The following is a 121,896-nucleotide window of genomic DNA, read 5'->3' as shown; positions in this document are numbered from 1 at the left end:
GATTCCAGGTGAGAGACACCATGCTTGGCTTACTTTTTATTTTTGTAGAGACGGGGTCTTGTTATGTTGCCCAGACTGGTCTGGAACTCCTGGGCTCAAATGATGCTCCTGCCTCAGGCTCCTGAGTTGCTGGGAATAATAGGACTGAGACGCGGATCCTGGATTAAAGGACTCTTCTATCTCCACTTTATCTCTGGGTCTTTGACACGCTCATATGACACCCTGCCTCTGGCTGTTCAATGCTGTAGCTCCCCTCCCCTCTTTCCTTCCTCCCTCCCTGCCTGCCTTCCTCTCTCTCTGTCTCCCTCCCTCCCTCCCTTCTTTTTTTTTTTTTTTTTTTTTTTTTTTTTTTGACACAGGGTCTCTCTCTGTTGCCTAGGCTGGAGTGTAGTGGCACAATCACGGCTCACTACAGCCTTAATTTCCCGGGCCTCAGCGATCCTTCCATCTCAGCCTCCTGAGTATCTGCGACTACAAGCACGTGCTACCACACCAAGCTAATGTTTTGTATTTGTTGTAAAGATGAGGTCTCACTATGTTGCCCAGGCTGGTCTCAAACTCTTGGGCTCAAGAGATCCTCCCGCCTCAGCGTCCCAAAGTGCTGGGATTATAGGCATGAGCCACTGGGCCCGGCCGAACTCCGTACTTTCAACCACAACTAAGAATCCATATTTCTAGCCCAGACCTTATTCTCAGCAACACACCTGTGTACACCAACTGCTTAGTTTGCTCCTCTTGGCATCACGACATCTCCAACAAAGCCAGAGTGGAAACCCTCATCTCTTACTCCCACCTTGAGGGGGAGCTCCTGAGATGGAGAACACAGGTCTGTCCAGCCCAGAAGCCAGGAATGCATGCCCTCCGGGGCCAAGCTGCCTCCCTTTGAAAGAATGAAGTCCCATAAACCCATATCACAGGTTAATAATGCAAAAGGACTGGGCGGGGTAGCTCACGCCTGTGATCCCAGTGACTCAGAGGCTGAGACAGGAGGATCGCTTGAGCTTGGGAATTGGAGGCTGCCATGAGTTAGATTACGACACTGCACTCTAGCCTGGGTGACAGAGCAAGGCTCTGGTTCTTAAAACAAAAACAAAAACAAAAACGGCTCCAATAAGGTAAACAGCAGCAGCAACATACATTAACTCTCCCAGGGGACCAACCCTCCTCATCACCGGATTGCATGGCCATGTTAAAATACCGCCACTTGGTGGCGGCATTCTTCGAATGGAAAATAGCATCTGAGATGCTGAAATGACAAAGGCCTGGGCTTCTTCGGGTCAGAGAGTGTCAATTCACACTGAATCGAAGTAGGACTGGACCACAGTCAGCCTACTCTCAGCTTTCCCTTCTTATTCGGGGTCAAAACCAACAGGCGTCTTCCCAAAGCGCCGCACAAGAGTGGGCTCCTTCGTTTTCCTGGAGCAACTCACTTGCTGGTATCTCAGTCATTGTCAATCAGTCAGTCATTGCAGGGACAGCCATAGACAATTACTCTCGAGCTGGTCCGCCGGTCAATCAGAATCCAATCGAATCCGTTCTTGTGGTCGGTGGATCCACGAGCCTGTACCACCTGCCACCAGCGCCCGGCGCGTTCTGTAGCGGAATCACCGCAGGTGACGGAATCCACGCCCCTGGGCTCCGCCCCTTCGTAGTCGCGCCCAATCACAGATCTGACCCTCCCAGGAGGGCCCGTCCCCCGGCCCACAGCCAGTCACAGGCCCCGTCCTTCCAAAACACTGCCCTATCAGAGGCCAAGCTCTCTAGGAATTACCTACCCTTTTAATGTCCCGCCCCTATGACGGACCCAATCGCAGGGCTCTCCCTCCCCGAAACCCCGCTCCCAGACCGGCGTGTCTCAGTTTTGCGCCGCTCTAGGCTGAAGCGGCGGATGACGCAACCGGGCCGCGCCGCGAGAAGGTCACACGGTTCTCCAACATGGCGGCGGCGGCGGCGCTGCGGAGTGGCTGGTGCCGCTGTCCACGGGTGAGCGGCGGTGCAGTGCTAGCAGGGCGGGCTTAGAGGTCTTCTGGGCCTTCGGCCACCAAGGCTTTCTTCTCAGGCCCTTGGCCCTCGCGACCCTTGCTTGGGCTCCGTAGAGAGCTTGGGGTTGGATCGTTGGGTCAGCAGAGGCCAGGACAGGGGGCACAGAGCGTGGCCTGAGGCCGGGGACAGAGCTTACCGGGCAGGGGGCGGCGATGCGCGGAGCCTGGGAGGGAGCTGATCACCCTTCGCCCTCTGATCAGACTCCACGTGTACAGGAGAGTGAATGGTCGCCAGGGCGGCGGCGTCTGGTGGAAAAAAGTAGAGGGGAAGGCAAAAAAACGTGAACTTCACAGCTCTCGGTTAACTGCCAGGTCCGCTACCGAGAGCATTTCTTGTCTCGTTTCTTCTAACGTTCATTGTGGACGTGCGAGAGGTGGTTCACGCCCTGGCAGGCTCTTAGGTCCACAGGGCAGTGGGAGTCAAGACATGTAAGGCGCACTCAGAAAGTAGTACTTCAAATTGCTCGTGCTCTTCGTTTTTTCTTCTTCTTTTTATTTGTTTATTTTTTTTGAGACGGAGTTTCGCTCTTGTCGCCCAGTCTGGAGTGCAATGGCGCGATCTCGGCTCACTGCAACTTCTGCCTCCCGGATTCAAGCGATTCTCCTGCCTCAGCCTCAGGTGGATCACCTGAGGTCAGGAGTTCGAGATCAACTGGCCAGCATGGTGAAATCCTGTCTCTACTAAAACCCCATCTCTACTGAAAATACAAAATTAGCCGGGCGTGGTGGTGCATGCCTGTAATCCCAGCTACTCGGGAGGCTGAGGCAGGAGAATCGCTTGAACCCGGGAGGCGGAGGTTTCAGTGAGCCAAGATCATCCCACTTTACTCCAGCCTGGGTGACAGAGGGAGACTCCGTCTCAAAAAAAAAAAAAAAAAAAGTTATCCTCAAGTAAATGCAGGAGATGGTAGGCACCTGTGTAAGTTTGGGATGTTCCATGGGGTTCTCAGAGGTAGGAGGCAGAGAACAGAGAGAAAAACGGCCCAGGAAATGTGGAAATGGTGGAGAAGTTGTATGTGGTCTTTTGACATCAACACGCCAGGTTCAGGTGCCGAGTTGAACAGGACCTTCACAGAGCTTTTTTTTAACCCCCAGTTTTTTGTGGAGGCAGGGTCTTGCTATGTTGCCCAGGCTGGTCTCAAACTCCTGAGCTCAAATGATCCTCCCGCCTCAGCCTCCCAAAGTATCGGGATTACAGGCATGAGCCACCAGCTCAGTGCCTGCACAGAACTTAAAGTTCATCATTTGGTAGGAGAATAAAGTGCCTTTTACTTTTATTTGATTTTTTTTTTCTGAGACAGAGTCTAGATCTGTCGCCCAGGCTGGAGTGCAGTGGCATGATCTCGGCTCACTGCACCCTCTGCCTCCCGGGTTTAAGCAATACTCCTGCCTCAGCCTCCCAAGTAGCTGAGACTACAGGTGTGTGCCACCACGCCCGGCAAATTTTTGTATTTTTGGTAGAGACGGGATTTCACCATGTTGGCCAGGCTGATCTCGAACTCCTGGCTGGGTGATCCACCCGCCTCAGCCTCCCAACGTGTTGGGGTCACAGGCGTGAGCCACCACACTCGGCCAGCAAGTGCCTTTTACATGAGGTCAGCCAAGTCTTTGCCCAGAGTGACTCCCCTAAATTACTCTGTTTATAGCCCAACCCTTGAGGGGGACATTGTAGGTTTATTCCAGAGTTGTCCCTGGGGACATTATCGATGTTTGTGTCTGAAAATCCAGTTCTCTCATCTTTGGAGGCTGGCAGAGATGGGGTGGGCTCACAAGAGAAGACTGCTTGCCACTAGCATAGAAGCTTAGAGTGCCTACTTTCAGACTAAGAAATTAAATTGTACTGGTACATTTAGCCTTCTTCCCCACCATGGGTTGGCATTTCCTGGGACCTGTCTATTTTCCCCCAGTTTCAGGGGCACGAGGATAGATATAGGCCCTGGAGGTACACACACAGCATTTTCTCTTTCCACCAGCTTCTACTTGCTTCTCAGACTTTGGGAAGATTACAGAGTGCCTGGCACGCATCAGGCATAAGATAAAAATTGGCCAATGAGGCCAGGTGCAGTGGCTCATGCCTGTAATCCCAGCACTTTGGAAGACTGGAGGAGGGGGTGGATCACTTGAGGTCAGGAGTTCGAGACCAGCCTGGCCAACATGGCAAAAACCCTTCTCTCCTAAAAATACAAATATTAGCCATGTGTGATGGTGCATACCTGTAATTCCAGCTACTCAGGAGACTGAGGCAGGAGAATCGCTCAAACCCGGGAGATAGAGGTTGCAGTGAGCCGAGATCATATCACTGCACTCCAGCTTGGGCAACAGACTGAGACTCTGTCTCAAAAAAAAAAAAAAAAAAAAAATTGGCCAGTGAGTCGCAGGCGACCCCTGCTGTTTTGTGTGTGGTCTGCTTACTTCTTGGTCAGCCTCTTGTTAGAATGGATGTTTCTCGTCTCTTCCCCCCATTAGAGATGCCTCGGCAGTGGAATCCAATTCCTTTCCAGCCACAACCTACTCCACGGGTCGACCTATCAGATGCGCCGGCCGGGCGGAGAGCTGCCACTGGTAAGTGACTCAGGATGCTCAGGCCAGCAGACACAGGGGAGGCCTGAAAATTCCGATCCCATTGGCAGGAGGGAGGTTGTGGGGCGGTGGAGGTGGCTCACACCATCTCAGTGGTGGGCCTTGTGTGTCTGGGGCCTTCTGAATGACAGATCCCAGCGTGCCTGGCCTTCTCGGTCGCAGAAACACTTGACCTGCCTCTTGCTTGATGTCATGAGGGGATAAGGTGCTGTCAGAATAGCCCGTTGTGTTGGCTGTAATGCTTGGAGGAGACCCTTGTATTGAACTGAATTCTGCTTCCCTGTGACCTCTGCCAGTGGGTGCCTCACCAAGCATGGCTATTTCCTTTCCTGGAAGATAGCCCTTTGATCATTGGTACAGTCACCTCGTCACACCCAGAACTCAGTTTATCCTGGTCACTCCTCTTCAACTGTGCTTCTGTTGGTGTCTCAGCATCATGAGGACAGAAGCCCAAAACCTGACTCCCTTCCCCAGATCGGTACATTTGGGCAGCGCACACATTCTCTCTCTCTCTCTCTCTCTCTCTCTCTCTCTCTCTCTCTCTGTCTCTCTCTGCGCGCCCAGAGCCTCAGCTCAGCTGCCTCTTCGCAGGCAGCTACCTACCTCTCCAGTCCCGTCCTGGGGCCATCGTGGGTGTGGGACAGGACCTGTGACTCTTCCCTTACTTGTCCAGTCCCCCGCCACACACACACACTCCCATGGTTTGTAGCCCAAGAGTCTCTGGTAGGGCTGCCATAAGGTTGTGTGATCCTGGATGGTCTTACTTAGAACTTGGGCTTCCCCTGGAAAAAGGCTAGCCAGGGTGGCATCTGAATGGGACTGCAGCCTGCTGACAGGAGGCCTGGCCACCTGTCCTGGGGAGCAGCACTGGGCTTTTTTTTTTTTTTTAAAAGACAGGGTCTCACTCTGTGGCCCAGGCTGGAGTGCAGTGGCACTATCACGGCTCACTGCAGCCTTGAACTCCTGGGCCTAAGTGATCCTCCCACCTCAGCCTCCTGAGTAGCTGGAACCACAGCTGTGTGACTCCACACCTGAGCACCAGGCTGGATGCGGCTTTCTCTTGTAGCTTGACAGGAGCCAGGGAGGGGATCCCTGGCTTGGAGCTGGTATACCCAACACAGCTGTGGAAACGTTGACCACAGGTGGCCACTTCCCCGATTTGATTATCGTATGATCATTCATTAAACTGTTTCTCTGTTTTGTTTTGTTTTGTTTTGTTTTTTGAAACAGAGCCTCACTCTGTCGTCCAGGCTGGAGTACAGTGGCAAGATCTCGGCTCACTGCAACCTCCACCCCCAGGTTCAAGCAATTCTCCTGCCTCCGCCTCCTCAGTAGCTGGGACTACAGGCACTCACCACCACACCTGGCTAATTTTTGTATTTTTAGTAGAGACAAGGGTTCACCATGTTGGCCAGGCTTGTCTTGGACTCTTGGCCTCAAGTGATCCGCCCACCTGGGCCTCCCAAAGTGCTGGGATTACAGGCGTGAAATACTGTGCCCAGCCTGCCTTTTTTTTTTTTTTTTTTTTGAGATGGAGTCTCATTCCATCGCCCAGGCTGGAGTACAGTGGCGTGATCTTGGCTCACTGCAGCCTCCGCCTCCCATGTTCAAGCAGTTCTCCTGCCTCAGCCTCCCGAGTAGCTGGGATTACAGGCACCCACTACCACACCAAGCTAATTTTTGTATTTTTAGTAGAAACGGGGTTTCCCTGTGTTGGTTAGGCTGGTCTGGAACTCCTGACCTTAAGTGATTCGCCCACCTTGGCCTCCCAAAGTGCTGAGATAACAGGCGTGAGTCACCGCACCCAGCCTTGATTTGCTTTTACAAGGCTTTATCTTTTTGAGCAGTTTTAGGTTTACAGAAAAATCGAACAGAATGTCCAAAGAGTTGCCATGCCCCTCCTCTCCCATCCAGCACACAGTTTTCTATTCTTCACCTCCTGCATTAGTGTGGCGCATCTGTTACAATTGACTGGATGTTGATACATTATTATTAACAAACGCATAGTTTACCTTCTGGTTCCCTCTTGATGGTGTAGGTTCTCTGTGTGGCCATGATTACAGTATCATAATAGTCGTTTCACTGCCCTAAAATTTTTCTGTGTTCCCCCCACTCATCTCAGCCTCTCCCTGCCAACCCCTGGCAACCACTGATCTTTTACTGTCTCCAGAGTTTTGCCTTTTCCAGAATGTTCTATAGTTGGAATCAGACAGTATGTAGCCTTTTCAGATTAGCTTCTTTCACTTACTGTGATATGCATTTAAGGTTCTTCTATGTCTTTTCACAGCTTGAGAGCATATTTCTTGTTTTTATTATTATTATTATTATTATTATTATTATTATTATTATTATTATATATTTTTGAGATGGAGTCTCGCTCTGTCCCCCAGGCTGGAGTGCAGTGGCACCATCTTGGCTCACTGCAGGCTCCACCTCCTGGGTTCACGCCATTCTCCTGCCTCAGCCTCCCAAGTAGCTGGGACTACAGGTGCCCGCCACCACACCCGGCTAATTTTTTGTGTTTTTAGTAGAGATGGGGTTTCACCATCTTAGCCAGGATGGTCTCAATCTTCTGATCTCGTGATCCCCCCACCTCGGCCTCCCAAAGTGCTGGGATTACAGGCATGAGCCACCGGGCCCAGTCTTTTTTAAAAATTATTTTATTTTATTTTATTTGAGATGGAGTCTCGCTCTGTCACCCAGACTGGAGTGTAGTGGCATAATCTTGGCTCACTACAGCCTCTTCCTCCCGGGTTCAAGCGATTCTCGTGCCTCAGCCTTCTGAGTAGCTGGGACTAAAGGCACACACCACCATGCCCGGCTAACTTTTGCATTTTTAGTAGAGATGAGGTTTTACCATTTTGGCCAGGCTGGTCTCAAACTCCTTACCTCAGGTAATCTGCCCACCTCAGCCTCCTAAAGTACTGGGATTACAGGCGTGAACCATCGCGCCCAGCCTGTTTTTTAAATAGGGTGTTCTGTTGCCTAGGTTAGTCTCAAACTCATGGCCTCAAGCAATCCTCCCTCTTCAGCCTCCTAAAGTGCTGGTATCACAGGTGTGAGTCACTGCACCTGGCTGAGAGCTCATTTTTTTTTCAGCACTGAATAATATTCTATTGTCTGGATACACCACCCTTTTATCACCTGCTGTTTCTTTGTCTTTTATTATTATTATAAAAGAGATAGCTAATCATCATTAAATGTATATCAACAGAAAAGAGAACATCTAGAAAAATCCCTCAGAGTCCCTCTGTGGGGCAGTTCATTGTATGTTCTTCTAGTATGTTCTTTAAATTTTTTTTCTTGTACATTCTTTCTAGTCCAAATCATATTCTTCTGGAAACAGAAAAGGCTTTCTGTCCGGCTTGCTAGATAATGTCAAACAAGAATTAGCCAAAAACAAAGAAATGAAAGAAAGTATTAAAAAATTCCGTGACGAGGCCAGAAGGCTAGAAGAATCAGACGTGCTCCAGGAGGCCAGAAGGAAATACGTGAGTTTCTTTGCTGCTTTTTTTTTCCCCCAACCTAGGCTGGAGTGTAGTGGGGCGATCTTGGCTCACTGCAACCTACGCCTCCCAGGTTCAAGTGATTTCCCTGCTTCAGCTTCCTAAATAGCTGGGCTTACAGGCATGCACCACCACGCCCGGCTAATTTTTGTATTTTTAGTAGAGACGGGGTTTCACCATGTTGGCCAGGCTGGTCTCGAACTCCTGACCTCAAGTGATCCGCCCTCCTAAGCCTTCCAAAGTGCTAGGATGACAGGTGTGAGCCACCACATTAGGCCCCTTTGCTTCTTACCTTTCTTGGTTGACATGTTTGTTTCCAGGGCCAGGGTTTCTCCAGGCCAGGGACAGCCAGAGGAGCTCAGAGCTGGACGGCTGGGGACAGGGTGGCTTGTGAGGAAGTGAGGTCACTGCTCTGATGCACTAGTAAGAGGGAGCCAGGGGACAGGAGCGGGTCTCCAGGCCTCTGGGTTCTGCCATGCGACCATGCAGCGTTCTGTACAGCTTGAAGCATGGTCCCCAGACCAGCAGCAGTGGCTGCTCCTGGGAGGGGATGAGCAGTGCAGAGGCTCACACCCTCCTAAACTGCCAGGCCAGCACCTGCATCTTCACAGGCCCCCAGGCACTTCATGCACACCAGCTTTGGGCTGCAGCACTCCCGAGAGCTCCCAGCTGTAGCCCTCTGAGTGGAGCCGGGTGGAAACTGGGTGATGGCGCTGGTATTTTATTTTATTTTATTTTGTTTTATTTTATTTTATTTTATTTCGTTTTGTTTTGTTTTATGAGATGGAGTCTTGCTGTGTCACCCAGGCTGGAGTGCAGTGGCGCCATCTTGGCTCACTTCAACCTCTGGCTCCTGGGTTCAGATGATTCTCCTGCCTCAGCCTCCCAGGTAGCTGGGATTACAGGCGCCCGCCACCACACCGAGCTGATTTTTTGTTGTTGTTGTTTTTTGAGACAGTCTTACTCTGTTGCCCAGGCTGGAGTGCAGTGGTACGATTTGGCTCACCACAACCTCTGCCTCCTAGGCTCAAGCAATTCTCCTGCCTCAGCCTCCTGCGTAGCTAGGATTACAGGCACGTACCACTACCACCCAGCTAATTTTTGTATTTTTAGTGTTTCACCATGTTGGCCAGGCTGGCCTTGAACTCCTGACCTCAAATGATCCACCTGCCTTGGCCTCCCAGAGTGTTGAGATTACAGGCGTGAGCCACCGCGCCCAGCCCTGTATTTCTTTTTGTAGAGATGGGATTTCTTCACCATGTTGGCCAGGCTGGTCTCAAACTCCTGGCCTCAAGTGATCTGCCCGTCTCAGGTTCCCAAAGTGCTGGGATTACGGGCGTGAGCCACTGCTCCCAGCCTGTGATTATTAATTGTGACTTCTCTTCTTGAGCAGCTGCCAAGCCCTGGCTTCTGGGAATGGCTCTGCGTTCCTTTATTTGTAAGGGCCCTGCGAGGCGGGTACCGTGTCCCATCTTAGCAGTGAGCGCTGAGCCTCGGAGATGCACCTGCCACGGGACCCGTGGAATTTGGTTTGGTTTGGTTTAGTTTGTGGTTTTTTTTGTTTGTTTTTTGTTTTTCTCTTTTGAGATGGAGTTCCGCTCTGTCACCCAGGCTGGAGTGCAGTGGTTCGGTCTCAGTTCACTGCAACCTCTGCCTCCCTGGGTTCAAGCGATTCTCCTGCCTCAGCCTCTCGAGTAGCTGGGATTAGAGGCGTGTGCCACCACGCCCGGCTAATTTTTGTGTTTTTAGTAGACATGGGGTTTCATCACGTTGGCCAGGCTGGTGTTGAACTCCTGACCTCAGGTGATTCATCCACCTTGGCCTCCCAGAGTGCTGGGATTACAGGCATGAACCACCGTGCCCAGCCTAGTTTGGTTTTTTGAGACAGGGTCTTGCTCTGTCACCCTGGCTGGAGTGCAGTGGTGTGATCACAGCTTACTGCAGTCCTGACCTTCCCATGTTCAGGTGATTCTCCCACCTCAGCCTCCTGAGTAGCTGTGACTAAAGGCATGGGATACCACATCTGGCTAATTTTTTTATGTTTCTAGAGACAGGGTCTCTCCATGTTGCCTGTGCTGGTCTCGAACTCCTGGGCTCAAGTGATCCTCCCATCTCAGCTTCCCAAAGAGCTGGGACTACAGCTCACATGCCCAGCCCTTCTTTATCATGAATGCAGGGGTCATCTGAAGACAGAGCAGGCTGAGTTTGGAGTGGGATGGATGGGGCGGGAGACGTAAGACCAAGCTGTGGTGGCTGGAGGCTGGATGAGGGGCACGGTGATGACAAGCAAGGCCACCTCCTACCACTGAGTGAAAGGCGAAGGCTGGGCCTCCTGTTCTCAGGTGGTAGCTGCCAAGCAGGGGCCCGAGTCTGCCGGCCTCTGGGCACGGAGCTTACCATTGCAGAGACCCTCAATCCAAGCCATATGGGCAGCCGGGGGCCCTGGAGGCAGCGCGTGCTGGCAGGTGCGGGGACGGAGGGGCTGCTGAGAAAATGCCTCTTGGACCTTTGGCTATAAGAGAAATGTCACTGCCGTGTCAGAACACACAGACTTAAAGACACAATGCTTGGCCAGGCACAGTGGCTCACGGCTGTAATCCCAGCACTTTGGGAGGCCAAGGCAGGTGGATCACTTGAGGTTAGAAATTTGAGACCAGCCTGGCCAACGTAGTAAAACCCTGTCTACTGAAAATACAAAAATTAGCCAGGCATGGTGGCAGGCCCTGTAATCCCAGCTACTTGGGAAGGTAGGGCAGGAAAATCACTTGAACCTGGGTGGAGGAGGTTGCAGTGAGATGAGGTCATGCCACTGCACTCTAGTCTGGGCAACGGAGTGATACGTCGTCTCAAAAAAAAAAAAAAAAAGGACACAATGCTCTTTACCTAGAAAACCATCGAGTCAGAAACCATGCGGACGAGCGAGGTGCTGCGGAAGAAGCTTGGGGAGCTGACGGGCACCGTGAAGGAGGTAACAGTGCCATGCCTGCCTGGAGCTGCTGGGGCCATCAAAGTCCCCCGGCCGCTGGAGGCTGGAGGAAGAGTGGGATCCTGGGTGGGGGCGGCTTGGCAGCAGTGGGTGGCATGGGGTGTGCTGCCACCCTCGTGAAGGTTTCAGGAGTTCTGGGCACACGCAGGGTGAGGTCAGACTGGGAACCTTGCATGACAGTTGACCCAGTAAGTCGGCAGCAGTAAGTGCTACTAGCCAGGACTCGAGGAGAACATGAAAATGTTTTTCCTGCCTAAAAATAGGAGGGGAGGTGCCGCTTCCACCGCCTCCCGAGGGTAGAGGCAGGAGCGAGGATTCCTGGGGTGCTGCGGGCTCTCCTCTGTTGCCTGTTCTGTCCAACTTTGTCCAGCATGGGGCGCCCTGCCCGCCCTTCTTTCCCTGGGATCCCCTCCTTGGGAATCCTTGCTGCCACGCAGTTCCCGGGTCTCCAGAGGACTCCTCCCCATTTTGGAGAGGGGCCAGTTGACCCAGCGTCTCAGTCAGAGCCCAGGGGCCAGCACCCGGAAGCCATGGCGGTGTTCTCACGGCTCTGGGGGTTCCCCGCACCACAGGAGCACAGAAGGCCTCTGCCGGCCTCAGGGAGCCAGATCTGCCCTTCTCTCTGGCAGGAATTAATTCCTTCTGCCCACCCCCTGCCCCCGGGGCCGGTGCCAATGCCCCCTCTCTGTGTCTGTCTCAGTAGAGCCTTCATGAAGTCAGTAAAAGTGATCTGGGCCGGAAAATCAAGGAGGGTGTGGAAGAAGCAGCCAAGACAGCCAAGCAGTCAGCCGAGTCGGTATCCAAAGGTGGGGAGAAGCTGGGCAGGACGGCGGCCTTCAGAGCCCTCTCCCAGGTGAGCCCAGGCCTGGGCCAGGGCGTGCAGCCTGGGGCGGCTGAACCCCAGACACCCAGCCCAGCCCCGCTGTGCCTCCCTCGCAGGGGGTGGAGTCGGTGAAGAAGGAAATTGACGACAGCGTCCTGGGGCAGACCGGGCCCTACCGGAGGCCGCAGCGACTCCGGAAGAGAACGGAGTTTTCGGGAGAGAAGTTCAAGGAGGAGAAAGTGTTTGAGCCAAATGAGTAGGTGCCAGCCTGTGGCCCTCGCTGCCCCCATTTTGGGCAGCTTTCACTGCTGTCTATTTCGGGCGCCCACCAATGGTTCCCTCCTGGGTCCGTTTCTTGAGTTTGCCTTTTGCCCAAGGTTCCCGGTTCCCTCGAATTTGAGGGTGAGAGGTAAGGGCGGGGTCCTCAGAGCCCCTAGGTTTGAGGTCTCAGCTGCCTGCTGTCCTCTGCTGCCCCTCCCTGCAGCCACAGGAGGGCACAGGGTGGCCCCGGCGCCGCCGCTCACCCCAGCGCCCACTCTCTTCCCCAGGGAGGCCCTGGGGGTCGTGCTGCACAAGGACTCCAAGTGGTACCAGCAGTGGAAGGACTTCAAGGAGAACAACGTGGTGTTTAACCGTGAGTGCGGGTGTCTCGGAGGGCAGGTGACCGTGTCCCGGGCAGTCGGCGGACCGCAGGGTGATCCTGCATTGGGCACAAGACAGAGCCCCGTTTTGCAGAGGAGGAGGCCAGGGTCAGAGTGGGCCGGTCACTTCTTTGCGGTCACCTGATGGTGCGGTGTACATTCTGCCGCCAGAAGCCAGGCGCTCCCTCATAAGCACAGTCAGGGCCCCGAAATGAGCCGCAGGCCCCTGTCCCTTGTCCTGTGCGGACTGCTAGAGGCCTGTGTTTCCTTTGTAGTGAAAGCAACAGCCAGCAGGGTGGCGGCCCATAACTTACACAGCCCCGCTAGGGCCGCAGCTGAGGTGCCTCTGCGCCTGGCCAGGTAGGTGGGCAGGCAGCGGTCCCCAAGCACAGATGAGGATGCAGGCCCACAGCCGTCCCCTCCCTGACCCCACCCGTCAGGGTGGATCCCGCAGGGGCCACAGAGAGCCCCTGGAAGCTGTGAGGGAGGGCCATGTTTCTGGAAGGGGCCCCTTCTCCAGCACCTGCCCTGTCATCCACAGGGTTCTTCGAGATGAAGATGAAGTATGATGAAAGCGACAATGCGTTCATCCGGGCATCCCGGGCCCTTACGGACAAGGTCACCGACTTGCTGGGTGAGTGAGTCATCCCCAGACCCCGAAGGCTGGTGGTGGGGTGGGGTCCCTGGCCCTCCCTAAACTCCCGGCTCCGCTCCCTGCAGGGGGCCTGTTCTCCAAGACAGAGATGTCGGAGGTGCTCACAGAGATCCTCCGGGTGGACCCAGCCTTTGACAAGGACCGGTTTCTGAAGCAGTGCGAGAACGACATCATCCCCAATGTCCTGGAGGTGGGTGCCGCGCCCCCAGGAACCCTCCCAGGTGGCAGGTCCTGGCTCCACCACCTCCCCCGCCCCAGCCGGCACCCTGGGTGCTGCCAGGGAACTCCGCTGCCGAGGCTGTTTTCTGAGGAGGCTGGTTGCACACGGGGCTCCTGCCTGGCTGCAGCTGCCCCAGAGCTATGCCCGAAGCCCTTCCTGGGCCTTCCTGGCACCTCCAGTGCCTCCAGGTGCCGTTTCCCTCACTCCTCCTGCCTGAGGCTGTTGTTCCCTTGAGGTTGCTGGGAGCAGCTGCTGGAGTCTAGGGTTTATTTCAGGTGCCTGGAGCCCCTCGCCCCTTGGGAGAAGTGGGCGTCCGTCCTCAGACATCAGAGCTGGCCCCAGGCCACCTCTGACCCAGACCTGCAGCCAAGGGGGTTCCCTCACGGTGCCGTCCCTGGCAGCCAGAGCCTCGTTGGGCTTATAGATGAGGGTATCTTGCTCAGGGTCATGCTGCAGCCCGCCCCCTACAAGCCTCTGCCTGAGGTCGGCGGCCTCTTGTCTTCCCTGCTGCCTCTGCCTCTCTGCAGCCCCCAGGATGCGGGAGGAGCCTGGACACCTTCGGCCCAGTCGGGCCAGGCCTCTGGAAGGCCGTTCATGGGACTCTCCATCCTCGGCCCCGCTGGCCGCTGCCCAACGTCCCCTTCCTCCTCCAGTTTCCCGTATCCTTCCCGCCACTTCAGGCAGGGCTGGGAGGCGGTGCAGATGGGCGCCATGCCCCAGAACAGCAGCCTGAGCACCGCGGCGCCTTCCGGGCTGGGTGGTGGGAGCCGAGTGTTCTGGCCACCCGCCCCCTGCCGCTCACAGTTTTCAACACCAGCATCCGGCGCCTTCCCGCTCTTCTCCCCGCTTCAGGCGCCTCCCTCCCCCGCATCGGATCCGGCCCAGGCTCTGGGATGCTGTGGAAGCCGCTCCCAGCCCAGTCCCGCCCCCTGCAGCCCACCCTTCCTCTCGCTGCCCCCAGCCGTTAGGAGGCAGCCGGTCCCATGGTGGGCCTTGCAGTCCGAAACGTGGTCCCGCGGGGGACAGAGGACATGGGCTCACTGCGGGAACCGGAGTGTGGGTCCTCATCTCCCTGGCTCGGATTCCTGACCAGGCTGAAAGCTGGGTCCCCAGCCAGACCCCCGGTTCCATGGGGTCCCCCCCGGGTGCCTCCTGGGTGGTCATCCGCAGGCTGCCCTCCGCCTGTGCCCAGGCCAGAGCCAGGCACTCACACCAGCAGGGACGGGCCTGGGGAGGGACACCCAGTGCCATAGCTTCACCTGTGCCCCACAGGTGGCAGCTGGGGGTGTCCAAGGAAACCCCCCGCACCACTGGAGAATGTTCCTAGGACCTCGCCTGCCGCCTGAAAAGCCCACTCTTGTTCTGGTGCTTATTTTCCCCTTCCTTTTTAGGCCATGATTTCTGGAGAGCTTGACATTCTCAAAGACTGGTGCTATGAAGCTGTGAGTACTTCCTTTTTTTTTTTTTTTTTAAGGCCTAAAAAATCACCATGGAGAAGTTCCATTTCGGTGGCTCCGTTAGGGTAGCTCCCGACAGGCAGGACCTGGGCTCCTGGTGGGGGGATCCTCACGTCTCACCCTCCGAGAGCCTGACACCGCCCGCCCCGACCTTCCATTCCTCAGCGTGTTACACATCTGGGCTCTCAGGCTGGACACCGGGTCACCCGCCAGTCCTTTGCTCCCAGACTGTAAACTCGGTTAGGGAGAATCCTTCTCTGGGCTGGTGTCTAAGAGATGGCTGGCTGGGGGTGTCCCCTGGGCCTGTGAAAGATCACAAAGCCGCCAATTTTACTGGGCCTTTTTTTTTCCTCCAATCTTAAAATAATTTTGGTTAGGTCTGGGCCACCCCATGCCTTCAATCCCAGCAGCCCAAGGTGTTTGAGCCCAGGCATTCAAGACTAGCCTGGGAAACAGCAAGATGTCGTCTCTACAAAAAAAATTTTAAAGTTTTTTTTTTTTTTTTTTTTTTTTTTTTGAGGCGGAGTCTGCTCTGTTGCCCAGGCTGGAGTGCAGTGGCGTGATCTCGGCTCACTGCAAGCTCCGCCTCCCGGGTTCCCGCCATTCTCCTGCCTCAGCCTCCCGAGTAGCTGGGACTACAGGCGCCGCCACCACGCCTGGCTAATTTTTTTGTATTTTTAGTGGAGACGGGGTTTCATTGTGTTAGCCAGGATGGTCTCGATCTCCTGACCTCGTGATCCGCCCGCCTCAGCCTCCCAAAGTGTTGGGATTACAGGCTTGAGCCACCGCGCCCGGCCTACAAAAAAAAATTTTAAATGAGCCAAGTGGCCAGGCACAGCAACTCACGCCTGTAATCCCAGCACTTTGGGAGGCTGAGGCAGGCGGATCACTTGAGGTCAGGAGTTCGAGACCAGCCTGGGCAACATGGTGAAACCCCATCTCTACTAAAATAAAAAATTAGCCAGGCATGCTGGTGCACGTCTGTAATCCCAGCTACTGGGGAGGCTGAGGCAGTAGAATTGCTTAAATCCAGGAGGCGGAGGTTGCAGTGAGCCAAGGTCGTGCCACTGTACTTTAGCCTGGGCAACAGAGCAAGATTCTGTCTCCAAAAAAGAAAAAAATGAGCCAAGCGTGGTGGCAGGCACCTGTTGTCCCATCTATTAGAGAGGCTGAGGTGGGAGGATCACTTGAGCCCAGGAGGTCAAGGCTGCAGTGAGTCATCGCACCACAGCACTCCAGCCTGGGCGACAGAGCAAGATACTGTCACTAAGGAAATGATAGGCCGGGCGTGTTGGCTCACGCCTGTAGTCCCAGCACTTTGGGAGGCTGAGGTGGGCATATTGCCTGAGGTCAGGAGTTCCAGACCAGTCTGGCCCACATGGTGAAACCCCATCTCTACTAAAAATACAAAAATTAGCCAGGCCTGGTGTTGGACACCTGTAGTCCCAGCTACTCAGGAGGCTGAGGCAGGAGAACTGCTTGAACCCAGGAGGCAGAGGTTGCAGTGAGCCGAGATTGCGCCACTGCACTCCAGCCTGGGTGACAGAGCGAGACTGTCTGGAAAAAAAAATACAAAGGAAATAATAATTTTAGTGAAAGAGAGTCCCAGGAGAGGCGATTGCAGCCGTGAAGCAAAATGAGGTCTTCAGGGGCCTGACTGCCCTGTTTCTGATGGCTGCAGTGGCCTGGGGTGCATGCTGGGGCAGGGGGTCAGGGAGAGTGTGGGTCTCCCACATGACTGTGGGGGCTGGGAGCCAAGTGGGGTTTGAAGGCGTCACCCACCCCACTTCCCAGGCCAGAGCAGAGTACTGTGCTCACCTCCCAGGAGTCGTGAGAATGAAGTGTGATCACAGAAACCAGGGCAGTGCTGGCCTCGGGCCAGAGGGAACCCGCAGAGGTAACCCTGGTAACCAAACAGCCCCTGGAAGGGTGGGGGAAGCTTTCATCGGTGACCCGGGGCCGCCACCTATGGGGGCGCAGGTGAGGTTATGGCACTGGGTGCCCCGCCCCAGGCCCTGGGGAGCCTCCAGGGCATGCCGAGTTTCCCGGACCCATTAGCTGCCCTCACGACACGATCCTGAAACATAGATCCAAACAAAACATCGATGGTCTTCCCACACAGGAAGGAGCTGTGTGTCCTGATGAGGCCCCAATTGCTTCTCGGAGTCAAAGCTTGGGGTTCGGGGGCCACCAGCAGCACCGCGTACCTGGGGTCCGGTCCAGCTGTCTGCCCCATCCCTGGCAGCCTCCCTATCCCTGCCCCAGTCCATCCCCGTGGGGCTCCCAGCTTCCGTCTCCTCAGGCCACCTCATCTCACCCTATTCGCTCCCCGACCTATGTGTTTCTTTCCCCGGCTGCTTCGTATTCAGCGATCCAGAATCTTTCTTGGCTGATTCTATTCTGCACCCAGCTCATAAACAACTTGGGAAAAGCAGAGGAGAAGATGTCAGGTTTTCTTTTTCAATACTCCCCTGCATGGTGACTAATCCAGCAGGCATTTATGAGTTGCGATGTAGATTTTTTTTTTTTTTGGCGTTTTTTTTTGTTTTGGTGTTTTTTGTTTTTTTTTTTTGGTTTTTTGTTTTGTTTTTACCTTGGGACCATTGCGCCACAGCTGGCTCGCTTTGCCGGGGAGCTGCTGGTGCCCTGGAAACAGCTGAAGCTCCAGCCACATCCACAGAAGTGTTTTTAAAATGTCACCTTTAAGAAACCGAACAAGTAGGATTGGCTCTGGGTTTTTTTTTTCCTCCCCTCCGCGGATCAGTCATTTCCATAAAAAGTAGATGCTATCGGAACATCTCATGGTTTCATGCCAAGCCCAGAGAAACCTCCAGTGAAAACGTGTCTTGGGAGCTGCTTCCTGTGCCTGGCACAGGCGCAAGGGGGTTGAGGGTGACACTGGGGGCTGGTCAGTGACAGAGGCAGCCTCGGGCTGAGGACAGATCCTAGAAGAGGCGTTTGATCTCAGGCCAAGATTCAGAGTGTGGTGAATATGGAAGTATTAAAGATCAGCCAAGGGGCCGCCAGCTTAGCTCTGGGAGTGGATTTGGGATTTTGTTCCAAGAGAATCACCCACTTTGCTGATTAATCCTGTTTTCATTGGGTCATCTGGATAGAGTGTGGTTCCCAGGAGAGGGAAATGTGTGATCTGGGCCAGTAAGTGGGTGGCACCTGCCTTCCCACTTGGACTTGGGTTCTTGGCCTCTGCCATTGCTGGCTGGCGGCAGGGCGCCAGGGCATGTGGGCAGCGGCTCTGTGTGGCGTGGCGCCTGTCCTGGCGGCATCACGCAGACGTGTCGGCCTCTCATTGCAGACTTACAGCCAGCTGGCCTACCCCATCCAGCAGGCCAAGGCGCTGGGTCTCCAGTTCCATTCTCGCATCCTAGACATTGACAACATTGACGTAAGCACCTCTCTCAGTAGGGGCCCGGGCCACCATCGGGGGTAGGAACTATGGCCCAGACAGGGCCCAGGAGGTGGCCTTGCCAGGGGCTGGGGGCCACGTGCTGATCCGAGAGGTCTTGGGCTTGTCCCAGGGGAGGGTCTCAAGGGAGGCCTGGGCCTGGTCTGAGAGGCAGGGCCCACGGGGAGGGCCTGGTGCTGGAGCCTTCTCCCAGCAGGGCCGTCCTCTGAGGCCCACCTCTCGGCCCCTCTGCAGCTGGCCATGGGCAAGATGATGGAGCCGGGGCCGGTGCTCATCATCACTTTCCAGGCGCAGCTGGTGGTGGTGGTCCGGAACCCTAAAGGCGAGGTGGTGGAGGGCGACCCGGTGAGTGCAGAGCGGGACGGGGCGGGCAGACGGCACCGCCTGTCCCCAAGATCTGTGTGTGGCCATCCGGCAGGGACCCCGGCTCAGAGCCCCGAAGCCCTGGGACTGGGTGGGGATGCGGAGAAACTCCTGGGCCAGAGTTTGGGGTTGAGGGAGGTTGGAGACCAGCAGACCTGTCTTTTTTTTTTTTTTTTTTTTTTTTTTACTGAGGCCTGAGTGGTTCCTGAGTCTAGGCAATTGTGCTGGCCTCTGCTCCCAGCCCCCCGGGGAGGTTGCCGGTGGCTCCTGCCCCACAGAGCCTGGCCCCTCCCAGAGCCGCCTGGGTTGTCTCACCCCTCTCAACGGCACCCTTCCCACCCCACCCTGCAGGACAAGGTGCTGCGGATGCTGTACGTGTGGGCGCTCTGCCGAGACCAGGACGAGCTCAACCCCTACGCCGCCTGGCGGCTCCTGGACATCTCAGCCTCCAGCACCGAGCAGATCCTCTGAGTGCGGTGCCACAGCCAGGGAGCCCCAGGCTGGGTCATCAGGCACAGAGGCACCACGACACCCCCTGCAGCAACTCCAGACCTCTGGGAACAAGACTGCGGGCTCTGCCCCCAGCTCTGCCAGAAGAGCTGCAAGACCAGCTGGCCGGGGAGGGGACAACGGGCTGCTGCAGGTGCCTGGCAGCTGGAGACACTCCCCCCAGGGCCGGCCCCTGCCCTGTTGCTCTGCCCTGCAGGGGTCCCGGTGCCTGGTCACCTGGGGTACACACAGGCCACCCAGTGCCAAGAGGCCCCAGGGCCCACGGACTCCCTCCACAGCAGGGTGGGACCCGGGACCTACTGCTCAGTGGCCCGCTGGCCACGTCAGCTAAGCCACTTTAGGTCCATTTTTTATTTTAACAGTGCTCTTCCATTCTGTGCGTAAGCCCGAGATTTGGAAAGAATAAAACCGAATTGCAGAAGAGCAGCTCCGGAGTCTGAAGTGTCTTCTCTGGCGCGGGAGTGGCCGGGGCGAGGGTGGGGGTGGGAGCGGGCGGCTGCTCTGGGAGGCGGTCAAGGTCGAGCGAGGAACTGCAGCCGCAGTGGGTGGACGCCTTGCCCAGGGCTGGACCCTGGGTTGGAAGACAAGGCCCGTGACAGACAAAACTAGGGGGACTTACTCATCCCAGTGACCTGCCTGGGCTCTCTTGAGGATTGAGGTCCCCAGGGCCAGGGGAGCTTGAGTGCCCATATGAGTGTTTTAGGGACACTGAGGTCCCCCCACAAACGGAGTCTGGAGTGGGGTCTATCACAGAGGAGAATGCAGGCACAGGGCAGGCTGAGGGGGCCGAGGTGCCAGTGGAGGTGGGAGTGGCAGCTGCCCACGCCCTGGCGAGGTCTTGGGTGCTCGCGGGTCCCCGGGGCTGGAGCTCCGTCCTCCCGCAGGCCCGGGCGGGGTCGCGGGCTCGCGCGCCGCTCCCTGCGCAGCCTCCGCCCCCCGCAGCCCCGCCCCCCGCGGCGGCCCCGCCCCCGTCGCCATGGGAACAGCCGCGGCGGCCCGGCTCGCGCGCTGCTCGCCTGCCTCGGTCTCCGCCGCTCCAGGGGCGGGTGGGGTGGGCTGAGTCGGAGCCCGGGCCGCCGCCGCCGCTGCCGAGGAGAGGCCGAACGCGGAGCCGGCGCCGGGGTCCCGGTGAGAGCGCGGCCGCCGGGCGGTCGGTCCCCGTCCGGGTCGAAGCCAGGGTGAGGGGCGCGCCGGGGCGGGGGCGGTGGGGGAGGGGGTCCCGGGACGCCGAGAACAAAGGGAGCGGGGGGCAGGGGCCGCGGGGACCGTCCCCACGCCGCGCACCCGGGCCGCGGCCGGTCGTTCGCACCTGTTGTGTGCGGCCCGGGCCGGGCCGGCTCCCTTTCCCGGCTCTCCGCGCCCCCACCTGCGCGCACGGCCAGAGTTGGGTCCCCGCGTGCTGGTGGCGGCGATCCGGCGGGCCAGGCATGGGCGTAGCCCGGGGACCGAGGCGCGGGCGGGGGATGGGGTCGGGCACGGTAAGGGGGGCGGCGGCGGCGGCGGGAGGGGGCGAAGCGGAGGAGGCGCGGGAGGGAGGGCGCAGCCTCATCCCAGGCGCCCCGGGCGGGTCCCCTCCTCCGCAGGGCGCGCGGCGATGTGAGCCATGAGCGCGACGTGGACGCTGTCGCCGGAGCCCCTGCCGCCGTCGACGGGGCCCCCGGTGGGCGCGGGCCTGGATGCGGAGCAGCGCACAGTGTTCGCCTTCGTGCTCTGCCTGCTCGTGGTGCTGGTGCTGTTGATGGTGCGCTGCGTGCGCATCCTGCTCGACCCCTACAGCCGCATGCCCGCCTCGTCCTGGACCGACCACAAGGAGGCGCTCGAGCGCGGGCAGTTCGACTACGCGTTGGTGTGAGGGGCGCGGCGCCCCCCAGCCGGCCCTGCACTGGGTCTCCGAGGGTCGGCCCTGCGGGGGGCGCCGCGGGGCCAGGACTGCGTTCAGGATCCCGCCTCGGAGCTCCCTGCCCCGGGTAGAGGGGGAGGGAGTTGGGAGAAGCCCAGCCGTTCCCCCTCGAGACCCCTCCCATGTCCCCTCCTGGCCTGGCCGGAACCCCACCTCGTGCCTTTATCCGCCCTGTCCCTTCCTCTCTGCGCATCTCACCCGCCCGGCTGGCCCCCGCCCCCCGCCCCCCGCCTCTGAATCCCAGGAGGGAGGAGGACCCCCGCACCGCCCCCTCCCCAGCGTGTAAGTGGCTCTGCTATTGTGCTTTCCTGGAAGTGGGGACCCCCTTGTCCCTCCTCCCTCCCCTGTTGTCTGGCCGTCGTCAACCCCACCTTGACTGAGTGTTGAGCCCGTCCTTGGGCTCTGGCCCTGCGGGGCCGGCTCTCTCGGGCCCACGGGGCAGACGCTGCATACCAATTTGGCCTGCACCGCCTGTCCCGGAGACGGAGCCCGAAGGCCTGCCATGGCGGCTGTGTCGAGGATGCGTGGCTCCTGCCGTGGCGGGAGAGTGTGGGCAGGATCATTACTGCCCCCAACCCGGGCCCCTGGACAGGTCAGCGCGCCCTGCCCCGGTGCCCACCGCTGCCCCCCATCCGCCCTCCTGCCACTTCCCGCCGACTCCCCTGCCGTGCCTCCCGCAGCCCTCCCATGCCGTTCTACTCCCTGCCTCTGAGCCGAACATGATAATAAAAGCTATTATTGAGCGCTTACTGCATGCCAAGCAGCGTGCTGAGTTGGCACCTCCTGTTTATAGCCTATCTCCTCTTCGGGATGGTGAGAATCAGCCAGGCCCCGTTAGCATCCCAATTCTACAGGCCAGGAGACCGAGGGCCGGCAGCTCCAGTGACTTCCTTGCCCCATAGTCACATGGCTAGAGTCTGGTAGGGCTGGAAGTGGAACCTAGGTCTGGCTTCTGCATGTTTTTAAAGCTTCCCAGGACTGCAAAGACACCAAGATCACAGGCCCTTTCACCGGCTTTGCGGGGCTGATGTGTAACCATCTCGATATCCCCAGCTCCCTCCCTCCCCTCCACACACAATTCTGTTGACCTGGGGAGGCGCTGGGGGTGGTGAGAGAGAGTCAGCCCTGCGGGGAGCTGGGACGACTGTACCTGCAGCCTAAGCCTCCTCCCCCTGCCCACCACCGTTGGCAGCGTTTGTGAGTCTGGCGTGGTGGAACGGTGACCACGGACGGAGCGGGCTGGCTGCGCTCCAAGGCCCTCCCAGGAGATGTGCAACCCCCGGGGAGCCGTGTGCAGTATGTGTGGGGAGGAACGAGCGTTTCTATAAAAGGAAGGCTGGGTGAACGCAGACTCCGCGAACAGAATTTTACCCACTTGGATTACTAGCTGGGCGTAGGGCGCGGTGCCGTGGGAGGACATCTGTTTCCCTCCCTCAGACCCGACCCCCAGTCCACACCCACAGGGCAGGTGAGGCTGATGGAGGGAGCCCCAAGCGGGGACCCAGCACCCCCAGGGATTTGAGGTCAGCCCTGACTCCAGCGCCCCTCCCTCCCCGCCTTCTAGGAATCCTTGAGGTCCCAAGGATACCCCAGGGGACACATTCCACTCCCACCAGCCTCCTGCCACTTGGGACAGCCCACCCCTTTCTTCCTCTCTCCTCTAGCCCCCTAGCCTGGGGCTTGACTCCTTCCGCCGGGCCACCCCCACTCTGCTGCCTTCTCCCCTCCACCAGTGCCATGTGACTTTGCCCTACTCTGAAACCCATCCCTGACACCTGTCCCCAAGGTACCCTGCTGGCTCTCCCCTTCCCATCCACACTTGTCAGCTCTACAGTAACCCAGGGGCTCCTCACCCCAGGCCTCATCAGACCAGACAGCTGGCAGCTCTCCTCCCTGGCACACACCCCAGCCCTGTGACCCCAAGCTCTGACACTTCAGGGGCCCCACTTCTATCTTTAAGTCACAGGCGAAAGAGAAAGAGAATAATGAGGACTTTATTCATGGTCACAGAATACCCCCGGGAAGGGGAAGGAGCTGGCAGCAGGTAGTAGTATCCACCACTGGTCAGTTGAAGAAAGTGAAGATGAGGTACAGGAAGGGGAAACGTGTGAGAGCGTTTACGGTGTGCAGTGCCAGCTGTGGCCCCCAGCAGACAACAAGGCACAGTGGGGCTTGGGGACTGGGGGAGGCCAGCCCTGTCCGCCTGTCCTGGAGGTCGGAAGGCTTGTGAGTGGAGTCCCGTAACCCCCACCGAACCCCCGTACAACGGGGGTTCCATTTCTGAAACCCCCAAAGTGTGGGGCGTCTCAGAGGCCCCACAGCTGAGCGTCATCTCAGGGACATTCCCACACGACGGGATCCTCGGAAAGAGCCAGTGCCAGCCGAGCAGAACCGAGGGCCAGGGCAGGGGGCCTGGTGTGCCTCCTGCCCGCCATGCCCCTCACCTGGCAGGGGTGGCTGCCCGACCCAGAAGCTCCAGGGGCACCAGGAATGGGTTCAGGGGACAGATCCCAGCTGCTTGCCAGGACGATTTCAATTCGCTGGGCTCGGCCTTCTTGGTGGCTGGGGGGGTCTCCTCTGGTGCCTTGGAGCCAGCCCCGTCCCCCTCGGCAGCAGGCCCCAGGCTCCCTCCAGCGGGGCTGGGCTGGGGGGCTGTCAGACGTAAGTACGTCTCCGTCATATGCTCAACCAAGGCTGTGCAGGGCAAGAGGGGCAGCTCCTCTGGAAGTGACATGAGCAGGTCGAGGACCACAGCCGACTCTAGTGACGGATGGAGGGGAGGGGTAAGGAGACACCCTTACCTGCCGCCAGGGACCCCGATCCCTCTGCCTCTGCGCCCCCCCTCATCCTTCTCACCAGCTGCTGAGAGCTCAGGGCTGCGGCCACTTCGGGAGAGAGAGGACAAGTACTTGTAGATCTTCTCAAAGTCCACAGCGAAGTCGTCTTCAGTGGAGGGACCAGCCGAGGACGCAGGTTTCTCAGGGGCAGGGTCAGAAGTCTCGGGGGTGGAGCTAGGTGCCTTGGGGGCGGAGCTAGGTATCTCAGGGGCAGAGTCGTCCTGCCCTCCAGGGGCGCTCAGGAGCAGCGGCTTTCCACGGGCCTGCGTGGGCTTGGGGGGCTTGGAGTGCAGGAGGGTGACCGGTTCCGTGGCCGCGATGGTGAGCACCTGGCAGGCAGAACGATCAGGGAGTAAGGGAAGCTAGAAAGTTCTCTCACCGTCTACACATTCCCCCATCCTCTCGGCCACCCTAAGATGCTGCTCAGACAGGAGATGGCCTCAGAGCCAGGGACACTGAGGCTCGAGGTGTCCAGTGACTGATGGAGGCCACAGAGCTGGCAACAGGAAGGGCCCAGGGCCCAGGTTCACATGATTTGGCCCAGTGACCCTGTCCTCTGGGACGCCCCGACCTGCCTTGGGGGATGGCCGTACCTGCGAGAAAGCCACTGCCAGGGCTTCCTCCAGTGGCCCTGTTATCTTCTCAGCCAGATCTGTCCAGACCTGAGTGAAGCCAGAGGTACAAGGTCAGCCCAGGGATCAGCCTCCAAGGGCCCCCCAAGCCCTGCCCCTCCTGGGGATCCCCTAATCAGGTTATCCTCCACAACTCCCACCTACGCACCAGGGACCTGCCCTGGACAGCCTCGCCCTGTTCATCTGCCTCACCTCTATGGGGGCTGGGGGCTGTGCCTCCCGGCGCCTTGGTCCCTGAAGGCCACCCGGATGCACCTTTTGAATGGCCTCCCGGGCTACACGGCCCTTGAGCTGCTGGAGGAAGACCCGGATCTAGAAAGGAAAGAGGAGGAGGCCGAATGAGGCTTCTATGAGCTCAGGGCTGCAGCAGAGAAGCCAAAGCCCGCTCCCTTGCCTGCTCTGGGCCCCGCTACTGCGCCTTAGTCTCCTGCTAGCCCGGTGTTAGGAGTCCCAGTGACCGCCAAGGCCCCTACCCCATCCAGAGTCTGACCAGCTACCTAAGGAAGGTGTAAGGCCCAGACCAGTTCCGGCTCCTTCACGCAGCCCAGGGCCCAACCCTATGCTGGCTACTACCCCGTTCAACTCTCTTCTTCGTCCCCTCTTCCCCATTCCCTGACTCTCACTTCAAGCTCGTATCCTGTCCAACAGCATGCGTTGCTCTTCAAGACTGGCCTCGGCTGCATCTTACTCCCAGTTCATTCCGCCCGTTTCGCCCTCGCCCCACCCACGCATTACTCCGAAGCTCGCCCCGCCTTTAAAGCTTGCACTCATCCCACCCACGCCCCACCCACGCCTTACTCCCAAAATGGCCCCGCCCTTAAGTCTTGCTCTTATCCCGCCCAAGCCCCGCCCCCAGACTCGCCCTGCCCTTCAAACCACTCACCCACTCTCCAACCCTCAGCGGCACGCACGCCCCGCCCCCAGAATCGCCCCGCCCCTCCGCTTCACTTATGCCCCGCCCACGTCTTGCTCCCAAGCTCGCCCCGCCCCTAGGCCTTGTTCTCTTCCCGCCCACGCCCCGCCCCTCACCCAGCCCAGGCTCACCCACTAACGCCCCGCCCCTCAGCCCCACGCCACAGCTCCGCTCGCTTACATTCCTGGCCCCGCCCCGCCGGCTCCTGCCGCAGCCCCGCCCACTCTACGCCCTACCCTAGCCCCGTCTCCAGCCTGGTTTTGGTCCGGAGAACCGCATCTCACCTCAGCCTCGCTCCGGCCCTGCAGCTCCCGGGCCAGCTCGGCGGCGTCCGGCTCCGGCTGGCCCTGCCGCGCCTGCAGGAGTCTCACTAGCTGCCGCTTCTCGCGAGCGCTCCAGGTCGTGGGACCGGTCACCTCGCCCAGATAGCGCGCCGGGGCCGCTCGCCGCCTGGGAGGTGGCTTCATGCCGGTCAGAAAGACGCAGGCGCTGTAAGGCAGGTCTCCGGCGGGCGGAGCTACGGGGGCCGCCGAGGCCAGAAAGCACCACGCGGAGGCGGACGCACGTGGGGGTGTGGCTCCGCCTTTGCAGGCCTGGGGACCCGCCCCAATGGAAGTGAAGGGGGGGGGGATCAGCACTGGAACTGGGGCGGGGCCAAGGAGACCCTCAGCCTGCACTTTATCTCATTTATGAAGTGGGGACGACACCTTGGATCTCGTGCCCTCCTATTGCTGGACTAACTCATGAAGCTACTACTGTGTACTTTGCTTCTCGCAGAGGGGTGGGTTCTGGCTGAAAGGTCAAGTCCGAAGATCCAGTCGTGGTCAAGAAGCTGGGCTCTGGGGTCAGACAGGCCTGGGGACTTTGGGCAAGTGATTTAGCCTTGCCTAGCCTCAGTTTCCTCTTCTGTAGCCTGGGGCTGATAGTCCCACTCTTGCCTGTATAAGGCAAGAGAGATTTAAGGAGCTCTAGACTAGACTGACAATCTAAGGAGACTGGAGCAGGAGTAGACCGGAGCAGAGGCAGAAGATCGAGGCCGAGCAAGGGCAGGGTCCGGGCGTGGGTAGTGGAGAGCAGAGAAGGCCTGGCTTGAGGAAGATCGCAGGAGGCAGATGGGCAGTTGTCCGGGTAAGGAGAAGAGGGAGGGGGAGGGTTTATTTTAAACTTACTCTTGTGGGGTTGGGTGTCGCTTTTTTTTTTTTTTAGGCGGATTTTTGCTCTTGTTGCCCAGGCTGCAGTGCAATGGCGCGATCTCGGCTCAGTGCCACCTCCGCCTCCTGGGTTCAAGCGATTCTCCTGCCTCAGCCTCCCAAGCAGCTGGGATTATAAGCACGCGCCACTACGCCCTAGCTAATTCTTTTTTTGTATTTTTTTAGTAGGGACGGGGTTTCACCATGTCGGCCAGGCTGGTCTGGAACTCCTGACCTCAAGTGATCCACCCACCTCGGCCTCCCAATGTGCTGAGATTACAGGCGGGAGCCACCGCGCTCGGCCAGGTGTCGCTTTCTGTTTGAGACAAAACGCCCTAGAGTCTCCCATGACCCGGGAGTGCACACGGGTATGCGGGGGTATGGGCCCCGCCCCCAGGCTCCACCCCTCTAAATCAGGATTTCTCAGGAATCCTCCCCAAGTCCTACTCCCAGCTTTCTCCCCAAGCCTCCCCACCCATCTCCCACCCCGCACCTTGCGCGCTCACTGACTGCACCAGAACTTAGCCGGTCAATCCAGAGGTTTATTTTGAGCACAGGTGGGTGGGAGGGACGGAGAGGAGAGAAGCACCGGGGTCGTGGCCCCATCAGGTCCGAGGTCCAGGGAGGCGGGTCCGGTCCTGTTGGTCCTGGTCCCGAAGCGGTAGCTGGGTGTATCTCCGGACCACGTTGGGGGCGCACCATCTCTGGGAGGGGTGGCTGAGGCTCAGCAAGAGAGGGGACGCTACGCGGGCCACCTCCCTTCCCAGCAGACCACTGACCTCTTCCATCGGTCTGTATGCCGGGGTGAGAGTGGGAGCCGGGTCTGAATGCTGAGTTCTCCTCGTGTAATGCCTCTCCCCACCTAATGCTCCTGGCTGGACCCACTGCCTGAGTTCGAATCCAAGCTCCACCCAGTATTGACTTTTGACAAGCTACTTAATTCAGAGAATGCCTCATTATTCTCGTCTCTAAAATGGAGATTATAATAGTGTCCGCCTGGAGGTTAAGGGGATTAAGTTAGTTCATAGGCGTAAAACATTGACAACAGCAGGGGGCAGTGGCTCACGCCTGTAATCTCAGCACTTTGGGAGGCCTAAGCGGTAGGATCACCTGAGGTCGGGTGTGCCGGACCAGCCTGACCAACATGGAGAAACCCCATCTCTATTAAAAATACAAAATTAGCCGGGTGTGGTGGCGCATGCCTGTAATCCCAGCTACTCAGGAGGCTGAGGCAGGAGAATCGCTTGAACCCGGGAGGCAGAGGTTGCGGTGAGCCGAGATCGCGCCATTGCACTCCAGCCTGGGCAACAGGAGCGAAACTCCCTCTCAAAAACCAACAAACAAACAAACAAAAACCCCAAAAACCTCAGTGCCTGGCACGAACTAAGCGCTAGGAAGCGTCACTGTCATCTCCTCCCTCCCCCAACTCCATCTCCATACCTACCTTCCTCACTGGGGCCTTCTGGGCTGGGGACCGCTGGGCGAGGCTCTCGCGGGCGGGCCGGGAGCCGGGGGCGCTGGAAGTAGAGGCGAGCTGCAGAAGGGCTGCTGCGCACCACGCCAGGCTAAGGGCGGCCTCTGGGGGCTGCTGCGGGCATCGCGGAGGCAGGCCTAGCTAGGGCTGATCAGGCCCCACAGGCGGGATCGCGTCGCCCCGGGTCCCGACGCGCGGGATTAGACTGGGGGCCCGGCTTGGCGGAGGTGGGTACCTGAGTGCGCGCAGACGAGGCCCAGCCCGGCAGCCAGTGCGGCGCCCAGCACGAAGGCTGCCAACACCAGCGCCACCACTGGCGCGGGTTCCAGGGCCGCAGGGGCCGGCGCGGGAGGCTCAGGGCGCACGGCGCGGCCGGGGACACTCTTGGGCGGCCCTGTGGGAAGAGCCACGCTGACTGGTTCCAAGTCCCAGGTGTCCTTCCCACCCCCTTTGCCGCCCCACGGCTCCCTGCGGAGGAGGACTGCGTGCTCACGAGGGGGCGGCCGCGGCACGGTGACCACGATAGGCTGCGTCAGCGTGTGCAGGTGGGGGCCGTCGGCAGCCAGACCCTCGGCGCTGCCACTGCCAGTGCCGGCGCACGCCTCGTCCTGAGGCAGACACTGGGGGAGAGGAAGGTGGGGAAGAGACAGGGACATTAGGGCACCGGGATCGTGGCTCTGGTCCCCAGGGCCCCCAAGTGAGACCTGAGTCCCGCTCTCCACCACAGCCAAGATGGGACCCCTGGAAATCCGGCCCCTTAGGGATCCCTGAGCCCAGCCCCTACTCATACAAGTGGCTAGCCGCCCAGCCCCTAAGTACCCCAAATCCCAGCCCCACAAGATTGCATGGGCCGGGTCTCCCAGCACCTAGCGTGTGAGACCCAGCACCAAGTTCCCAGAAATGTGTCCCCTGAGTGGTCTTCTACATCCAACCCCCAGCCCTGAAGGATTCTAGAGCTGTCCATGGGGGAACCCAGTGTCCACACTGTCCCCGGAGAAACTGTCGGCAGAGATGGCCCCTCCTCCCCACCTCTCCCCACCTCCAGATCCTCAGACCCCAAGAGTATCCCCTTTCCACTGCCAGAGTCGCTCGTGCCCAGTGCCCGAAGGACCCCGGCGCCCGGATTCCAAGCTCTGCGCCCGCGCACCCGCGATGGCGGCGGCGGCGTCAGAGGCGCAGGCGCCCGGCGGACTCCCCGGAGGCGGCGGCAGCGGCTCAGCTGGCAGTGCAGGAACTGCACCGAGGCGTTGAAGACCGGGCGCAGGCGGAAGCTGAAACGCGCGGGGCGGGTGGCACCCGGGCTCGGCGGCGGCGGTGGCGGGAAGGCGACAGAGGTGTCGGCGGGGCAGCCCTCGCGCAGCAGAGCCAGGGCGGGCCCCGGGGCCGGGCGTGAGGACGGCGTCACTGAGCAGCGGTGCAGGGCCAGGCCCCAGCGCGGGGAGGGACGGGCCAAGGCCGCCTGTGGGACGGAGGCGCCATCACGGATTGCCCGTCCCCACCGGCCCCCATCCGCCCCTGGTGTCCGCGGGGCCCCCACCTGCACGAACACGCGGCTGTCGGCCGGAACCTCGAGCGGCCCCGCGCGGCGCGGAAAGACGTCCTCTGTGTCAGACAGCTTCAGACTGAAGAGGGGTCTGCGCAGCCAGGGGCCGGGCGCCGCGGGGAACGGGGGTGCTGGCGGGAGGTGGGGGGGAGGGCGGCCCAGAGAGAAAACGCGCGCTGCCCTTTAGACCTCTGGGAAAAGTGACCGTACCACCTCGCCCCCGCCGCCGCCTTTGGAAAAGGGATGCAGTTGCGGCGGCGGATTCACCCATGACGGGCTCCCCGCCACGTTCCCCCTGACGGTGATGTGCCCCCGGCGACCCCTGGGACCCGCACAGCCCAGCAGCTGAGCCGGTTGCAGAGCCATGAGCCCCTAGAGAAGCCTCCGAAGCTGGCGAAGGCCTCCCTGGGGCGGAAGAGACGCGGTGAGGAGCACCCGATGGTGGGGTCCGGCTGGGTGAAGTCAGAGCTCCCCCACCTTCCCCAGGGCTGCTCCTGGGGACGCAGCAGGACCGACGGTTCCCCTTTCTAAGGGGACATAGGTGCTGTCACCAACGAGGAAGGGAAGTGAAGAGGATACTTTCCCTAGAGGCTCTCCTGGGCACAGCCAAAGCCCAGCCAGGCCACCAAGATCTGAGACGCTTCCACCTGTCCAGGCTAAGGCAGCCATGGGGTCCCCTCCCCTCTCCGTGCCCCTACACACACACTGATGTCTGCCTTCAGGAGGTGCTGAGCGGGGTCCCGGTAAAACGGATAATCTCCAAATACGAAAGATGCCTGCACATCCATTTTCCTTGTTTTCTGAGACAAGGTCTCCCTCTATTGCCCAGGCTGGAGTGCAGTAGTGCGAATACAGCTCACTGCAGCCTCCACCTCCTGGGCTCCAGTCATCCTCCTGCTTCAGCCTCTCCAGTAGCTGTCACCACAGACACTCGCCAACATGGCCATAAGGGTTCTATGTTGCCCAGGCTGGTCTGGAACTCCCGGCCTCAAGCGATCCTCTACCCTCAGCCTCCCTAAGTGCTAGGATTACAGGCATGAGCCCCCTCATCCGTCCCCACATACCCACTTCTGAAGAGTGCCTGGGTAGACTGGCCCTCTCCGTGGCTGCAGGGAGCTTTGCCGAAGTGGGGCTGTGAGCCACCCTTGGGATGGAGGACAGAGACCCCATCCCACTCCCCTGCCCCGTCCCCACCCCGAGAGGAGGACCAGAGGTCTAGATGAAAAAGAGTGACACCGGCCAGGCACGGTGGCTCACACCTGTAATCCCAGCACTTTGGGAGGTCGAGGCAGGTGGATCGCCCGAGGTCAGGAGTTCAAGACCAGCCTGCCCAACATAGGCAAACCCTGTCTCTACTAAAAAACACAACAATTAGCCAGGCGTGGTGGTGGATGCCTGTAGTCCCAGCTACTCAGGAGACTAAGGCAGGAGAATCGCTTGAACAGAGGAGGTGGAGGTTGCAGTGAGCCGAGATTGCACCACTGCACTCCAGCCTGGGTGGCAGAGCAAGACTCCATCTCAAAAAAAAAAGTAAAGAGGGTGACATAGTGATAGAAGCATGACAGACCAGTCACCTCCCTGCTCATACATACCAGGTGGCCCGCTGGGCAAGGTGGCGATCCCTGGGAGCAGGGCCAGCAGTAGCACGGTGCCCAGCATGCTGGACCAGCTGAAGTCGGAGTGTTCGGGGCCAGAGCAGACACCAGCTGGGCTGCACCCAGGTCCCGCACGTGGGCAGGTGGCCCTGTCCTTGGCCAGGAGGGAGGCAGGGAGCGGGGGTGGCAGACTGAGGGGCTGACACCAGAGCCAATGTCCAAGGCCTGGAGGGATTAAGGGATCCTCTGCTGCCCAACCTGTGGCTAATAGGAGTAGGGGGTCCCTCACACCAGCTGCTTGATATCCATTGGCAAGTCACTACAAACACCTCCCGTTCAGCTCCCAAACCTGCCTCAGTCTCCCCTCAATGCAGAGGCCTCCCCCGACACCCACCCCCTTGCCCCCTCGCCCTGCCAGGCCCATGACACACCACAGACTCGGTGGAAGAAAAGGGAGGGATTTATTCTCAAGCGTCTAAGGGTTTACAAATGTGGGCATTTTGTTTTAAAAAGGGGCAGGGCGCCACTGGCGGCCTGAGGAGGGGTCCACTGGCTGGTGGGCTGGCCCGAGCCACCCTCAGGCCCCTGCCCGCCCGGTCCGCCCTCTGCCTGGTCCAGAGGGATGGCTGGTGACGAGGGGGGAGGTCTTGGGAGAGGCTGGGAGGCAGGATCGACTCCCCCAGGGCTCCCCACTTAACACTGAAGGGGGTGGGGGTGGGCGGACACACACTCATAAAACAGAAAATAAAGTTAAATAAAAATAAAACCAGGCAGCCCGGCCTCAGGCCTGTGCTGGTCCTGGGACCAGCCATGCAACCTTCCGGGAATCCGCAGAGGCCCCCATGGCTGGACACGGGAGGAGAAAAGGGCCAGGCCTGTTGGCACCCCCACCCAGCAGACCCCTGGCCCGACAAACGGACCAAGGGGCAAGAGAAGGTGGCGTTCCCCGCTGGGGGCAGAGAGAAGATGACGTCTATGACTTTTTAAACATGCGGCGTTTTGTGAATATCATAACAAGAGTCAACAGGCTAGGTGAGAGGAGAGGGATGCTACCTACGCTGCCCCCGCCACAGCCAGCCGGCTTCTGCGCCTTTGGTGTTGGTTTTTCTTTGTGGTTTTACGGGATTTTGTTTTTTTTTTCTTGTTTTTTGTTTTATTTTTTCTTGTCCACTTGATTTGCATGCAACACCCACAAAAAGGAAACACACCCCCTCCTGCTCTGGCCACCCCAGCGGGCTCTGGGGGGCACCTGGCCTGGGCCCCCGGTGCACACACTCGGGCCTTCCCAGTCCTGCACCTCAACGTGGGCTGGGCCAGGTGGGTGAGTGGAGGAACGGCCAAGGGCACGATGGGGGTGACCGCCTCACACCCCCACCCTCAGCCCGGCCCCCACCCCTGCTGAAGCTTGTCATACGTCCTCAAACCCCCATATCCACTCCCTCTGCCCTCGATCCCGGACTCCCTCCGGACCCCTCCCTTGGCCCCGCTCTGTCACCGACTCCCTCCGGTCACCTGCTCTGCGCCATGCCCCGTGCCCACCTTCCCTGAAGGCCATCCTGTGCAGTGAGGGCCCCGCAGACCCTTCCGCACCCCCTGAGGTCTTCAACTCACCCCCAAGCTGTGGCTCCCAGAGACCCCAGAGCAGCGGCCCCAGCCCAGCCCCCCAGTGCCCGAGGGCAGTTGGGGCCACACAACAAGCAGCTAAACGTGACTTTGGTAAAAGTTTCTGAAGGTACCGACAAACCCCATGAGAACAAGCTCTCCTCCCACCACCCCAAACACCCCACCAAGTACAATAAAATACAATAAACTCCAAAAAGGACCCCCTGAGATCAAAGAGAGAGAGAGAGAAAGCGCGCGCAGCCCCATCTGGCAGCAGTGGCAATGCCCACACCGCCTTGCTGGGGGCCGCTGACTCATTGCGCCACGGGAGACCTATGCAGACCCAGGGGACCTGTCAGGAGGTGGCTGGGCACAGGCTCAGGCCAGGAGACAGAGGCAGGGAGGGTGACAGGAGAGCCAGACAAGGACAGAGAGGTAGAGCGGAGGACAGAGGGTGACGGAGGAGAAACAGGTGCGTGGGAGTGGCGAAGGGCACAGCACGCTGGGAGCGTGGTGGCTGCGGGACTCGGGGGCTCTCTCCTGGCCCCTGGGGGCCGCCCCGGCCCAGAGGCTGCGGCTGAATGAACAGCGACTCTGTTCGCCGCCTGCTGTCTTCCGTTCACAGTGTCTGTCGGGGGACGCACACGGCCGGCTTACCCCGGGGTGGGAAGGGCGGGGGCCTGGTAGGCCCGGGGCGGGGGGGTGGGTGGGCACCCCCCACTCTGTCCTCAGCCCTCGGTGGCCGTCCAGGTCCCAGGTCTCCCCTGACAGGCAGCTGGGTGGCCAAGTGGGGAGGGGGGCCTGTGGCCATGCCCCTGGCCCCCTGTGGGGCTGGCCGCCGCCAAGCAGCTACCTGAAGAAGGGCAGGTGGGGCTGGCTCAGGACGCCGCTAGTCCGCGGTGACTCAGTCTTCGCCATGACATCCTTGAACCAGGACGCCACGTCCACCTCCAGCGTCTCGTAGCGCTTGATGAAGCTGTGTTCCTGTGGGCCCGAGGGGGTGGGGCTTAGGAGGAGAGGGTCTTCCCTCCGGGCCTCGCGCCGCTGCAGGGACAGGACGGGGACTGGGAGGGCCCCAGGTACTCACAAGTAGCTTATTATACTTTGGTCTCTTCCTGTGATCTTTAGTAAGGCTAGAGGAAGAGAACGGAAGACAGATGTGAGAGCAGGGCAGGAGGAGATGCTGGTCCCACCCCCGTGGTCAGGCCCTCCCCAAGGAGCCAGCGGTCCCCAAGATGTGTGTGGCGGAAGGAGCTGTGGATGTCCTCAGGACCCCGGCTGACGGCTGGGAGCAACTGTGAGTCCTGGAGCCTCCTGGCTAGGTGGCAAGGGCCTGACTCGGGGTCAGAGCTGGCTGAGGCCCCCAGAAACTTGGGTGGGGCTTCCGAGAGAATCGGACATGGCCCTCCTGCACTTGTAGCTGTGTCCGCTGCAGAAGCGTGCTCACAATCTCCCACAGCCACCCTGCCAAATGCTGCAGGGCTGGCTGTCCCCTCGGGCAGGTCCAAACCCAGGTCGTGGCTCCCCAGGTACCAGCTCCAGCTCCTGTCTGCAGCCACCAGCCACGAGCCCGCCCACAGCCGCATCCACCCATCCCAGGGTGGGGCCTCCATTCCGCTCCCGCCTTGCCTCCCCAGCTGCCCAGAGCAGCGGGCTGCCCCTGACCTCCCAAGCGGAGGGAGGGTCTCACCAGTCTTTGACGAAGGACTGGAAGTCCCCCGAGAAGCCCATGTGTCCGGGCAGAAGCGGGGGCTCTTCCTGTAGGACTTTGGTGAGGACCTCAAAGTCCGTCTTGCAGTTCTTGTAGGGAAACTGTCCTGTTGCCAGCTCCACCTGGGAGGGAGATGGGCAGGGCTGGACCGGCCAGGACAGGTTTGTGCTCTCCTCCCTCAGAGTCCCCCAGAAGCCCTCACTCCTGGCTAGAGAAAAGGGGCAGGGCCCCAACTCACCAACGAGATGCCCAGGCTCCATACATCGGCCCGGATGTCATAGTCTGGCTTGGTGGGGTCTGGGGGGTCAATGCGCTCGGGCTACAGGAGGAGGAGGAGGAGAAGATGTATCTCCAAGTCTGGGCCGGGCTCCCAGGCCCCACCCCTCCCCCGCTGGAGGGCCCCCACTCACCGCCATGTAGGCTGCACAGCCGGCGCTCCGCGTTTTGGCTTTGGAGTCCACCAGGCGGCCGCTGATGCCGAAGTCGCAAAGCTTGATCTGGCCCCGCTCGTCCAGCAGGATGTTGGAGGGCTTGACGTCGCGGTGGATGACACCGTGCTTCTCCTTCAGGTAGTACAGCGCCTTCACAATCTGCAGGTAGGCAGAAGAGGGTGCATGTGACCGGGGGCACAGGCCCAAGGCCACCTGCCCGGTGCACGCCCCCCCTGGCCACTCACCGCCACTGTCATCTTGCCCAGGATGCGCTCGGGGATGGGGCCCTGCATCCGCTTCTTGAGCTTCTCGGCACAGGTGCCCATGAGCTCCATGGCGATGAAGACGTCCGTCTGCAGTAAGAGGGGGTTCCCGGGGGAGCTGTGTCTTCTGGCCCAGCCCCCAGAGGCTCTGCTCCCTGGGAAGGGGCAGGGGGTGAGGGAGGAGGAGACCCTGCAGGGTGCGGGGGGGGGGCACCTGGCACGGCTGGGGACTCACGTTGGTGATAAACGTCCCAAAGCACTGCACAATGTAAGGGCAGTCATGGCTCTTGAGCACCACATCCAGGTCCATGAGGATACGCTTGTTCTCCTCCTTGTTCCCCGAGCGCCGCATTTGCTGCACAGGCAGGGACAGGAGGGAGTCTTAGCACCGGCCCGGGGTGTGGGGCGCAGCTGGGGTAGCCGCCAAGGCTCACCTTAACGGCAATGACGTGGCCGGTCTTCCGGAAGCGCATCTTCCACACCTGGCCGCAGGTGCCGCTGCCCATCTCACCCAAGTTCTCCAGGTCATTGATTTCTGCCTGGTAGCGCTGGGAGGAGAGGGAGGGTTGGAGGGTCCCCGGGGCCTCTGTCACCGCCCCCCGCCCCCCACTGGCACCCCCAGGATGGGTCCAGCCTGGCTGGGCCTCCTCCCTCTCCCGCCACAGTGAAGGTGGTACCTGGCCCCCGATGGTCAGGTAGCCCGTCTGCTTCATGATCTCCTGCAGCTTCTGGTCAATCTCAATGCTGGGGACACGGAGCAGGTGCCGGTGGAGGTGGGTCCTGACCTTAGGTTGGCCACCCCAGCCCCCCATACCGGGGTTCTCACCGGTTTAACCGCCCTCCCCGAGGCTGGCACGGTGGCCCCTCAATGCTGCTTCCCACCCAACCCTGCCAGGCCCCTGGCTCACCTCTCCATGCTTCGAGGCGTGAACAGGGTTGACGGGAGCCCCAGCATGTGGCGGGGCCGGGCGGGGGGCGTGGGGTGCTGCGGGGAGCTCTCCGAGGATGGCGAGCGGCTGCCCCCATCGTTGGCCAGCGGGAGCTGCAGGGCTGGGGGGGTGAGAACCAGTGGCAGGGGAGGGGTCAGCACCCAGCTGGTCTCAGCTCCACATCTGGCACTCCAGGGAGAGGTCGGGACCCTCACCTTCCCCTCCTGGGCTTCCCTAGCTAGGCCGGCACAGCCCCTGCCCTGCTGGGCTGGAGGAGCTGGGGTCTCCCTCCCACCCCAGACTGTCCTCAGGGTCCCTTGTCTCATCCCCTGACGTGGAAAGAAATGGAAGAGGCTGGCAGGGGAGAGGGAGCCCCAAGTCTACGCTGACGGAGAAATGAGACGGGGACCTGAGGTGTCCCTCGGCCGGGCAGCCTCCCTGACAGGTGTGGGCGCTTCCTCCCACTTCTGCCCAGGAAGCAGGCCCAGGACCACAGCGCCCACAGGCTGGATAGGCGGGGGTGGAGTGCCTGCCAGGGCTGGCCCGGGCTGTGGCCCTGCTGGTAGCACTAAACTTGGCTCCCAGACGAGAGCGAGCGGGGCCACCCTGGGGAGGCAGTGGGCACGAGACCCAGGTTTCAGGCTGCCTTGCCCCATGTTCTGTTCCGGGGTCAGGAGGGCCCCCTCGGGCCAGTGGGCTGACACGGGGGCCTCCCGGCCTGGCCTGCAGAGCTGGGGCCCGTGGGGGCAGGACAGGACCTCAGGGGGCCTGCATCATCTGGGAAGAGAGTTGGGGGGCACAGCTCCTGCAGGGGCTGGCGGGACCAGGTGGGGCCAATGCTGGGCCAGGCAGGGGTTGGCTCATCCAGCAGCCTGCATGCGGGCAGCTCGGGCATGCTACAGCGGGCGGGCAGGCGGCGGGCACCCTGGGGCAGGCAGGCAGCATTAGGGGTGGGAGGGCAGGAGACAGACAGACAGACAGAAACCAAGACTTGGGCCCAGGTGCCCAGAGGAGGCACTGCACAGACAGGCCAGAGAGGGGCCTGGGACAGGAGGGCAGCTTCCTGGAGGAGCTAGGGTCTCCCTGGCTGGGCTGGCGATGGGGTGCAGGAACAGAGGCCGGGATGCCAACGTGGCCTCCAGAGGAGCCAATCCTGACACCTCACATCCCAGAGGCCCTGACAACAGCTACACACACCTCCCAAGGTGCCCCTCCCACAGGGGCTGGGGCCTGCCGCTCTCCCAAAGCCCTCAACGGACAGCCCCCTCTCTTCCTCCTGCCTCGTCCACCTTTTCTTCCCACAGTTCTGCAGGCTCCTGGTGACTGGTGCCCAGGGACTAACACGAACAGACAGACCCGCTCCATGCTGGCAGCTAAACCCCGTCCCTCCCCTGGGTGCCTGGGACCCTGATCTCAGCCAGTAGAAGAGGCAGGAGGACGCTGACCTCAGTCTCAATCAGGAGGCCCAGCACTGCCCCTACCTGGTCCCACCAGCCCCTGCAGGAGCTGTGTCCCCTTGCTCCCCTCCTGGAGGACCAGGCAGGAGCTGGGGAAGGGCTCCGGGGACCTGGGGACACAGTCAGGCCCAGCTTTCCTAACTGGCCTAGAGGCCTCACCTCCCGTGCCCCTCCCGCTGTCCTGGCCACTGCAGCCTCCACAGCACCATGTCACCTCCCACTGGTGCTTTTTTTTTTCTTTTTTTTTCGAGATAGGTTCTCACTCTGTCGCCCAGGCTGGAGTGCAATGGCGTGATCTCAACTCACTGCAACCTCCACCTCCCAGGTTCAAGTGATTCTCCTGCCTCAGCCTCCTGAGTAGCTGGGATTATAGGCACACGCCACCATGCCCAACTAATCTTTGTCTTTTTAGTAGAGACGGGATCTCGCTGCGTTGGCCAGGTTCCCCCCTCTGCTTCTTCAGGTCCTTGTGCCTCTGCTCTGTCCATGGCCCGAGCCACAGCCCCGATCCTCTTCTGGCTCCCGAGGGCCTGTGCTCTCCTCACACCCAGCCCCCAACCCCTGTGCACCTGGTGTCTCTTGAGATACTGCGTGGTTCCCGCCCTCAGAGAGTATCTGAGTCCCACTCCCGCCCTGCACTCAGGGGGTGAGGACCACAGCCCTCGAGGAGTCCTGTGGGCCCCCTCCCCGGCACAGCCCACCAGGCCTTCTGAGGGCAGCCCCAGAGCCTGGGGAGGAGGCTGCTGGCCTGCAGACTGGAGCACGGGGGAATGGAAGGGAGGGCTCAGGTAGGCACTGGGGGAAGGAGGTACACAAAGGCCCTGAGAACAGAGGCCACAGCGGTGGTGATGGCCACATGGCAGCTCAGGAGGGTGGAGTGACAGCAAGAGGGTGAGGATGAGAGAGAAAGAACGGATGAGAGAGAGCGAGAGGCTGGAGGGCACGTGTGTGCTGACAGGAGCCACAGGTGTGCAGGCTGCCATGTCAACATGCACACGCACGCCGTGCAAGTGCACACAAGCACAACACACACGCGGGGCGTGCCGCTGTGGACCCAACACCCGTGCAGCTGGGACAGAGTCCCCATTGCCCATCGGACACACACACACTCACAGTCACTCACAGGGCCAGGCACCTCATCTACTCCCTCTCCCAACACAGGCATGGGGCACAGCCTGCATGCCCACCACAGGCTGGCACTACGCTCAGAGCCCGGGCAGGGCTGTCTTCTCTCCCCCCACCTCCTTCAAGACGCTTTTTACATTTGTTTTGTTTTGTTTTGAGACGGAGTCTTGCTCTGTTGCCCAGGCTGGAGTGCAGTGGCACGACCTGAGTTCACTGCAACTTCCACCTAATCTCTTTTGTTTTTTTTTTTTTTAGATGGAGTTTCACTCTTGTTGCCCAGGCTGGAGTGCAATGGAGTGATCTCGGCTCACTGCAACCTCCGCCTCCCGGGTTCAAGCTATTCTCCTGCCTCGGTCTCCCGAGTAGCTGGGATTACAGGCATGCGTCACCATGCCCGCCTGATTTGTATTTTCAGTGGAGACGGGGTTTCTCTATGTTGGGGTCTCGAACTCCCGACCACAGGTGATCCACCCGCCTTGGCCTCCCAAAGTGCTGGGATTACAGGTGTGAGCCACCGCGCCTGGCTTAATGTCTTGCATTCTTAATAGCGACAGGGTTTCACCATGTTGGTCAGGCTGGTCTCGAACTCCTGACCTCAAGAGATCCACCCTCCTTGGCTTCCCAAAATACTGAAATTACAGGCATCAGCCACTGCGCCTGGCCCGTTTTTTAAATTTTTGAGACAGGATCTTACTCTGTCACCCAGGCTGGGGTGCAGTGGTGTGATCATGGCTCACTGTAGCCTCGACCTCCTGGGCTCAGATGATCCTCCTGTCTCAGCCTCCCTGAGTGTTGGGATTACAGGTATGAGCCACTGTGCCAGGCCTCCCCAGCAGCTTTGTTCAATGCTCACCTTCTCCAGAGGTTCCCCCAGGCTGGCCCCCTGCAGGGCCACTCACCCGGCTAGAATGTTCTCTCTGGTGGGAATGTGCTCCCTGTCCAATGGGCCCCCCTACTACAGCCCCCGCTACAGAGGAGAGGGGCTCCGTCTGTTCTATTCACTGCTGTGTCCCTGGCGCCCAGGGATGCTATGGCACCCGGGGAGGGGGAGTGCTATGTGTTCATCTAGTTATTGAGAGGGATCCATAGGCACAGGCCACCCACCAGGCCCGACTTTCTCTTTCAGTTACACACACACAGGCGTGCACGCCCTTGAAGGCCATAGACTCCCATTCAGTGGGGAGCCCACCTCCTCCTCCAGGGAGTCCAAAATGGAGGCGAGAGGAAGGGAGGGGGAGGAGGAGGGAGGACAGAAGAGGCCGGGCTGGGCTGACCGCTGCTTGAGTGGAGTGAGAGAGAAAGTGAGAGGGGAAGGGACATGGGGACACACACAGAGCATGGGGGCCGGGGGACGCCATTCTGCGGCCGGGGCAGCGGTTAGGTCAATGGTGCAGATGTCCAAGCAGCGATGATAAAAAGGCTGGTACCTGCTCGTTGGGACGGGGCAGGAGCAGGGCTTAGAGTGATCACAATAACTGGATGGGGAGAAGGAAGAAAAAAAACAACACCACGATAAATCACAACAGAAACGACCGATTCGTCCAAAAGAAAAGAAATCAAATCATAAACGAGGAGGAGGGGGGGGAGGCACCGAACTGCAGAGATGGCCAGGAACCGACAGAGATGGGGAGGGCGGGGAGGATGGGATGGAGCTGACACAGACACAGACACCTGGAGGGGACTCCTCGGGGGCCTGCCTGCCACCGGCCTCCTAGCTCTGCATGGGAACGGCCACCCATGAAGGCACCCCGCCACCCCTGAAGGCACCGGGGACCCTGGACCCCACCCTGTCTCATCCACTCAGGGGCCAGGGAGGGCAGCCCCAGGGGCTAGCAGGGACCCGTGTCTTAGCTGGGCTTCTTGTCCCAGGCAGTGTCCTGTGCCACAATCTCCACCTCCATGGAATTCCCCAAGGAGGAACCCATGCTGACTCAGGTCAGGAGAGAGAGTGACAGGAGAGTGTCAGGTTGTGAAGGTCAGGCTGGGTGACCAGGGAATGGGGTGGGGTGCCCACATACAGGGGGTACCTTTCTCGTCTGTCCTAATGACTCCATAGAGAGCTAAATAAACTACAAAGGTCACATCAGAGGACACATGAGAGCATTTTACTGGATCAAGAAAGACACAAAAAGGATCACGGGTCAGGGGTGGTGTTCGCAGGGTTTGAAAATCTGATTCCCTCCAGCCCAGAGGATTTACAGACCAGGCTCTTGGGGAAAAAGCCAAGAGACTAGATATGGTCAGTGTTCCCAAGCCAAGAGTGTGCACAGTGAGAGGTACTGATCTAGGATGACAAGGTTTCAGGGAAGTAGGTACGGAGATGGTGGGATTGATCAGAAAGCAGGAGGATGTGTGCTGGGGGGTCGGGGGCAGGCCTAGAGTCACACTGGCCTCAGGTGTCCCCAGATCAGGTGGGTGTGGGTGTGAAGGGAAGGGGAGCCATCACTTGAAAACAGGTGACAAAGTCACCGGGCTGGCTGGGGGTCGATGTGCATTTCTGGAGAGATCAGACACCACACGCTCACCAAGATGGTGACAGTGAAACTGGTCACAGGGGTTTGAGGGGGCCTGATGTATGTGGGAGGGGGGTCTGCTGAGCCCAATGCCAAAGTCACTGTCACGGGGCGCAGAGGAGAAGGGAGCCCCCCCATCCCCTCACCCCAGACACGGTCACAGGGAGAGCGAGAGGGAGAATCCTCGGGTCAGAAGAGTTGGGGAGGGGCTCTCTGTGGTAAAGTAACCTCAGGTGTCCCCGGGCCAGGCGTGCGCGTGTGCGTAGATCGTCCGCTGCACGGGGCTGACAAGCCCCCAGGTCGGGGGAGGGGGGCGCCAGACAGTCCCTGAGATGACGAGAGTGGTAACATCAGGTCAAAGGGGACATGTCTGTGTTTTCGGGGCGACCTGGATGTGGTCACGGTCGCGTGGAGTCGGGGAAGCCCGACCCAGAGGATCACGGCGATGGGGGCGGGTCATCAGCTGGGGGCCTCTCCTGGGTCCAGGGACTGGGCTCCCAGGCCCCGAGGGTGCAAACCCCCCAGAGCTCGCCGGCCCCACGCCCCCCGGGTCACCGTGACCCTCGCCCCGCGAGCCCACAGCGGGGGGGCTGAGAGGAGCGCGAAGCGCCCCGGAAGCGGGGGCGGGGCCTTGTGGCGGGGGCGGGGCCTCCCGCGGCGCGCGCCCCGCCCCGCCCGCCCGCCCCCTCCCCCACGCCGCCGTGCTTACTGGGCCTGGGCCGCTGGGGGCTGATATCCAGGTTGAGGTCGATCCTCCGCCGGGCCTCCCGGTTCTCCTGCTTCAGCTTTGCTTCCAGGCGGGACAGCTTCTGCTCCAGGGAGGACGCCGCCATCTTCCCCGCCGCCACCGCCGCCGCGCACCGCCCGGCCGCCCGTCAGTCCGGCAGACAAACACCGCACTGCGCCTGCGCCCGGATGACCCCGCCGAGCCGCCGTCTCGCCCCGCATGGCGCATGCCCGCGGCGCGCACCCGCCCTTCCCCGCGTGCGAACCTCCGCGCGTGCGTGCTTCGGCTCAGCCCGAAGGATGACGCCCACCTAGAGCTCGAGGCAGGCAACGTGCAACCCCCGCCTTCCTCGCCACTGCCACCGTACTGCGCACGCGCCAATTCCGGATCGCTCCAGAGAGAGGCGCTGCGAGGAAACACCATTCTTCTGATGGCAGTGGGCGGTGAGAGCGGTACGCATGCTTAGGCAGGGGAAACCGTGTTCGCGCGCGTGGCTTTTGCGCATGCGCATTTCTGGAACCTCTTTCCCAAGCGGCAGTCGATTCTTGGTCTCCACGGCGGTGCAACCTCAACCTCCTCGCTTTTCACGGTCGGCTTGGGCGTCCTTTCGGAATGCCTTCCTCACTGATGGTGCATTATTAGGATTCCTCTTGTGCTTAATTGCCTCCTAGCCTCCTGCTGGCAGCGGGGTGCCCCCTCCTCACCGTAATTAGGCTCCGTCGAGAGCCCTTTTCCTTCTTGCCAGTACGAGCAGGCTCAGAGTTGGCCGAAACCAGGCGGGAGGGGACGGCCATGGGAACCCGACGGTGTGACCCTTGACCTCGGGGACGGGGCCAAGGCCAGAGTTGTTGGCCAGACCCACACGGAACCTCAAGACGCCTCCCGTCATCTCTCTCGCACCGGGAACGTGAGCCCAGCGCCTACACGTGCACAATTCCTGAGGAGGGGCCCTGGGGTTAGGTGCTCGTGCCTGGGTCCCCGGCAGCCTAAACCACTCCTTTAAGTGGTCCGAGGGGTGCTGGGGAAATGTCTCATCTGGAACCCAGGGATCCCCCAAGAGCAGCTTCCCTCTGCTCTTAGATGCGAGAAGGAGGTTCTGATTTTGCAGAGACACCTGGGAGGTGGCCAGGGCCAGGCAGGCTCTGCCAAGTACCCTTCCAGCTTCTGGCCCAACGAGGGAACACTTTGGGATGAGTGTTACAGGCTTGTCGGAACTCCTCTGGTGACGACTTGTGGATGGAACGCACACAAGTGTAGTGCTGAGGTCTGTACCTTCCCCTCTTCCAGGCGGCCTTCTGTGCCTCTGCTCTGAGAACAAGAGACTCAGCCTTGATTCTGGCACACGGGTGCGCCTTGGTCACGTGAAATAAAAGGTTAATATTGGCGGAGCATGGTGGCTTACACGTGTAATCCCAGCGCTTTGGGAAGCCGAGGTGGGCGGTCAGGAGTTTGAGACCAACCTGGCCAATTTGGCAAAACCCGCATGTGTACTAAAATTACATAAAAGCCAGGCATGGTGTGTCAGCGCCTGTAATCCCAGCTACTCAGGAAGCTGAGGCAGGAGAATCGCTTGAACCGGGGAGGGGGAGATTGCCCAGATGGCGCCACTGCACTCCAGGCTGAGCAACAGGGCGAGACTCCATCTTGAAAGCAAACTAAATAAAAGGTTAATATTTATTTATTTACTTATTTTTAGAAACAGGGTCAGGCCGGGCGCAGTGGCTCACGCCTGTAATCCCAGCACTTTGGGAGGCTGAGGCAGGTGGATCACGAGGTCAGGAGTTCAGGACCAGCCTGGCCAAGATGGTGAAACTACGAAAATTAGCCGGGCATGGTGGCAGGCGCCTGTGATGCCAGCTACTTGGGAGGCTGAGGCAGAGAACTGCTTGAACCCAGGAGGTGGAGGTTGCAGTGAACCAAGATTGTGCCATTGCACTCCAGCCTGGGCGACAGAGCCAGACTCCATCTCAAAAAAACACAACAAAACAAAAGAAACCAGGGTCTTGTTCTGTTGCTCAGGCTGGAGTGGAGTGGTGCAATCACAGCTCACTGCAGCCTCAACCTCCTGGGTCCTGGGCTCAAGCAGTCCTCCTGACTCTGCCTCCCTAGTAGCTGGGACCTCAGGCACGCATCAGCACACCTGGCCAACTGTTTTTGGTATGTTTTTGTAGAGATGAGATCTCACTATGTTGCCCAGGTTGGTCTCAAACTCTTAGGCTGAAGTGATCCTCGCACCTCAGCCTCCCAAAGCGCTGGGTTTACAAGCATGAGCCACTATGTCTGGCCCTAATAAACAGTTTTAGACAATGACAGGAGTGCACATAAAAGATCAAAACTAGAATTTGCATAATTAGTATTATTTATTAAGCACTCAAGGAACAGTCAAGACCAAAGTCCCTACCTGTCCTTGGAAAAATGTCACCTCTATAGCAGGTGTCCTAACCCTGGAGTCCGCACACCTTAGGAAGTCCTTGAATATCTCTCTGGGGGAAATCTATCAGCTGCCTGAAGAGCTTTGTGTGTATTTGTACATTTTCCTGAGGAAGGAGGTGCCTGGCTTCATCAGTTTCTTAAAGGGTCTAGGACCTCAAAAGAAATCAGAATCTAGATATTTGGATACCCTTTTTTTTTTTTGGCAGAGGTGGGGTCTCACTATGTTGCCCAGGCTAATCTCAAACTCCTGAGCTCAACCATCCTCCTGCCTCAGCCTCTTTAAAGTTCTGGGATTACGGTCATGAGCCACAGAGCCCAGCCATGATACCTTTACATCAAAATTGCTTTTTTTTTTTTTTGAGATGGAGTCTTGCTCTGTCACCCAGGCTGGAGTGCAGTGGTGCAATCTCGGCTCACTGCAAGCTCCGCCTCCCGGGTTCACACCATTCTCCTGCCTCAGCCTCCCAAGTAGCTAGGACTACAGGCACCCACCACCACGCCCGGCTAATGTTTTTTGTATTTTTAATAGAGACAGGGTTCCACCGTGTTCTGCAGGGTGGTCTCAATCTTCTGACCTCATGATCCACCCGCCTCGGCCTCCCAAACTGCTGGGATTACAGGCATGAGCCACCGCGCCCGGCCTACATCAGCATTTCCCAACATGCCATGTCAGGACCACTTACTTGCACCAGAACTACCTGGGATACTTCTTTAGGAACAGACTCCTGGCCCCCAACCAAACCTCCTGAGTCAGTCTTTCAGGGGTGGGGACTGGGGTATTTTGTTTTGCACCGACTCCCTAGGTGATTTTGCTGCTTAGCCAAATGAGAACCATTGTTCTGAGCTCACATACAACACGGCGAACAACTGTGTCTGTGTCCTCTCCTTGGGAGAGAACCCCAGATGTAAGTTGCTTTGTCTGTTGCATGGGGAGGGGAAGTCTTGGAAATCCCACTGGGATGTGTCCTTTCCCCCATATGTGGCACTAATTGAGCTGGAATATACAGGGAGAGGCAGCAGTTCTGGTCTAGGGATGGGAGCAAGGCCAGCCAGGCTGCCAGACACACAGGTGTGGTTTTGGAGAATCCCATGACTGAGTTAATCCCTCCATACCAGGTTCCACCCCAACTCCACAACATCCTCTCTCTCCCCTCAGACAAACCAGCCCCAGATCCTCCTGGGTCCCTGAAAGCTGACACAGCTGTCTTGGAAGACAATGGTTGAGATTCCAGGGCGGAAGCATTTTTAAGGCCCTACCTAAAACGGCCCCACCCCGGCTTCATTCCTCCTCCATCTTGTCCCGCACCTCTGCCGGCAGACCCTGGTAAAGGGTGTCTTCCACCAGGAGCCCCGCCTTCTTTAGCCCCCCACAGTTGCCAAGTTCTTCCGGAAGCGCCTCAAGGCGGTTTCCTTTGAGCTCCAGGCGGCTGAGGGCCCTGAGGGCACCCACGTGGGGCGAGAGCTGGCTCAGCTGGTTGTCACCCAGAAGCAATGTCCGAAGCTTGCGGCAGAAGAAGAGCTCGTCGGGCAGGGCCTCCAGGGCATTGTAGGAGAGGGCCAGGTGCTGTAGGTTCTGCAGGAGGCCCACCTCGGGTGGCAGGGAGTGTAGCCCGTTGTGGGACACGTCCAGCAGACGGAGGCCCGAGCACAGGCCGAGCTGGGAGGGCAGGGTCTCCAGCTTGTTGTAGCTCAGGTAGAGCTGCTCCAGGCTCCTGAGCTTCCGCACGTGCTCGGGGACATAGGCGATCTGGTTGTGCCATAGCCTGAGCGTGACCAGCTTCCGGCAGTGCTGGAAGCTGAGGATTTCCTCGATGGAGCGCAGGTGGTTGTCCTTGAGGTCGAGTTCCTGCAGGGCGCCCAGGCTGAACACCGCGTGGGGGATGCGCTCCAGCCCGCAGGCCACCAGCTCCAGCTCCCGCAATGCCGCCAGTTTCTTAAGGCTGTTCAGGGCAACCAGACGGGCCCCATCATTGTGCAGGCTGAGCCTCTGCAGGTGGCCGGCGACGTCGGTCACACTGGCTGGCACCTTCCCGGCGTTGCTCCGGAGGGACAATACCTTGAGCTGCTTCAGCTCCCGGAGGCTCTCCAGGGTGGCCGCCCGAGCCAGCTCCTGGGGGAAAAGCCCCTCCAGGTGCAGCTCCTCCAAGCCCCGCAGCCCGAACACCCAAAGCGGCACCTCGCGGAGCTCCTCGCATTTGACGCGCATCACCTTCAGGTGGTCCCGCAGGAAGACCTGCAAGGAGAAGGGTAGCCTGGTGGGCGAGTGGAGCAAGCTGAGCTCTTGTAAGTGCACCAGCTGCGACAGCCCCGGGGGGAAGGTGATATCGCAGATGGCCTCCAGCCGAAGTGACTCCACCTCACTGAGCTCAAAGATGGTGTCGGGCAGTCCCGGAAGCATGCAGAGGGCCAGCTCCAGCCGACCTGCAGCGTTGCGCTGCAGCTTCTGTCGAAGCTTCTCCGGCGTCCACTCGTGGTTGAGATTGAGCTGCTTTAGACGGCTTTCGCTGACCTCGGACAGGAAGACGGCGAAGCGCTTGGAGTAGAGGGAGTCATACTGATCGATGAGGTGCAGCATGAAGGCGAAGTCGTTCTTGACATCAGGAATGTCCCCCATGCCAGTCTCCTCCCGCACGGAACGGAAGGAGTACTCCTTGAGGGGCCGGTGGAAGAGCCAATAGAGCGTGTAGATGCAGGTGAGTCCGTAGATGCACACGAAGGAGATGTAACAGAAGGCCAGCTTGGAGAAGAGGTGGGCCTTGGTGTGGTTGCAGCAGAAGCTGGCGTAGCCCGTGACCTCTGACGTCTCCACCCTACAGGCCACCAGGAAACTGATCTTCTCCACATAGACCAGGTTGTAGACCAGGATGGCCAGGAACTTACACACTTTCAGCACCGTCTGTCGGATGTACATGGTGTACAGGATGTCACCCTCTTCCACGTGCACACGGAACTTCTTCACCTTCTCAAACAGGGCTTTGGCTTGCTCACCCTCCTTCTTGTCCAGCAGGGTGACAACTGGAGGCTCGGTCACCACCTTCTCTGGTTCCGCCAGCACTTTCTCCTTCTCACCCTCCCCTGCCTTCCCCGGTGCGGCCCCTGCCGTGGCCACTATGGTGGCCGAGGCCCGTCCGGCGGCTGCTGGGCCCTTCTGGTTCTCCCCGGAGACCTCGGACAGGGCCCTTGTGGTCCATGGAGAGTCAAAACACTTGCCCAGGATGGAGATGAAGTGTTCGATCTTGGAGCTGGTGCCAGGGAACTTGAACCAGAAACTGGTGCAGACCATGAAGATGAGTGTGTGAATGACCACGAGGTAGGGGAAGTATTTGGCATACCAGTGCAGGGCCGTCTCGTAGCACAGCTGGTTAATGAAGCTGTATTGCTGCAGGTCCAAATTGTTCTTAAGGCCTTTAACCTCCTGCAGGGCCCCCATCTGCTCAGGGCTCCTCCGAGGCAGCAATTGCTGGCACGGGGCATCTGATAAGTTCTCCTGGGGCTCGTGATTGGGTAGACAGATGATCTTGTCCTGTGTCACCTGAGGAGCAAAAGAGACTGAGGGCTGTAATCCTAGCACTTTGGGAGGCTGAGGCGGGCGGATCACTTGAGGTCAGGAGTTCGAGACCAGCCTGGCCAACATGGTGAAACCCCGTTTCTACTAAAAATACAAAATTAGCCGGGCATGGTGGTGGGCACCTGTAATCCCAGCTACTCGGGAGGCTGAGGCAGGAGAAATCGCTTGAACCTGGAAGACGGAGGTTACAGTGAGCCGAGATCGTACCATTGTACTCCAGCCTGGACGACAGAGTAGGACTCCGTCTCAAAAATAATTAATTAAAAAAAAAAAAAAATGAGGGAGATGGGGGAAAAACAGGCTGAAGGTGGGAGACCCCCGCATCCCCCATCTCTGACTGTTGCCAGCCAGCTGTGACTTTGGAAGAGTTTTGCTAAACCTCTAAGCACTGGTCTTTTTTTTTTTTTTTCTTTTTTGAGACTGAGTGTCGCTCTGTCACCGAGGCTGCGTGCAGTGGTGCAATCTTGGCTCATTGCAACGTCCCCCTCCCAGTTCAAGCAATTCTCCTGCCTCAGCCTCCTGAGTAGCTGGGGCTACAAGCACGCAGTACCACGCCCAGCCAATTTTTGTATTTCTAGTAGAGATGGGGTTTCACTATGTCGGCCAGGCTGGTCTCGAACTCTTGGCCTCAAGTGGTCCCCTGCCTCAGTCTCCCAAAGTGCTGGGATTACAGGCATGAGCCACCGCAACCAGCAAAGCACTGGTCTTTGAGAAAAGGAACTGGGTTGAATCGTGTCCCCCGAAAAGATGTTGAAGTCCCAACTCCGAATTCTTATGAATGTGGTATTATTTGAGCTGCGTCAGGCGGCTCCTGTTTGGTAATAGGGTCTTTGCAGAGGTAGTCAAGTTAAGACAAAGCCAGCAGGGTGGGCCCAGGATGACTGCGCCTTAGAGAAAGGGGAAACATAGACACAGAGACAGACACGGAGAGAGAAGATGACGCGAGGATACAGGGAGAGGCTGGGTGTGGTGGTTCAGGCTTGTAATCCCAGTCATTTGGGAGGCAGTGGGACAGGGGCCAAGTCGGGGTGGTAGAGGAGGATTGCTTGAGGCCAGGAGTACAAGGTTACAGTGAGCTATGATTGCGCCACTGCACTCCAGCCTAGGTGACAGAGCTTGCTAAAAAAAAAAAAAAAAAAAAAAACAAAACTGTCTCGGCTGGGCGTGGTGGCTCATGCTTGTAATCCCAGCACTTTGGGAGACGGAGGCAGGAGGATCACAAGGTCAGGAATTCAAGTCCAGCCTGGCCAACATACTGAAATCGCGGCTCTACTAAAAATACAAAAACAAAAAAATTAGCCGGGCATGGTGGCACACGCCTGTAATCCTGGCTACTTGGGAGGCTAAGCCAGGAGAATTGTTTGAACCTGGGAGGCAGAGGTTGCAGTGAGCCGAGATTGCACCACTGCACGCCAGCCTGGGCGACAGAGGGAGGCTCCAGTCTAAAAAAAAAAAAAAAGAAAGAAAGAAAAGTACTGGGAGAATGTCATCTACAAGCCAAGGAACCCTTGGAGCTACAATAATCTAGCAGGGAGGCTTGGAAGATTCTCCCTCACTGTCAACTGACGCCTTGATCTTGGACTTCTGGCCTCCAGAACCAGACCCAGAAGAGGAAACATTTCTGGTATTTAAGCCCCTCAATCCGGCCGGGCGCGGTGGCTCAAGCCTGTAATCCCAGCACTTTGGGAGGCCGAGACGGGTGGATCACGAGGTCAGGAGATCGAGACCATCCTGGCTAACACGGTGAAACCCCGTCTCTACTAAAAATACAAAAAACTAGCCGGGCGAGGTGGCGGGCGCCTGTAGTCCCAGCTACTCGGGAGGCTGAGGCAGGAGAATGGCGTGAACCCGGGAGGCGGAGCTTGCAGTGAGCTGAGATCCGGCCACTGCACTCCAGCATGGGCGACAGAGGGAGACTCCGTCTCAAAAAAAAAAAAAAAAAAAGCCCCTCAATCCTTGCTACTTTGTTACAGAAAAAGTAACAAACTCATATAGCAATTGCAGCCCTTTCCAGAGTCCAGGGAGAAAATTGAGCATTATGAAAATATGGGGCTGGGCACGGTGGCTCACACCTGTAATCCCAGCACTTTGGGAGGCCGTGGTGGGAGGATGGCTTGAGGCCAGGAGTTCGAGACCAGCCTGGGCAACATAGCAAGACCCCCGTGTCAACGTGAAATTAAAAAATCAGTTGGGCGTGGTGGCGTGTGCCTGTAATCCCAGCTACTCTGGAGGCTGAGGCGGGAGAATTGCTTGAGCCCAGGAGTTCAAGGCTGCATTGAGCTGTGATCATGCCACTGCACTCCAGCCTGGATGACAGAATGAGACCCTCTTTATTTTAATTTTCAATTATTTTATTATTTTTTTTAAGATGGAGTCTCGCTCTGTCGCCCAGGCTGGAGTGCAATGGTATGATCTCGGCTCACTGCAACCTCTACTTCCCAGGTTCAAGCAATTTTCCTGCCTCAGCCTTCCGAGTAGCTGGGATTACAGGTGTCCACCACCATGCCCAGCTAATATTTATATCTTTAGTAAGGACAGGTTTTCACCATGTTGGCCAGGCTGGTCTCGAACTTCTGGCCTTAAGTGATACTCCCACTTTGACCTCCCAAAATGCTGGGATTACTGGTGTGAGCCACCATGCCCGGCCCCTGTCTCTTTTTAGCCAAAAAAAAAAGAAAGAAAAAGAAGGGTCGGGTGTGGTGCCTCATGCCTGTAATCCCAGCATTTTGGGAGGCTGAGGCGGGGAGATCATGAGGTCAGGAGTTCAAGACCAATCTGGCCAACGTAGTGAAACCCTGTCTCTACTGAAAATTAGTGGGGTGTGGTGGCATGTGTCTATAGTGCCACCTACTCAGGAGGCTGAGGCAGGAGAATTGCTTGAACCTGGGAGGCAGAGGTTGAAGTGAGCTGAGACCGTGCCATTGCACTCCAGCTTGGGCAACAGAGGGAGACTCCATCTCAAAAAAAAAGGCTGGGCGCAGTGGCTCACGCCTGTAATCCCAACACTTTGGGAGGCCCAGGCAGGGAGATCACTTGAGGTCAGGAGTTCGAGACCAGCCTGGATAACATGGTGAAACCCCGTCTCTACTAAAAAAACTACAGAAATTAGCCAAGCATGGTGGCGGGCGGGCGCCTATAATCCCAGCTGTTCAGGAGGCTGAGGCAGGAGAACCGCTTGTACCCAGGAGGCAGAAGTTGCAGGGAGCTGAGATCACACCACTGTACTCTAGTAGCCTGGGCGACATAGCGAGACTCTATGTCAAAAAAAAAAAAAAGATATGGAATGGCATAGCAATGTGGGACTCTGGTGCTCCTGGCTATGGAGGTAAGGAAGATAAGGGGTCTGGATGGGCCTTTGAGGGGCTCCGTCTTCAGTTTCCTCTCACTTTCTTGGGTGATGGGAAGGCTTCCTGACTTCCCCAGACACCTACCCCACCCCTTTGGTCATGCCCCCTTCACAGGGGAGCACCTCACCTGGAGGGTGCAGCCAAAGACCCCGATCATGAGCATGGCCACGGTGAGGTACTCGGCCAGCACGTCCCACCAGGGTTTGAGCACCTTGAATGCAGGCTGCTGTTCCGTAAACTGCTTGAACTCGGCCACGGGGATCATGCTGCCTGTGGGAGGGGACGAGACGGGGGGTGTAGAGAGAGACCCTCAGGATGGAAGGCTCTGCAGGGGGTACCCCGAGGAGCCACACACAGGCAGGGCCGTGCTCCTCATCTGCCCGTGACCCTCCCTGTTCAAACTTGTCCAAACATCCGAGGTGTGTGCCCCCCACTTCCCTCTTAGCCTGGCCTCAGTCACCCTCCATGCAGACATCACCACCTGCCCAGAACCAAGCGGCCACCGTTCCCCTCTGGGCACCCCTGCACCTGATCTGACTTGTCTGACCTCAAAGAGCACAGTAGGGCTAGTCCACAGGGCCGCCGCCCTCCAGCTTCCTTGCTTGGCTGCCTCCCCGAAACCAGGTATTCCTCTCCCACCCCTGACACCAAGGCCTGAAAAAATCTGCCTCGATGCTCCCTGACCGCAGACACTCAGCGTCTGGGCCAGCCTCGGCTCTCACCCCTACCACACCTGAAAGTGTCACAAGGCTCAGGACTTCCGGGGGTGGGCCCCTCCACCCCCTCCAGGGGCACTCTGGGCACCACCTCCAACCTCCAACCGGAAAAGCCGGCTGGAGCCTGGCTCTGGTTACCAGGGCCCCAGGGGCAGGGAGTGGCCAAGCTGAAGGCTAGTCAGCCTTGGGGGTAGAGGTGACCACGACACCTGAGTTTCTAAAGGGGCTACAGCCCAGAATCACAGGCAGAAACCAGAGACCTGGCTCTGAGAGGGGGCAATGGGGTGTCCGGATGTCCGAGGAGGAGGGAGGACTTGCAAATGGAAAGCTGTCAGGTGACACCTACGACCAGGCCAGGGCTGTGCTGCCAGGTTCCTAGCCGGCCCACTCTGTCTGCTCCCAGGGTCTCCTTTTAGACCAAGGTATCATTATTGCAGATACAGACAGGCCAGCCACAAGTCACACTGGGGCGTGGGGCATGAGCTGAGATGTTACTCTCCCAGGCAGTCGCCCACTTCCCCAGAGGCTGAAGTGGAACAAGGAAGGTGGAGACCCTTAGACCAGCCCACTTCTGCCAACATCCAAGTTCCCCCAGTCCTGGGAGCCTCCTGTCCTTGTCCAGATAGATAATCTGTAACTGGGGCTGGGCGCCGTGGCTCACGCCTGTCATTCCAGCAGTATGGGAAGCTGAGGCGGGCGGATCACTTGAGGTTAGGAGTTCGAGACCAGCATGGCCAACACGGTGAAACCCCAGGTCTACTAAAAATACATAAAAAATTAACCGGGCATGGTGAAGCACACCTGTAATCCTAGCTACTCTGGAGGCTGAGGTGGGAGGGTCTTGATCTGGGGAGGCGGAGGTTGCAGTGAACCGAGATCGTGCCACTGCACTTCAGCCTGGGTGACAAGAGTGAGACTCCATCTCAAAAAACACACAAAGATAATCTGTAACTGGGCACAGGGGTTTGGCCAGGAAGGAGGGCATCTGCCCATCAGGGAGTTCTCTCTGGCTCCCCATCCATCTCCCCAGGAAGAATCTAGGGAAACCCCGGTCCCCTGACGCACAGCTCAGCCAATGATTCTGACGCGCCTGAGCCTCGCTTTTCAGTTTCTGTGTCCCCCCAATATTTTGGGGTGACTCCTGGGTAAAAACAAGGTAGGCTGCAGGCTCCACCCACCAAGCTAAAGGCCAGGCGGTCCCCAAAGACCACATCCTTTTACCCCCTCAGGGGCCCCCACTTCAGTCTGGGGAATCAGGCAGGCACGGGGGTGGGTACCGCCTGCCCACATGGGGACTCACCATGCAAGCGTAAAATGTCATGAGTCGGGCCAGGTGCAGTGGCTCACGTCTGTAATCCTAGCACTTTGGGAGGCCGAGGCAGGCGGATCACGAGGTCAGGAGTTCGAAACCAGCCTGGCCAGCATGGTGAAACCCCGTCTCTACTAAAAATACAAAAATTAGTTGGGCATGGTGGCATGAACCTGTAGTCCCAGCTAGGCAGGAGAATCCTTGAACCCGGGAGGCAGAGGTTGTGGTGAGCTGAGATCGTGCCACCACACTCTAGCCTGGGAGATGGAGCGAGACTCCGTCTCAAAAAAAACAAAACAAAAAACAAAAAGTCATGGGTTCCCTGACTCAGGTGGTGACTCATCCAGACTCAAATACATGCAAGGGGGTGCCCAGAGCACAGGGTCCCAAACACCATCGCCTGGCCCTCATGCTCATTCATACTCCCTGCCCTAAGCACAAAGCCAAGTATAGTTTGGGAGGCTGAGGTGGGCAGATCACTTGAGGTTAGGAGTTCGAGACCAGCCTTGGCCAACATGGTGAAACCCCGTCTCTATTAAAAATACAAAAATTAGCCGGTCATGGTGGAGGGTGCCTGTAGTTCCAGTTACTCGGGAGGCTGAGGCACGAGAACCCCTTGAATACGGGAGGCGGAGGTTGCAGTGAGCCGAGATTGCACCACTGCACTCCAGCCACAAATATCCCAGTCTGCCTGGGTCACCAGTATCTAGAAACATACCAGGACAGCTCAACTATCCCCAGGGGATGAATATGTACATTGCACCCACCAAAATGGATGCTTGGGGTCATTCTAGGTCATGGATATTTGTGCATGAGGGTATAAAGTCCAAGTACATACACTGAGCTTCGGACAGACCCAGCACCAGGGAGCCTCACATCCTGTTTCAGTTCTGGCCATCCATTAAGTCCTCGAAGGATCCTGCAGGGACAGTACTCCGTTGCTTTACCTAAGAACGTTCACCCCAGGCTGGGCACGGTGGCTCACGCCTGTAATTCCAGCACTTTGGGAGGCTGAAGCAGGAGGATTGCTTGAGCCCAGGAGTTTAAGCCGCCGGGGCAACATAGTGAGACCCCATTTCTACAAAAAAATCTAAAAATTGGCCGGGCACGGTGGCTCAAGCCTGTAATCCTAGCTCTTTGGGAGGCCGAGGCGGGTGGATCACGAGGTCAGGAGATCCAGACTATCCTGGCTAACATGGTGAAACCCCGTCTCTACTAAAAATACAAAAAACTAGCCGGGCGTGGTGGCGGGCGCCTGTAGTCTCAGCTACTTGGGAGGCTGAGGCGGGAGAATGGCGTGAACCCGGGAGGCGGAGCTTGCAGTGAGCCGAGATCACGCCACTGCACTCCAGCGTGGGAGACACAGCGAGACTCCGTCTCAAAAAAAAAAAAAAAAAAAAAATCTAAAAATTTGCCAGGTGTGGTGGTGCATGCCTGTAGTCCCAGCTACTTGGAAGGCTGAGGTGGGAGGAGTGCTTGAACCCAGGAGTTAGAGGCTGCAGTGAGTCATGAACCAGTCTGGGCAAGACCCTATCTCAAAAACAGAAAACAAAACAGTACTGACTCGGGCTGGGTGCAGTGGCTCTCGCCTGTAATCCCAGCACTTTGGGAAGCCAAAGTAGGCGGATAATTTGAGGTCAGAAGTTCGAGACCAGCCTGGCCAACATGATGAAACCCTGTCTCTCCTAAAAATACCGAAACAATTAGCCAGGCATGGTGGTGGATGCCTGTAATCCCAGATAGGTTACAGGTGACAGGGTGAGGCAGGAGAATCGCTTAAACTCAGGAGACAGAAGCTGCAGTGAGCCAAGATCTTGCCACTGTACTCCAGCCTGGGTGACAAATTGAGACTCCGTCTCAAAAAAACAAAACAAAACAAAACAAAACAAAACTACTGACTCTGGGGACTGCAGAAGAAATCACACAAAACGCACACAAACACGAGCCGGGACCAACTTCCTGTCCTTGCCACCCTGGTGTGAGCTCCACCAATAGGCATCCCAGGTGCACAATCACAGACAAGAAGGCAGAAACTCTCAGGGGACCGGGGGGCAGCCACAGGGGCTATCATTATCTGTCTCCATGACTCAAACTTGATCCTCACAAACCTGCCATTAAATTTCCACAGACACAAGACAGGCCCCCACTTTGTCTGAGCAGGGGTGGGGGGAAGGGGTGGTGGGAACAGGGGCTCGAAGAATTGGGGCAGAGCCAGGGAAAACACAACGATGGGACGTATATACGCTCAGCTTCCTCCACCAGACACTGAACGCCTCCTTTTCTCCCAAGTCAGGCAGTGTCGATGTCGGGGACTTTGTTTTCCAGACTCAAGGGAGAGAAATAACTTGTTCAAGCTTCTACAGTTCAAGTGGCATTCGAAGCCTGACCCATCCAGCCTCCAGGTCCTGCCTGTAGGATTGCAACCGCTCTGTTCCCTCTTGGGAGACAGCCTCTTAATTAAAATGCAGCATCTTGCTGGGCATGGTGGCTCATGCCTGTAATCCCAATGCTTCGGGAGGCCAAGGCGGGCAGATCATTTGAGGTCAGGAGTTAGAGACCAGGCTAGCCAGCATGATAAAACCCCGTGTCTACTAAAAATAATAAATTAGCCGGGCGCGGCAGTGGGCGCCTATACTCCCAGCTAATGGGGAATCTCTTTTTTTTTTTTTTTCTGAGATGGAATCTCTCTCTGTTGCCCAGGCTGGAGTGCAGTGGCACGATCTCTGCTCACTGCAAGCTCCGCCTCCCGGGTTCACGCCATTCTCCTGCCTCAGCCTCCAGAGTAGCTGGGACTACAGGTGCCCGCCACTTCACCTGGCTAATTTTTTGTATTTTTAGTAGAGGTGGGGTTTCATCGTGTTAGCCAGGATGGTCTCGATCTCCTGACCTCGTGATCCACCCACCTCTGCCTCCCAAAGAGCTAGGATTACAGGCTTGAGCCACCGCGCCCGGCTGAAGCGGGAGAATCTCTTGAACCCAGGAGGTGGAAGTTGCAGTGAGCCGTGATTGCGCCACTGCACTCCAGCCTGGGCAACAGAGCAAAACTATCTCAAAAATCAAACAACAACAACAAAACAGCATCTTTGCCAAAAGCACCTAAGAGCGGTGTTGCATTGCAGCAGGCTAGGCTGGAAGGCCTTCCAGCCTAAGACCATGTGGCTCCCACCAGCCCTGGTTCCTTCCACCCATGCCTCACCCCTCCTCCCTCCCAGGTCCTCCTCAAGCCACTTGCCTCCAAAATATGTGTTGGTGAGTTCCTGCTGGGGGAAGGGTGGAAGAGTGAGACCCTCCACACGCACAGCCCATGCTAAGAGGCAGGGAACAAGGAAGAAACATCCAGCAGTTTTCAGCCCTAAGAGGGGTTTTGTAGAACACAAGGCCCAACTTTTTTTTTTTTTTTTTTAAGACATAGGGTCCTGACAGATGCAGTGGATCACACCTGTAATCCCAGCACTTTGAGAGACTGAGGCAGGTAGATCACGAGGTCAAGAGATCAAGACCATCCCGGCCAACATGATGAAACCCTATCTCTAAAAATACAAAGATTAGCTGGGCATGGTGCCGCGTGCTTGTAGTCCCAGCTACTCAGGAGGCTAAGGCAGGAGAATCGCTTGAACCTTGGAGGCGGAGATTGCCATGAGCCAAGATCGCACCACTGCACTCCAGCCTGGTGACAGAGCAAGACTCTATCTCAAAAAAAAAAAAAAAAAAATAGAGAGAGATATGGTCTTGCTCTGTTACCCAGGCTGGAGTTCAATGGCGCGATCATAGCTCATTGCAGCCTCGAACTCCTGGGCTTAAGTGATCCTCCTGCCTCAGCCTCCCCAGTAGCTGGGACTACAGGTGCATGCTACCATGCCCAGCCAACTTTTGTAATTTTTGTAGAGATAGGGGTCTCGCTATGTTGCCCAAGCTGGTCTTGAACTCCTGAGTCCAAGCATCCTCCCACCTCAGCCTCCTAAAGTGCTGGGATTATAGGCGTGAGCCACTGTGCCTGGCCTCAACCTTTTTTTTTTTGAGATGGAGTCTCGCTCTGTCGCCCAGGCTGGAGTGCAGTGGCCCAATCTCAACGCACTGCAACCTCCACCTCTTGGGTCCGAGCAATACTAATGCCTCAGCCTCCCGAATAGCTGGGACTACAGGTATGCACCACCATGCCCAGCTCATTTTTGTATTTTTAGTAGAGATGGGGTTTCACGGTGTTGGCCAGGCTGGTCTTGAATACCTGACCTCAGGTGACCTGGCTGCCTCGGCCTCCCAAAGTGCTGGGATTATAGACGTAAGCCACGGTGTCCGGCCGAGCTTCAACCTTTTATACGAGGGAGAAACTGAGGGTCTAGGGTGGGGGAGGGTGGCATCTTTGTAGCCCATCCTGGGTCAGGCTCCAGGCCCGTGGATTCCCAGGGGGGTAGTTTTGCAAGCTGCCTCTGCTAACGGACTTGAAAATCTGGGACATCTGTAAGTTCAAGAGCACCAGAGGTCAGGCTTGGTTGAACCCACCCCAAGTGGTAGGTTCTGGGGCTCTGAGGGTCTCCCCGGGATGAGTTGTCAGTGTCTTCCCAGATGCCAAACGGAGGGGGAAGTGGTTGAGATCCCCAAAATCAAGTTTATCTTCAGCCTGTTTATCTTCACGCTGAGACTTGGCCGGGTCTGCCTGGCTCCCAGGACAGGGACCTCGTGGGCCAGGTTTCCCTTTGCCCCAGCCCGCACCCCCACCCCAACTCCTGGTGTGTCGGGACGGCCTGCCCTGGCCACAGGGCCAGCGCACCTGGAGCGACTCTGCCCCTTGTCCAGACCCGGGGACTCCCGGTCCGACTCCCACCCCGCCACCTCGTGGGGTACCCAGAGGCGAAGAGCCACCTACTCACCGTTCCGGGAGGGACGCTGGGCCCAACTCCTGGGTCTCTGGGAGCGGAGCTGCCGCGACTCCCGCAGAGTTCCCGGGCGGGCCGCGAGGGTGAGTCAGGGCAGGCGGGGACAGGAGACCCGGAGCCGCCCCGCCCCGCCCCCGGACGACTCGGCCCCGCCTCCTCGCAGGCGCGCCCAGGTCGACCCTACTCCTGGCGCCTCGCAATTAGCGGGGTTGCGAGGAAGAGAGTGGTCCTATGGTGCTTTGTACTGCTGGGCTTGGGGCTGGCGGGAGATGTAGGGGTCTTAGAACTTTGCAGCTTTGCAGTCTGGCTGGACCCCGGTAGCTGGGGAAACTGAGAGAGCTGGAGACCCTGAACTCCCAAAGGGCCACCCTTCTGGGAACCAGGTCTTAAAGACCCTGTCGAGAAAATGTGGAGGCTGAAGCCAGGCACAGTGGCTCACGCCTGTCATCCCAACACTTTGGGAGGCCGAGGCAGGCGGATCACGAGGTCAGGAGATCGAGACCATCCTGGCTAACATGGTGAAATCCCGTCTCTACTAAAAATACAAAAAATTAGCCGGGCTTGGTGGCGGGTGCCTGTAGTCACAGCTACTGGGGAGGCTGAGGCAGGAGAATGGCGTGAACCCGCGAGGCAGAGCTTGCAGTGAGCCGAGATCACACCACTGTACTCCAGCCTGGGCAACAGAGTGAGACTCCATCTCAAAAAAAAAAAAAGAAAAGAAAAGAAAATGTGGAGGCTGGGCTCTGTGACTCACACCTGTAATCCCAACACGTTGGGAGGCCAAGGCAGGAGGATACCTTGGGCCCAGGAGTTTGAAACCAGCCTGAGTAATATAGTGGTACCACATCTCTACAAAAAGTTTTAAAACCTACAAAAACAAAAATTTAAAAATCAGCCAGGTGTGGTGAAGTGTGCCTGTAGTCCCAGCTACTCTGGAGGCTGAGGTGGGAGGATCACCTGAACCTGGGAAGTTGAGAGGCTGCAGCGAGCTATGATCATGCCACTGCACTCCAGCCTGGGCCACCAAGCAGGACCCTGTCTCCAAAAACCCAAAAACACAAAAAAGTGTGGAAGGGCTTCCTCTAACCCCTCAAGGCCCAGTCACCTGGCCTTAAAGCCCAGCCAAGGCACAGGTGACTGGAGTTTTCAGGTGCTGGGAGTGGAGTTGGGGGAGGAGAGGACAGGGGAGGGGACGCTCTGGCCATGAGGCAGGAACTGGGCTGAATCAACAGAAGTTGAGTAGAGTGGGGATGTCCACCTGTCTGTCCCTGCCCAACACTGTGGTCTGCCCTCCAGGTAGGGGGTGGGGGACAAGAAGCTCCGAAGTCCTGGGGGACTCAGCTTCTCTACCTCCCCACCCCCACCCTGGCCGCCCCACCTAGGGAGGTCTGAGCTGGGTCTTAGATGAGCAAACCTGTGGAATTGGACCTTGATCTGCTCTCAGTCTGAAAAACCTTGGCTATATCTACGGCCATACCACCCTGAAAGCACCCGATCCTCGTCTCATCTCGGAAGCTAAGCAGGGTCCGGCCTGGTTAGTACGTGGATGGGAGACTACCTAGGAATACCGGCTACTATAGGCTTGGGCTGGGCACGGTGGCTTACACCTGTAATCCCAGCACTTTGGGAGGCCAAGGGGGGTGGATCACCTGGGGTCAGGAGTTTGAGAACAGCGTGGCCGACATGGTGAAACCCCGTCTCTACTAAAAATACAAAAATTATCTGGGTGTGGTGGCTCACGCCTGTAATCCCAGCTACTTGGGAGGCTGAGACAAGAGAATCGCTTGAGCCTGGGAGGCGGAGGTTACAGTGAACTGAGATTGCACCACTGCACTCTAGCCTGGGCGACACAATGGGACTCCCTCTCAAAACAAAACAAAACAAAACAAAACCATCCATGGAAATATTCCTACCTGTACTTAGGGTGGGAGAGGGAGGGTTCTCCCTGATAGGGTAAAAGAAGCCCTGGCTTGGCCGGGCGCAGTGGCTCACGTCTGTAATCCCAGCACTTTGGGAGGCCGACTTGGGTGGATCACCTGAGGTCAGGAGTTCGAGACCAGCCTGGTCAACATGCTAAAACCCCATCTCTACTAAAAATACAAAACATTAGCTGGGTGTGGTGGCTCGAGCCTGTAATCCCAGCTACTTGGGAGGCTGAGGCAGGAGAATCGCTTGAACCTGGGAGGCAGAGGTTGCAGTGAGCCAAGATGGTACCACTGCACTCCAGCCTGGGCAACAAGAGCAAAACTCCGTCTCAAAAGGAAAAAAAAAAAAAAAAAAAATCCCTGACGTTCGCCAGGTCTGAGCCTGAGACCGGAAACCTCTAGGGTTGGAAACTTGTAAGTCAGGGACCCTCTGGGCACTGCCATAGGGAGTCTAAAGACAAAACTTCCTTTTGGATTTAGTAGAGCTTTAAGAGCACCTGTTGTTGGCCAGCACCTGTAGCTTCCTTGAAGGACAAGACGAGCAAGGCTCCCTACTCTCCAAGAGCTTCTATCCCAGTTGGTGAGAGAGATACACTAAGTAAACTAATAAAGGAGACCAGGTGGGGTGGCTCACACCTTTAATCCCAGCAATTTGGGAGACCGACCAAGGTGGGTGGCTCGCTTGAGCCCAGGAGTTTGAGATCAGCCTGAGCAACATAGTGAGATTCCCATCTCTACAAGAAATAATTTAAAATGATAGAAGAATTAGTTAGGTGTAATTAGGCACCTGTAATCCCAGCTACTCAGGAGGCTGAGGGAGGAGAATCGATTGAACCCGGGAAGCGGAGGTTGTGGTGAGCCGAGATTGCACCACTGCACTCCAGCCTGGGTGACAGAGTGAGACTCCATCTCAAAAGTAAGTAAATAAGTAAATAAAAATGAGCTGGGTGTGATACTGTGCACCTGTGGTCCCAGTTACTTGAGAGGCTGAGACAGGAGGATTGCTTGAGCTTGGGAGTTGGAGGCTACAGTGAGCCATGATTGCACCACTGTACTCCAGCCTGAGTGGCAGCTCAGAACCTGGCTTTTAAAAACGAAAAAAAAGACAAATGAAAGAACAAGGTAATGCCAGTTTGTGACAAGTATTGTGTGCATAACAAAGCAAGGTGAAGCGGTAGCAAGGGACGAGGGGTTCCTTGAAGACCTCTTTGAGGAAGGGACCTTTCTTTTTTTTTTTTTTTTTTTGAGACAGAGTCTCACTCTGCCGCCCAGGCTGGAGTGCAGTGGCCGGATCTCAGCTCACTGCAAGCTCCGCCTCCCGGGTTTACGCCATTCTCGTGCCTCAGCCTCCCGAGTAGCTGGGACTACAGGCGCCCGCCACCTCGCCCGGCTAGCTTTTTGTATTTTTTAGTAGAGACGGGGTTTCACCGGGTTAGCCAGGATGGTCTTGATCTCCTGACTTCGTGATCCGCCCGCCTCGGCCTCCCAAAGTGCTGGGATTACAGGCTTGAGCCACCGTGCCTGGCCGAGGAAGGGACCTTTGAGAAAGGTTGTGTCGGCCGGGTCTCCTTTAGAGAGGTTGTCTCCTTTAGAGTGACTCTTCCTTTCCTTCCTTCCTTCCTTCCTTCCTTCCTTCCTTCCTTCCTTCCTTCCTTCCTTCCTTCCTTCCTTCCTCTTTCTCCCTCTCTCTCCCTCTCTCTCTCTCTCTCTCTCTCTCTTTCTTTTCTTCTTTCTTTCTTGATGGAGTTTTCGCTCTTGTTGCCCAGGCTGGAGTGCACTGGCATGATCTCGGCTCACTGCAACCTCCGCCTCCCGGGTTCAAGCGATTCCCAGCCTTAGCCTCCCAAGTAACTGGGATTATAGGCATGCACCACCACTCGGCTAATTTTGTATTTTTGGTAGAGACGGGGATTACTCCACGTTGGTCAGGCTGGTCTCGAACTCCTGACCTCAGGTGATCTGCCCGTTTCAGCCTCCCGGAGTGCTGGGATTACAGATGTGAGCCACCGCGTCCGGCCTTCTTTTTCTTTCTTTCTTTTATTTTTCTGAGATGGCTGGAGTGCAGTGGCATGATCTGGGCTCACTGCAACCTCCACCTCCTGGGTTCAAGCGGTTTTCCTGCCTCAGCCTCCAGAGTGGCTGGGATTACAGGCGCCCACCACTGTGCCTGGCTAATTTTTGTATTTCTAGTAGAGACGGGGTTTTGCCATGCTGGCCAGGCTGGTATTGAACTCCTTCCTCAGGCTCCCAAAGTGTTGTGATTACAGGTGTGAGCCACCACACCAATCCTTCCCCTCCCCCTCTCCTCCCCCTCCTCTCTCCTTCCTTCCCTCCCTTCCTCCCTTCCTCCCTCCCTCCCTCCCTCCCTCCCTCCCTCCCTCCCTCCCTCCCTCCCTTCCTTCCTTCCTTCCTTCCTTCCTTCCTTCCTTCCTTCCTTCCTTCCTTCCTTCCTTCCTCCTCTCTCTCTCTTTCTTTTTTCTTTCCTTTCCTTTCTTTTTGCCCCTCCTCCTCCTCCTCCTCCCCTTTTCCCCTCCTTCTCCTTCTCCTCTTCTTCCTGTTCTCCTCCTCCTCCATTCTTTTTTTTCTCCCTCTATTGACCAGGCTGGCATGCAGTGGCATGATCCTAGATCAGTGCAGCCTTGAACTCCTGGGCTCAGGTGATCCTCCGGCTTCACCCTCCCTCTCAAGTAGCTGGGTCCACAGGCATGCACCACCACATCTGCTGAATTATTTATTTATTTTATTTTTTTGGAGAGACAGGGTCTTGCTATGTTGCCCAGGCTGGTCTCAAACTCCTGGGCTCAAGAGATCCTACCGTGTTGGCCTCCCAAAGTGCTGGGATTACCGGCATGAGGCACCCCGCCTGGCCTACTTCCTGTCTTCTGAGAGGCTTCTTGGGATCTGTGCCCTGGGGATGTTTGCAACCACATGCTGAAATAAGCTTTTTTTTTTTTTTTTTTTTTTTTTTTTTTTTTTTTTTTGAGAGATGGAGTCTGTCTCCCAGGCTGGAGCGCAGTGGTGTGATCTCAGCTCACTGCAACCTCCACTGGGTTCAAGCGGGTCTCCCAGCCTCCTGAGTAGCTGGGATTACAGGCACATGCCACCACACCCGGCTAATTTTTGTATTTTTAGTAGAGACAGGGTTTTACCATGTTGGCCAGGCTGGTCTCAAACTCCTGACCTCAGGTGATCCGCCTGCCTTGGCCTCCCAAAGTGCTGGGATTACAGGTGTGAGCCACCGCGCCTGGACTAGCATCTTTTTTATTTTATTTTTTGAGACAGAGTCTTGCTCTGTTGCCCAGGATGGAGTGCGGTGGTGTTAGCTCACTGCAACCTCCATCTCCCGGGTTCAAGCCATTCTCCTGCCTCAGCCTCCTGAGTAGCTGGGATTACAGGGTTGAGGAATTGAAGTATTTATCCACCAGCTCCTGTCTGTCCCTGTCTAACGGCTGCTCCAGAGAAGGGAGGTGGACAGGTGTTAACTCTCTGGCACTTCTGACTTCCCTGCCCACAGGGACTGTGAGTGCTCAGGGATATGGACAGGGTGGTATGGTACGTGCTGTGGATATAGATTTACCCGCTGCAAGTATAGATGCACCTGCCACAGGTATAGATGCTGAGTGGGATGGCTGAGTCATAGCACACTAATACTCAATCCTTTCCAATTATTTATCAGAAAGGCTGCCCACTTTACATTCCCATTGCTACTGTGTGAGCCTTACCACGTGATAATATCTAGCTTAAAAAAAAATATGGGCCAGGCACGGTGGCTCATGCGTGTAATCCCAGCACTTTGGGAGGCTGAGGCAGGAGGATCGTTTGAGCCCAAGAGTTTGAGACCAGCCTGGACAACAGTGAGACCTGAGACCCCGTCTCTACAAAAATTAAAAAAAGAAAAATAGCCAGGTGCAGTGGCGCATGCCTGTGGTTCCAGCTATTTGGGAGGCTGAGGTGGGAGAAGTGCTTAAGCCCAGGAAGTTGAGGCTACAGTGAGCTACTATTGCACCACTATACTCCAGCCTGGGCAACAGAGTGAGGCATTGTCTCTAAGAAAGAAGATATATTTTTTCTTTTTCTTTTCTTTTCTTTTTTTTTTTTGAGACGTAGTCTCGCTTTGCCACCCAGGCTGGAGTGCAGTGGCATTATCTCAGCTCACTGCAAGCTCCGCCTCCCGGGTTCCCACCATTCTCCTGCCTCAGCCTCCCGAGTTGCTGGGACTACAGGCGTCCACCACCGCGCCCGGCTAACTTTTTTGTATTTTTAGTAGAGACGGGGTTTTGCCATGGTCTTGATCTCCTGACCTCATGATCCACCTGCCTCAGCCTCCCAAAGTGCTGGGATTACAGGCGTGAGCCACCACACCTGGCCAAGATATATTTTTTCAATTGGCTTTAAGGTTTCTCCTGAAATTAAAAGGAAAAAAGAAAAAAATTTAAATTTTGGTCCAATATAATAAAAATTGACCAGTTTAACTTTTTTAAAAATTTTGGAGATGAGGTCTTGCTCTGTCACCCAGACTGGAGTGCAGTGGTTTTTTTTTGGTTGTTGTTTTGTTTTTTTGTTTTGAGACAGAGTCTCACTCTGTCGCCCAGGCTGGAGTGCAGTGGCCGGATCTCATCTCACTGCAAGCTCCGCCTCCCGGGTCTACACCATTCTCGTGCCTCAGCCTCCCGAGTAGCTGGGACTACAGACGCCCGCCACCTCACCCGGCTAGTTTTTTTTATTTTTTTTTTGGTAGAGACAGGGTTTCACCGTGTTAGCCAGGATGGTCTCGATCTCCTGACCTCGTGATCCGCCCGTCTCGGCCTCCCAAAGTCCTGGGATTACAGGCTTGAGCCACCGCGCCCGGCCCTGCAGTGGTTTCATCATAGCTCACTGTAACCTCGAACCCTTGGGCTCGGATGATCCTCCCCACTTCAGCCTCCCAAGTAGCTGGGACTACAGATGTGTGCCACTGCACTCAGCTATTTTTTAGATTTTTTCATAGAGACGGGGTCTCGATATATTGCCCAGGCTGGTCTTGAACTTCTGGTCTCAGGCGATCCTCTGGCCTCAGCCTCCCAAAGTGCTGGGATTATAGGTGTGAGCCACTGTGCCCAGCCATTGTAATCATTTTTAAGTGTACAGCTCAGTGGCATTGAGCATATTCACATGGTTGTACAACCATCACCAACATCCATCTCCCGAACTTTCTTTCTTTCTTTCTTTCTTTCTTTTTTTTTTTTTTTTTTTTTTTGAGACGGAGTCTCGCTCTGTCGCCCAGGCTGGAGTGCAGTGGCGCGATCTCGGCTCACTGCAAGCTCCGCCTCCCGGGTTCACGCCATTCTCCTGCCTCAGCCTCCCGAGTAGCTGGGACTACAGGCGCCCACAACCGCGCCCGGCTAATTTTTTGTATTTTTAGTAGAGACGGGGTTTCACCGTGGTCTCGATCTCCTGACCTTGTGATCCGCCCGCCTCGGCCTCCCAAAGTGCTGGGATTACAGGCGTGAGCCACCGCGCCCGGCCTTTCTTTCTTTTTTTTTTGAGACGGAGTTTCGCTCTGTCACCCAGGCTGGAGTGCAGTGGCGTGATCTCGGCTCACTGCAAGCTCCACCTCCCGGGTTCACGCCATTTTCCTGCCTCAGCCTCCTGAGTAGCTGGGACTACAGGCGCCCGCCACTGCGCCCAGCTAATTTTTTGTATTTTTAGTAGAGATGGGGTTTCACCATTTTAGCCAGGATGGTCTCGATCTCCTGACCTTGTGATCCGCCTGCCTCGCCGAACTTTCTTATCTTCCCAAATTGAAACTCTGTCCCCGTGAAACACTAACTCCCCACCTCCCTCCCGTAGCCCCTGGCACTCACCATTCTACTTTCTGTCTCCCATGAATCTGACTCCTCTAGGGACCTCCTACAAGTGGAATCACACAGGATTTGTCCTTTTATGTCTGGCTTATTTCCCTGAGCATGATGTCCTCACAGTTCATCTGTGTCACAACATGCATCAGAATCTTCTGCCTTTTCAAGGCTGCGTACTATTCCATTGTGTGGACGAACCACATTTTATCTATTTACTCCTCTGTTGGTGGACACTTGGGGTTTGCTTCCATCTTTTGGTTCTTGTGAATAATGCTGCTATCAACACGAGTGTACAAATATTTCTTTTCTTTTTCTTTTTTTGAGATGGAATCCCACTCTGTCATCCCAGCTGGAGTGCAGTGGTGTGATCTCGGCTCACTGCAACCTCCACCTCCCAGGTTCAAGTGATTCTTCTGCCTCAGCCTCCCAAGTAGCTGGAATTACAGGCACGTGCCACCACGCCTGGCTAATTTTTGTATATTTAGTAGAAACTGGGTTTTGTCATGTTGGCCAGGCTGGTCTCGAACTCCTGAGCTCAAGTGATCTGCCTGCCTCAGCCTCTACCTGAGTGCTGGGATTACAGGCATGAGCTACTGCACTGGGTTTAGCTGAACCAGTTTACATTCACATCAGCAGGACATCAGTATTCCAATTTCTCCACATCGCCCCTCAGTGCTTGTTATTTACTATCCAGCCTCTAAGATTTTGGAATTTGAGTTAGCTATTACTTTGTAACAAATTACCCCACAATTTACTAGCTTTAAAAAAGTATGTATTGGTTGGGCTGCAGTGGCTCATGCCTGTAATCCCAGCACTTTGGGAGGTCAAGGTGGTGGATCGCTTGTGGCCAGGAGTTTGAGACCAGCCTGGCCAACATGGCAAAACCCCGTCTCTACTAAAAATACAAAATTAGGGGCTGGGCATGGTGGCTCACACCTGTAATCCCAGCACTTTGGGAGGCCGAGGAGAGTGGATCACCTGAGGTCAGGAATTCAAGACCAGCCTGGTCAATATGGTGAAAACTTGTCTCTATTAAAAATATTAAAAAGTAGCTGGGTGTGTTGGTGGGCACCTGTAATCCTAGCTACTCAGGAGGCTGAGGCAGGAGAATCACTTGAACCCAGGAAGCGGAGGTTGCAGTGAGCCAAGATCAAACCATTGCACTCCAGCCTGGGCAACAGAGCAGATTCCATCTCAAAAACAAAAACAAACAAACAAACAACAAAACAAAAAAGCCCCTCACAGTTTTAAAAAAATATATATATATACACACACATATACACACACATATATATATATTATATAGGTGCAGTGGCTCACGCCTGTAATCCCAGCACTTTGGGAGGCTGAGGTGGGTGGATCACCTGAGGTCAGGAGTTCGAGACCAGTCTGACCAACATGGAGAAACCCCATCTCTACTGAAAATACAAAATTAGCTGGGCGTGGTGGCGCATACCTGTAATCCCAGCTATTCGGGAGGCTGAGGCAGAAGAATTGCTTGAATTCGGGAGGTGGAGGTTGCAGTGAACCAAGATCACACCATTGCACTCCAGCCTGGGTGACAGATTGAGACTCTGTCTTAAAAAAAAAAAAGAAAATGGCCGGGCGCGGTGGCTCAAGCCTGTAATCCCAGCACTTTGGGAGGCCGAGACGGGCGGATCACGAGGTCAGGAGATCGAGACCATCCTGGCTAACACAATGAAACCCCGTCTCCACTAAAAATACAAAAAAATTAGCCGGGCGTGGTGGCGGCGCCTGTAGTCCCAGCTACTCGGGAGGCTGAGGCAGGAGAATGGCGGGAACCCAGGAGGCGGAGCTTGCAGTGAGCCGAGATCGCGCCACTGCACTCCAGCCTGGGCGACAGAGGGAGACTCCGTCTCAAAAAAAAAAAAAAAAAAAAAAAAAAAAAAAAAAAAAATATGTGTACACACACACACACACACATATTTGTGAGTTATTTATTTTTCTTCTAGAGATGCGGTCTCCTTATATTTCTCTGGCTGGCCTCAAACTCCTGGGCTCCAGGGGATCCTCCTGTCTTAGCCTCCCCAGTAGCAGGGACTACAGTTGCCTGGCCCTCACCTGAGAGTCACAAGCCTAAGAGTGGCTACACTGGGTAGTTCATTCAATGTCCCTCCCCCACCGGTTCCAAGCAACCACTGATGTGCTGTCTGTCACTACAGATGAGCTCGCATTTTCTAGAATGTTCTATAAATGGAATCATACAGTGAGTGCTTTTTGTGGCTTCTTTTGTTTGGCGTGCTTTTGAGATTAGTCCCTGTTTTGAGAGTAGCAGTAGTCTGTTCCTTTCTATTGCCAAGTTCCATTCCATTGTAGGGGACACTTTGATTCATGTTACTCATCCCTCTGTTGATGGAGGTTTTGGGAGTGTTTTTATAAGAGGGCAGAGTCCAGATCCCAATTAATTACAGGGTGGGTTTCATGTACCCTGGAGGAACCCTTGCATCATAGTCAGAAGGCAGGAGAGGCTGGGTGAGGTGGCTCCTCCCTGTAATCCCAGCTCTTCGGGAGGCTGAGGTGGGAGCGTCACTTGAGCCCAGGAGGTCGAGACCAGCCTGGGTAACATAGCGAGACCCTGTTTCTACAAAAAATTTTAAAATTAGCCTGATATGGTGGGGTAGCCTTTAGTCCCAGCTACTTGTTTTATTTGTTATTGTTGTTGTTGTTGTTGTTTGAGACAGAGTCTTGCTCTGTCACCCAGGCTGGAGTGCAATGGCATGCTCTCGGCTCATTGCAACCTCCGCCTCCCAGGTTCAAGTGATTCTCCTGCCTCAGCCTCCCGAATAGTTGGGATCACAGGTGCATGCCACCATGCCTGGCTAATTTGTGTATTTTTAGTAGAGACGGGTTTTTTCCATGTTGGCCAGGCTGGTCTCGAACTCCTGACCTCAGGTGATCTGGGTTTTTTTTTTGCATTTTATTTTATTTTTAGACGGAGTCTCTCTCTGTCACCCAGGCTGGAGTGCAGTGGCATGATCTCAGCCCACTGAAACCTCAGCCTCCATAGTGGCTGGGACTACAGGTGCGTGCCACCACGCCCGGCTAATTTTTGTATTTTTAGTAGAGATGGGGGTTTCACCATATCGGCCAGGCTGGTCTTGAACTCCTGACCTCATGATCTGCCCACCTCGGCCTCCCAAAGAGCTGGGATTACAGGCGTGAGCCACTGTGCCCAGACTGTTTTGTTTTGGTTTTGAGAAGGAGTCTTACTCTGTTGTGCGGGCTGGAGTGCAGTGGCATGATCTCGGCTCACTGCAGCTTCCCCCTCCTGGGTTCAAGTGATTCTTGTGCCTCAGTCTCCTGAGTAGCTGGGACTATAGGCATGTGCCACCACACCCAGCTAATTTTTTGTATTTTTAGTTGAGACAAAGTTTCACCGTGTTGGCTAGGCTGGTCTCTAACTCTTGTCTTCAAATGATCCACCCACCTCGGCTGCTAGTCCCAGCTACTTGGGAGGCTGAGGTGGGAGGATCACTGGAACCTGGAAAGTGGAGGCTGCAGTGAGCTGTGAAGCTGTGATGATCATGCCACTGCACTCCAGCCTGGGTGACAGAGTGAGATCCTGTCTCAAAAATAAATAAATAGGAGGGCAGGGATCTGCGTAGGTGGATGTGATTTAGAAGGGGGCACTGGGTGTGGGTGGGTAGACAGGTAACCAGGCTGGTGTCATGCCACAAGGGGTTCACACGGGTGATCACTGGTAGACTGAGGGAGAAGATAAGGCCTAGAATGATCCAATCTGGAGGCCAAAGCATGGCATTCAGCTCTGCCATTTTTCTCTGCCTTCCATTTCTGCAACCTCAAATGGGCCCAACGTCCCCACTCCCCCACCCCAGTTCACCCGATGCCAAGTTGCATTATCGGTTTCCTGTGCATGGAGGCCCCCTGATTTCCAGGAGCGAGTGAACTGTGCATATGGAGTTTGCAATGGAGTTGGTGATGGGGCAGAGGATGCTGGTTTCTTGGAATGGGGTAAAAAGTGGCTGTGAGTCTGGAGGGATGAGACATCCAGGCGGAAAGCTCATGGAGGCCGTATGAGGAGGGGACTTGGCCGACAGAGGTGACAAGGCCAGACTCTTCTTATAAGGAGAGGGAGCTGAGGAATGGCTGTTTTCACCCTCAGGGTCCCACCCTCTTCATGCTACAGTCCTGGAGCTCAGCTCTCCACCGAGGCCCCTGCCCTGGCTTAAGTCACCAACAGGACACCTCCCACTTGCTCCGGCTGGGCTGGGGCCCTTGCACAGGATCTTCTGTGTCCCTTCATGAACTTGTGTTTTTGGTTTTTTTGTTTGTTTGTTTTCGTTTTTTTTTTTTTTTTTTTTGAGACGGAGTCTTGCTGTGTCGCCCAGGCTGGAGTGCAGTGGCGTGATCTCGGCTCACTGCAAGCTCCGCCTCCCGGGTTCACGCCATTCTCCCGCCTCAGCCTCCCAAGTAGCTGAGACTACAGGCGCCTGCCACCACGCCCGGCTAGTTTTTTGTATTTTTAGTAGAGACGGGGTTTCACCATGTTAGCCAGGATAGTCTCGATCTCCTGACCTCGTGATCCACCCGCCTCGGCCTCCCAAAGTGCTGGGATTACAGGCTTAAGCCACCGCGCCCGGCCTGTTTTCGTTTTTGAGACAGAGTCTCACTCTGTCGCCCAGGCTGGAGTGTAGTGGCGAAATCTTGGCTCACCGTAACCTCTGCCTCCCAGGTTCAGAGGTTAGCTGGGATTATAGGTGCTCGCCAGCACGCCCGGCTAATTTTTGTATTTGTTGGTAGAGACAGGGTTTCACCATGTTGGCCAGACTGGTCTCGAACTCCTGAGCTTAAGTAATCCGCCCGCCTCAGCCTCCCAAAGCGGTGGGATTACAGGCGTGAGCCACCGCGCCAGGCCTTATGCACTTGTTTTGACACCTCCCAGGTCGACATAACCTAGTATCCTGGAAGCCCAGCTTTGCCAGGAAGCCTCTGCTGACTTGACGTCCTGTTAGCTGGAAGGGTGTGGAGGGTGGGTGTGCTCTACCCTGCAGATGGCTGGGTCACCTCTCACAGAATACCCTGCAGATATTCTGTCTCCTGTCTCCCTCCTACTCCTCCTTTCTTTCTTTCTCTCTCCCCCCAAATCTGGGGTCTACCTTGCATCCCTGAAATTCACCGGGCGGCATTCTCTTAGCAGTTCTCCGACGCCAGGAAACCAGATAAGGGGTTTCCTGGCGTCTGGGGAACACCTTCGGGTATGAGGGGGTGGGCGGCTGCCCCCCAGAGACCCTGGGCGGCCTAGCTTTCGCAGACGCGAAGGACTGGAAAGTGCCAGGGCTACCGAGCGGCCGGATTGGTGTGTGGGCCAGAGGCGCGGTGGTCCCGCCTCCTGGTTGCCAGGGCCCAGCCTATCCGCGTCCAGGCGGTCCTTGGTCTCCAGGTGGTTGTGGTGGGGGTCGGGGCAGGTGTATGTGTTGGGGAGGACAGTGGAGGACCCCAGGGATTTGCTCCCCCAGTCCCAACCGTTGACTCTCTGGGTTCCTCAGGCGCAACTGGGGAAACAGGCTTCCCTCGGACCGTGGAGAAGCCACCCCTCTCTCCAACGCGCCCTTCTCCCCCATCCCCCTCGGCGCGCTTCCGCCGGCCGCGCTCCCGGGTCCGGATCGAGCGCGCGCCCCTGGCTCTCCCGCCCGCGGCCGAGGGGCGGGACAGGCTCGGCTCCCACGGCGCCGCAGCCTGCAGCCCCCTCCCCTCGCCTCCTCACCGCTGGCGGCCACCGCGTCGCTCCGGCCCGGGCCCCACCCCAGGCGACCCTGCGAGGAGCGGCCGGAGGCCAAAGGCGGAGGTGAGTGCGACGCGAGCAGGTGGAGAGGCTGGGCGCGGGCCAGGCCTGGCTGGGGGAGGGGTCGGGCCCGGGACGCGGCTCTTTGTCTCCCGGAGCCCGTTCGCGGGCAGCGGGGCCGCTCTGCCTCCCGGCAGGTGCAGGCATCCCTGGAGGAGGCTGGGGGAGTCCGCTGGGGGCTGGCGGGGAGACCCGGGCGTGCGCTCCGGTCCCCCACATCCGGAGCCCGTGGCAGCTCCCTGCTCTCGAGGCTGGCGGTCTGAGTCCCTGAGGGGGCGAGGGGTAGGGGCGTGGAGATCGGTCCTGAATTGGAGCTGAGGCGGGGGAGGCGGCGGGCTGGGGCAGGCAGAGCCTCTTCGCTTTGGGAAAAATCGGTGGGGGGTGGGACATGGGGACAGCAAGGAGCAGTGGGGCTGGCGAGTGGGTGTAGGTGCGTGGGAGCCGAGCGGATGGAAGCCGAGGCCGAGGTTTGAGTGTACATGGGTGGCGATGCTGCGAAAGGGCAGTGAGGTACCCGGGTCCAGGTCTCTGGAGACGACGTAGGTGTCCAGAACCTGGGATGCGGACCAGTTTGTCTCTTCAGGTGCAAGATGGACAAGAGAGACAAGGCGAAGGCAGGGGCCACCGCGCGGACGCCGGCTGCTCGCCCTCCTGGACTTCTGACCCCCAGGCCCCCAGGCTCTCCTCGACCCCCTCCCCCAGTAACTCCCGCAGCCCTCCGAGTTCTGGGAGCTGCGGGAGCTGTGGGGCGAAAACCTCTGGCAGAGCGAGCCGGGGGCATCGGCGGGGCCACTCTTCCCGAGTCTGCGCCCCGAGCGGGACCAACGCGGAGTGCTGGGACAAGTTCCCGAAACCCAGGTACCCCAGCCTCCTTCCTCAGCTCCGACCCGATCTTCCCTCCCACTTCCAATACCTGTCCCGTCTCCCCTCCACCACCACCTCTCCGGGGTACCTGTGACTCGGCTTTCTCCCGGCAGCTTCCAGGGCCCCAGCCTCCGGAAGAGGGGAGAGAGCTCCTCCTGCCAAGAACACCAGCCCAGGCCCTGTTTCTAGCCCAGGGCGTGCCAGCGGAACCACTAGGTAACCTGCTCCCTCTCCCCCAGTCCCCTCAGCCAGGGTTGGCGTCAGAGTCTGGAACCTTTTATTTTACGTGGGGCGCGGGAGCACTTGCAGGTCACTGGACACAAATTGGGTGAAAGCCATTATTGGTCGTCAGAGAGGGCGCATGCCCATTTCACAGATGGGAAAATAGAGGCTTGGGAAGCCAAACAAGGACCTAGGCCTGAGTGTGGCCCCCTCTGTCTCCAGGCCAGGCCCTCTTGGCCAAAAGGGACTCCGGATCCCAGCGGAGGAAACTGTAGCCAGAGGAAAAGCTACAGAGGCTCCCAAAAGGAGTGCCCTCGGCGCCGGGGCACGGAGAGGTATGTGACCTGGAGAAGAGTGGGGTTCCTGGGCAGCGAGGGGGGCCGCCTCAGAGGTATCGGTGACCCTTGGCCTTCTACTTTTTCTCCAGACACTTCCGGGCCTACCCCAGGAACCCCCTCCCCGGCCATGGCCCGTCGGTCCCGGGCTGCGGGCACCGAGGTGGGGCTCCCCCGGCCAGCTCCGAGTGCCCGGCCACGGCCCGCGACAGAGGGCCCCCGGAAATCAGTGAGCAGCGCCTCGGAGCACAGTACCACCGAGCCAAGCCCGGCTGCCAGGAGGCGGCCCAGCGCCGGTGGGAGTCTCCAGAGGCCGGCCTCGCGCCCCCTGAGCTCCAGCGCCACCCCTCTCTCCTCCCCAGCCCGTTCTGGGCCCTCAGCCCGCGGAACACCCAGGGCTCCTGCGCATCCCTCGCAGCCCAAACCGAAAGGGCTGCAGGCTCTGCGCCCCCCGCAGGTCACACCCCTAAGGAAGGACGCAGCCCCAGCACTAGTCCCGCTTTCTTCTTCTCCTTTGGCCACACCCTCTCCACCGGGTACCAAGGCAAGACCCGTACCGCCTCCCTACAACGCAGCCACTCCCCTGCCAGCCACGCTCCCTCCTTCTCCACCGGTCACGCCCCCTCTTCCAGCCGCGCTCCAAAGTCAGGCCCCGCCCACCCTGCCGGCCACGCCCCACTCACCGAGCCTTACCTGTCAGTTGGCCACGCCCCTTCCTCTAGCCCCTCCTTCTCCCTCTGCTTCTCCCTCTCTGCAGACCCTCCCCTCTCCACCAGCCACACCCCCCTCGCAAACTCCACCCACACAGGTGATTACATCCTTTCCAGAAGCAGGCGCCTCTTCCCTAGCCATAGCCGCTTTTGTGGCTTCAGTCTCTCCATCAGTTTCATCCCCTCTGCAGAGTATGCCCCCCACCCAAGCTAATCCAGCGTTGCCCTCTCTTCCGACTCTCCTCTCTCCCTTGGCCACACCTCCTCTGTCAGCCATGTCTCCTCTACAAGGCCCTGTTTCTCCGGCAACATCTCTCGGGAATCCGGCTTCTCCCCTCGCCACACTCCTTCAGCCAGGCCTTTCTGCTCTGACCACGCCCCCTCCACAGGCCAGTCCTTCCCCGTCTCCCCAGGCCACGCCCCACACTCTGGCCACTCTTCCTCCTCAGGACCCTCCTCTTCTGGCCACATTGCCTCTGCAGGCCTCTCCCTCTCCTTTGACCACAGTCTCTCTGCAGGATCGTCCTCTAGTTTCTCCCTCTCTTTTGGCCTCGCCTCTGCAGGCCCCGCCCCCACCCATGGCCCCGCCCCACTCACAGGCCCCACCTTCTATGACTACGCCCCCTATGCAGGCCCCGCCCTCTCTCCAGACCATTCCCCCAGTACAGGTCCCACATTCTCTGACCTCACCGTCTCCGCAGGCACCTCCCTCTCCTCTGGCTTCGTCCTCTCTGCAGGCCACAACTTCTTTGGGCTCACCCCCTCTGCAGGCCACACATTCTTTTCTGACAGTGTCCCCTAGGCAAACCCAACCTTCTTTGACCTCGCCTTCTCAGCCTTCCTCTACTCCCCCTGATTCACCCCCTCTGCAGGCCCCTCTTTCCCTTCCTGCCTCACCCCCTCTGCAGACTTCTCTCTCTCCTGCTGTCTCACCCCTAAACTCACCCCTGATCACATCCCCTCTGCAGGCTCCATCTTCTCTGGCCTCCTACTCTCCTCAGGCACCTCCCTCTTCCCTGACCATGCCCCCTCTGGAGACCCAGTCTTCTCTAGTCCCGCCCTCTCTGCAGACACCTCCTGCTTCCCTGACCACACTCCCTCTGGAGAGCCCACCTTCTCTAGCCCCACCCCCTCTGCAGACAGCTTCTGGTTCCCTGACCACATCCCATCTGGAGACTCCACCTTGTCCAGACCCACGCCCTCTGCAAGCACCACCTTCGCCATTGATCGCGCCCCTTCCGGAGACCCCCTCTTCCATAGCCACGCCTCCTCCACAGGCCCCACCTGTTCTGGCCTCACCCCCTTTGCAGGGCCTGCCCTCTCCCCCTCTGTCTCCTTTGGCCACGCCCCCTCCACAGGCCCCACCTGCCCTGGCCTTGCCTCCACTGCAGGCCCCTCCCTCTCCACCTGCCTCACCCCCTCTGTCTCCCTTGGCCACATCCTCTCCACAGGCCCCAACTGCTATGGCAGTGTACCTTCTGCAGGCCCCTTCCTCTCCCCCTCCCTCACCCCCAGGGCAGGCCCCTTTCTCTCCCCCTGCCTCACGCACAGTGTCTTCTTCGGCCACGCCCACTCCACAGGCCCCACCCTCTCTAGCCGCGCCTCCTCTGCAGGTCCCACCCTCTCCCCCTGCCTCTCCCCCAATGTCTCCTTCAGCCTCGCCCCCTCCACAGGCCCCACCCCCGCTATCCGCGCCTCCTCTGCAGGTCCCACCCTCTCCCCCTGCCTCTCCCCCAATGTCTTCTTCGGCCACGCCCCCTCCACAGGCCCCACCCCCTCTGGCCGCTCCTCCTCTGCAGGTCCTGCCCTCTCCCCCTGCCTCATCCCCAATGTCTCCTTTGGCCAAGCCCCCTCCACAGGCCCCGCCTGCTCTGGCCACACCTCCTCTGCAGGCCCCTCCCTCTCCGCCTGCCTCACTCCCTGAGCAGGCCCCTTTCTCACCCTCTGCCTCACCCCCAATGTCTCCTTTAGCCACACCTCCTCCACAGGCCCCACCTGTTCTGGCAGCGCCCCTTCTGCAGGTTCCTCCCTCTCCCCCTGCCTCACCCACCCTGCAGGCTCCACGCCGCCCCCCGACCCCGGGTCCGGATACCTCTGTCTCGGGCCCACGGCTGACCCTGGCGTTGGCCCCCGGCCCGCCGCCGCCGCCCTCGCGCAGCCCGTCCAGCACGCTGAGCGGCCCGGACCTGGCCGGCCACAGCAGCAGCGCCACGAGCACGCCAGAGGAGCTGCGTGGCTACGACAGTGGGCCCGAGGGCGGCGCCGCAGCCTCCCCGCCCCCCGACGCAGAGCTCGCCGCTTGCCACCCGGCTGCCTGGAGTCGAGGCCCCGCTCCGCCGCTCGCCTTCCGCGGAGCTCCAGGTAAGGGGCACCCCAGACCCGGCCTGGCTGTGGGCGGGGTCGGAGGCGAGGCTTCCCAGCTCGGGGGCGGGACAGCTGGGCCCGGGGCGGAACTTTCACAAGGGGGCGGGACCTTGAGGCAGGGGCAGGTCTATTATCACCCCCACCGCCCACCTGGCGTCTCTCCCCGCAGGTGCGCAGCTGCCGTGGCCGTCCGCTGGCGGACCCGGCTCTGCTGACGGTCTGTGCACCATCTACGAGACTGAAGGGCCCGAGTCGGCGACCCCAGCCCCAGGCGCACTGGATCCGGGGTCCACTTCCGGCGCGAGCGATGGGAAGGCGGTGGCTGGGGCTGGGGCCGGGGCTGGGGCGTCCTCGCGCAGCCCGAAGCAGGCGCGCCTGGGCGAGCTGCCACTGGGGGCGCTGCAGGCTAGCGTCGTGCAGCACCTGCTGAGCCGGACGCTGCTGCTGGCAGCTGCCGAGGGTGCCGCGGGCGGCAGCGGCGGGGGCCCAGGAGGCGCCGAGGGTGGTGGCGTCACGGGGGGCGCCCGGACTGCACTCAGCGACGCCGAACTCGGCCGCTGGGCCGAACTACTGTCTCCCCTGGACGAGTCCCGTGCCAGCATCACCTCGGTCACCAGCTTCTCTCCGGACGACGTGGCCTCCCCGCAGGGTGACTGGACCGTGGTGGAGGTGGAGACCTTCCACTGAGCCAGACCACAGCCCCGCCTGCTACGCCCCACCCCTGCCTTAGGATCCGCCCCTTGGGTATGCCTGTTTGTTTTAGACCCCGCCTCCACTGCCCTGGAGCACCGCTGGGTGGATTGGTCTTAGCTCCCTGGAGCCTGAGCCTTTCGGCCCAGGCTCCACCCCTGCCTTTGGCCTCGGAGGCTCGGGACCTACCCACAGCTTTGACTAGGCCCGCCCCTCGAGCTCCGCCCCTTTGGCCTAGGACACGTCCCATTTCCCCGAGCCCCGCCCGGTGTCCAGTGTATTGCCCACCCCGCACAGCCTGAGTTTGCAATAAAACTGGGACACTGGGGCCTGCACACCTTCGCTGTCACCGAGAGGGCCGGGGCTGGGGGCTTCCAGCGGGCTGAGCGGCGCGGGGGGCCAGGCCAGGTAAGGTCTTGCTGGCGGCTGTGCGCGAACCGGTTGGAGCTCTGGATTAAGTACGGTTTTCCTCTTCTGTGAGAAAAGGGGCAGGCCAGGTGGGGCTAGGGCGGGGCCCTGCCGAGTCCTGGCCATCTGGTGCCGCGCACCCATCCAAGTGTGTGAACTTGGGCCTCTTGGTGTCCGACTTCTGGTGGAAACGTTCCGCGCAGGAGGGGCCTGGCTGGGGCTGTGCGCCCTAGTGGATGAGCCAGTGCATGGCCGAGGTGAAGGAGCGACTGGAACACTCCCCTCCCCTCCCCTCCCCTCCCCTCCCCTCCTCTCTTCTTTTTCTTCTTCTGCTTGACCTCAGGTGATCTGCCCTCCTCAGCCTCCCAAAGTGCTGGGATTACAGGTGTGAGCCACCGTGCCTGGTCTGGCACACTTTTCAAACTCGATGTGGGGAACTAGTACTCCTGGGGAACAGGTGGGAAGATTGGAGGGCACCGAGGCAAGGATGGGGGACCCCTTCCCATGGCCCTTCGGCTGGTATAGGGTCTCGGGCCAACTGCCCCAGTAGGGGCTTGCAGGGAGAAGTGGCCTCTCCCAGGGCTGGGTGGGAGATGGAGTCCTCACACTGCACCCTGTCTCCAAGTGACCTCGAAGTGCCACTTGGTGCATCCCACCCCCACGGCATCCTTGCCCTGTCTCCTTTGTCAGGCGTCCTTATCAGATCCCAAACATCTTCACAGGTCCCCTCCATTCAGAGTTTCCTGCTCTTCCTCCCCCAACTAACCCTAACCCTAACCCCCAGCTCAGTCATCTTGACCCTGGAGCCTCTCAGCCCTAGCCAGTTTCTCCCTGTTCCCAGGTGCCCCTGCAGAGAGCTCCCCCACTAGGCCTTTCCTCCCCCAGGTCTCCTGCATGGCACTAAGAATGATGGCAACATCCCCGGCTGGTTAAGAAGACAGAGTAGGATCTGGCCTTGGGCCCTCAGCCCTGCCTCTGCCCCTGGACCCAGTACCCTTACGCCATCCTGTGATCAGGTTCCTGTCAGTCACAGACCAGCAAGTCCTGCCCATCCCTATCCCAGACAAGGCACTTCCCAGCCTGGGGTCTGAGGAGAAATGGGCTCTGGCCTGGAGGGGTGCCACCTGCACCTCTGGGAGCTAAAGGAGGAGGACACCAGCACAGTCCTTCGGTCAAATTCAGAGTTTTGTGGCAAACCATAGAGGTGTTCTCTCAAGCCGGGCCCTGGTGGGGTTGGGGACCTGGGTGTCTTTGTTTCCAGACTCTAGGACAAGCCCAAGGCTGACTCCTGACATGCTGGGTAGCCAGAGGCTCAACGCCAACTGCCAGGAAGGACAGGGCACAACCTCAGACAGTTCCTCTGGGGTCCTGCCCCGTCCTGGGGCGCCATCGGGGGTGGAATTACCATGGAAGCAGGAGGCATGGACAGTGACTGTCAGGGTCCCCAGGGTTACATCTGCACTGTGTGTGGCCAGGAGAGCTGTGGCTTGTGATAGGACAGTACATGGGACTTGGCTGTCTCAGTGCACAAGCAGTGTCATGTCCTTTGCTTGGCTGTCAGGCATGGGGGCAAGGGGCACTTTGTGGACCCACACTGGGTGCAGAGGGCAGGCCCTGGCTGGCATCTGCCTGAACCCAATTATGTTTCTGCCCCTAGGGGCCAGGCACCGTGTCTCATGCCTGTAATCCCAGCACTTTGGGAGGTCGAGGAGGGCGGATCACCTGAGGTCAGGAGTTTGAGACCAGCCTGGCCAATATGGTGAAACCCAGTCTCTACTTTAAAAAAAAAAAAAAAAAAAAAAAAAAGTTGGGCCAGGTGCAGTGGCTCATGCCTGTTATCCTAGCACTTTGGGAGGCAGGTGGATCACCTGAGGTCAAGGGTTTGAAACCATCCTGGCCAACATGGCGAAACCCCATCTTTACTGAAAATAATACAAAATTAGCCAGGCGTGGTGGCGCGTGCCTGTAATCCCAGCTACTTGGGAGGCTGAGGCAGGAAAATTGCTTGAACCTAGGAGGCAGAGGTTGCAGTGAGCCGAAATTGTACCATTGCACTCCAGCCTGGGCAACAAGAGCGAAACTCCGTCTAAAAAAAAAAATTAGGTGTGGTGGCGGACGCCTGTAGTCCCAGCTACTCAGGAGGCTGAGGCAGGAGAGTCACTTGAACCCAGGAGGCGGCGGTTGCAGTGAGCCAAGATCGCGCCACTGCACTCCAGCCTGGGTGACAGAGTGAGACTCTGTCTCAAAAAACAAAACAAAACAAATTAGCCAGGCTTGGTCGTAGGTGCCTGTAGTTTCAGCTACTCGGGAGGCTGAGGCAGGAGAATCACTGGAACCCAGGAGACGGATGTTGCAGTGAGTTGAGGTCACACCACTGCACTCCAGCCTGGGCGACAGAGTGAAGCTCCGTTTCAAAACAACAACAAACAAACAAACGTTTCTGCCTCTAGGAAGCTTTGCCTTGCCACTCCTGGCTCTGTCCTCTACCCCGCCCCATACCGCCACCCAGCAGCTGGGATTCTGCCTTAGCTCTGTGGGGAACCCCACAAAGGACTCTTTCTGCCCCCTACTCACTATCCTCCCTGCACTAGCCCCTCACAGACTCTGCGGTCCATCTGGTGGGGCCCTCTTACCTAAGCCCTCCATGGGCTCCCAATGGCCCCCAGTTCAAAGCCCAAACTCCCTCTCCTGACGTAAGCAGTCCCTTCTTGATCTGACCACGCCCAGGCTTTCCTATTCCTCCTTTCTAGGCATGGTGTGCCTCCTGTTGGTCTGATCTTTATGCTTTTACCCCTGGAAGAGGCCCTGACACCACCTCCTCCAGGAAGCCTTCCCTGATCTCCCTGCACATTTGTCTATTGAGCACTTACCACATTAGTGCAGGCTCCCCCCTGCCTAGTACCTGTCTCCTCTGCTCCACTGGAGACCCTCCTCAGAGCCAGGCACAGGGCAGAGTACCCCACAATATCCCTGGAGGTGTGAGCAGAATGAACGCAACTGGGTCCTGTGCTTCCTGAAGCCCAGCGATTTGGCATGCCTCTCTCTCCTTCAGGGGGGGCTCAGGTTGATTCACCTGGGTGGGAAATCATGCCCTGCCCCCAAACTGAATGCCCTTCTGTCCTCTCCCACCCCCATTCTATGAGACTGTGGGGAGCTCCTGAGGGCGAGGACAGCGTCGCCTTCCCTGAGCATGGTTTTTGGTCCTGGGGCTGGGCACCCACCACTGCTTGCGATTCTCCTCCCAGCCCGCAGGCCAGTCCGTGACTGTGTAAATACACTTTATTTTCCATCTTTCCCGCCTGGGCAACATGTGGAGTGAACAGGCAGTGTGCAAAATGGTGGTGGGCAGTGTAGGGGGCGTGTGGGAGAGCCCCGCGGGTGCCTGCCCCGTCCCCAGGCTTCATAACACTGAAAAGTGGGCAGCTAGGAAGTGGGGACGGAGCAGGGGTCCCCACCCCAGGAAGCGCCAGGGAGATTGCTTGTGACGCTACTCTACTGGAGGCTCCAGGAGCACCGAGGGGGGCAGCCCCAAGGTCATGAGGCCCGGGGGGCTTGGAGGAGGGAGGAAGGGGACTGGGGGGCATCATTGAATTTTGGCACCGTTCTCAGCTCTGATTCAGCAGAGGCCACGGGACCACCAGGAGGAAGTGAGGGGAGGCCGCTCGCTAGGAAGCTCCTACATGGGGGCCTGGCCCTGGCTGAGGGTGGGGCTGGGAACACAGGAAGAAAGGGAAGTAGATGGAAGCTGAGCACCCCCCCAGAGATACCCCTCCATCACTGGCCAGGATAGGGGGTGTGAGTGTCTCCCAGAGGAAGATGTGGGGTGCTGGGGAGAGGGGTCTCTTCACTTCCTCGAAGCTGCTCTGGCCCCAGAGAAGCAGGGAGACTTCCCGCTCGCCACTCACTCCCCAGGTGGCCCTGCACACAGTATGGGGGACTTTGGTTTCTGCTGCAGGGGCCATGGTGCCTGCACCAGGCAGGAGAGGCCGGCCTGGCCATCTGTCCCCAGCGGCCCAACTCCCCTAGAGATGGCCAGGGGTTGGTCAAGGGTCACTTCGTCCCGAGGAGTGTCATGGGGTGCTGATGTCCAGCCCAGAGCTGGTGCTCTCCTTCCTCAGGCCTCAGTTAGCTCCTGGGCGCTTCCCAGCAATGCCGCCCCTGTCCCAGAAGGAACCCTGCTGGGAGGTGGGAGCTGCCTGCTCATTCAGTGCTGGGACCTCTGGGTCATCTGTCTCTTGCCCTCTGCCCTCCTGTTGAGAGCAGTCAGCCCCTCCAGGCACCCCAGAACGCCAGAGGGCCCGGAGGAGTACAGACCAAGATGGGTAAACACTGCTGGGGAGGGAGAGCCTGCCCCGGGGTCCTGAGGAGCCCCAGGCCGGACCCCACCCTCTGCGCTGCCTCGCCGGGCCTCGCTTTGTGGGTGGCCGAGCCACAGAGGGCGCGGAGTTCGTCAAGTGCGGCAGGTGGAGCGCAGAACGCGGACTGCCCGGGCGCCCCCCGCGACTGCGGTCTCCTGACTCCGGGCACGCGGGGCACGGCCTCAGTTGTCCAGGCCCTGGCTGTAGGGCGCGGCAAGCTCATCGGCGTCGCTGTCTGAGCTGCCCTCGCTGTCCTTGGCCGGCCGCTCTAGACGGCGGAAGAAGCGCGCATCACGCGGGGACAGAGGATACAACGCGTCCTGCAGGGCAGCGCCCACGCCTACACCGAGTAGCTCCTCGTCCGACGACGGCAGCGAGTCCTCGTCCAAGTGCCGCGCCAGGCTCAGCCCGTCGAAAGCCAGCGGGTCCTCGAAGGGCGGCGGGCCCTTCAGCAGCCGCACCTGGGGCGGGGGACCGGCGCTGCAGGCGTGGACCGGCCTTCTGCCCCGCCCTCCCAGCCGCATCCTCCGCAAGGCACCGGCGCTCGGCTCGTCCCAGGCCGACGACACCCAGGCCTGTCCCCGGCATCCCCGCGCCGGCTCACCTCGGCCTTCAGCTCCTCGATCTGGTCCTTGAGCTCGCGGATGTACTGCGATGAGTCCGAGTGGTTCAGCTGACCCTGGATTCGGCCCTCCTCCCTCTGCGGGGTGCGCCAGGTCACGCGGGGCCAGTGCCATGGTGGGCCTGGGGTGCGGCCCCGCTCCTGCCCCAGGCCCTGCCCCCGCCCCCGCCGCTCACCTGGATCTCCAGCTCAGCGATGCGCTGCCGCATCTCGGCCACCGCAGCCATGCTGTCCGCCTCCCGCAGTCGCACGGCCATCACCTCCTCCTTACTCTGGGGTCGCGGGATTGGGGGCAAAAGGAGGGAGGGTCAGGGGGCGGGACGCATCAGGGGGCGGGACCGCGGGCAGGGGCGAATCAGGAGGCGGGGCGCGGACGGAGGCGGGTCAGGAGGCGAGACCGCGGGCAGGGGCGGATCAGGAGGCGGGGCGCCGAGGGTGGGGGCGGATCAGGAGGCGGGACCGCGGGCAGGGGGGGGATTAGGGGCGGGGCCTCATGTAGGGTTGCGTCCGGGGCAGGTGCCGCGGGCCGGGAGGGGCCGCGGGGATCTGCACCTTGCACTCGGCCTCGGCCTGCTTGCGGCGGCTTTCGCTGAGCTGCGTCTGCAGTCCCTTGTTCTGTGCCGCCAGGTACTGCAGCTTCTCCTGCAGCGCCGCGCGCTCCGCCTCCACGCGGTTCAGAAGGTTGCGATGGATGTGGTCCTGGGGTAGGGAGGAAGGGAGGACGGAGAACCGTGGCGGTCAGGGCCTAACCCAGGGGCTGGCCACGGGCACCACGCCCCTCCCCCAACGGGCAGGCACCCCGAGTTCACCTGCGTCTCAAGTTCCACCACGCGCTGCCGCAGCTCGCGGCCCTCGGCCAGGGCCTGGGCCTCGCGCAGACGCACGCTCATCAGCTCGTCCTGCAGCTCGCCCACGACCAGCTTCCGTGGGGACTCCTTCCAGCGGCCGCCGCGGGCCAGATGGGCCTGGGGGGTGAAGCCGAGAGGCGGGCGGTCAGCCTCCGCTCAAGAGCCCCGAGGGGACGGCCCTAGGGGCCGCTCTGCCCGCCGGCGCCCACCCGGCCCTCACCTGCCAGGTGTCCGAGAGCTCCTGCAGCTGCAGTTTCAGCTCTCGCGTCGAGGCCACCGCCTGGCCCTCCCGCACCTTGAGCGCCTTCAGCTCCTCCTGCAGCTGCGCCACGTTGTTCTCGTCGGGCAGCGAGCTGTTCCTCTGCGGGGAGAGAGGGATCAGGGCCTGGGGGAGCAGCGCAGCTGCATGGCAGGACAAACGCCCCCAGCCACGTTGCCTCCTGAGCTCTGCCTTGGGCGGCTCAGATGGGGGAGGGCGACCCCCTGGACAAGGCCCACGGGGAGCAGACTCGCCTGTGGAACCGGCTGGAGCTCCTCAGCTGTAAAATGGGTGTGATAACAGCACCTACTCTCACAGGGTGTCCTAGGGCAACCCCCATAAACGCCGTCCTGCACATACTCAGACTCCCCGAGGTCTGAGATCCACCCGCTCAGGGGAATGATCAGGTAGAGAACCAGCCCCAGCAGAAACACCCTGTCTGCCCTCTGGCCCCTAGGCCAGGCCACACCAGGCCAGGCAGTCGCTCTCACTGGGAACAGGCTGAGTGCCAGCCTAGGCCCTGGCCTGGCACCCCAGGGCTCCGTGATGGAGGATTGATGCTCCAGGACCCAAATCCAGCTTTCTAGATGAGGTCCGCACTGACCCGTGTTTGGGTCTAGGGCTGGGACGGATCCAGCAGTGTGTCCTGGAGGCACACTTCCCTGTGAAGTGGAGGGAGGCGGGAGCGGAGCCCAGCTCTTGGCTGGTGATGAGGGCCTGGAAGCAGATGGCCTCTCAGTCCTCCATTTGGGAGGACTCCCAAAATAGTGCAGGCTGGAGGGGTGGGGAGGCTCCTGCTGCATGTGTGAATGGGTCTCTGGGTGCTTTCCTTCCTCTGGGAGCTCCGTGGGAGAGTGGAGTCGATGCCAAGTCAGAGCAGTTGGGGAGGGACCCAGAAGGCCTGGGATGGTGTCTCCATGGGAATGTGTAGGGAGGGAGCCCCAGTGGGCCTGGGCCTTCCTTTCTCTCCTTCCTGTCCCCCTCCCCCATCCCCCTCTCTCCCTCCCTCCCTCCTTCCTGGAACCCGGTACCTGGGGAAACACACACAGGTGGGATGGGGGTATCCAGGAAGCTCATAGAAGCTGCCACGCTGCTGGAGTTTGCCTCATACAGGAGGGTGGGCATGGCCACGTGGGGTTGTGCTGTGTGTGTGCATATGTATGGTTATGTGTGCATGGGGGTGGGGGATTCTGACCTGGGGTCACCCCCAAAGCTTACCCAGGACCCCTCCTATGCCCCAGGGTCCCCCCCGACACCTGCCCGCCTGCTTCCTGTCGCACCTTTTCCATGTCAAGAACCTTGTCCTGCATCTCCCGAAGGGCCCCCAGTGTCTCCGTCTCCCGCAGCCTCGACTGTTCCAGCTCAGTCTCCAGGTGGGACACGAAGTCTTCTGTGAGGCGGGGGTTCTCCTGGGGGAGGCAGAGAGCTGTGTGGGGCCCCAGGCCATGGCTGGGGGATGGGCAGCCTCCATGCCTGCTGGCTTCTGCCCCCCTCCCCAGAGCCCTTCAGCAGGGAGAGGGGCCCAGGTTTGGGGCATCATGGGCTGGACCCCCTGATGCTCAGAGCAGAGGGCCTAGAGGTCCTGGCACCCATGCAGCTGGCCCGGTCCAGCTTCCTTCCTGGAAAGGCTGCACAGAGGGGACATTCTGAAAGGGGACTTGCCTTGGCCTTCGGATGCCCCGAGGGACCCCAGTGACTGTGGTTTTCCAGGGTCACTGGTGAGGGTGGGAGATGGGTTCTTGCTGGGTGGTCACCGTTCCAGCCACATGGTAGGTAAGGCCAGGGGTGGGGGCGAGGCCTGGGGCTGTGCACCTGTCTCTCCACCTTTCTCCTCTGCATCCCACCCTCCATTTCAAAACAGGGGAGGATGGGGAAAGAGTGTTGGTATCAGGCCGGGCGCAGTGGCTCAAGCCTGTAATCCCAGCACTTTGGGAGGCCGAGACGGGCGGATCACAAGGTCAGGAGATCGAGACCATCCTGGCTAACACGGCGAAACCCCGTCTCTACTAAAAACACAAAAAATTAGCCAGGCGAGGTGGCGGTGCCTGTGGTCCCAGCTACTCGGGAGGCTGAGGCAGGAGAATGGCGGGAACCCGGGAGGCGGAGCTTGCAGTGAGCTGAGATCTGGCCACTGCACTCCAGCCTGGGTGACAGAGCGAGACTCTGTCTCAAAAAAAAAAAAAAAAAAAGAAAGAGTGTTGGTATCAACCTCTTGCTCCCTGCCCTGGCTTCTCAGAAGTTCCCCAGTGGGGGAGCCCCCGGAGTGATGGACACTGCCACCTGGACCTGAAAAAGGACATCTGGCCCCTGGGGTGGGAGCCGGGCTCCCTCTCACTGACCCTGTGGCCTGGTAGCGCAGTTCTCTGGGGGACTGCCTCAGCCCTCCCAGCCACCACCCTCTTCCTGTGGGTCTCTGAGATCCATGTGTGACGGTGGCTCTGCCTCAGCCCAGATGGCCTCCAGGCCCCATGTGGGGGCCCTGCCAGGCTGTGGCTCCTCTGGGCCACCTCATCTTGCATGTAGTGGCCTCCCTTTGGGCCTGAGGAGGTGGCCTTGGGCCTCCCCCATCACTGCATCCCCCCCAAGGCCAGAGCTCAGGAGTCTCTCTGACGAGCCTGAAAGGAAGCATCATGCGGTGGGTGGGATGAGCCCAGCCTCAGTTTCCCTAACGTCCATGCTGCCTCACAGCAAGGTGGGACGAGATTGCTCGCAGACTCTGAGGGCCACAACACCAGCATCATACCGACGGGGTTCACGGGGACAAGTGAGAAACAGTGAAACTGCCCTTCCCCTCCCCAGGAGCAGGAGATCAACTAGAATCCCCCGGCCAAGGCTTGAGCTGTAGTCTCTGGGCCTGGGGGTGGAGGGGGCACCTCTGTATTGGATGGCTCTTCTTTCTTTTTTTTTTTTTTTTTTTTTTTTTGAGACGGAGTCTCGCTCTGTCGCCCAGGCTGGAGTGCAGTGGCGCGATCTCGGCTCACTGCAAGCTCCGCCTCCCGGGTTCACGCCATTCTCCTGCCTCAGCCTCCCAAGTAGCTGGGACTACAGGCGCCCACAACCGCGCCCGGCTAATTTTTTGTATTTTTAGTAGAGACGGGGTTTCACCGTGGTCTCGATCTCCTGACCTTGTGATCCGCCCGCCTCGGCCTCCCAAAGGCTCTTCTTTCTTAAGCACTCCATGGTTTCTCCAACCCACACCCCACCGCCAGGCCCTGCTGGGTCAGGCCAGGATGGCAGTGGGGCCTACAGCATCGCTCCCTGCCCTCTGGGGCATATGTCCCGGTGGCCTGCGGGGCTTAGGGCTGCAGCCACTGGTGGTCTCTGCAATCAGGAAGCCCGACTGCTAGGTGCAGCTGCAATTAAGTTTTTTTTTTTTTTTTTTTTTCTTTTTTTTGAGGTGGAGTCTTGCTCTGTCACCCAGGCTGGAGTGCAGTGGCGCCGTCTTGGCTCACTGCAACCTCCGCCTCCTGGCTTCAAGTGATTCTCCCGCCTCAGCCTCCTGAGTAGCTAGGACTACAGGCGCATGCCACCACACCCGGCTAATTTTTGTATTTTTAGTAGAGATGAGGTTTCATCATGTTGGCCAGGCTGGTCTCCAACTCCTGACCTCAGGTGATCTGCCCACCTCAGCCTCCCAAAGTGCTGAGATTACAGCTGTGAGCCACTGTGCCAGGTCGCAGTTAGGTTCTAAAAGCTTTCAGAAGAAGCAGATTTTTTGGGGGGGGGGGCCAGCTCATGGGCCTGCCCATGATGGGATCCAAAGTTCATGGCCCACAAGACACTCAGGGTGCCTGCCCCCTCAGCCCCACCCTGCCGGCTCAGAGCTCCCCAAACAGTCCTGGACTGCCCTGCTCCCATTCTTCATGGCTGGCCCCCTGGGGACACCCAACAATTCTTCAGACTCTGGGGAGAGGCAAGGGCCTCGGTAAGCAGTCATAGCCCTGTCTGCTGCCTGTGACATGGAGGGAACCTTGCAGGGATAGCCCGATCTTCAGAGGTCTCCCTGCTGAGGCTGGGGGGTTGGGAAGTCAGACACTGCAGACACCCTACGAGGTGGCAAGAAATGGGAATCAGGATGTCCCAGAATGTGGAGTTGCTGGGGGAGAATCTGCGCTTGTCTCTGGGTTCCCCTTACCCCAGAAAGGAACAGGAGGGCCAGGCGCTGAGGCCCGCAGATCTGAGCCCTGAAAGAAAACTGTGGGGCGGGGGCGTGGGGCGTGGCCCCGCTCAGCAGCCCCGCACACCCCGCCTGTACCTGCTGCTCCTGCAGCTGCCGGATGGTGCTCTGTGCCTTCTGCAGGTCCTCGGCCGCCGAGCTACACTGCTGCCGCACCACCGCCAGCTCCCGCTTGATGACGTAGTTCTCTTCTGCCTCCTGCGCCCGTGTCACTTGCCCCTGGGCACAGCAAGGATGGGGGCGGGGAGGGGGAGGCCGTGACCCTCGGCTCCCACCCAGGGCCCTGCCTCCCGCCACAGGGGGAGGCCCAGAGAGTGGAGGTGGGTGGAAGTGAGGTGGGGGGCCTCCCGTACTCAGAGCCTGGGATGGGCGTCCCACTGGGCCTGGGGACGTGGGTGGGTGACAGGCAGGAATAGGATACCTGGAGGAGCCTGGGAGGAACAGAGCTAGCCCTGGGCTTGGAAAGCTCAATCTCCTTCCCCACTCTGGCTCTCGGTCTCCGCCCCAGTTGGGGTCCTTATCCAGGGGCACAGCGAGGCCACCTGTGCCTATTCGTGCCAGACTCTGCCAGTGAGGGTGAGGATCTGGGGACAGCCAAGGCCCCAGCAGGACAGGACTGGACTCCCAGGGGGCATCTTCTCCAGTCCTGGGCTCTGGGGCCTCCACCTGCCTGGGGCTAAGACCCCCTTCTTTTCCCCCACCTCATCTTCGTCCACTACCCAACTTGGGCCCCCCATTCCAGGCTCAAAGCCACCAGGTGGCGGGTGGCAGCTTCCAGATAAAGCCATTCAAGATGAGGTGGCAGCAGGAGCAGGTGAGCTAGAGAAGATGGTAGCAGGCATTGCAGGTAGGAGCAGAGAGGAGCAGCGTGAGGGCCGGGGCGCATGTGTGCATATGTGTGTGTGCGTGTGTTGTGCGTGTGTGTGTGCATGTGTGTGCGTGTGTTGTGCGCGTGTGCGTGTGCGTGCGCGTGTGTGCGCGTGTGTGTACGCGTGTTGTGCGTGTGTTGTGCATGTGTGTGCACGTGTGTTGTGCGTGTGTTGTGCGTGTGTGCGTGTTGTGTGTGCGTGTTGTGCGTGTGTGCGTGTGTGTGCGTGCGTGTGCGTGTGTGCGTGTGTGTGCATGTGTGTGTTGTGCATGTGTGTGTGCACGTGTGTTGTGCGTGTGTGCATGTGTGTATGCGTTGTGCGTGTGTGTGTGACCGCAGCACTGCACACACCAGGGCCTTATGTAAATATGCTTTTAGGTTCCCCAGCCCTCCTGGGTCCCCACCCTGTGTCGCCTGGAGTAAGCTTTCTGTACATGCGTGTAGACATTCACACCCAAACGCACTCACAGACAGCCCCTGAACACACACACTTCTCCCCACTTCACATGCCCCGCCCACCGGGAAGCCTCTGTGCCCCCCAGAAGCGGTCCCCAGCTGCCCCATGCATGGCGCCAGGCCTGCCCGCAGAATGGCAGGGAAGAGGCGGTTACTGGCTGTCGTGTGCAGGGTGCAGGGAAGGGGCCAGGAAGGAATCCGGAGAGGGGATAAAAAGCTACAGTACCTGGATTAACCTATCAGCCAGAGCAGCGCTCTCCTACCCGGCGAAGGGGATTCCCAGCGACAGGGGGAGGAGGCAGAGCGGAAGGCGCGGGGACAGGAGAGGGGAGACAGACAAGAACCACTTGTCACTAACGCAGTGGACTATCTCTAGAAGCGGGGGAGAGAGGAGGGAAGACCAGAGAACCAGCAGGAGAGGACCCGGAGGAAGAACAAAGCTAGAGCCAGTTCCGTCCTGGAGAGGGATTCGGTGTGCGTGGGGAGGTCGGGGGTGCCCGCGGCTGCGGGGGAGGCCGCAGGGCTGGGAAACCCACTGTCTCACTCTCCACGGCCAGCCAGGCTGCGGCTGGTTGCAAAACTGTGGGCTGGGAGGGGCGGAGAGAATTTCGGCTTTGTGCAGACCTCCCGGATAGTGGGAGAGGAGTGGGGTGCGTTTTAATTTTAAGGCAGAACAAGGCTTTGGGGTGAGGGCAGTCAAATACGGTTGCCGACCCACTTCCTGTGGCCAGTAGAGGGTCAAGTAAGGACGAATGAGGAGCAGGAAGTGGGGGCTTCCGGGGCTGGGGCTCAGTGAGCCCCCGATTCCACCCCCATAACATGTTGGGGAGCAGAATCCGGGCTGTGGCTCCCCACCATGGCGCCACGCTTCTCCTCCACTGCGTTTCCTTTCCTTTCTTTTGAGGGCGAGACTTCCAAATTACAGGGTGCGGTGCCTTGTGGCCCAATTACGGGCTCATCCACCAAAGCGGCAGTTCTCCCTCCTCCTCACCCCTCCCCGTCCGCGCAGCCGGGGAGGGTGCGGAACACAAATGTATTCCCGTGGCCGCAGGCCACTGGGTTGTAACTCGCCCCTACTCCAGGATTAATCACAATACGAGTCGCCCCCAGTTCTACGGCACTCCAAATCGGGTTCAGGTCGGGTCCTGGGGCAGGAGGGTAGGGCTGCTTAGTCCTCCAGAGAGGAAAAGACTTGGAGGAGTCGGTCCCAGGTTGGCGGCCACGCCCCGCATGGTGGACAACGCCCCATGGCGACCAGGTCCCCACGGTGGCCACGCCCCTCACCTTCTCCAGGGTTTCAATCCGCTGTTTCAGGAGCCGGTTCTCCGTCCGAAGCCTCTATGGGGGTGGGGGGAGATCACGTCATAGGCCGCCCCCCACGCCTGTCTACACACACCCCTCATTCAACCCACCGCGGGGTCAGTCCCCTTAGGGCCAGGCCACTTTTCCGGGCAGGGTGTAGCCAGCATATTACGTTCAGCGATTTCAGAAAACAGGGCCAATTCCTGTCCAGACTGGTTTTATTACAAAATAAATAAATAAATAAAGTTTTAAAAGAAACCTGGGTTCAGTAAAAATAACGTGAGTCCCTTCGTGGCCATGTGTGTGTTTGGGGGCCAGTCAGTACCCACAACCGCTCAGAAGACTCCATCCCACACGTGGGTCAGTCTGCCCAGGGTTGTGGGGGAATCAGTGGGGGAAGCAGCTGTGGAGTAGCCCCCACCCACCCCTCGCTGCTTTGCCTCAAGCACCCGGGTTCAATTCCGGGGGCAGGCTCCTCTTTGAGTCTGGGTCCAGCCTGCTGATCACGCATCCTTCCTCGACAACTACATTCCCGTGACTTGCCGAGAGCAACCTGTTCCCAGTGGTTTTTGCCTGTTCCCTGGCTGGGGTTTAGAAGATGTTTCCCTTGCTCTTGCCTTCCATTCTGTGCTGATGGATTTTGGCTAGATAGTTGCAGTTTTAGGCCAGGTGCAGTGGCTCACGCCTGTAATCTCAGCACTTTGGGAGGCTGAGGCAGGCAGATCACCTGAGGTCAGGAGTTCGAGATCAGCCTCTACTAAAAACCCAAAAATTAGCCAGGAGTGGTGGCGCGTGCCTGTAATCCCAGCTATTGGGGAGGCTGAGGCAAGAGAATCACTTGAACTTGGGAGGTGGGGGTTGCAGTAAGCTGAGATCACATCACTGCACTGCAGCCTGGGTGACAGAGCAAGACTCCATCACCGCCCCCCCCCAAAAAAAGAAAAAGATATTTGCACTTTAGGTTCCCCAGGACCCTTTGGGGAGCAGGTGAAATTTGCAAACGAGTTGAATCTCAACTGTACCTGCGCCCCCTTGCTTGATATGAAGGTGGTACAGAAATTGTTTGGATTGGCAGGTGAGTGAGGGTCCTGCCACACTGCAGGTCACACAGAATATTTCCTGGGTTTCTTCTGGGGAGAAAAGGTGATGGAAACACCTAGAACATTCCCAGGAAGCAAATGCAGTCAGACAGAACCGCAGACTTGACAGCCATGGATGCATGTCATGTGGGGAAACTGAGTCAGAGGGGGGCAGGGCATTGCTCTAGTTCCTCAGTTCGGCTGGGTCAGAATTATTTCAGGCACAGGTCTCTGGTCCTCATAGCAATCTGGAGCCCCGATCCCTGGCCCCTGGGTTTCCCTGTCATCTCTCTGGCTTCAACCCATTATAGCACCAAGCACAGCCATCCTTGCAGGAGCTGGGCGTGCCTTTTGTATTTATTTCTATATTTTTGTAGAGACGGGGTATTGCTATGTTGCCCAGACTGGTCTCCAACTCCTGGCCTCAAGCCACCCTCCCACCTTGGCCTCCCAAAATGTTGGGATTACAGGTGTGAGCCACTGTGCCTGCTGGAGCTGGATTTCGGTCCTTGTCTGTTGGACTCCAGTGTTAGCCACTGTGTGGCTCTGCCCCTGAACAGCATGGAGCCAGGCTGTGTTGGGTTTGTGTGTGTCCATTCCTATCACTGGGGCGTCCTCAGTCTCAGCTGTGACTTTGGCACACAGCAGGTGCTCAATAAATGGTTTTTTTTCTTTCTTTTTTTTTTGAGATGGAGTCTTGCTCTGTCACCTAGGCTGGAGTGCAGTGGCGCAATCTAGGCTCACTGCAACCTCCACCTCCCAGGTTCACACCATTCTCCTGCCTCAGCCTCCCGAGTAGCCGGGATTACAGGTGTGCGCCACCACGCCCGGCTAATTTTTGTATTTTTAATAGAGATGGGTTTCACCGTATTAGTCAGGCTGGTCTTGAACTCCTGACCCCCAGAGATCCACCTGCCTCCCCCTCCCAAAGTGCTGGGATTACATGCATGAGCCATCGCACCCGGCAATAAATGCTTGTTGAGTAAATAACTAAAATCACGTGAAAAGGGAATAACGCGCAAGGAAGGAGAGAGCAGCTTTGCACACTCAGGGAACCCCCTGACCTGGTAGGGCTGGCGGGCCAGGTGCCCCAGGAACCAGGGGCCCCAGGTAAGTGCCCACGCCCTGCCCTACACACCCTGGTGTCTGGGCCCTGCGTGCTCCATCTTTCCCCATAAGGCGGTCCCCTGGGGGGGTCCTCCACTGCAACCTTCTTGAAATTCCTCCAGCCCCCAAGGCACGCTGCTGCCCTGGGCCTGTAGCCCTGCACACCCTGGGCCCGGAGCCGCTGCCCAGGTCAGCCTTGCCCACCGCGCACATCCTTGTCCAGAGCATTTAGAGTCCACACTCTAGTTCAGTGGTTTATTGATTGCTTCCCCATGACTCTGGACGGCCCAGCAGGGCAGGGACCTTGACAGTCTTGGTTACCGCGGCATCAGGCGGGGGAGGCGCTCACAGCTGGCCTAACAGGTGAAGGACGGCGCAGGTAGGCCGAGGCCTGTCCGCCAAGGACGGCCGAGTCCGCCTGTGCGCTGGGAAGGCCCGCCCCCTAGCGGCCGATCTTAAAGTACGGAGGGCAGCCCCCAAGGGCCTCCCATCCCTGTCCCTGTCCCCGCCCCCCGGGCCCCTGGACTCACTTTGATCTCGATCTGCTCCTCCATCTCCTTGCTCTTCATGGCTGCGTACTCCTTCTCCAGCCTGCAGAGCGGGAGGGCCCCATGGTTACTGTCATGCCCTCGGGGGTCCTCCCTTCCCACCAGCACCCTGGTTGCCCAGCAGGCACCGACCTCTTCATCTTCTTGGGGTTGTACTTGACCTGGTAGGCTTTGAGGACCAGCTTGTCCGGGCAGCTGTCGAACTGGTGGGGGATCACTCTCTGGAAGTACTGTGGGGACACAGCCGGTCACCAGGTCACCAAGATGCAGGCCCTGACCACTGGGGACCGCCCGAGCCCTACTGCCCTGGAGGGGGGCAGGAACCAGTCTGCCCAGGATGTCGCCATGTCCTCAACGCCATGTCCTCAGTGTTTGAGGAGCACCGGGAAGACTGAGTGTGAGGGGAGGGAATGGGGGGCTGCCTGCAGCCAAAGCCTTAGTTTCCAGAAGAAAAGCAGGCAGATGCTGGATGTGGTGGCTCACGCCTATAATCCCAAAGGTTTGAGAGGCTGAGGTGGGGGAAATCGCCTGAGCCCAGGAGTTTGAGACCAGTGTGGGCAACATGGTGAGACTCCATCTCTTAAAAAAAAAAAAAAGAAAAGAAAAAATTTGCTGGGCGTGGTGGTGTGCACCTGTGGTTCCAGCTACTCAGCAGGCTGAGGCAGGAGGATTGCTTGAGCCCAGGAGGTGGAGGCTGCAGGGAGCTAGGACTGCACCACTGCACTCCTAGAGCAACTCCTAGGCCACAGAGCAACTCCAACTTTAAAAAAAAAAGAAAGAAAGAAAGAAGAAAAAGGAAAAGAGAAAAGCAGGCCAAGGAGGCTCTCCTGGGAGTGAAGGCTGAGGGTCGGGGGGTCTGACACAGGGGACCTTCGTGGGGGAAGGAGGACGGGCATGCTGGGGGCCTTGGGCCTGTGCAAAGGGTTAAGGTAAGCGGGTGGGGGACACGGCTCCCACACCCGGCCCAGCTGGCCCCCTCTGGCAGCTGTGGACAATGCCTGCCCGTGTTCACGGACACAACCGTGGCCTTTGTGCATTCTTCCCTGAAGCACCAGCTGGAGGACGCTGGGAGGAGGCAGGGGCCTGCACAGCAGAGAAGTGGCGGTGGGAGGCAGGCTGGCCAGCAGCAGGGCCTCCAGGCAGGCCAGGCCGAGGCGGGGCGAGGCGTGAGGCTGCCTAGACCCCTGCACTCCCTCTTGTGCCCTCACCAGGCTGGGGGGCAGCGTGGGGATGCCCTCATGGTCAGCCAGACTCATGATCTGCCATCAGGCTTCGGGGAACCTGCAGGGTTGGGGCAGGAGGTGGGCAGTGGGGCTCCCAGGGCTCAGCCTCCTCAGGGAGACCTCAGGGGAACAGAGTGGATGGAAACAGATCAGGGAGGTCAGGCACGCCACCTTCCACCCTCGAAGCCAGGCCCTCTCTGTCACTTGCGAGGGCATCCTGTGACTCGGAGCCCCTGGATGGGGGCAGCCCCGCCGGCCCTGGCCCTCCTGGCCCACCTGGGACATCCCCTCCATGTCCAGCTGCATCAGCTCCGCCTGGTTCACCTGCAGCAGGGCGAGGCCCACTCGGAACACGATCTCCAGCCCCTGCAAAGGCAGCAAAGGCAGTGGGAGGAGGAGGGCAGGGAGGCTCCTGTTCCAGCCACCCCCAAGGGGCTCTTTCCCTCCCCAGGCACCGTCGGTCCTCACCTCATACATGAAGATGTCGAAGACCCGGGTGGCGACGGGGAGTGGGAAGGTGGTCAGGAACAGTGTGAGGAACCAGGAGGAGGCGTACATGGATGTGTGGAAGCTTTGGGAGCGGAAGTGGGTGTTGAGGTCTGGGAGCTGCTCCTGCAGGGGTGGGAGGCCAGGTGGGCACAGTGAGGGGGACACCCTCCCACCGGGGGGTGCTGGGCCTCAGTGTCCCTGCCTCCAGGGAGCCTTCCTGGACCTGTGCTGGGCAGCCCGAGGCTCCCTTCCTGGTGTGCCCTCAGCAATCTGTCTGGGGGAGGCCGAAGCACCCCAGAGCTTTGAGCAGCATGGGGTGGGGACAAGCAGGGATGGCAAGAGCTGCAGCCGCCTGTGTGTGTTGGGGGCCCACCCTGGGTAGGCAATGAGCTTGTGGCAGCTCATGGGGTCCTCACGACAGCCTGAGAGGGTGTGTCTGAGGCTGGGGGAGTTGGATCACTCCTCACAGACACCCTGAGAGCCAGAGGTGGAGCATGGGCAGGTGAAAGCCCCTGGCCCTGGGGGGAGCTCCCCCTCACCTTGTTACATGAACTGCCAGTCGCTGTACTTCCCTCGGCCCCCAGCATAAAGCTTTGTGCAAGCTGTGTTGGATTGGCCTGAACTCTAGACTGCCGGAGAGTGGCAGATGGCTGGGGAAACTGAGGCTGGAGAAGGCATTAGGATCCCGGGCTTCCTCCCAGTGCTGGGGGCTCTCTGCACCCTGAGTTTGCAAGCTTGGCTGTGGTTGGGCTCTGCTACCCAGCCTGGGGTGGGGTGGCACCTTCTCTGCAGCCCAGGCCTCCTGCATGTGGCACTACCAGGTCCCCTTAGGCTACAGCACTGCCCATGCTCCAGGCCCAGGGAGTGGGGCTGTCACATCCAGGGATGACTGCACAGCCCCACCTGCCATGGCAGCGGAGGCAGGCCGGTGTGTGTGTGTGCACGCGGATGTGTATATGTCCGCGCACAGCCTTGGCGGCTCTGTCTGCCAGCCAGGAGCAGGCCCTGCGGGGGCTGCTATTTATAAACAGACGTCTGTGGCTCTCTGGTAATCAGGCAGGCAGACAACACTCTCCCTCCTTCCACCACACTCTGGAGCAGACAGGGAGGTGGCCGCGGCTCTGCCCGATGTGAGCCTGCCCCACCCCTCTGCCTCAGCAGCCCTGGGAGCCCCCCTTCAGTGGCGGCCCTCCTGTCCCTCCAAGCATCCTTCAGGGCAGTGAGGCATGGGGAGAGGAGTGCCTTTTGGAGTTGGAACATCCAGGTGTGATTTCACAGCTTAGAATTTTCAGTCCAAGAGATGCCCGGGTACGGCCCAGGGTGCCAGCCCTGCCCTCCTGTAGTTCTGCTCCCCCGTGACCCTGCCCACCTGTGGCCCTGCCCACCTGTGGCCCTGCTCATCTGTGGCCCTACTCATCTGTGGCCCTGCCCACTTGTGGCCTTGCCCTCCTGCAGCCCTGCTCATCTGTGGCCCTGCCCTCCTGCAGCCCTGCCCACCTGTGGCCCTGCTCCCCTGCGGCCCTGCCCACATCTGACCCTGCTCACCTGCGGCCCTGCCCACCTATGGCCCTGCTCACCTGTGGCCCTGCCCTCCTGCAGCCCTGCCCACCTGTGGCCCTGCTCCCCTGCGGCCCTGCCCACCTCTGACCCTGCTCACCTGCGGCCCTGCCCACCTATGGCCCTGCTCACCTGTGGCCCTGCCCTCCTGCAGCCCTGCCCACCTGTGGCCCTGCTCACCTGCAGCATGTACTCGAACTGATAGATGCAGAGCCCAAGCTCAGCCATGCTGGGCTTGAAGAGCTCCCGCAGCCGGTACTCCTGCATCAGCCGCACGAACACACAGAAGGCCTCCTCTTCGGGCATCTGGGGGGATGGGCAGGTGGGAGGGCTCAGGGCAGTGGGGAGGAGCGTCTCGCTGCTCATCAGTGCCCTGGGGTAAGGGGCCTGTGTCCACGTTGGTATCTGGCTCCCTAGATCCTCACAACACACTGCTGGTCCCTGTGTCCCCACTGGCTGTTTTACTGATGGAAAACCTGAGGCTGAGGTCACCTGTCAAGGGCCACTTGGCGGGAAACAGGGGAGCTGGACTTGAACCCAGGGCTGGCCACTGCCAGCACCCACCTGGTTAGGACACCTCCTGTCCACTCCCAGCTGCGTCCTCTCTCCCTGTCCTAAGCCCCCCAGTTTCTCTGGAGGAGAGCCCCAAGGCCCATAAACACCACGCTGGATGGCCTAAGTCCCCAGTCTGAGGTTCCTGTCCAACCCTGAGAGGCGGCAGAGAGAGACAGCCTGTCCCTCCAAACCCTGTCTCTGTCCTGGATGGCACGGCAGACAGGACCCAACCAGACAGGTGCCACTCACTGGGCCTTGGCCTGGGGATTGGCAGAGATCACGGGTGTGGATAGAGAGGGAGGATCTGCCCCAGCAGGACGCTGGGGGGAGGACACGCCACTTCTGTTCATCTCTTGGAGGCCAAGCCCAGCGTGGGCTGTTGTCTGGCAGGATCTCAGCCACCCCCCAGCAACCTACCTGCATGAGGAGCAGGCCCACGATGAAGGCGCTTCCCTGGCAGTAGCCCACCTCCCGGTCCACCAGCGAGTATGCCTGGAAGAGAGCGAGTCCTCAGGGCAGGGTCCCGCCGTCCAGCACAGCCGGTGAACTGGGGAACTGCTCCTTCCTTTGGGACTGAGGGAGTGGGGAGCCCTGGGCCTCACCTTCATGACATTGAAGAGGACCTCCTGGCCCAGGCTGTCCTGGCCCTTGAAGAACTCGTGTTCTGGGTAGGTGCGGGCAATGTCCCTGCGGATCAGCTTCTCGCACGGCGAGGACATCTTTAGCAGCTCAGAGTACTGGTTCTTGACTGGCATGTCCGTGGCGCTGCATAGGAGCTGCCACACGATGGCCCGGAAGTGGTGTGGGATGCCCTTGCGGATCAGCTCCTGGCCACGGGAGTGGGAAGCCGGGGCTGGACTCGGTCTCAGTGCAGCCTCCCCGTGGCCACCCAGCCCGGCTCCTCAGGCGTGGCTCGTTCAGGCCTCGAGTATGGCACAGAACTCATGGTCCCCAATCCTTTTTTTTACCCCCTTTTTTTAGAGACAGGGTCTTACTCTGTCACCCAGGCTGGAGTGCACTGGTGTGAACATAGCTCACTGCAGCCTTGAACTCCTGGGCTCAAGCGATCCTCCTGCCTCAGCTTCCTGAGTAGCTGGGACTACAGGTGTGCACCACCATGCCTGGCTAGTTTTTAAACCTTTTTTTTTTTTTTTTTTTTTGAGATGGAGTCTCACTCTGTTGCCCAGGCTGGAGTGCAGTGGCGTGATCTTGGCTCACTGTTACCTCTTTCCTCCCAGGTTCAAGTGATTCTCCTGCCTTAGCCTCCCAAGTAGCTGGGATTACAGGTGCCCACCACCACGCCCGGCTAATTTTTTGTATTTTTAGTAGAGACGGGGTTTCGCCACGTTGGCCAGGCTGGTCTTCAACTCCTGACCTCAGGTGATCCACCTGCCTCAACCTCCCAACGTACTGGGATTACAGTCGTGAGCCACTGTGCCCCCATTCTTCGTGGGCACTACAGGGCAGCAAGCACATGGGCACCTGAGGTGCAGGGCCTGTCCAGCACCACCCTCACTCACTCTCTCCTGTCCCTGTGCCCTGGCAGGACACTCTGAAAGTGCCTGCACATCTCCACTGCTGCCACTGTGCCCAGGCTGAGGCCCCACAGACCCTGGCGCTGCCCGGTGGCTGAGTGACCACACCACCCGCTCACGCCGTCGGCCCTGCCCCGCTTGCCTGGCCGTCCCCCACCTTGAGCAGCTTCTCCTTCCTGCGCCGCCACTCCTCCCACTCATTGGCGATCCGGCCCCACAGGATCCACGTGTCCTCCTCCAGGTGGCTCAGGTTGGAGGAGGCCGAGGAGCTGGACACCAGTGAGGAGCCACTGTTCCGCCGCGAGCCATTCATGGAGCGCATGGACTTAGAGTCGGCCTCCAGGAGCCTGGACAGGAAGGGCCAGCGGAGGGGCACCAGTGACTCCCTAGGGACAGGGATCCTTGGGGAACCCAACCCATCCTCCTGGGGGTCTCAGAGGATACCAGGGATTGGGTCCCTCCTGTGTTTTTTTTCTTTTTTTTGAGATAGAATCTCACTCTGTTGTCCAAGCTGGAGTGCAGTTGTGCGATCTCAGCTCACTGAAACCTCTGCCTCCTGGTTCAAGCAATTCTCCTGCCTCAGCCTCCCGAGTAGCTGGGATTCCAGGTGCATGCCACCACACCCGGCTAACTTTGTGTTTTTAGTAGATATAGGGTTTCACCATGTTGGTCAGGCTGGTCTCAAACTCCTGACCTCAGGTGATCCGCCTGCCTCAGCCTCCTAAACTGCTGGGATTACAGGTGTGAGCCACTGCCCTCAGCACCCCCTTTTTTTTGAGACAGAGTTTCGCTTTTGCCCAGACTGGAGTGCAGTGGCACAATCTCGGCTCACTGTAGCCTCTGCCTCCCGGGTTCAAGTGATTCTCCTGCCTCAGCCTCACAAGTAGCTGGGATTACAGGCACACACCACCACGCCTGGCTAATTTTTGTGTTTTCAGTGGAGACAGGATTTCACCATGTTGGCCAGGCTGGTCTCAAACTCCTGACCTCAGGTGATCCGCCTGCCTCGGCCTCCCAAAGTGTTGGGTGGTGTGAGCCACCACGTCCAGCCTAAAACCTGCATTTTAAACGGGGGTGGGGCCAGAGGAGGAAAGCAGGAAGGCCAAGCTCAACTTTCCCTCCAGTCCTGGCTCCATCAACCACGGGGGATCCACAGATTCACTTGACCTCCTAAACCCTCGGTCTCATCTGAATGGGGTGGGGACATGTATGTTCAGCCAGGGTTGGGGGCATGAAAGGAGGTGTCCCTGGTCCAGCATCTGGAGGTGGCTGTCACCTTGCACACACTGGGACTGGCTCTGAATGTGAGGGCACCTGGGAACTCCTGTGGGGGCCCAGGCTGCACCCCAAGATTCCACCCCATCCCCAAGTCCCCAACTCACCGGTTCTGCTCTTCGAGCTTGGCCAGCAGCTCCAGCTCATCGGGGCTAAGGTTCTCGGAGTCAGAGGTCGGGGAGCAGGTGGGGGCCGACAGGGCCTCCTGGGATGAGGAGTCGGGGCTCAGAGTGGGGCTCGCCATGGTGGGTGGGCTTGTTAGCCGTGAGCGGGGTTGGTTCACAGCTCTGTCTGGGGGCCAGAGACACGCATGGTCGGCATTGGGTGGCTGCCCATTCCATCCTGCCTGCCCACTCTCGGGACATTTCCTCACCCTGGGCTTCCTACCTCTGGTCCACCCCAGTCCGTGCACCCCTCATCCCCATGTGCTCCAGCCCAGCTGACAGCCATGCTGCCCCTTCTGTTTCAGACCCTGGTGATTGGGATCCCTGTCTGTCTCATCAGGCCGGACGTCTGGATGGAGACGGGAGGACTGTTGCCAGGACGTGAGCTGTCCTGCTGTCCCTGGGAATGCAGGCCAAGGCTCAACTCGACACCCCTAAGGCTGGAGCAGGGCCCAGAGCGGAGGCTCCCTGTCACTCGGGGCTCCACGGACCCTGCTGGGACCTCGGGGTGCAGGAGCCCCTGTTTTGCCAGCCCTTCCTAACAGCTTGGTCCCCGTCCCCTTCGCGGCCTGCCCTGGGAGTCCCACATCAGTGTCTGACTCTCCCCATCTCATCAACCAAAGTGGGCTGCTGGCACGGCCAAGAGCAATTACTCTCAACTGTTAATTGTCTGGTGCTGCCAACGGCCGGAAGAGTCGACTCCCCTTGGGCTGGGAAGCCAGGGACGTGGCAGAGTGCTGGGAATCTGTGCCCTGGCAGACACGGAGCCAGAGCCGTGGGCTCCGATCGGTATCCAGATCTTTGCCTGCCACGTGCCAGGCGAGTCCCATGCACATCTCTCCTATCCTTTTGCCGTGTCATCTGGCCCGACCCTTCTAGGGGCTTGAAGGACACTGACCTCTTGCCTTCTGCCAGCCTGGAGGAGGCAGATCAATGCCGTGTCAAAAACAAAGGCCCTGGGCTCAAATGGATCTGTGTCTGAAGCATGGCTCCCCTCCACCAGCTGTGTGACCTTGGGCCAGTCACTTGGTGTCTCTGAGCCTCCGTACACTGAGATCATACGGGACCTAGCCTCAAGGGTGGCTGTGGAAACTGAGCATGTGACTGCATATACCATGGTCAGAACAGAGCCTGACACTCAGCGACAGTCCCATGGACATTGGCTGTCACTGTCCATCCTGAGGCCAGGGCTCCTGGGTTCTGCTGTGGCCTGTGTGGGGACTGATGGCCAGGGGACCCCTAGCAGGGGGCCCTAGGGGAAAGGGACGGCTATGGGAGTGGAGGCAGCGGCTGGGGATGGTGTTCCTTCATGCTTCTTCCTGGCGAGCCCAGGCTAGCCTCCAGCATCTGGGATGATGGGGATACCTAGGGTCCTGGCGGCAGGAAGGAAACCCTGTTCCCACCTCTTTATTTGCATGGCCCCTCATGCCCGCCCACTGCCCGGCACGCTCTGTAGCAGGAGTCCGCCGTGTGCTACTTAGCCCCATCTGACCTGGCTGACAGCTCCACCTACAGAAGGGGCCTCATTGGGTCCTTGGAGTGGGGATATCTGGACCCCCAGGCGGCAGGGGGACAGTGGCGGGACCACAGCAGACCCCTCTATACCTGCCTGGCTACCACTGGGTCGCTGGGTACCTTCCACAGCCCAAACTCAGCCCCCAACCAAGCCCTGAGGGCCCACGGGTTGGGTGGACTTGACCCCGGCCACCGCAGTCCTCCTGGGATGGGGTTGGGGGAGGCGCGCCATTCTTTTTTCACTGCATGAGGACCAAGAACCCGCCTTCTCCAGGCCTCTGCGGCTCCCCAGGGCCGCTGGCTCTACCTTGGGCCCTCAAGTGTTCCCCTAGTCTGCCGGGTGCTGAGGGTTTTGGATTTTGGGGAGCAGAAGGAACTGTCTCATTGCCAAGTGGGCCGGAGCCACCTGCCCTAAAGACCAAGCTGCTGGGCACCACCTAACCAGGAGTTAATCATTCCTCAGACAGGACAGTGGGGGCCACTTTGGGGCCTCCCACAGAGTCAAAGTCTGCCAGGACAGAGACGGGGGCTGTGGACAAGAAGTGCTGATGAGAAGAACCTCTCGGGTTGGGGGCGGGGCTGGGAGGGCAGCTTCAGAGCAGTGAGAATGGGGAGGAGGTGGTGGAGGCGAGGCTGGAGCTTCAGAACCACAGATGGAGTTGGGGAGCAGTGAGAGCTTCAGAACCGAGGAAACCCAAGCTCAGGGCATCAATCCCACCCAATCTCTGCCAGAGCCTCGGTTTCTTTTCTTTCTTTTTTTGAGACGGAGTCTTGCTCTGTCGCCTAGGCTGGAGTGCAATGGCACAATCTCGGTATACTGCAACCTCTGCCTCCCGGGTTCACGCGATTCTCCTGCTTGATTACAGGCACGTGCCACCACGCCCAGCTAATTTTTCTATTTTTAGTAGAGACAGGGTTTCACCATGTTGGTCAGGCTGGTCTCGAACTCCTGACCTCGTAATCTGTCCACCTCCGCCTCCCAAAGTGCTGGGATTACAGACGTGAACCACCGCGCCTGGCTGAGCCTCAGTTTCTGATTTAAAAAATCCCCAAATCCCAGAGCCGTCCACTAGCAGAGGTTGTTCAGCTATTTATCAGGAATGTGTGTGTATTTCATACAGGAAGTGAAATGTATTAAATACGCAGGGCTGAAACTTGCAGTCTGAGAGGCAGGAACCTTCTGATCCCACCGGAACTTTCTCTCCACTCATCCCCAGACTCTCTCAGTGGAAACCATCCTTCTGAAGCGTGTGTGCATGCACAACACACATGCACTCTTCACAGCCACCCTCACTCCCTCACGCATGTACATACATTCACACCCACCCCCACTCACATAGAAACTCTCACACATACACATGCACACACTCGGATACACACATCCATGCCTATTCTCACACACGCTCACACATCTATACACACACACATGCACACATTCAACACACACACCCATGCCTATTCTCTCACACTCACACACCTATACACACACACGGACACACTCGACACACACCCATGCCTATTCTCACACACGCTCACACACCTATACACACACACGGACACACTCGACACACACACCCATGCCTATTCTCACACACACACTCACACACCTATACACACACATGCACACACTCGACACACACACCCATGCCTATTCTCACACACACACCTATACACACACATGCACACACTCGACACACACACCCATGCCTATTCTCACACACACACCTATACACACACATGCACACACTCGACACACACCCATGACTATTCTCACACACACACTCACACACCTACACACATGCACACATGACACACACACCCATGCCTATTCTCACACACTCACACACCTATACACACACATGCACACACTCGACACACACCCATGCCTATCTCTCACACACACCTATACACACACACATGCACACACTTGACACACAAACCCATGCCTATTCTCTCACACACATGCTCACACACCTATACACACACACGCACACATTTGACACACATGCTCATCCATAGTCACACATTTACACATATGCACACATGCGGATACACACACCCAGTACCTTCACACACATATATGCACACATACCTGTGTGCAATACACACATACCTGTGCACATTCAAACACACATACTCAGATACACATACACCTATACACCTTCACACACACGCACACACTTGATACACACATGCTCATGCATATTTGTGTGCACACACACTCGGGTACACACACACGGTGCCTTCACACACGCGCACACACTCAATACACACATATCCATGCACATCCACACACACACGCTCACACACGAACACACTTGGATACACACACAACTATATACATTCACACACACATGCACACACTTGATACACATGATCATGCATATTTGCACATACATGGATACACACACATCCATGTACCTTCACACAAACATGCACACATTCAGTACACACATACCCATGCATATCCACACACACACGATACATGATTCACACACACATCCATGCACACACTTGATACACACCACACACATCCACACATTTTCACACACATGCACACACTTGATACACACCCATTCACATTGACACACACATACCTACACTTGATACACACACCCACATAATTCACACACAAGATACACCCCACGCAATTCACACACACACGCACACACTTGATACACACATTCACACATTTTCACACACATGCACACATCTGATACATACACACAGATTCACACATTCTCATACACGCACACACTTGTTACATACCCATGCACATTCACACACACATGTACACATGCACACACCTGGATACACACACATCTATGCACATTCACACACTCGGACGTATACATGCACACACTCAACACACACACCCATGCACATTCACACACACAGTACACACCTCATACACATGCACATGACATACACTCACACACTCAGGCATACACACATACTCTTTCACACTTCTCAACACAAAACATACTCATTGACACACACTCTCACACGAACCCACACTCAGGCACACACACATTCCCACCCATCTACACACATGCGCTCACACACACTTCCTGCGCGGAGCAGCCCTTGGCCCCTGGGAACAGAGTGGGTTTGGGGTGGAGGCGGGCTGCTGTCCTAACTCTGTGGGCGGCCCTGCACCTCTCCCACGGTGCCATGACCCTCGCTGACCCTCAATCACTCCTTCCTGGTGCTGACTGAGGGCCACCTGAGGGCCGGCCACTGTCTAGGCAGGAGACGTGGCGGGGAGTGAGGCAGGGGAGGTCCCATCTCCATCTCCCCATGCTGAATGGGCACAGACCTTGGCAACCCACCCACTGGCCTCTGGGTCTGGGGTCGCAGCCTCTCCATGTCGTTAATTTCAATGCTTCACCTCAACTGCTCCTCAGCCATCTGAAGGGGGGTCCTGGACCCTGTCCCTGCCAGCACCCACTCCAGCCACACCTCCACAGGGCCACCCACAGCTGAGGAAGCTGAGCCAGGCCAGAGCACTGGAAAGGGGCTGTGCTCGGGGGTTGTGGGGGGCGTGGGGATGGAAAGTGCTGGAATGCTGGGCATCTTCGACTTCCCTTTCACTTTCCCTCTCGGGGGGCACTTCTGGGCACGCTTCCTCCTTCCCTAAGCCCCCTCCCACCTGGCTGATGAGGACTGGGCTCCTGGCTTCCCTCCTGCCTCTCTGGCCAGGACTTCTCAGTCTCCCATGTGGCATCTCTTCCTCCCCGAGTCCCTCCTTGGCCTTGGTCTTGATGCCCTTGGGGACCTCATTCTTGGGGCTTAAATGACCAAAGGTATGTCACCAGCTTTTCCTTTCTCTCAAGAACTGGCCAAAGTTGCCAAAGTTGCCAGAACAGCTCCATCAGCCCCTGGCCCACCCCCCATTCCATGTTCTGTGTTTGCCCCACTGGGGCAGGAATCACACCTGCCCTCTTGGAGTGTCCGGGGACGAGAGCAAGAAACAATCACCCAGACCCTCCTTCACAGATTTAGATAAACGCTTGCAGTAAACAACACGGTAGGATGGAGAACAGTCAGGCGGTTCCTCAAAGACTTAAACACGGCCGGGCACGGTGGCTCAAGCCTGTAATCCCAGCACTTTGGGAGGCCGAGACGGGCGGATCACAAGGTCAGGAGATTGAGACCATCCTGGCTAACACGGTGAAACCCCGTCTCTACTAAAAAAAATACAAAAAACTAGCCGGGCAAGGTGGCAGGCGCCTGCAGTCCCAGCTACTTGGGAGGCTGAGGCGGGAGAATGGCGTAAACCCGGGAGGCAGAGCTTGCAGTGAGCTGAGATCCGGCCACTGCACTCCAGCCTGGGCGACAGAGCAAGACTCTGTCTCAGAAAAAAAAAAAAAAAAAAAAAAAGACTTAAACACACTGTCACCATGCCACTCGGCAAATCCACTCCTAGGGCTCAATGTAAGAGAATGGCAAACATCTGTTCACAGCAGCATTATTCACAACAGCCAAAAAGCAGAAACAATCCAAATGTCCATCAACAGGTGAATGGATCAAAAAAACATGGTCCACCCAGACAGTGGAATATTACTCAGCCATGAAAAGGAGTGAAGCACCGAGACAGGCCACAGCGTGGATGAACCTTGAAAACAAGGTGCTCAGTGAGAGACGCCAGACACAAAAGCCCACACACTGTGTGGCTCCCTTTATACGGAATGTCCAGAATAGGCCAATCCATGGAGACAGAAAGTGGATTTGTGGTCAGCAGGGGCCAGGGGGAGGGAGGAACGGGAAGAAACTGCTTGTAGGTACAGGTTTCTTTTTGGGGTGATAGAAATGCTCCGGGATTCGATAGTGGTGATGGTTGCACAACACAATTGGAATAAATGCCACCAAACTGTAAGCTGTAATGGGGTGAATTTTTTTTTTTTTTTTTTTGAGACGGAGTCTTGCTCTGTCTCCCAGGCTGGAGTGCAGTGGGGCAATCTCGGCTCACTGCGAGCTCCATCTCCCAGGTTCACGCCATTCTCCTGCCTCAGCCTCCTGAGTAGCTGGGACTACAGGCACCCGCCACCGCGCCCGGCTAATTTTTTGTATTTTTAGTAGAGACGGGGTTTCACCGTGGTCTCAATCTCCTGACCTTGTGATCCGCCCGCCTTGGCCTCCCAAAGTGCTGGGGTTACAGGCGTGAGCCACCGCGCCCGGCTGAATTTTTTTTTTTTTTTTTTTGAGATGGAGTTTTGCTTGTTGCCCAGGCTGGAGTACAATGGCAAGATCTCAGTTCACCGCAACCTCTACCTCCCAGGTTCAAGTGATTCTCCTGCCTCAGCCTCCCGAGTAGCTGGGATTACAGGCATGCGCCACCATGCCTGGCTAATTTTATATTTTTAGTACAGACAGGATTTCACCATGTTGGCCAGGCTAGTCTTGAACTCCTGACCTCAGGGGATTCACTCGCCTGGGCCTCTCAAAGTGCTGGGATTACAGGCATGAGCCACTGCGCGTGGCCTAGGTTTGCATTTTAGAAAGACCCTCCGGCCCCCTATGCGGAGATGCTCTTCAAATTCAACCCTTTCGTGACAGAAGCAGCCCCTTGTCCTACTGCGGGTACATCTATCTGGGTCCCTGGTGCCACCTGCCACCTCCACCCACCCACTCTGGCCAGGCCTGGGTGTTCTCCTGCTGCCTTCTCATGTTCTAGAGTTCAGCCAAGCCTACCACCCACACCCCACACCTCACTCCCAACTGGCCTCTGCTCTCCAGGCTGGAAGCTGCTGTCTTTTTTTTTTTTCTTTTGAGACAGAGTCTTGCTCTGTTTCCAAGGCTGGAGTGCAGCGGTATGATCATAGCTCACTGTTCACTACAGCCTTGACCTCCTAGGCTCAAGTAATCTTCCCGCCTCGGCTCCTCAAAGTGCTGGGACTGTGCCCAGCTGGTTTGGCCATTCTTTCTGTGAAACCTTCTCTGTCAACCTCCGTTCTTCCAGCATCCTGGCTCACTTCTCCCCTCTCCCTCCCTGAAGACATCCACCCCCCACCTACACCCAAGCCCAATGCACAGTCTATGGCAATTATTTCTATACCTGCCTGCCTGCCTGCCCTATGGTCATGCACAATTCGAGGGCAAAAGCCTCTCTTCTTAATTCTCTATTCCAAGTCCCTAATGCACAATCTGGCATTCCACACATGCTCAACAAACGTTTGTTGAATGAATGAAGATGAAACTTTCCATATCCCTCAGGCATTTTATTTTATTTTTGAGACAGGGGTCTCGCTCTGTTGCCCAGGCTGGTCTTGAACTCCTGGCCACAGGGGATCCTCCTGCCTCAGCCCAAGTCTATTTTAAAAATAATAATAAAGGCTGGGCATGGTGGCTCACGCCTGTAATCCCAGCACTTTGGGAGGCTGAGGGGGACAGATCACTTGAGGTCAGGAGTTTGAGACCAGCCTGGCCAACATGGTGAAACCCCATCTCTAAAAAAAATTAGATGGGCATAGTGGCGCATGGCTATAATCCCAGCTACTCTGGAGGCTGAGGCAGGAGGATCGCTTGAACCCAGGAGGCAGAGGTTGCGGTGGGCTGAAATTGCGCCACTGCACTCCAGCCTGGATGACAGAGTGAGAGACTCTGTCTAAAAAAAATGAAAAAAAAATAAAAATAGAAATTTCTGTACAGTGTAAGCAGAAAAGCCAACGACAGCTTTAACATACAAGTACCATATGGCACAGAGAGTCCCCTGAGTAGGCTGTAGAGGAAGAAGGATTTGAACTTGGATTTCTGACTGTACAGCCTTTGCCCTAAATCCACCTGTGTGCTGCAGCTCTCTCTGTATTCTTTTGCTTTGGGAATGATACACGTATGTAACACCCCAAGTGCAGGGGTTACTTGGTGAAAACAGTCGGTATTTTTCAACAGGGAGAGAGGGCGAGTGCATATGATGCATCTTTCAGTCTGTGGCATTTTCAGAGACAGCAATGAAGACCCTGAGTTTCCTTTCAATGTTGTTTCCCTTTCTCCCCTACCCCCATTTCCTTCTTTTTTTCTTTTCTGAGACAGAGTCTTGCTCTGTTGCCCAGGCCGGAGTGCAGTGGTACAATCTCGGCTCACTGCAACCTCCGTCTCCTGGGTTCAAGCACTTCTCCTGCCTCAGCCACCTGAGTAGCTGGGATTACAGGTATATGCCACCACCCTGGTTAATTTTTGTATTTTTAGTAGAGACAAGGTTTCGTTATGTTGGGCAGGCTGGTCTCGAACTCCTGACCTCAGGTTATCCGCCCGCCTCCCAAAGTGCTGAGATTACAGGTGTGAGCCACCGTGCCCAGCCCTGCCCCCCATTTCTGATTCCTCCTCATCTAATAATTACCAGGGACACAGACTCATTTCTGAATCTAAAGCCCAAGATGCCACGTGATCCCGATTTGTCCAGCCTGACAGACTGCTGCTGTCCTGGCTGGCTTTGACCTCTGGGGAGATGGCCCAACCTAGCACCTTAGGTCCTCTCTTCCTTGGCAAGGGGTGGGTGGACAACTGACAGGCGAGCTGCCCCTTGGATAACAAGAACAGCGGCTGGAATTCAGAGGTCCCTGCCTGATCTCTTCTTGCGCCCAGTCTAGCTGCTCCTCCACATGGTTCTGGAAGTTTCCATATCCCTGGTCTTGGAGTGTAGGTTGTTATCCCAGATCTCTTGGCTCCAGGTGAGAACTTCAGAGCTTGCAGCCTGGGTTCAAATCCCTCCTCTACCCCTTTCTTTTCTTTTTCTTCTTTTGTTTTGTTTTTGAAACCAAGTCTCCCTCTGTCACCCAGGCTGGAGTACGGTAGCACGATCTTAGCTCACTGCAGGCTCTGCCTCCTAGGTTCAAACAATTCTCCTGCCTCAGCCTCCTGAGTAGCTGGGATTACAGACGTCTGCCACCATACATGGCTAAGTTTTGTATTTTTAGTAGAGACGGGGTTTCACCGTGTTGACCAAGCTGGTCTCGAACTTCTGACCTCAGGTGATCCACCCGCCTCAGCCTCCCAAAGTGCTGGGATTACAGGCGTGAGCCACCGCTCCTGGCCTCCTCCACCTCTTTCTATCTTTGTGACCTTGGGTATGATGTATTTTGCCTCAATTTTTTAATTTTTATTTTTATTTTATTTTTAGAGACAGGGTCTTGTTCTGTCACCCAGGCTTCAGTATACTGGTACAATCATAGCCAACTGCAGCCTCCAACTCCTGAGCGCAAGTGATCCTCCTGCCTCAGCCTCCCAAGTAGCTGGGACTGCAGACGTCTGCCACTATGTCCAGCTAATTTTGTTATTATTATTATTATTTCTGCAGAGAGAGAGTCTCACTATGTTGCCCAGGTTGGTCTCAAACTCCTGGCCTCAAGTTATCTCCCTGACTCGGCCTCTCAAAGTGCTAGGATTATAGGCGTGAGTCACTGTACCTGGCATGCCTCAGTTTCTTTATCTGAAAACAGGGCTAATGACAGTAGCTACCCCAAAGTTTTTGTTGGAAGGAATCAATGAGCTTAAACGTGTCATGTGCTTAGGACAAGCCTGACATGTGACATTTATTCTCTCCTGGATGAAAACTTCCACTAGGGCAGGGGCTGGGGCTGTCTAGCCCACTATTGGATCTTAAGAGTCTAGCAGGCGTCCCATATTTGTGGGATAAATAAACCTCCTCTCTTCAACAGGCCCTCCCTTTCTGTGGTGATCCTGTTTAAAGACTAAACACAGTAAAACTAGAATCATCGTTATTGATAACAATAGCAGCAACAGCAGCACACACCTTTGGGCTAAAATCTGAGGGGTGAACCATTCTGACCCGCGGAATCCTTTCTGACCTAAAAAAATATTTTCTGTCTTGTAATCTGACCAGATTACTTTCGGCTATTATAATAGGGTCCCTTCTGGCAAACACTTCATTTTTCTTTTCTTTTTTTTTTTTAATTTTTAAATTTTTATTTATGTCTTTGAGATGGAGTATCACTCTGCTGCCCAGGCTGGAGTGCAGTGGCATGTTCTTGGCTCACTGCAAGCTCTGCCTCCCAGGTTCAAGCGATCTGGGGCTACAGGCATGCATCACCACACCCGGCTAATTTTTTTTTTTTTTTTTTTTTTTTGTATTTTTAGTAGAGACAGGGTTTCACCATGTTGGCCAGGCTGGTCTCAAACTTCTGACCTCAGGCGATCTGCCCGCCTCGGCCTCCCAAAGTGCTGGGATTACAGGTGCGCGCCACCACGCCTGGCCTCAGATTTCAATGAAACACTCTCACAAGCACATCGTGGCATGCTGAGAAATGAATGAAGGTGCAGATGAGTCACGCAAATGAGGCCTTCCAAATCTCCTTCAAAAGGGTACGTCTCTTCCCTGACCCTGATGAATTGAGTTAGTTCTCTTTGACCCTGATGAGCTGAGTTAGTTCTCCTAAATTAACCTCCTTCCTTCTATTGCCCGAGCTGCTAGCATGTGTGTGCTGCAGTCTTCTCTGGGAAGGGCGGCCTTGCTGCCTTTCCAAGTTCTCCCAACTAGGGATCCCCTTTGCTGGGGAGCCCCCCACCGTGTGTGCCAAGTGTACAGATGGCATTGGGGACACAAGGGCCTGTAGTAAGACGCCCATCAAAGGAAGTGCAGGGACACACCTCCCTGAACACAGCACACTTGCTCCTGCCTCCTGGGCCTGTGTCCAAGTACTTCTGCTGCCTTGAACACCCTTCCCTGCCACGCCTGCCTGTGACCTGGCCCATACGTCATCCCTGCTGTGCCTTCCCCAACACCCCAGGGATGCATCAGGCTTTTTTTTCCAGGCTCCCATTGCAGCCTGCTGTACATAATTCTGTCTTATGCTCCCCGCAGCAGGCCTCAGGCCAGGATGGCAAGGGCGCGTGCTGGAATCCTGGTTCCTGCGAGTTTTAGGGAGGATTAAATGAGAGAATATGTCAATGGTGCTTGGCATGGTGCTGAGCACGTGGCGGAGGCCGTCGCATGCCAGCAAGAGGGGTTTTAGATGCAGAGCAGGGACCACATTGTACATATCTCACATTCCTTCATACCCCAACATCTGACTGCAGGCCCAGGGCTTCCCTGTAACAACTGGCATCTCTTTTCTGCAAGAGGAAATTGAAATATACATTCCTCCTCATCCCCCTGCACCTCTCAAAGCACACAAAGATGCAGCTCCACGAACACAGTCTCCGGTAAAACTGTGTTCGTATCACTGACAAGCCCTCCTCGTGGTTTCCTACAGAGTTCACAGTCATTCCCCGGGAGCCTTCCTACCCCACTGTCTCTGCACAAAATTCCCCCCTGGGGAGGCTGTATAGAGTTTAGTTTCCTGTGCGTGAGAGATACCACGTGACCTTCAAGAGTCTTTTCCTCCACGCCTTCCTTCAACAAGCGGACAGAACAAACCTCTTCCTACCCGGCGTCAGAGGTCTACGTGGGGCCTCAGCATGGCTATCCGACAGCCCCTCATGCCCACCCCGTTCCCCGTGCTCCTCCTGGGAAGACCCTGTGTATAACCACAAATCCTGCAACAGACCGTCTCTCGTCTTCATTCTACCAGCTCTGACTCGAGCTGGCCCCCTGCAATACAGTTCAGCCCTAGGAAGATGGCCACTATCCAGCGAGGTGTCAACGAAGACCCCAGCAGGGACCTGGGTGGCCAGTGATTCACAGGAGCCCACAGGACTCCCCTCTGAGACCTTATTGTCCCCTTCCACATAGCACTCGGGGAACACACAGGGCCACACCCTAGCCTCCCTGCAGTTCCAAGTTCTGTTCTAAAAATTGAGCCGCTCTCCCGGCACCCCAGTTTCCGGATGGGGAAGTTGAGGCACTGAGCCGCATGAGCTCTTTCCCGGGGTGGTCCATAATCCGCTAGTGAATATCCACAAGGAAGCTTGGGCTTTTTATCTCAGGGTTTCCAAACACGGTTATATTGTCAGAAGGACCCCAGACGCACGGTGCCCAGGCTGCGCGGTGCTGGACTGGCCCGGCTCCTCCTCGCCCCCTGCAGTCCTGGCCACAGTGTCGCACCAGCGTCTCCTCTCCTGTCTCGTCTCATCCCTGTGCCGGGGCCAAGCCACCTGCGATCCCTTCCAAACCACCTGCCGCTGACCACAGAAACCCAGGGGAACCTACAGGTTGGACCCTGAGGCCAGAGATGGGAGTGGGGAGGGCAGTGGGACGGAGGGGAAGAGCCACATAAGACAGAAAGACACAGGGACACGGGTCCTCTAGCTCAATCACAGCCCGGCTGAGGGGGAATAAAACGAAGCAGACAACTCATTCGTGTTCCACCCCAGCCTCTTCAGCACACTTTTCCCTTCTGAAAAGCTTCCTTAACAAAGAGCTGCCTGCTTCTGGCAGGCCCCAACCCGGGTCTCAAATACTGGGATAGAAAGAAGCCGTTCTGTTTTGGCCAAACACAGTGGTTGTGGGTGAGAGAACTCACTCGGGCTGTCAGGGGCCAGCTCTGAGGAGCAACCTGGACTGCACTGCTGGCTCTGCCATTTGAGGCCAGGAGGCGTGATGGGGTCAGGAGACTGGGGGCAGACTTCAGGACCAAAGCCAGGAGCTGTTGGAATCCCCTTCCTTCCCGCCAGGGGGTGGCATAAATCAGGGGGCGGGCAGTGGTTCCTGTGGGACACTAGTGTAGGAGAGAAAGTGAGCGCCCTTCCTTTTGAAAGGCCACAGCAGGGAAGGATGGATAACTTGGCAGAGGCCTGGGACAGGTTCCCACAGGGGCAGGTGCTGGGGGATTCTGGGGCCGTCACCCTCCAGGGCCCCAGTATGGGCGCTGGCTTGGTTGGTGGGGGGGCAGATTGGCTTCCCAGGGTGCGGCAGGCACCTCTTGGTCTCTGGAGTCTCTGCTTGAGCTGGGGGAGCGGTCGGGGGCTCTGGGAGGGCCTGGACAGGTGGGATCTGAGGGGGAGTGCAGAAGTGTTGAGTGGGTGGGGACAGGGGCAGACAGGCCGGGGGTCTGTCTTGGAGCTCTTAAGTTTTTCTGTGTGTGCTGGGGGATCTAAGTGACCCACTGTGTGCGTGTGTGTGTGTGAGTGCGCGCGTGTGTGTGTTTGGGGTTTTCAGAAAGATGGGTGGCTCTGGATGGGGAGTGGGGTGGTTCAGAATATCCATCGGGAGGTCTTGAGCACGGGCGGATTTTTCAGGAAGCCAGGATCCAGATGGGGCAGGATCAGTGGAGCTACCAGAGTGTGCTGGGTGGACGCCCGGGAGTGATGTTTAGGGGTGCCCTTGGGCATGGGGCAGCTGGGGTGGGAGATGGGCTTGCAGGCTGAGCTGAGGGCTGTGGGCAGGGGTAGGAAATCCGATTTACAGAAGCCAGAGAGGGGTCCTGTGGGGTCAGTATGGGAGGCGGGTAGGGCCCTGAGGCTGGTCTCCCTGGGAAGAGGTGGGGGCAGTTCTGGGCCCAAGATAGGAGGACGTGAAGTGAGGGGGTGCGGGGAGGGGGTGGCAAGTGTTGTCCAGAAGGGAGGGGTCCTGAGAGATCAGGGCAGAAGGTGGACTGGGGTTCTTGGGCTTGGGGGGGCTTGTGCGGGGCTGATCGGCGGAGTGGGGGGATGGGGAGCCCTGAGGGGGTTCCCGGAAAGGAGTCCTGAGGGTCACTGCAAAGGGTGGACGGGGGTCCTGGGCCTGCGGGGTCCTCACGGGGAGGGGACGGAGTGGGGGAGGGGGATCTCGCAGGAGCTCCCGGGGAGGGGTCCGGAGGGATCGGCAACGAGGGTGGGCAGGGTCCAGGGTCCCCCAAGGGTCCCGGGCTGGGGATGCCGAGGCTCCCAGCGCGGGTTTCGGGGCACGACGGCCCAAGTCGCGGTCCTGCCGGTTCCCCGCGGGCCGCATCGCGGAGCCGCCGGTCTGAGCAGGCGCCGGGGAGGCCCGGCCCGCGCCGCCCTACCTGCGCCGAAAGCGCCGCCATCGCCGTGCCGAGCCTCGCCGCCCCGGGCTGCGCCGCCGGATCCCAGCCGCGCCGTTCGCCCCGCAGCCCCGGCCCGGCCCCCTCAGCCGCCCCCCGGGACCGCGGCCGCCGCCGGCTCCGCCGCTGCCATTTCACCCGCTGACAGGAGCCGCTGCCCCGCCCCCGAGGCCCCATCCGCCAATTCGCCGCCCCTAGGCGCTCTGGCTCCGCCCACCAGCCAGGAGTGACGGGGCGTCTGACCAATCTGTGACCACTCCGTGAGGCGGGCCCTGGCTACGTTCAGAAGGTTGCCGCCTCTGAGGAGAGAGCGAATTGAAATGAGGGAAGCGATGAAGGACAGGGAGCTTTACGTATCGGAATGAGAAATCCTGTTGATCAACACCTGATGAGACCAATAGCAAGGAAAGAGGGGTGTGTCTCTGAGGAAAGGCTGCGGCCCTCAGGAACATCAGGCAGACGCGGCCAAGCGTTTGGCGCTAAGCCCCGCCCAGAGCCGGGCTTTCTGCCCAATAACGAGACGTCCCAAGACGTCCATTATTATCTGGCCCCCAAACCTGGGCCCTGGCAACTGTTGGGGGCGCTATAAAGATTGACACCTAGGGAACCAATATTACTGAAGGAGGGCGGGAAAGTGACACTCTCTGACCAATGGGTATGTGACATTGGTGGGCGTCCTGGGCGGTGGGATTTGAGGCCTGGGTTGAATGAAATGGGGGTGGGGCTAAGAGAAGGGCGTGGCCTAGGCCAGAGATGGGGCGGGGTCACGGAAGGGAGGGGCTCGGGGGTTGGGTCTGAGAAGGGGCGTGGCCAGAAATCCTGACGACTAAGAGGGACGTGATGGCACCGTATCCTCAAGGAGTCCAGTTCTGTGCTGGGGAGGGGGTGGTTGGGATTGGGGGGGTCCCATAAAAGATTCAGGCCCGCCCCCTGTCTTACTCTAGGCTAGGTTAAGTGTCTTCTCTGAAGCTCACAGCGCCGCGTGTTCCTCCATCAAAGCTCGGATAGCGCAGTGATCATGGGGAGGGATAGGCCCTCCCATCCCCCATCCTCCCAGACTGATAGATCCTCGGGCAGTCGGGATGCGGGGCCTAGGTCGGGTATCTTCCGGGTCCCCAGCGTAGGAACTCCTTATAAACGTTTGATGAATGAATAAATGAATGGGCTCGTGATTCTTTTAACAGAGAAGGGAGGGGTGGAGAATCCCTCAAGCTAGAGAGGAATACGTAGGGACAGTTACTGACAGCGGGAAAGACTGAGCAAAATGGACTTATTTCCTCCCCAAAATGCAGGGATGGGCCCTGGAGGGGGTGGGGCAGGGAAGGACCTTGTCACAGCAGAGAGGGTGACGTCATAAGTGTTTTTATTTATTTATTTTTCAGAGACAGGATCTCAGTCTGTGTCCCAGTTTGTAGTACAGTGATGCGAACATAGCTCACTGCAGCCTCGAACTCCTGGACTCCAATGATCCTCCCGCCTCAACCTCCCCAGTAGCTGGGACTACAGACGCGGGCACACCATGCCCGGCTAATTTTTTCGGTAGAGTCTGGGGTCTTGCTATATGTTGCTCAGGCTGGTCGGGAACTCCTGGTGCCAGGTTCTCCCACTTCAGCCTCCCAAAGTTCTGGGATTACAGGCATGAGCCACCTCACCCAGCTAGACGTCCTAAATTCAGAATGGGGAAGGGAAGGCTGGACCCAGGGAGGGGCATGTCAGGACTTCCTAAGGTCTGAGAGCTCAACCTTCTCTGTAGTAGGGGACTCTGTGTGGTCTTGCAAGCAGTGACTGACATCCACTCATGGTCCCGGCCTCTGTCCAGCTCCCTCTGCCTCTCCCTCCCTGTTCCTATTTTGCATGTGCCAACGTTCTGGACCTGTTAATAATCCCCCCGAGGGTCCGGGTGCGGTGGCTCACGCCTGTAATCCCAGCACTTTGGGAGGCTGAGGTGGGCAGATCATGAGGTCAAGATATCCAGAGCATCCTGGCCAACATGGTGAAACCCTGTCTCTACCAAAAATACAAAAATTAGCTGGGCATGGTGGCGGTTGCCTCTAGTCCCAGCTACTTGGGAGTCTGAGGCAGCAGAATCGCTTGAAACCGGAGGCGGAGGTTGCAGTGATCTGAGATCGCGCCACTGCACTCTAGCCTGGCGATAGAGCGAGACTTCGTCTCAAACAAAACAAAACGAAACAAAACAAAAAACAACCCTAGGCTGGGCGTGGTGGCTCACGCTGGTGGCCCTGTAATCCCAGCACTTTGGGAGGCTGAGGGGGGTGGATCACCTGAGGTCAGGAGTTTGAGACCAGCCTGGCCAACATGGTGAAACCCCGTCTCTACTGAAAATACAAAAATTAGCCGGGCATGGTGTTGGACACCTGTAATCCCAGCTACTTGGGAGGCTGAGGCAGGAGAATTGCTAGAACCCGGGAGGCAGAGGCTGCAGTGAGCCAAGACTGCGCCATTTGCACTTTCCATCCTGGGCGACAGAATGAGACTCCATCAAAAACAAAAAACAAAAACAAAACCCAAACATATTTCTATTTCTAAAAATATTTTAAATATATTTATTTGCTTACTAATTTTTTTTTTTTTTTTTTTTGAGACGGAGTCTTGCTCTGTTGCCCAGGCTGGAGTGCAGTGGCGTGATCTCGGCTCACTGCAAGCTCCACCTCCCGGGTTCACGCCATTCTCCTCCCTCAGCCTCCCGAGTAGCTGGGACTACAGGCGCCCACAACCGCGCCCGGCTAATTTTTTGTATTTTTAGTAGAGACGGGGTTTCACCGTGGTCTCGATCTCCTGACCTTGTGATCCGCCCGCCTCGGCCTCCCAAAGTGCTGGGATTACAGGCGTGAGCCACCGCGCCCGGCTGCTTACTTATTTTATTTTATTTTTTGAGATGAAGTCATATTCTGTCACCCAGGCTGGAGTGCAGTGGCGTGATCTCGGCTTACTGCAACCTCTGCTTCCTGGGTTCAAGCGATTCTACTGCCTCAGCCTCCTGAGTAGCTGGGATTACAGGCATGTGCCACCATGCCTGGCTAATTTTTTATATATATATATATGTATTTTCTTTAGTAGAGACGGGGCTTCACTATGTTGGTCAGGCTGGTCTTGAACTCCTCGCCTCAAGTGATCCACCCACCTTGGCCTCCCAAAGTTCTGGGATTACAGGCGTGAACCACTGCGCCCGCCCCCCCCCCCACATTTCTAAAAACACGGGTGGTAAAAATAGAATTTATGTCTCCCCTCCACCCTTCCGCACTCCTATACTCTCTCCCCCATTTAAAAAATCACAGGACTTTATTTTCCTCCCTTTTTTTTTTTTTTTTTTTTTTGAGATGGAGTCTCACCCTGTTGCCCAGGCTGAATTGAATGGCGCGATCTCGGCTCACTGCAACCTCGGCCTCCCAGGTTCAAGTGATTCTCCTGCCTCAGTCTCCCTAGTAGGTGGGAGTACAGGCCTGCGCCACCACACCCGGCTAATTTTTTTTTTTTTTGAGACGGAGCCTCACTCTTTCGCCCAGGCTGGAATGCAGTGGCGCAGTCTCGGCTCACTGCAAACTCCGCCTCCCAGGTTCACGCCATTCTCCTGCCTCAGCCTCTCAAGTAGCTGGGATTACAGGTGCCCGCCACCGCGCCCGGCTAATTTTTTGTATTTTTAGTAGAGATGGGGTTTTACCATGTTAGCCAGGATGGTCTCCATCTCCTGACCTCGTGATCCCCCAAGCTCGGCCTCCCAAAGTGCTAGGATTACAGGCGTGAGCCACCGAGCTCAGCCAAATTTTTGTATTTTTAGTAGAGACAGGGTTTCACAATGTTGGCCAGGCTGGTCTCAAACTCCTGACCTCAAGTGATCCACCTGCTTTGGCCTCCCAAAGTGCTGGGATTACAGGAGGGAGCCACCGTGCCCGGCCTTTTTCTTTTTCTTTCTTTTTTTTGTCTTTTTTTTTGAGACAGGGTCTCACTTTGTTGCCTAGGCTGGAGTGCAGTGGCACAATCATGCTCACTTCAGCGTTGACCTCTAGACTCATGTGATCCTCTGTCTTCAGCCTCCCGTATACCTGGAACTGTAGGCAAATACCACCATGCCTGGCTAATTTTAAAATTTCATGTAGAGGCTGGTCACAGTGGCTCACGCTTGTAATCCCAGCACTTTGGGAGGCAGAGGTGGGTGGATCATCTTTGGTCAGGAATTCAAGACCAGCCTGGCCAAGATGATAAAACCCTGTCTCTACTGAAAATACAAAAATTAGCTGGGCATGGTGGCGGTGCCTGTAATCCCAGCTACTTCGGAGGAGAACCGCCTGAACCCAGGAAGCAGAGGTTGCAGTGAGCAGTGATCGCGCCACTGCACTCCAGCCTGGGTGACAGAGTGAGACTCCATCTCAAAAAAAAAAAAAAAAAAAAAAAACTTCTGAGGTACAGAAAAATCCTGGGAAAGGGCTGAGGACAGGTAGTGGCTTGCACCTGTAATCCTGGCACTTTGGGAGGCCAAGGCAGGCAGGAGCACTTGAGGCCAGGAGTTTGAGACCAGCCTGGTCAATATGGCGAAACTCTGTCTCTACTAAAAATACAAAAATTGCTGGGCGCGGTGGCTCACGCCTGTAATCCCAGCACTTCGGGAGGCCAAGGTGGGTGGATCACGAGGCCAGGAAATTGAGACCATCCTGGCTAACACAGTGAAACCCCATCTCTACTAAAAATACAAAAAACTAGCTGGGCGTGGTAGCAGGTGCCTGTAGTCCCAGCTACTGGGGAGGTTGAAGGAAGGAAGGAAGGAAGGAGGGAGGGAGGAAGGGAGGGAGGGATTACAGGTGGATTATACCATGCCTGGCCTGACTTCGTTTTTATTAAAGATTGTTTTGCCTTTTTTCCTTTTTTCTTTTTTGAGACGGAGTTTCGCTCTTGTTGCCCAGGTTGGAGTGCAATGGCGCCATCTTGGCTCACCACAACCTCCACCTCCTGGCTTCATGCCATTCTCCTGCCTCGGCCTCCTGAGTAGGTGGGATTACAGGTGCCTGCCACCACGCCCGACTAATTTTGTATTTTTAGTAGGACGGGGTTTCTCCATGTTGGTCAGACTGGTCTCGAACTCCTGACCTCAGGTGATCTGCCTGCCTTGGCCTCCCAAAGTGCTGGGATTACAGGCGTGAACCTCTGCGCCCAGCCTCCATATACAGTCCTTACTATGTTGAAGTAGTCTTCTGAGTGTGCACCTGTAGTCTCAGCTAGTCAGGAGGCTGAGGTGGGAGGATTGCGTGAGCCCAGGAGTTTGAGGCTCTGGCAAGCCATGATCATGCTATTGCACTCCAGCCTGGGTGAGAGTGAGGCTCTGTCAAAAAAAAAAAAAAAAAAAAAAAAGGCCAGGCGCAGTGGCTCATGCCTGTAATCCCAGCGCTTTGGGAGGCTGAGGTGGGTGGATCATGAGGTCAGGAGATTGAGACCATCCTGACTAACACGGTGAAACCCTGTCTGTACTAAAAACACAAAAAATTAGCCGGGCATGGTGGCAAGCGCCTGTAGTCCAAAAAAAAAAAAGTCTCCTTCTATTCTTTGTTTATTGGTTTTGTTTTTGCTTTTGTTTTTGTTTCTAATTTTATTATTTATTTATTTATTTTTTGAGACAGAGTCACTCTGTTTCCCAGGCTTGAGTGTAGTGGGGCAATCTTGGCTCACTGCAACCTCCACCTCCCAGGTTCAAGCAATTCTCCTGCCTCAGCCTCCCGAGTAGCTTGGATTACAGGCATGTGCCACCACGCCTGGCTAAGTGTTGTATTTTTAGTAGAGATGGGATTTCACCATGTTGGTCAGGCTGGTTTTGAACCCCTGACCTCAAGTGATCCGCCTGCCTCAGCCTCCCAAAGTCTTGGGATTACTGGTGGGAGCTACCGCTCCTGTCCTTTATTTTATTTTTAGTGATGAGGATCTTGCCATTGTGGCCAGCCTGGTCTTGAACTCCTGGGTTCAGGCAATCATCCTGCAGGTGGCACCCAAAGTGCTGGTATTACAGACGTGAGCCACTGCACTCAGCCAGTGGGATTTATTGGGTGGGTTTTATTTTATCTAATTTTATTTTATTTTTTAAAGATGCAAAGGTATTGAATCTTTATTATTTATTTATTTAGTTCCTGCTTCAACCCGAAGAAAAGTTGTTGAATTTAGTCAAAGGCTTTTTCTGTAGCAATTTTTTTTTTTTTTTTTTTTGAGACAGAGTCTCGCTCTGTCACCCAGGGTGGAGTGCAGTGGCCGGATCTCAGCTCACTGCAAGCTCCGCCTCCTGGGTTCACGCCATTCTCCTGCCTCAGCCTCCCAAGGAGCTGGGACTACAGGCGCCCGCCACCTCGCCCGGCTAATCTTTTGCATTTTTTTTAGGAGAGATGGGGTTTCACCGTGTTAGCCAGGATGGTCTCGATCTCCTGACCTTGTGATCCGCCCGTCTCGGCCTCCCAAAGTGCTGGGATTACAGGCTTGAGCCACCGCGCCCGGCCTTCTGTAGCAATTAAGATGATTATGTGCTTGGGATTTTTCTTCCTTCATTCTGTTACTATGATGTATTACATTGATTGATTTTCATATGTTGAACCATGTTTGTATAATATTTCAGGAACAGATCCCACTTAGTCATGGTGTATAATCCTTTCCGTGTACTGTTGAATTCTGTTTGCTAGTGGGTTTTTTTTTTTTTTTTGTCTTTTGTTTGTTTGTTTGTAGACAGGGTATTGCTCTGTTGTTCAGGCTGGAGTGCAGTGGCACAATCATAGCTCGCTGCAGTCTCAAACTCCTGGGCTCAAGTGATCCTCCTGAGTAGCTGGCACTACAGGCGTATACCACCACACTTGGCTAGTATATTTGTGTGTGTGTGTGTGTGTGTGTGTGTGTGTGTTTTGTAGAGGTGGGGTTTTGCTATGTTACCCAGGCTGGTTTTGAACTCCTGGCCTTACGTGATCCTCCAGTATTGGCCTCCTAAAGTGCTGGGATTATAGGAGTGAGTCATCACGCCTGGACTTGCTAGTGTTTTTTTTTTTTTTTTTGAGACTGAGTCTTGCTCTGTTGCCCAGACTGGAGTGCGGTGGCACAATCTCGGGTTTAAGTAATTCTCGTGCCTCAGCCTCCCGAGTAGCTGGGACTGCAGGCACACAACACCACACCTGGCTAATTTTTGTATTTTTAGTAGAGATGGGGTTTCTCCATGTTGACCAGGCTGGTCTTGAACTCCTGACCTCAAGCAATCTGCCTGCCTCGGCCTCCCAAAGTGCTGGGATTACAGGTTTGAGTCACTGCTCCCAGCGCTTGCTACTGTTTTCTTGAGGAGTTTTGCATCAATATGCATTAGGGATATTGATTTGTAGTTTTTTTTTTTTTTTTTTTTCCTTATAGTGTCTGTGTCTGGCTTTGGTAACAGGATAATGCTGGTCTCAAAGGATGAGTTTGGAAGTGTTCCTTCGCTTCAATTTTTTGGAAGAGTTTGAGAAGGATTAGTGTTAATTCTTTAAATGTTTGGTAGAATTCACCATCTGGTCGTGGGCTTTTCTTTGTTGGAAGGCTTTTTTTTTTTTTTTAAAGGGCGTTTTACTCTTGTTGCCCA

The 121,896-nt window shown here is 57.7% G+C and overlaps 8 protein-coding genes and 1 pseudogene across 31 annotated transcripts; 4 read left to right on the top strand and 5 right to left on the bottom strand.

The window, feature by feature from the left end:
• The first annotated feature begins 1,919 nt into the window (after nt 1-1,919).
• On the top strand, nt 1,920-19,633 carry TIMM44 (translocase of inner mitochondrial membrane 44). The gene is made up of 13 exons (XM_015122713.3): nt 1,920-1,983; nt 4,509-4,604; nt 7,943-8,113; nt 11,016-11,096; nt 11,818-11,967; nt 12,054-12,193; nt 12,486-12,571; nt 13,120-13,212; nt 13,299-13,423; nt 14,845-14,895; nt 18,224-18,313; nt 18,569-18,679; nt 19,049-19,633. The coding sequence occupies exons 1-13, from the start codon at nt 1,936-1,938 to the stop codon at nt 19,166-19,168; spliced, it is 1,362 nt and encodes a 453-aa protein (XP_014978199.1). The 5' UTR covers nt 1,920-1,935; the 3' UTR covers nt 19,169-19,633.
• A 547-nt stretch (nt 19,634-20,180) lies between these two features.
• CTXN1 (cortexin 1) lies at nt 20,181-21,856 on the top strand. Of its 2 annotated transcripts, none has more exons than XM_077976283.1 (2): nt 20,181-20,423; nt 20,762-21,856. In XM_077976283.1, the coding sequence occupies exon 2, from the start codon at nt 20,811-20,813 to the stop codon at nt 21,057-21,059; it is 249 nt and encodes an 82-aa protein (XP_077832409.1). In that variant the 5' UTR covers nt 20,181-20,423; nt 20,762-20,810; the 3' UTR covers nt 21,060-21,856.
• Nucleotides 21,857-23,081: 1,225 nt separating this feature from the next.
• On the bottom strand, nt 23,082-25,982 carry SNAPC2 (small nuclear RNA activating complex polypeptide 2). 4 transcript variants are annotated; one of them, XM_077976285.1, is made up of 5 exons: nt 25,774-25,982; nt 24,832-24,888; nt 24,538-24,606; nt 23,964-24,273; nt 23,082-23,867 (listed from the first exon to the last, which is right to left on the bottom strand). In XM_077976285.1, exons 1-5 carry the CDS (start codon nt 25,954-25,956, stop codon nt 23,548-23,550), a joined length of 939 nt encoding a protein of 312 aa, XP_077832411.1. In that variant the 5' UTR covers nt 25,957-25,982; the 3' UTR covers nt 23,082-23,547.
• Nucleotides 25,983-27,200: 1,218 nt separating this feature from the next.
• Nucleotides 27,201-31,552, bottom strand: TGFBR3L (transforming growth factor beta receptor 3 like). Of its 2 annotated transcripts, none has more exons than XM_077979881.1 (7): nt 31,289-31,552; nt 29,691-29,827; nt 29,301-29,612; nt 28,647-28,773; nt 28,389-28,547; nt 28,124-28,196; nt 27,201-27,471 (listed from the first exon to the last, which is right to left on the bottom strand). In XM_077979881.1, the coding sequence occupies exons 1-6, from the start codon at nt 31,353-31,355 to the stop codon at nt 28,129-28,131; spliced, it is 870 nt and encodes a 289-aa protein (XP_077836007.1). In that variant the 5' UTR covers nt 31,356-31,552; the 3' UTR covers nt 27,201-27,471; nt 28,124-28,128. The 2 variants fall into 2 exon arrangements, with proteins under 2 accessions (XP_077836007.1, XP_077836006.1); XM_077979880.1 differs by having other exon boundaries at nt 27,201-27,383; nt 31,289-31,510.
• Nucleotides 31,553-31,733: 181 nt separating this feature from the next.
• MAP2K7 (mitogen-activated protein kinase kinase 7) lies at nt 31,734-42,223 on the bottom strand. Of its 7 annotated transcripts, XM_077979849.1 has the most exons (13): nt 42,032-42,223; nt 41,469-41,649; nt 40,237-40,284; nt 36,207-36,348; nt 35,976-36,042; nt 35,733-35,846; nt 35,534-35,653; nt 35,281-35,388; nt 35,015-35,194; nt 34,843-34,923; nt 34,584-34,747; nt 33,981-34,026; nt 31,734-33,877 (listed from the first exon to the last, which is right to left on the bottom strand). In XM_077979849.1, the coding sequence occupies exons 4-13, from the start codon at nt 36,251-36,253 to the stop codon at nt 33,743-33,745; spliced, it is 1,062 nt and encodes a 353-aa protein (XP_077835975.1). In that variant the 5' UTR covers nt 36,254-36,348; nt 40,237-40,284; nt 41,469-41,649; nt 42,032-42,223; the 3' UTR covers nt 31,734-33,742. The 7 variants fall into 7 exon arrangements, with proteins under 7 accessions (XP_077835975.1, XP_077835972.1, XP_014978196.1 ...); XM_077979846.1 differs by lacking the exon at nt 41,469-41,649; XM_015122710.3 differs by lacking the exon at nt 41,469-41,649 and having other exon boundaries at nt 34,584-34,726.
• Nucleotides 42,224-44,390: 2,167 nt separating this feature from the next.
• Nucleotides 44,391-75,046, bottom strand: LRRC8E (leucine rich repeat containing 8 VRAC subunit E). Of its 8 annotated transcripts, XM_077979829.1 has the most exons (5): nt 58,291-58,412; nt 54,261-54,341; nt 53,414-53,556; nt 51,525-51,667; nt 44,391-48,014 (listed from the first exon to the last, which is right to left on the bottom strand). In XM_077979829.1, exons 4-5 carry the CDS (start codon nt 51,660-51,662, stop codon nt 45,762-45,764), a joined length of 2,391 nt encoding a protein of 796 aa, XP_077835955.1. In that variant the 5' UTR covers nt 51,663-51,667; nt 53,414-53,556; nt 54,261-54,341; nt 58,291-58,412; the 3' UTR covers nt 44,391-45,761. The 8 variants fall into 8 exon arrangements, with proteins under 8 accessions (XP_077835955.1, XP_028695470.1, XP_077835956.1 ...); XM_028839637.2 differs by lacking the exons at nt 54,261-54,341; nt 58,291-58,412 and adding an exon at nt 74,959-75,024 and having other exon boundaries at nt 53,414-53,553; XM_077979830.1 differs by lacking the exon at nt 54,261-54,341 and having other exon boundaries at nt 58,291-58,401.
• PRR36 (proline rich 36) lies at nt 57,963-77,402 on the top strand. Its single transcript, XM_077979895.1, has 9 exons — nt 57,963-58,379; nt 71,343-71,489; nt 71,587-71,885; nt 72,466-72,740; nt 72,860-72,962; nt 73,191-73,303; nt 73,396-75,626; nt 75,720-76,374; nt 76,547-77,402. The coding sequence occupies exons 1-9, from the start codon at nt 57,963-57,965 to the stop codon at nt 77,062-77,064; spliced, it is 4,758 nt and encodes a 1,585-aa protein (XP_077836021.1). The 3' UTR covers nt 77,065-77,402.
• LOC114674226 (5S ribosomal RNA) lies at nt 59,760-59,879 on the top strand (annotated as a pseudogene).
• A 3,334-nt stretch (nt 77,403-80,736) lies between the features above and the next one.
• On the bottom strand, nt 80,737-114,467 carry EVI5L (ecotropic viral integration site 5 like). 6 transcript variants are annotated; one of them, XM_015122706.3, is made up of 20 exons: nt 114,294-114,467; nt 99,841-100,024; nt 98,616-98,805; nt 97,526-97,750; nt 97,341-97,415; nt 96,549-96,674; nt 94,791-94,934; nt 94,599-94,688; nt 93,232-93,329; nt 93,082-93,142; nt 90,348-90,401; nt 89,290-89,322; nt 87,818-87,958; nt 84,843-84,971; nt 83,524-83,664; nt 83,265-83,420; nt 83,008-83,154; nt 82,632-82,727; nt 82,438-82,533; nt 80,737-82,294 (listed from the first exon to the last, which is right to left on the bottom strand). In XM_015122706.3, exons 2-20 carry the CDS (start codon nt 99,975-99,977, stop codon nt 82,016-82,018), a joined length of 2,418 nt encoding a protein of 805 aa, XP_014978192.1. In that variant the 5' UTR covers nt 99,978-100,024; nt 114,294-114,467; the 3' UTR covers nt 80,737-82,015. The 6 variants fall into 6 exon arrangements, with proteins under 6 accessions (XP_014978192.1, XP_014978193.1, XP_077835950.1 ...); XM_015122707.3 differs by having other exon boundaries at nt 99,841-100,020; XM_077979824.1 differs by lacking the exon at nt 89,290-89,322 and having other exon boundaries at nt 90,330-90,401.
• Between the last annotated feature and the right edge of the window lie 7,429 nt (nt 114,468-121,896).

The sequence above is a fragment of the Macaca mulatta genome, chromosome 19 (genome assembly GCF_049350105.2).
Source record: "Macaca mulatta isolate MMU2019108-1 chromosome 19, T2T-MMU8v2.0, whole genome shotgun sequence".
NCBI classification, from domain to species: Eukaryota; Metazoa; Chordata; class Mammalia; order Primates; family Cercopithecidae; genus Macaca; species Macaca mulatta.
This window is presented reverse-complemented; position numbering and strand designations above follow the sequence as displayed.

Coding starts and splice junctions, on each gene's coding strand:
- TIMM44 (XM_015122713.3), top strand. CDS start 1,936: ATGGCGGCGGCGGCGGCGCTGCGGAGTGGCTGGTGCCGCTGTCCACGG. Junction 12,194..12,485: donor AAAGTGTTTGAGCCAAATGA/GTAGGTGCCAGC, acceptor TCTCTTCCCCAG/GGAGGCCCTGGGGGTCGTGC. Junction 18,314..18,568: donor TAGACATTGACAACATTGAC/GTAAGCACCTCT, acceptor GCCCCTCTGCAG/CTGGCCATGGGCAAGATGAT.
- CTXN1 (XM_077976283.1), top strand. CDS start 20,811: ATGAGCGCGACGTGGACGCTGTCGCCGGAGCCCCTGCCGCCGTCGACG.
- SNAPC2 (XM_077976285.1), bottom strand. CDS start 25,956: ATGAAGCCACCTCCCAGGCGGCGAGCGGCCCCGGCGCGCTATCTGGGC. Junction 24,607..24,831: donor CCCGGGAGGCCATTCAAAAG/GTGCATCCGGGT, acceptor GGCTTCACTCAG/GTCTGGACAGATCTGGCTGA. Junction 23,868..23,963: donor CCCTGAGCTCTCAGCAGCTG/GTGAGAAGGATG, acceptor ATCCGTCACTAG/AGTCGGCTGTGGTCCTCGAC.
- TGFBR3L (XM_077979881.1), bottom strand. CDS start 31,355: ATGCTGGGCACCGTGCTACTGCTGGCCCTGCTCCCAGGGATCGCCACC. Junction 29,828..31,288: donor CTTGCCCAGCGGGCCACCTG/GTATGTATGAGC, acceptor ACCTCCCGCCAG/CACCCCCGTTCCCCGCGGCG. Junction 28,548..28,646: donor CGTGCCGCGGCCGCCCCCTC/GTGAGCACGCAG, acceptor CTCTTCCCACAG/GGCCGCCCAAGAGTGTCCCC.
- MAP2K7 (XM_077979844.1), bottom strand. CDS start 36,553: ATGAGACAAGGGACCCTGAGGACAGTCTGGGGTGGGAGGGAGACCCCA. Junction 35,195..35,280: donor TGGGCAAGATGACAGTGGCG/GTGAGTGGCCAG, acceptor GCCTACCTGCAG/ATTGTGAAGGCGCTGTACTA. Junction 34,727..34,842: donor GGAGCCTGGGCATCTCGTTG/GTGAGTTGGGGC, acceptor TCTCCCTCCCAG/GTGGAGCTGGCAACAGGACA.
- LRRC8E (XM_077979831.1), bottom strand. CDS start 51,662: ATGATCCCCGTGGCCGAGTTCAAGCAGTTTACGGAACAGCAGCCTGCA. Junction 48,015..51,524: donor TCTTTGGCTGCACCCTCCAG/GTGAGGTGCTCC, acceptor TTTGCTCCTCAG/GTGACACAGGACAAGATCAT.
- PRR36 (XM_077979895.1), top strand. CDS start 57,963: ATGAGTTGTCAGTGTCTTCCCAGATGCCAAACGGAGGGGGAAGTGGTT. Junction 72,963..73,190: donor CGTGCCAGCGGAACCACTAG/GTAACCTGCTCC, acceptor CTCTGTCTCCAG/GCCAGGCCCTCTTGGCCAAA. Junction 76,375..76,546: donor CGCCTTCCGCGGAGCTCCAG/GTAAGGGGCACC, acceptor CTCTCCCCGCAG/GTGCGCAGCTGCCGTGGCCG.
- EVI5L (XM_015122706.3), bottom strand. CDS start 99,977: ATGGCGAGCCCCACTCTGAGCCCCGACTCCTCATCCCAGGAGGCCCTG. Junction 94,935..96,548: donor AGTTCGAGTACATGCTGCAG/GTGAGCAGGGCC, acceptor CCACCCCTGCAG/GAGCAGCTCCCAGACCTCAA. Junction 83,421..83,523: donor AGCTCTCGGACACCTGGCAG/GTGAGGGCCGGG, acceptor TTCACCCCCCAG/GCCCATCTGGCCCGCGGCGG.